Source organism: Hypomesus transpacificus, chromosome 17, assembly GCF_021917145.1.
Source record: "Hypomesus transpacificus isolate Combined female chromosome 17, fHypTra1, whole genome shotgun sequence".
NCBI lineage: Eukaryota > Metazoa > Chordata > Actinopteri > Osmeriformes > Osmeridae > Hypomesus > Hypomesus transpacificus.
The window spans coordinates 8,296,604-8,399,331 of NC_061076.1; the positions used below are offsets into that span (position 1 = coordinate 8,296,604).

A 102,728-nucleotide genomic window follows, 5' to 3' on the forward strand; every position below is an offset into this window, starting at 1 on the left:
CACCTGCTGGGGATGCAGGAGCTCCAAACGAGCAGGTGCCAACAAGCACATCAACGCTGCTCCAAAGAGCCGAGAAGCTGGTCCCTGAGTTGGTGACAGCTGCTCTGAACTACCTCCTGGAGGACAGAGAAGAGCAGCTATGGGGGTCCCTGTTCAACTCTGATCAGCCAGGCCTCACCTCCATGGAGGCGCCATGGGCCAAGGCAGCCATTGTAGATGTCGTCAGGCTTGTGGAGGATGCAGCCAGCTATCTGCTCACTCCCCAGGACATCTCAGCAATGGCTTCCATCACTCACAGAGTGGTGAAGAACATGGTGGTTGCCATCTTCCAGAGGTTTGAGGATGCCTTAACATCCTTCCAGCTGATTGGACACGACAGCACGGAATTTGATGGTCTGGATGTGACTCGTTCTGTGATATCAGCCATCGTTGATGACATGGAGGTATTATGATTGTGGCTTGTTTTTCAATATCATACAGTACATACATGTACTGTAAATAGATCTCAAGACAAGGTCTTCCTGGCATTTGGTATGTGTTAAATTCAGAAAAACATGCAGCACATGTAATTGGTAAATAATACTCCTAATATACTTTTGCTGAAGATGAAAAACATGGGGACTGATGTACCTGAGGACTTCTCCAACCAGATGGGTAAGATCGCCACCACAGCTGCTACCCCGGAAGCTTCCATGAAAGATCTTCTCATCCTGAAAACAGTTAGAGTTCTCAAGGTAAAGGCTCCAATTGCGGAAGTTAAACATCTCACTATTTCCTTGTGAATCCATTGTCACGTATTGCCAGACACAGTGTGTAATGTGTTAACAGAAGAACAACATCAGTGAAGGCTTAACAGTGGAAAATTGCCTTCCTGAGGCTGCCCCCAAGCTGTCTGCCCAGGCCAGAAGTCATGAAACTGCCCTCGAGATGTCTGCCCAGGCCAAAGGTCATGAAGCTGCCCCCGAGATATCTGCCCAGGCCAGAGGTCATGAAGCTGCCCTCAAGGTGTCTGCCCAGGCCAGAAGTCATGAAACTGCCCTCGAGATGTCTGCCCAGGACAGAGGTCCTGAGGCTGCCCCCAAGATGTCTGCCCAGGCCAGAGGTCCTGAGGCTGCCCCCGAGATATCTGCCCAGGCCAGAGGTCCTGAGGCTGCCCCCGAGATATCTGCCCAGGCCAGAGGTCATGAAGCTGCCCTCGAGATGTCTGCAAAGGCCAGAGGTCATGAATCTGATCCCAAGATGTCTGCCCTGGCCAAAGGTCCTGAGGCTGCCCTCGAGATGTCTGCCCAGGCCAAAGGTCCTGAGGTTGCCCCCAAGATGTCTGCCCAGGCCAGAAGTCATGAAACTGCCCTCGAGATGTCTGCCCAGGACAGAGGTCCTGAGGCTGCCCCCAAGATGTCTGCCCAGGCCAGAGGTCCTGAGGCTGCCCCCGAGATATCTGCCCAGGCCAGAGGTTATGAAGCTGCCCTCAAGATGTCTGCAAAGGCCAGAGGTCATGAATCTGATCCCAAGATGTCTGCCCTGGCCAAAGGTCCTGAGGCCGCCCTCGAGATGTCTGCCCAGGACAGAGGTCCTGAGGCTGCCCCCGAGATGTCTGCCCTTGCCAGAGGTCCTGAGGCTGCCCCCAAGATGTCTACCCAGGCCAGAGGTCCTGAGGTTGCCCCCGAGATATCTACCCAGGCCAGAGGTCATGAAGCTGCCCTCGAGATGTCTGCAAAGGCCAGAGGTCATGAATCTGATCCCAAGATGTCTGCCCTGGCCAAAGGTCCTGAGGCTGCCCTCGAGATGTCTGCCCAGGCCAAAGGTCATGAAGCTGCCCCCGAGATATCTGCCCAGGCCAGAGGTCCTGAGGCTGCCCCCGAGATATCTGCCCAGGCCAGAGGTCATGAAGCTGCCCTTGAGATGTCTGCCCAGGTCAAAGGTCCTGAGGCTGCCCCCAAGATGTCTGCCCAGACCAGAAGTCATGAAACTGCCCTTGAGATGTCTGCCCAGGACAGAGGTCCTGAGGCTGCCCCCGAGATGTCTGCCCTTGCCAGAGGTCCTGAGGCTGCCCCCAAGATGTCTGCCCAGGCCAGAGGTCCTGAGGCTGCCCCCGAGATATCTGCCCAGGCCAGAGGTCATGAAGCTGCCCTCGAGATGTCTGCACGAGCCAGAAGTCATGAAGCTGCCCCCAAGATGTCTGCCCAGGCCAAAGGTCCTAAAGCTGCCCTTGAGATGTCTGCCCAGGCTAAAGGTCTTGAGCCTACCCCCAATGTGTCTGCCCAGACCAGAGGTCCTGAGGCTGCCCTCGAGATGTCTTCCCAGGCCAGAGGTCCTGCAGTTTCCATGGAAGAAGTTCTCCAGGAACTAGTCATGGCTCACAATAATAAATCTCCGAAGACCACTGCTGCATCCAGATTCTCAGAAGAGACTCTGAGCATCCTCCTGGAGGTGGAAGCTCCCAAGGTGGGGCCTGAACTGTCAGATAATAAACCCGGCGTGGTCATCGGCTGTGTCCAATCAACGACTTCTGATCTCCAGCACCCCATTGTGAGACACAACAATCTATTGATTTTCTGAAAAATTATTATCATTGTTTTTGTATCAACTTTTGTATCATGTTAAATAGCATTACAACGTATTGTTATTCACTCTTGATAATGTCTATGGTTCTTACTGTAGGGTAGATGTTGTTTCTGTTCTCTTACATGGTTCTGTGTTTCTAGAACATTCAGGTTATGGAAGATGTCTGCAGAGATGTGGCAGAGGAGAACCGTGGTGAGTGTGGGCCTCCTTGCTGACCTCGACATCCAAATTGTTTCTTGTGACGACTTATATGTGTTCTCCTGTGGCATGCAGAATCAAAGAGTTGACTTTTTCAGATGTCAGTCAGGACCTTGCGAAAAAGCATAAGAAAGGAGGCTTCCGTGGATTCTTCCGGCGTGTTCGTAAACTGTTTTCCTGCTGCTGCTGCGACCTCCCCACAGAGGAAGACTAGCACCCTCCCATGTGGACCCTCTGAGTCATCACAACAGCTGACCAACACATTTACAGATAATTAAAAATGCAGGTGTAAAGATGTGTATTTTTAGAGCATATTAAAGAGTTTATCATACTCAAATACTTTGACAAAATGGATCGTATTTGTTGATGCAATCATTGATTTATAGGCTATCTATCAAATTAGCCAAGCTGCGTAATCAATCTTATGCTCGGATCTAAATGCGAGTTAAATTTACATTTTACATTTATTCATTTAGCAGACGCTTTTATCCAAAGCGACTTCCAAGAGAGAGCTTTACAAAGTGCATAGATCACTGATTATAACAACAAGATAGCCCCAAAAAACATTACGAGTAGCCAAAACATGAAGCACATATTGTGAACAACCAAAATAAGTGCCAAAGGGAAGAACCATAAGAGCATGTAGTTAAACAAGTTACAATGAAATTGATCCTTAGAGTGACTTTACTTGAATCTTTATAAATTATTACATACACATTGATACAAACCTACAGCAGACCTTTACATAAACCCTCTCCACACTAGAAAAAGATGTCTATGTACCAACCTAGAGGGAGCAGTCTTTGTCTTCAAATACAGTTTTTTTAATTCGCTTTGGTACTATTTTCACAAGTATGTGGTAAAACCTCACAACTGTCAGTACAAAACTCAAAGCAGATTATCAAAAAGTCAGTTTTTTCAAACATGTAATCACATGTTCAATTGACAAAGTACAATGCACAAAATACACAATCACTTTTTCATATGAAGTAATTGTCTTTCACGATGCAATGCTCACGATACTTTTGATATGCTTCTCATTTAATTTGCGTAAATATATTTGACCAACACTGAATCCAACAGATCTTAATGGTTAATCACTGAACCGTTTGGTAAACCTATATATTTTCATTTCAGCAATAAACAGTATATCGATTGTGAGAACTAAAGAAATACAATTTGTTTTTGTACGAACATATAAATTACTGTAACCACACATGATGAATACTCGTTATTATTACTTGATTTCAAATTGGGGTAACCACAATTGGTCATTTGATATACGTAAAAGTGGGGGCGTAAACACTGGCAAATTATTTCAACATGGAGCAGGATATACAGCAGGGAATAGGAAGAGCTTGTGGACAAGAGATCCATCAGAGAGGTGGGCATGGGCACCAACAGAGAGGTCAGAGAGGTGGGCATGGGCACCAACAGAGAGGTCAGAGAGGTGGGCATGGGCTCCAACAGAGAGGTCAGAGAGGTGGGCATGGGCTCCAACAGAGAGGTGGGCATGGGCACCAACAGAGAGGTCAGAGAGGTGGGCATGGGCACCAACAAATAGGTCAGTGAGGTGGGCATGGGCACCAACAGAGAGGTCAGAGAGGTGGGCATGGGCACCATCAAATAGGTCAGTGATGTGGGCATGGGCACCAACAGAGAGGTCAGAGAGGTGGGCATGGGGCCTCTAAATGTTATGTTTTGTTCTCATTCAGTTACATACGTACAGTACAGTAATAGAAAGTATGTTGCAATTATATCTTAAAAATTGTATAGTACTGTAAAAACTAATTTGGCCAAATGATTGTAGACAATGTCTTCATTGATCCTTCACTTGATTACACATAGGATGGATATTTAGGAAGTTATAGATTATGTAAATGTAAGTAATGTGTATTGCCTAATGTGAAACTGTAATCTGTCTTTTACATAGTACTGTAGCATTTTAATTTCAGCACTTCTAAGGCCGATTTGAAACATGTATCTTGCATTGTTTGCTGTTGGATGAACTGATTGTTAAAAGTACTAAACTGAAAGAAGATCACACTGTTGTGTTTCGGTGATTAAACCAAATGTTCCCATTACATATTACAATAATCTTGTGTTTGAAACAATGATTATGTGGACTGAAAGCATTCCATGAGGTTTTGAAAGAATGACTAGCTGCGTTACAAGTGTGATCCGTTTGGATCTTTGTACTAAGAGTTTTGAAAATGTACACCTTACTTGTGAAAATAGTACCAAAGCGAATAAAAAAACTGTAAGAGTTTAGAAAACTTGTTTATGGTAGTGAAAAAACTGTCATAGCGATTGTAAAAAACTGTAGTCAGCTATTGGGTCAGACACAGTCTGTGGAATGTGACCTTCCTCAAATCTCTAGAGTTGATTACATATTACAAGTAACACCACAAAGTGTAATACTGTCACAGTGAGACATACAGTGAAACTATACATGAATGGCTCATTTCCTGTAACATTCGTAAATACACTGCACTGACTGCATATTGTGTTAAAGAGACATGAAATATGTGAATTGTATGGCCAAAAAGACTGTTGCTGTGCTAATTGTGTTTAGAGTTTTGAAAATGTGACAACTGTTTGGACAAATGCTTGTTAGCGACTGAAAAAAACTGTAGTACTTTTAACAATCAGTTCATCCAACAGCAAACAATGCAAGATACATGTTTCAAATCGGCCTTAGAAGTGCTGAAATTAATATGCTACAGTACTATGTAAAAGACAGATTACAGTTTCACATTAGGCAATACACTTACATTACTCACATTTACATAATCTATAACTTCCAAAATATCCATCCTATGTGTAATCAAGTAAAGGAACAATGAAGACATTGGCCGAATCCCAATACTCCCCCTTACCCCTTCCCCTTACCCCTTCCCCTTAGTTTTGCGCGTTCCCGTGAGAGCTAGTGGTGTCCCAATACTCTTTTGGAGCTAGGGGAAGGGCTAAGACTAAGGGGTATACACCCCTTAAAACCAAGTAAGATCGGGAGCTTACTTGAAACCTAGGGCTATGTGAAAACTGCGCGACCGGCAACAATGGCGACCAAATCATCCAGAGAGTCCGATAAATGTAATATTTTCGGCTTAATTAATTGATTAAAAAATTATGACGGTCTTGTTTTGTGTTTTATACAGTCATGAACATATATATTTGCAACCATTTTCCTAATTGAAACGTTTCTAAAAATTGTTAGTTTGGTACGCTAATGTTACAGTTCTGAATTGCACAACAGTCCCTCATTTCTTTGACTAGCATGTCTACAGTTCTAAGTAAACTCCATTAGCAGCGAATTTTGTTTAATATCAGTGCATAACACTACTAGTCGCTCTGGATGAGAGCGTCTGCTAAATGACCAAATGTACTTGCTTTGGCGATATTGATACGTGCTAGATGACGTACCTGTAACCAAGTGGCGTCCCATTTCCTAGGGCTATGTAGCCCTTACCCCTTACTTTGAGGGCCAAGGGCTAGGGGTAAATTAGGGGGAAGGGGTAAAGGGGAGTATTGGGATTCGGCCAAGGGTTAGATCATTTGGCCAAATTAGTTTTTATACTATTTTTCTGATATAATTTTAAAATAGGTATACCTTCTATTACGTATGTAACTGAATGAGAACAAAACATAACATTTACTGTAAAGGCCCCATGCCCACCTCTTTGACCTTACTGTTGGTGCCCATGCCCACCTCTTTGACCTCTCTGTTGGTGCCCATGTCCACCTCTCTGACCTCTCTGTTGGTGCCCATGCCCACTTCTCTGACCTCTCTGTTGGTGCCCATGCCCACTTCTCTGACCTCTCTGTTGGAGCCCATGCGCACCTCTCTGTTGGTGCCCATGCCCACCTCTTTGACCTCTCTGTTGGTGCCCATGTCCACCTCTCTGACCTCTCTGTTGGTGCCCATGCCCACTTCTCTGACCTCTCTGTTGGTGCCCATGCCCACTTCTCTGACCTCTCTGTTGGAGCCCATGCGGACCTTTCTGTTGGTGCCCATGCCCACCTCTTTGACCTCTCTGTTGGTGCCCATGCCCGCCTCTTTGACCTCTCTGTTGGTGCCCATGCCCATCTCTCTGACCTCTCTGTTGGTGCCCATGCCCACCTCTCTGACCTCTCTGTTGGTGCCCATGCCCTCCTCTTTGACCTCTCTGTTGGTGCCCATGCCCACCTCTCTGATGGATCTCTTGTCCACAAGTTCTTCCTATTCCCTGCTGTCTATCCTGCTCCATGTTGAAAGAAGCCAGTGTTTACGCCCCCACTTTTACGTATATCAAATGACCAATTGTGGTTACCCCAATTTGAAATCAAGTAGCAATAACGAGTATTCATCATATGTGGTTACAGTAATTTATATGTTCGTACAAAACACATTTTATTTCTGTAGTTCTCAAAATCGATATACTGTTTATTGCTGAAATGAATATATATAGGTTTACCAAATGGTTCAGTGATTAACCATTAAGATCAGTTGGATTAAGTGTTGGTCAAATGTATTTACGCAAATTAGAAAAGAAGCATATCAAAAGTATCGTGAGCATTGCATTGTGAAAGACAATTACTTCATATGAAAGGTATTTCTTTGATGACACACTGATTAGGTGTGGTGAAAAAGTGATTGTGTATGTTGTGCATTGTACTTTGTCAATTGAACATGTGGTTACATGTTTGAAAAAACTCAAATTTTTTGATGATCTGCTTTGAGTTTTGTACTAACAGTTATGAGGTTTTACCACATACTTGTAAAAATAGTACCAAAGCGAAATAAACAAAAACTGTAATTAGAGTTATGCAAAGCTTTTAATGGGACAGTTAGGTCAGAGGGGGCCCAATTAGAGCTTTTTGTCATTGGGCCCAAAATTCCTGGAGGCGCCCCTGGGTTTACTGAAGGTAGTCGACGTAGCGTTGGCTATCTTGAGAAAACACAGTCAGATCAAGCTAAAACGGATTCTGATAGAGAAGCTATGAGCTGGAGCGTCTTGAGAGACACAGACAAGATGAAAAGAAAAGTGAGTTTGAATGTTTTGAGCGAGACAACAGAGGCGGCTAGAATTAAACGAGAGAAGTGAAAGACAGAGGGTCCGGGAGTCATTGTTAAAACGTGATCAGACTGAACAAAGTCGTAGAGTGAGGGAACTCGAGACATTGCTTGAACATGCTAACATGCAGTTGCTTGAACAGACTAACAGTGCCAATTGGGCACTGTTTAAATGGGTGTTGAATGCAGTCTCTCGTTTCCCTAGACTCTAGAATTAGCGATACCTTCAATTCTACAGTCTAGGGAAACGAGAGACTAAGATTTGTAGCTTATTTACCGATGATAAAGATGATGTTGCTATATCTGTGGCTATGCAGTGGAGAACCATAGACAAATGCAGAGGGAAAATGCATTGTTAGTGGAAGCAGCGGGTCAGGTGCAGCCAGCACAGAATCTACAAGAGATGATTAGTTTAGTTTTAGTTTAGTTTTTTTTTGTTTAGTTTAATTGAACATGTAAAAATATATATAAAATAAAATCTATATATACATACAGACATATATGTAAAGATATATACAATTAAAATGAAAGCTTAATAAGGTTATGTACTTCTCAGCATAATCTTCCAAAATAATTGTAAGTAATTCAAATTAGAAATTCCCATGTTCAAAAAGGAGTAGGAAGAAGTTCATAACAAACTTTCAAGTCCTACCCCCTTTCTCTATTTTGATCCTTTAGTTAAATACGAAACAATTTGATGTTTCTCTTATACATACATTATTACATACATTGTACAGCTGTTGATTAGTTATTTTGTACATCATTTGTGCAGTTTTGAAGTCAACAATATCTCTGAATTGTTGTGCTTTTAATTTAATAAACAGTGGAGTAGTTGGTGCTCTATAAGTGGTTTTATTTACAATTCTTAAGGCTCTCTTTTGAAGGATGAGGTTCATACCACAGTGTCGTAGGCCGAAAACTGCATTTACGCAACACCCATTTAAACCTATGTGGCAAATTTAGACCGAAAGACTACCATTAGAACTAATTGACCTTAAAACATGTGGCCACTAAGCATAAACCAACAATTAAAAGGCCTGTAACTATCAGTTGGACTACCAGGTATCAATGTACCCTATGTGTGCATATCCAGGTCCTGATGTATTACAGTCTATGTACCTTTATCGCCCATGGTCAGTGACTGAGCTAAGGGAGCTAAAAAATGATTGCCTGACATGAGAGGACACTGCAAATTCTAAATGAAAGCTCCAAATACCTATCAATACAGATATACCTACTTTTATTGACTTGAATCAATGGTTTGAGGTTGCACTCCAGCCTGGTGTGTTGTGAAAACTAAAAGCATAGATTCCTGATGGTGTTTAATGGCAGTAGTACTGATGTGGGGTGCTAGACTGGAGCAAAGTGTATGATTGCAAACAAAGAAAAGATGAGGATCCTACAGATTATCTGGAAAGCTGATGCTACCACGGTAGCCAAGATTCTCATGAGAGATGTGATCTGTAGATATAGGATCCCCACAAGACTGTCCAGTGATAGAGGTTCACATTTCACGGGTCAAATTTTTAAGGAACTTTGTAAAGCGCTCCAGATCAACCAGCATTTCCACTGTCCCTACCACCCACAGTCTGCAGGGGCAGTGGAGAGGCAATATGGAACTTTGAAAAACAAACTGGCCAAGATATGTGAAGAGATTGGCCTAAAATGGCCTGATGCACTCCCACTAGCTCTTATGGCCATGATGTCCACTTCCAAGAGGAGGAAAGGACTTTTCCCACACAAGATATGTTTTAGGGAGACCAATGAGATTGCCGGTCTCCCCCCCACTATCATGGAAACAGATGGATATCCACCAGATGAATGATACAATGTTAAACTTTTGTTACACCTTAACTAGAGCAGCCAGGGTTGTGCATTCACAGGTGAAAGCTGCCCGCTTGGGAATCATGTCATCCCTATCAACCGGGAGACTATGTGTACGTGAAAGTGCACAAACGGAGGACTGCCCTCTCACCGAGCTGGACCGGTCCATACCTGGTTCTCTTGATGACTCACACAGCTGTAAAAGGGGAGGGTTATCCGACATGGATTCATGCGACACACTGCAAAACGGCCCCTCCACCGAACAGGGGCCAACCATGTGCTGGTTGTTGATTGACACAGGAATGGGAACACTCAACGGTACGGTAGGTATATGCAGATCCCAAACTACCTGCTCATCCATAAAGTTCCCTGCAGCACCAGAATCCACTAATGCGGGAAAGGAATGACTCACAGGATAGTTAACCAGTAATGCTTCCACAGATAGTAATCAAATGTTTAAGAGACCACCAGGGGAGGGTTTTCCTACCTTGGTGACGGTCTGGAGGGTTCGTCTTGGCCCCGGTTCCCCTCCTCGGGCCTGGGTGCACTGGGCCACTACATGCCCCTCTTCCCCGCAATAGAGGCAGAGCCCTTGACGAATACGGCGCCGTCTCTCTGTGGGGGTGCGACGCGTTGAGCCCATCTCCATAGGTTCCTTCTCCTGTGGTGCCCTCCATGGGGGGGACGGGGAAAATGTTGATGAGAAAACCCCCTCCTTGCTCGCAGCATTCTTTTTCCTTATGGATTACTTTATTGTTACTAAATTTGGGAATTTCAACGCTGTACAGTTTACCTTTCACTACACTTGCTTCTGGGGCAATGTCAAATTCAACGATCCATGTTACGTCACTGCCCTGCCCATCAATTACCTCAATAAACTTTGGATTGTTAATGCATCTTCTGGCCTCTGTTTGTTGTTCAGATCCTTTGAAACACTTTTCAATGTAGTCTAATGCATCCACATAGTCACTTTGGTTTTCAATTGGTATTCCAACTATTTCACCATGTTTGAAGCCTTCTTTCTTATCCATGACCCCAAAGTGTATTGTGCCATTGGTACGCATATTCATGCATCCACATGCCAACCTGAGTACTTCACTTACAACTTTTGCCTGTAGCTTAATAGATTCAAATTTGTGGACAATTTCCAGTGACTTGTATTCATGGCAAGAAACACTCATGTTGTCTATGCCAGTCTCCGGTGGGAGCACCCTGTGCTTGACATATCGGAAGTCTTTGTCATGTGCATTACATTTTTGGAAGGCACTAATAGGCAAAGTTTCTCCATCTGCCATTGTTGGGTCATTTTCATTTATTCCAATTAAATCTTCATCTTCAGTCTGTTTACTGGATGCCTCAGAACTGCGTTCTGAGTTTTGAGAGGATGCAACACAGAGTTCTGGCTTGTTTTTGGTTTCTAGTGGTTTACTGCAGTCTAGTTTGGTGGTCCTGGCTTGAAATGTTTTGTTGTTTTAGCATTAACAGCTCAACTTGACCACCTTTCATGAAAATTGTGTCCAGTAGATATTCTTTTTCTAGCTCCATTAGGACGGGCCCCGTAACCTCCTCTTCATCCATTTTCTGAATGTATTTGTCTTTTATTCCAATAGATTTCAACCAGGAGCTAACATGCGACTCCATGTGCTACATGGTAACTCGGTGCAATCTGTAAAACAGAAATCCCAGATAGTGAGAGGAGGGCAGAGATGATCGTGGACTGTGAAGGAACATGTGGTAATGGTAGTGGTGTTTCTTTTCTTTTTTTGCAACTGTCAACTTATCATTCTAGAATGTGTAGCAGCCTACAATTATTAACACGATTGAGTTACACCCATTTGAACCAAGAGACACAGAATTTGAACCACTTCAAAAGGGAAGGTGTTACTGAAGCAAGATAAATAGCTGCAAGGAGCAATTGGGATTCCGCTTGAAGTTAATTAAGGGACTGTGGGACCATTGTTAGCACATGGTCACTTCATCATGAATGAATTAATAATTGTTTTCATTTAATGAGACCAGGGGCACAGGCCCTTATTCATATCCCTTTTTTTCTTCCAAGCGTGCTGTGCATAACGCACTACTCAGCTAAATAAACTCCCCTTGCTTAACCCACTATACAACAGTTCAGGGACACAAGTTTGATATTAGCTTTGGCAGGGACATCAATCGTTAATGCGAGTGCACACATTTATTTTGCATTCATTTGAGCGCAAATACAGTTTTTTTTGCTTCATGTAATATTGTTTTAATGTTTTTGTCAAAATAAGATGATCGGTAGGCCTATAATTTATAAACTTTCTCAAGTTTTGTAATGTTTTCTTAACCTACCTCAATTCTGACTTGTGTGCATGCCGCAGTGGCTATTTGGCAAGCTCAGAAAAGCGCGCAGACATGGAATTCTGCGTAAATCGGTTTGTGTTTTCGATTAAACTGCTTTAATTTTACAAGCGTTGATTGGGATACTGCGTACATTTTTTCCGGGTTTATCAATCTAAATGAATGCACTGATTAATAAAGTAAATTGTTAAACCTCAAACTTTAGATTTCACAGGGGTACAGCAGAAATATACTGGGGCACGTGCCCCAGTAAAAAGGGTCTAACGACGCCCCTGAATGAGACCTTTCTGTCCAAAGTATATGTACAACTTACAGTATTGTATTTGGACTCAATGTCAGAATATGACATATTTGTCAATATGTCATATTGAAACATCATGTCTGATTAATTTCTGTAAGATATACTGCAGTGAATTCTAAACTGTAGTGAGGTGCCATTCTTGTTTTGTAAAGCGATTTTACAAAAGACAACATTGTGTAATGCTACCATTTGCTATAAATTTTTAGGTCAATACGGTGACAGTGTGCTTGTTGGGTAACAACTTTTGCGCTATCGAAGACAAATTAGTTGATTTGAGACATAGGCCTATGAAGTGTTTTGGTAATTTTTGTGCATTTTGGATGGGAAAATAACTGCTGTGCCAATCTGAGAGTTGGTTTGGAGACAAGCATGAAGGAGTTTCCAAATGTAGCATAAGTATTGAAAAGAATAAAGAAAATAGGTCGTGATTGTAAAAAACCTGGGCAAAGTACTGAGTAGGCACCAAGCAGCATTTGTATGATGTCATTATGTAAATGTCTCACAAAGTATTTTTGAACTACACACAGGTATTTTGATACAAAACATGTAGCCAAGTTTCATCAACTCTATCAAATGCTAATGACAAAATTCTATTTTGTATTTGAAATAGCTTACATATTATAAGTAGATTTTTTTTTTACCCGAAACAACCAAAAACAAGCTGTTAGTACGGTGGCCCTGAAGTGCAAATGACACCCCCTAATTTGAGTACATCCCCCAAATGAAAATACTCCCCCCCAATACGAGTCAACTCCCCCCAAATCGGATGACTTGTTCACCTCCCCCCAAAAATGAAAATACTCCCCCCCAATACGAGTCAACTCCCCCCAAATCGGATGACTTGTTCACCTCCCCCCAATACAAAAACGCGCTCCCCCCCCCCCCAATACGAGTCAACTCCCCCCAAATCGGATGACTTGTTCACCTCCCCCCAATACAAAAACGCGCTCTCCCAAATGGAAAACGACATTACATTAACTCAAAAACACATTACATTAACTCTGAACGGAAAGGGTAGGTACTACACTTTAGCGCTGATTGGATACAGTAGGCTAACTAACAAGAAATAAGAAATTGATCGACAGAAGTACAAAATGCAATAGCCTGGCAGAGTTACCTGCACCAGAACATTTGTTTGGCTATCGAAGAATGTAGCAAATAGTAGGCTTCTTAGGCAAAAGTATTTCGAGTTAAATGTAAAAATCGATATCCAAACAACTATCCTGGTCCATGTTACTCTGTCATTGTGGCATTTCATTCTTCTGTGGTGGACTATTAGTTTTTTCTTCTGAAAAGTCCTGATTCCTTCAACTGCGTTTTTAGCGTGCGCATAGGCTACTTATAGCCTATTGTGAAACGTTAACAGCAGATCTAAGATTATTTCATAGGAATGACCCTGATTAAAATAAAGAGTAGTGTAATGACTCTGAATTGTAAACATTAATTTTTCCTCTTTCCTTCAAATCAAAACGATTAATTTCATGATAATGACAGAGTTACGTGGACTAGTTGTTTGGCTATCGATGTTTACGTTTAACACTGCAATTTATGCTTTTGCATACATAGCCTATGCTACATGCTTTGATAGCCAAACAAATGTTCTGGTGCACGTAACTCTGTCAGGCTATTGCATTTTGTACTTCTGTCAATCAATTTCTTATTTCTTGTCAGTTAGCCTACTGCATCCAATCAGCGCTAAAGTGTAGTACCTACCCTTTCCGTTCAGAGTTAATGTAATGTGTTTTTGAGTTAATGTAATGTCGTTTTCCATTTGGGGGAGCGCGTTTTTGTATTGGGGGGAGGTGAACAAGTCGTCCGATTTGGGGGGAGTTGACTCGTATTGGGGGGGGGGAGCGCGTTTTTGTATTGGGGGGAGGTGAACAAGTCATCCGATTTGGGGGGAGTTGACTCGTATTGGGGGGGAGTATTTTCATTTTTGGGGGGAGGTGAACAAGTCATCCGATTTGGGGGGAGTTGACTCGTATTGGGGGGGAGTATTTTCATTTGGGGGATGTACTCATATTAGGGGGTGTCATTTGCACTTCAGGGCCACCGTATGTTAGACTTAAATGTGTGTTTGAGTTACTAAAGTGACAAAACAATATTAAGGCTCTATTTTGAGTTTGTCAACACAGATTGCAAAATGGAAAAGCCAATGGGCAGCAGGTACACAGACCCTTAAACTTCAAAAAGTTAGATTGACCTTAATCAGGTGGTAGGGAGTCAGGTGGCTGAGCGGTGAGGGAATTGGGCTAGTAATCTGAAGGTCGTCAGTTCGATTCCTGGCCACACTAAATTACGTTGTGTCCTTGGGCAAGGCACTTCACTCTACTTGCCTCGGGGGGAATGTCCCTGTACTTACTGTAAGTCGCTCTGGATAAGAGCGTCTGCTAAATATGTAAATCCTGCAAATTATAATAATTTATAATAATATTCTGTGTCTGTAAGAATGTACCCATGTTTGTCAGATTTCTTGGTGTATACTTATTGCCAAGAGACAGAGAGACAATGCAAATATGGTAAATATGGTTTATGCTTTCTCATAAACCAACGTCACATGCCAATGGTGGAAAAATATGTGTCCTGCTAGCTTAATCCACCTACTCTCATCTACTCAGAAGTACCTTTACAATGCACTTCCCCTCTTGTCCCACATAACTTACAAATATTCTAAAAGTAAAATTTACATTTGCTATAACCCTGGACAATGCTTTTCATAGTAAAAAATTAAAGCTTAGAGCTGCCTCAGCACTGGAGAGACTACAGAGAAAGAAATATCATCCTCAATCATTAATCTCAAAGCAATTGGAATGGCCCTAATCATCCTATCAAAATTATTTCTCACAAAACTCACTATACAGTAACAAATGTCCCTTATCATCCAAGAAATTAGCAACCGCCCAAATCCCTTTGTATTTCCATTCCTCGAAATACACAGACTTTCTACCAAACTTGATATATCAGTTTTTTTGATGTGAGGTGTGAAGTTATGTTTGAACAGTAGTTTCCAATAAAGCAGCACTTGCTAATGGAAGGCTGAAGGTAACGCGGGACACTCAAAGTCACAATGTATAAAAAAGTGTATTCCCCCCAGTTTGATTGCTTTGGGGACAATAAACCAGAAAGAGTCACTCATCATTATCACGCTTGCAGCTTGTCCAGAATGCGACTGCTAGAATGTTGACTGGTACCAGGAGGAGGGACCATATCTCCCTTCACTGGCCTCTCTCACTGGTTACCAGTCAAATACAGAATTGATTTTAAGTTGTTGTTACTTGTTTTCAAAGCTTTACATTGATTGGCTCCATTGTATATTTCAGATTTGCTTATGTTGTATCACACTTCCAGGCCCCTTAGATCATCGAACCAGTTCCTTTTAGCCATTCCACCACAGAGACGGATGAAAACAAAAATGATCGTGCCTTTTCAGTTGTGGCCCCTGCCTTAGTCTGTGGAATAAACTACCCATCTTTATCAGGTCATCCCCCATCACCGAAACATTTAAGTCTCGTCTTAAAACATATTTTTATTCTTTGGCTTTCGAGTCAGTTATAGTCACTCGTGCTTAATTGTTTTGTTTGTCTGTGGTTTCTATTTATTGTTGTTTGCCTTATTTGATAACTTTGTATAGCACTTTGGTCGGCGTTGGCTGTTTTTAAATGTGCTTTATAAATAAACTGACTTGACTTGAATCTAAAACGTTTATGCATAATTTAACTGTCAAGTTGCTATTCATGTAACTTGAAATATGTTACCTCTTGAGTTTATCATAAATGTGCATCTAACGAATGATTCAATAAACCTTGGGAGGATATCTCTTTAAACTTTACAAGCTTTTGGTGTAGACTGTTGACAGTTACGCCTTTGAAGTTGTCTTCCTGTGCTGGAAGGTGGGGACAATATATGTACTGTAGTCCAGAGCGGTGTGGTTGTCTGCACCACCTCAAAGACTCAGCTCAGTAGGAAGTGGAAATAGAATAGCTCGAACGGACATGAGGGTTAGCTGTCTGAAATGGATACTTATTCTCACATACATCAATTTTGGTAAGAAATAATTTTGACTGTTCCAATGTATCCTGGTTATATTTAATATATATATTTTGACAATTGTGTATAAAAAAATAAGATTCCATTGAGCCAAACAAGAACTATCAATCAAAGATTGGTCAATACAAATATTCTAATTTGTATTTGATTTGTAGCTGTGTAGGCCTCCTTGGTCATTGTGAATTAGAAAAGTCAATTACATCTGTATTCCCAATTTGTAACTTGGTTCTGCTGTAAATATAAATTGGAACATGTAAGCTGCACAGTTAACTGCCTTGATTTGAGATGATTTTAGACTCTTTTTAGAGTTTCTCCCTAAAAAGAGTGCACCCCTAAAAATAATAATAATAGCAATTTTATTTTTATTATTTTTATTATTATGAATTATTATTATGTTACGCCTCCCGATGGCCGAGGGCAAATACAACGTGCATGCACGTAGCAATTATCTTAAATAAGTTTTAGTGCTCTAACATATTAAAACAATGTTTATTTATTGTTGGCACGTCATTATTGTTTTATTTGATGCTGGTAGTTCATGAAAGGGACTTTCTTAGTTTTTCCATTCATTCAATATTTTACATAATATTAAATACATTTATTAATTGTTATCCAGCGAAATTAGTGATTTATTAGCAAGGGGGTTTAACACTTTTGCTAGGAACTGTATCGATGTCACATTCTCATTGGCGGCTGAGCCTCCCCAAAGGTCTGATACTCGAATCGCCCCTGATTCGACATACTACTTATTTGGTCAGTGTTTTGCCAAAAATACTGTATTTTTTAATGTAAATATAAAGACTTGTTCTTCACTCTGCCCAGCCAATCCTGAGATGGTCTTCCTCAGGAGGACTAATGGACAGTCAGTGCAGCTGTCCTGCGTCCCTGACCCTGAGCAGGCAGGACTGGCTCCGTCAGGTGTCATCCTGAGCGCCGAGACCTGCCAGGTCCAGAAAGACCTGCTGTCCACGGTTGACGACAGTGCTCTCAGGATCAGCTCTGCCTACCAAAGTCGTCTGAAAGTCGCTGGGGGAATGGACTCTTCACAGCTCAACATTACCATATCTCACCTGCAGCACTCAGATACAGGTCTCTATGTCTGTGAGTTCACCTACGCAGTCAACAAAAACCCAGACCACCAATCCTTCTCCAAAAACATTTTCCTGTTCATCGAAGTGAAAGGTATGAAAAAATGCATCGAGCAAGATATTGCGTGCTAGCAATTAACTATATGCTTTCTCCTAGTCTAGCATCTACCGCAGTTTGTGATACGGCCTATCTTTTTAAAGTTGTATGTGTATGTATGTGTTGTGTGCAGAGTGCTCCAGCTACGTTCCTCTACTCTACATCATATCAGCAGCAGTGGGACTGCTTCTCTTCAACCTCACCTGGCTGTGTGCTGTCGAGTGTGTGAGTAGAGCTGAATTTGCCTCAGCGTAACAAGCAGAGATTCACACATCGTTGGAACAAACAGGATGTGGGCCCTGTAAATAACCAAAGACTCAAATGTTTTGGGGGGACTTATAATAGAATATGGATTCTGGAGAAATGATGTCAGGGTGTAAAAAGGACTTGTGCCTATATGATAATATGACATATTGGTATTTCAGATCAAGATGAGAACCCAACAGAAAACACAGGGCCTTCTTCCGATCTATGAGGAAATGAAGTGTGGGAGGCAGCAGAACGGAAGCCCCCAGAATATCCATCCGGGCCCAGCAAAACCAGAGGAAACAGATCCCCCTGAGTATACCCATGTCAGGCATGCACAGAACCACTATGCATGCCCCAGGCCAACAAGGATGGTGAAGACTTAGAGAAATAACCACCCATAAAAACTCTGCAGAACACTTTTGTAACAGCCAAGAAAAAACTGCAATTTTATTAATTGTTTGAAAGAAGCTCCATGTCATGAAAACTAGTTTTTTTCTGGTGCATGTCATTTAACGATCACATTCTATGAGGAGAAAGAGATATACAGAGAAAAATAAAACATTACAAGCCACTGACTTTTCATTAAATCTCAGTACAGACATTTTCCTTAATATTTCAAAACAAAAAAGGCAAAAAGCAGCCCTAACCCCCCCACCCCCCAATCCCAACAGAACTAGACAACGACAAAAAATCAACACATAGATGCCCTCAGGGGCAACGGGCTAAAATCCCACAGTGCTAAAGAGTGAGACGCTCATTGGTTTAGGAATACACAGCATGACGATGTAGCGCTAGGGCAATCTGAATGAGGGGGGAGGAAGTAGGATGTGGGGGGTATTGGTGGTGTAGGGGACACTCAGCATGTGAGCCCCAGCCAGACTCCCCCCCAAAACAAACGAAAAAACAAACATTTAATCCAAATAAACCCTGCAAATAGATGAGCCACACTGATGTAGGCAACCCCCCTCCCCCCCAACACTTGTGCATAGATCATGATCCTTTAGAACCAGCTCGTTTTCAAAACGTTATCCAAATGAATGCAGAAAACGTTTGTTTTGTAATACCCGAGAGAATTACAGAGAGGAAAGAAAGAGTAATGCACAACGTTCCTGATTCATTCAGGACGGGACCTCATTTAAGAAAATAAAATAAAGATTCCAACATACAGCATTTGCATGTTCTTCACGGTCTTCCTTAACAATCAAAATCATTTACCATTTTTGTTTTTAATGTAAAGCAATTATTATATATATATTTATATAAAGCACTCCATTTTCATGTAAAGTCCATTATTTGGTTAATATGTAACTGCTACGGATTATTTTACAAAGGTATTTTTTTTCTTCTGAAATCCATAACTTTCAGTGCTTAGAATGGTCTCTCCCCCCCCCCCCCCCCCCCCCCCGACAACTTTTTTTCTCATAAAACGTACATTAAAATGGCGTGGAGTTGGTACTCTGGAACCCTGGCCTTCCTGAGACAAGATCCACTTTTTCGTGTGTGCAAGATAGTGAGCAATTATGTCTTCTTTTACAAAGGAAAAATTTAAACATAAAAACATACAGGCTTCAGATAATCTATGAAATCAACATCGACATTGAACAAATAAGTCATCAATCAAATATAACATGACAACACTGTTCGGTCCCAGAGTTCTGAAAGTAGCACAATAATCTTCATTCTGTAAAGTGTTTTGTTATTCTTTTCAATGGAAGCATTTTGTCCTTTTGTTTTTCAAACATTCCCATAGTAAATTCCTTTTCGAACTCCAGAAAAAAGTGTTTGTAAACTGTTGGTGGCCTGGCAGGAAACAAACAACAAACATGAGAAAACCGAAATGAAACTTGAACAAAAGCTAACGAACCAAAAAGGTAGGCACCTCTGAAGTGAGCCTTGTAACCAACTCATGTCCTTCAGACTCTCCACTGCTCCAACTCTGGAGAGCTACAAGTCTCTTTACACCAATCTATGGCCACAGGTCTGGAAAAATACTTTTTTTTAAGCTTTTTAATGTACTTTTAGTTTTTTTGTTTTTTTTTGCTTTTCTATACATTTTCTGTTTATAATCTGAAAATGGTGCAATACTCAATCATAATCCATGGTTTTTCTTGGATTATTCCACAATGAAAGCCACTATAAGGTAGATAAACATATTACAGATTAAAACACACTTATTTTTAGTCCTTGAGTAAACATGTACACATGAACTGTCCCCATCACCCCTCAGTACTCTTGTCTCACCTAGTTCCATCAGCTGGATGAGGGGGGAGGCTGACACTCAGTGCAACGCTAGAGACTAACAACAAGAAACATCAGAATATACTTTTGACAAGCATAAAAAAGAAGAAGAAAGGACATCAACAGAAAACTAATATACTGAATTGAAGTCAAATGAGAAATACAGCAGAATCTCTATTCCGCAGTAAATCACAAGCTCACAACTGTTTAACCCTCGCATTTATACTCTCAATCAGACATTCATCCATCCACGCAACACAATACACGCAACCTTGTGCAAACACTCAAAATACAACAGATGCCATTTTTCTTGTTTTTCTTTTTAACACACCAATCTGTTTTCAACAATGCTCATATCTCAAATTTAGTTTACTCTGCACAGATGTTATCAAAAATCTCTGAAGTGTATGAATGAGACAAAACCATTAAAAAAGTGTTCACATTACATTATTGGCGCTTCCTTTGATTCAAGTATTCGTGTTTTTTTATTTTGTATTACTCTGATATGTTTATGATCTTCAATCTTCTGGGAAATACGCAGAGAAGGATGCACAGAGGAAGGCTGAAAGTAGGGGCAGGGAGAGATTGGGCTTAGGATAAGTGGAGAGAGAAACCTAGCCATATACACATATAAACACACATTATGTATTTTAGAGTATATACCTGTATATGAACTAGCATGTGCATATTCAACCCAGGCCCTTAAGAAAGATGATTTTGTCTCTCGACTCTTTAGGGATACCTGCCCCTAAGCCTCCCTCTGTTGTTCCATGATTGAGAAGCATACTTTGCTAGAACTCCAGTAGCATTTGAGCCCATGCACTTTAAAAAGGGAGAGCCTATGATTTACAATACTAGACACTAGCGGTGGGGGTGGGGTGGCCTCTCAGTGCTGGTGCTGCGCGAATCCTGGGGCGCCTCTGAGAGTTCACCCACCCCAGCCCCACCTCTCCACCCACCTGCTCCCGTCTCCCGTGGACAACCAGTGTGGAGTAAAAAATGCAGGTTTTCAGAAACAGGCAATTAGTGATTGTTGCTAATGTCAAGTGAGTCCAAAATGACTCTGGAAGAGGACCTTCCCCCTTTTAAGACTTGCGTACCAGACTGAGATGGTGTCGCCGGCCCTGCTGATGCGATGGGCCCACCTGAACCCTGACCTGGTTCTGTGGAAATGTTCTGGTCCGTGGTGCCCCCTTCAGATTGGAGCTCAGAAAGGAAATCAACACGGTGGATCCAGCAACCCCCGATGGCAGCCCACAGAGCCCCAGTTAAGTGCGTGTGTTTGAGGGAGGGGGGGGGGGGAGGGGGGCTGTTTGAGTGCAGGGCACCAGCTCTGCTTTGAGGGGGGCACAGCTGAAATGATCTGAACAATTCTTCTGAAGAGGATACTTTTTTTGTTGGTTTTCTTTTGGTACATAAACAAGACGTACGCAACGTAACCCTTCATCATCAGTGAACAAAGACTGGGACCGTCCCCTCGTCTCGCATACTATTCTCTCAGTGGACTTGTCCCTATAGTATAATCTTTGATAATTTGGACAAAGGGACTTCCTCAATGGGAATCCAAGTCCGCAAAACATCCGAGTGGGACACTAAGGGTAAGGGTAGTGGTCGGTATTTGTAGTCCAATTGGCACAGTGCTTGCTCACTTACACCTTAAGTCGGTAGTGTTACCTAGAAGCTCCTCAGGCTGCTAGCGCTAACTGTTCTGAACACCAAGGAGACAGCGTACACACACACGCCCTAAGCTCACAGGAAGGCGACAGCTGACGCTCTTCACCCACCGGTTTAAAGGACATCAGAGACCATCAGCTCAGGATGTTGGTTATGAAAGGAGCTGCCAAGTGCTGACTGCTTGGCTAATCGCCAGAGGCCTGGATGGCTGGCTAGGTAGGTAGGGGGGTAGACAGTCAGCATAATGTGTGAGTGTGTGTAGTTGATAGAAGGATGGATCTGAAGACACACCTCCTTGACTTTGCATAGAATCGGCAGGCTGCGTCGGTGTGTGTAGTTGGTACAGAATAAAGTGGTGATGTGGAGAGAGAGCCCACGGTACGAGAGACGGGGGGATACCCCATCGAAGGGTAGAGAGCAGGCTGAGAGAGGATGAGGCAGCAGGGGCAATAGCAGGAGCCTTCCCTCAACTGATGGTTTACCTGCATATCTCCAACCTCCTCCAGGGTCTAAAGTACAACGGCCTCGACCGCTCCAGCCCGCGAGAGGCTCTCCGTAGAAGTTGCTGAGGTGAGCCTCCACCTGGGAGAGGCCAGGAAGAGAAAGGGGCAGGAGGGCGGATAAACACTGCATTTAAACAGCGCCATCAACAGCCATACATCCTTATCATCATTGTCACCATAAAACATGAACACATCATCAAAGATAACAGCGAGGTTAACAACGAAAGGAAAACACTGGCGATTCCATAAAGGAAAAAACAAACAAACAAACAAGAACAACCAAATCAAACCTCTCCCTCTGGATAAAGTGATCCTTGCATGGGAGATAGAAAAGGGGGAGAGTGTGGAGTGGAGGTTGCTGATGACAGAGGCTGGCGCAGTAGTAGTAATAGTAGAAGTTGGTAACAGGAGTGGACCAGTTGTGATGGAGCTGCTCTTGGCCAGGAGGCCCAGGAAGGGCACAGGGCAGGGGGGAGCCAGTCTGAGCTTGTCCCCAGGGAGGTAGAGGGTGGGGTGGGGGTGAGAGCTGCTGCAGAGCCCTGGCTGGGGGGCTCCGGGAGCTGGGCAGCAGGCAGGCACTCAATGGCCACACTCATACGGGTTGGCAGGGCCTCCGAAAGAGAAGAGCGTAAGAGAGAGAGAGAGAGAGACATGGCAATTCTCCCTGGTGATCGTGAAGGCTTCAAGCCTAATCTCCAGATACCAAGGCTAAAGTATTTCAGAGTAATGTAACAGTGATATTTACTTTGATATAGTTGAGAGGACAAAGAGATAAGAAGAGTTCTTGCTCCAAAATCCTCCACTCAGGTAAAGTCTGTTCTGACATTGTCTTTTTCCCTTCACTTTGCTACCATTTTGTATCCTACCAGGTCCCACATTCTGAGGGAAGGATATATATATATATATATATATATATATATATATAAACAAAAAAAGGATTATTGTTTTCACATCCAAATGTACACTTCACACACAAGAGCACGGAGAAGCCATGTTAGATTGCTTTTGTCTTTGTTTTCAGAGTCGCTTCTCCACTCTTCTGATTGGTTGGCATTGAAGGAGGAGCTGGGGAGGCTCCTGCTAAGTGCTTTGAGAAACCACCTATTTAGAAACCAGGCAAATCTTTGTTCCATACATTTTTGTACCAAATACAACCACAAAAAAAAAAAAAGCCTCAGTCTTCTCTGTAGTAAGGAACACCTCATATTTTGGTATGCCCCTCCCCTTGCCACTGGCGTGTGTGGGTGTGTACATGCACAAGTGTGTGGGGACAGGAAGCGTCGGAAGTGCTTGGTGCGCCTCCTTGTGTACCAGACTGAAGAGCGTTCTAGTTCAGCTACAGCTCCCCAGATCACACACACTCGCAGGGTGCGGGGGGGGGTCGTAGAGTCCAGGAGTGTGACCAGATATCCAGTTCTTGAAGTATGTCGTTCCACGCGGTCGCTTCCCTCTGAAAGGATAGGATGGGGAGAGCGCGATAGGAACCTGTAGTTTTACCGGCCTTGGTTACATGGACGGTAGGTAGGGGTCTGTGGCCTATATTGCACGTCACTTGAAATGGTGTGGGTTTCCTGTCAGATACCAGTGGACCACATATGACTGAGGTCATCCACAGAGTCAGAAAATTTGCCAGGCTTCCGGACTGAAACCAGACGGGAAGTCGTCCTTGAAGAACACGTCGAGGTGCACCCCCCCCCCCCCCCCCACCCAAAAAAGGATGCGTTTCAGTTTAGTAGAAGCAGTGGTTAGTTAAACCTTTCCTACGCACCCTCCCCCACAGAAAAGATTGACACATTTGAGAAACAAGGTTCTCTCAGCGTAACTTTGCAATGACCAAAATACAACACATGACAAAATGGCTTGAATGAACAAGGCAGAACAGAGTTGCATCAATCCCTTTAAGAGTTGCAGGTGTGGGGGGTGGGGCATGCTTAGCGACAGGGGGCTCGAGCTGCCAGCGGTACCGCCCCCGCCCAGCCACGTCCACACCCCCCCCCCATCCTCTGATTCGCTGGCTCAGAAATGAGTGTGCAGTTTCTCAGTACATTTTCTTCAGTATGTACGGAGTGACGGGAGGTTAAGGCTAGTATTAGTGCTGAGAACACAAACGTGAAGTCCTGACCGCTAGGACGTTCTAGAACCCTCCGACAGGGCTTGCTTTGGGAATGATGCCTTTCCTCTGAGGTGTCCGGTGACTGCCTCCGGGGGCAGCAGAGAGAGGAGTGAGGGTGAGAGTTTTGAGGATGGCAGCTCGTTTGTGTGTCAATTCGACTAGGATACACGTCTGACATGAAATCTTTTTTTATTCGATTTTTATTTTGAAGTATGTAAGAAAGAAAAAAGTTATCTTTCCTTTGTTGAGTCAAAGACCTCCTCTCCTGCTTCTCCAAAAGTAAAGTTGAGCACTGTAACCAAGTCTCTTGCCGACGAAGGACAAAAAAAATTATGAGAAAAAAAAAAAGATTACAAATAACAAAACGACACATGATGTTTCAGGAGGAGTGGAGGAGCGTCAGCAGCGTAGACACTGAGTTTGGCCTCAGCCTCTCCTTCACTAGTCCACCCACACTGATTATCACCACAATGATTTGCAAATTCTTTGCTCCTGTGTGTGTGTTTGGCCTGGGCTCCATGTCTCTACATGGACTCCCCGCTCAGCAGATCCCCAGGCAGCAGCGTGTTAATGGGGGTGGGGCTCCCCATGACCCGCCCCTCCTCCCCGCTGGGAGGCCCCCATAGGCTGGAGTACTGCGGCACGCCGCCCCATAGGAGTTCTCCGCCAGTCTTGGGTCCGCCTCCTCCGAGGCCGCTGTTCCAGTGGCCAATGGGGTGTTGGGCTCCGTGGCCGTTCCCGCCCATCCGCGTCTGATTGGTGCCTGGGTTGGCCTGCCAGCTGGTGGTCGCCCCGAGAGACTGGCCCTGTGCAAAGAAGCGATTCACTTCCTCCTCCCCAGCAAATTCAGCCAGGATGGTGGTGTTCCCCAGCACACACCTGGAGAGACGTAGGGAGGGAGAGAACGGAGAGTGAAAAGTGACACACTGGTTTATGATGGTGGTAAAGCAAAGTTGAACTCGGATACTTGGGAACCTGGAATTCTAAGAGTGTGCGTGTGCGAGAGTGTGCCTTACATGTGCAGGGACTTCTGGGCTTTGGCGGCCTCGTCCTTGGAGCTGTAGCGCACCAAGGCGTTGCCCTGGGTCAGGTTGAGGTGGAATGTGATGAGGGGGCCGTGCTGCATGCACAGCGTCCGCAAGGTGGAGCCGTCAATCTGGAGAGCACACACACACACACACGTACCCACACACACACGCGCGCCCACACGCATACACACACACAGTGTTACAAGGGAGTGAAAAGGCTTAGAAATACATGTCTATGAATGGGGTGAGTGCATGGGGTTGACAGCTGGTACCTGTGGAGTGAGGTTTCTCAGAACCAGCCAGCTACTGGTCCTGGTGGAGCTGTCTGTACTCCATGTGGTACCTGCTGAGAGAGAGGAGGGCAGGAGGGAGAGAAAGAGAGGGGGAGAGAGAGGGATGGGGGGGGAGGAGGGAGAGAGAGAAGAGAGGCAGCCGAAGGGAAAGACAGACACAGATGGAAACAAAACAGAAAGGCAGCGAGTGAGTTCACCACTTGGCTGTACCAGATGCACACTGTGCAGGCAGACCACAGTCAGTCGAGGTGTGTCCGCCCACGGCACAGTGGTGTTATTTGGGCCTGGTCGACCCCGTTTGCTTTCCCCAGAGGAGTGCCTCGTCAGAGCCCCGTGAAAGGGCTGACAGCTTCGTAATAGACAGGACGCCCACACACCTAGCTGCACCTCAGCAGCCTGACCATTCTTTCAAAACTCCAACTGTCAGGACCGTTCAACCTTGAACATGGAAACTAGCAAGACGTTGTTTGTGTGTGTGTGTGTGTGTGCGCGCGCGCTCGGTGTCCGGGCTGAGGGGTACCTGAGGTGTAGGAGCTGCTCCAGCCCTGGGCCAGGCCCAGGGAGTTGCCCCCCCAGGTGGAGGAGGGGGGCTTGGTGTTGGTGAGGCCCGGCGGGGGCCTGGAGGGGGCCGTGGTGTTGCGGGGCCCCTGGGGCACCTTCCACAGCTCGTGGGACAGGGAGGCCTGGCTGTGGGAGATGGGGCCTGGGGACCAGGTGGACTTCATGTCCGACAGTTTACCTGAGAGGCAGGGGGAGAGTGAGAGAGCGAGAATGCGTATGTGAGAGAGGTGTATAAACAGTGGAAATGGGAGGTAAAGTTAGTTTACGTATGGTTTTATTACATTTGCACACTTATTCATGAGAATGTATAAAGGAGCTGGATTCAAACACATCTTTAACAGAGGGTCTGTCCATGCTAAACATATGGTTTACAGGGAGACTGAACACTACAGGGACACACCACACAGGAGATCATTCCCCAAAACACACCATAACACACTGTAGCCAGGCAAGTTATTACAGAACACGTCTGCCTTTCCTGGGTTTAACAAAACACAGCCGTGACTCTCACACACACATTCACCAGTGTGGTGGTGGTGTTTTAAATAAGTGTGTGTGTATGTGAAAGATAAAGACACACACACACGTTTTTAAAACACCACCACAGGGTCAGTGAAGGAGAGTTACAGCTCAGTCCATGCCTTGGTCACAGCCTGATGACCTTCTGGGAACACTCATCCATCTGCCCCCAGCCCTCTGCAATGTTCCCATGCTACACACAAACATGGGGGGGTGGGGGGGCACTACTACACACTGCGTAGAGTTGGAGTGGATGGGGGGGAGGGGGCACACTAAACCAGATGCAGGGTAAGGATGAGAGAGGGGGCGGGGGTGTCTGTGTGTACCTGGGTCGTCCGTTTCCGGGGACGACAGAGAGAATGAGCTAGAGTAGGCACTGACGGGCCAATCAGGGGCTGGAGGCAAAGCCTCGTTCTGAGATGAGGTGGGGGAGGAGCCTATGGCGGTCCGGCAAAATGAAGAACAAAATAAAGAAAAACAAACAAAAGAAAAAACAGAGCAAAGAAAGAGTTTGGAGGGAAAGGAGAAAAAGGAAAGAAAATGAAGTGAAGTAAAATAATCCCTAAAAGTGATGGCGTACTGCTAGTTTCAAAGTAAGGGTTGGGTAGAAGTGTGGCAGAGTTATACGCACACGGGTATGAGAAATAAAAAAATTGAGCAAAAGTAAAGGGAAAAGAAGCCTCTTTGGATAAAAGATTGTATAAAAAGGGTGAAAGACTGAACACTATCCACCACCACCACCACCATTCTATAACAGCAAGGAATGCACTGTCTGTGTTAGACATGATCCCCTCCCTCCCCTCCCTCACCTCCACTGCGGTCCCGGAGCAGGTAGCGGTTGACGTCCTGGATGTTGGTGTTGATGGTGGGCCCGCTGGGCACGCTGCCCGGGGTCATGTTGGGGTCGTTCTCCGGGTCGATGTTCTGCAGGCCCTTCCAGGGCACTCCGGGACAGAACTCTGAAACACAGCACGAGCCACGGGTTTCACAGAGGAACTGGACTACACTGCCTGAATACGGACACCATCATCCACCCCAAGGTCAGGCTCATCCCGTCTTGACAGCGCCAGACCCAAGCTACTGACCTGGAGGCCAGGTGATGTTGGTGCCGTTGGCCATCTTGTCATTGGAGGTCTTGCCCTGGCCCCAGCTGTCCGGGGGCACCAGGGGGCTGGTGGGGGAGTCCGAGCTGGGCATCATATTGTAGGGGCTGTATGAGTCATCCAGGGGGGGCTTGCCTGGGGGGCAAAGATTGGCACCTAATGCACATGCACACAGACATAAATCCTTGAAAACAGTCGGACGGGATGTAATCGTACAACATAGATATGCCACGCCTGACAAAGATCGTACAACGTGGTCTCAACAAATCCCGCCTAGCTTGACCTATGTTTTCACAACCTATTTGGCTATCGTTCCCTGGAGTATGTGAGTGTTCCCCATGGTGGCTCACCATGCTTCACCAGGTTGGACTCCAGGGGGGAGGAGCTTCCCGAGAGACTCTCCATGGAGTTGGGGTGTGTCCACTGGGAGAGGCGGGACTGGGGCTGGGGGGGCTCTTTCATAGACAGACCCCCCACCTCCATGCAGTTTACATTCATGTTAGGATTCAGTCCAGCTGTGGGTGGGATGGAGAGGGCCATTAATCATCAAGGTCATCTAGAGGTTATAAATCCCCCCCAAAAAGCAGGAAAGAATATATCATTGGACGTTGTTTGAATAATAACATACTTATCAGACATTAGCCCTACGGCTACACTTAGCTCTTTAGGGAGTCAGGTGGCTGAGCGGTTAGGGAATCGGGCTAGTAATCAGAAGGTTGCTGGTTCGATGTCCCTGTACTTACTGTAAGTCGCTCTGGATAAGAGCGTCTGCTAAATGACTAAATGTAATGTAAAAGTGAGATGCTGTGCGAGGCGGAGCGACTGAAGCACTCACAGAGAGGGTAAGGGCTGTAAGAGTTTGGAGAAGACTGCGGCTCTTTGGTCTGCAGGTCGGGTAGGCCCGGAGCCTGGGGGTGTCCCGGGAAGGAGTCCAGGGCTGATTTGCCGGCGCTATGGCCGGCGTGCAGGCTGGAGTGGGAGGGGGGCAGCTGCTGCTGCTTCATCAGCAGGGCCTGGGCCAGCTGGCGCTGGTGCTGTTGGATCTGCTGCTGCATGTTATTGATTGTACGTGCAACCTGGAAGGCACAAGCACACACACAGAACAAGGTTATCTTCGAGCCATACCAAGGGAGATGTTCTATCAGACTGTATTTCGATGAAGCAGGAGGAGGAAGTGAGTTAGAGAGGAGGCTGCAGGGGAAGGACACTGACTTGCTGCTCTTGTTGTCGGATGGGGCCGGAAACATTGCGCTGGGCCTGCAACATCTGCTGCTGAATTTGTAAACGCTGGTAAGCCTGGGGGGGAACAAGAACACACACATCCCTGTACATAACCGCACGCATGTGTGTTGCTGAGGTGAATACGCAGTACAGAGGAGTGTATGGCGTGAGAAGTGTGTGTGTGTGTGGTAGAGAGAATGGAACTCACCAGTTGCAGCTGGTAGAGTTGGTTCAGAAGAGTCATGTGTTGAGGGTTTATTGGTGAGGTCAAAAGTGCAGGATTCAGACCAATGTTTTTTGCGGCAAACTGCAAGAGCTGTGCTTGAACCTGAGGAAGGGAGGACACAAAAACAAATGTAGAAAATCGTGCATGGCCCTGTGTCTGTACGTGGGCTAGTGTGTGTGTGCACGCACGTACCTGAGGGGAGATAAACTGAGGCACTTGAGCGCGTAGACTAGGCTGGGAGGAGCTGAGAGGTGGCACTGACGGCTGGGGAGCAAGCGGCTGCTGCTGCTGCATGGCCCGGGCTTGTGCTGCTCCACTACTGCCAAACATTCCACTCTGCATCTGGGGGCAGCCGCAACACAAGACACGTCAAAGTCTCGACAGCCATTTCTGTGTCTCAGTTGATCTGCCTTTTGTGGTGAGTTTAACGTTTGAGAGTAGTCTTGTGAGTATGTGGTTATTAGGGACTGGCAACTACCTTGTCCAGGAAGGGGCTGCGGTCTGAGGAGGGGGGGGGGGGGGCGGCAGGCCATGGGCTTGTTGATGAGGCCGTTGTTGTAGTCGGACATGCCTCCCATCCCCCCGCGCTTGTCCAGCTCGGTCTTCTTCTCCAGCAGGGCGCTCATGGCCTGGTCCAGGTTCATGTTGTTGCTCTTCAGAGCCTCCTCCGCTGGGTCTCTCTGCAGGTAGGAACACGCACACACACACACGCAGCCACACACACACCCACGGCCACAAACGCACACACCCACAAACAAAACAGTGTCAGTGTCACACCCACAACTCACACAGACGCACTCCGACTAGCTCTGAGGCAGGTCGCGTCCTGGTCTGGTGTGGTGCTTAGATGGACACTCACAGGGAAGCCCATGTCAGTCAGCTGCTTGGTCAGGCGGCTCATGATCCAGGCGTCCTCCTGCTTGCTCGGGACCTTTCCCTGGGACACAGAGACATGTTCACGGCCCACTGCTTGTCGAGAGACACGTGCTAGGTACTTGAGTGAACGGCGTGATTCGAGCCGGAGGCGAGTCCTATAGTTAAACCATAGTGGGTCGTTACAAAACCCAGACCGTGTTGTGTGTGTTAGCGGTGGAGCGGTACCTTGGGAGGGCCCTTCTTGGGTCCGTTGCCCCAGGAGTTGCTGCTCTCCTGGGAGGCGGTGCTGTTCCACATGTCCCCTTCGTCAGTGTCCCACTGGCCCCCTGACATCCCCATCTCTTCCCCTCCGCCACCCCAGCCGTCTTGCATAGATTTGGGGGCTGTGGAACAAGATGTATGCGGGACACCTTCATGGAATGTTCTGGAATACTCTGTCCTTAATTCGAAATATTTTCCTGATGACAGTGTGTGAAGTTTGGCATTGTACACAAACGCTCAAACGAATTAGGAGACTTCCAAGGTAATCTAGCAGCAGACGTTCTAGCAGACTAAATGCAGTGTGGTCTGCCTGCCACCAGGAGTCAGTGTGACAGCATGCACAGTCAACGCGCCAGCCTTGCCTTGTCCTTGACTCACAACTGCATCAAACTTCAATAGTGGGCAAACAAACAAATATCTGAGAATGTACCCAGAGTGATCAGGATTTAGGCATCGGGACTGATCTGATTTCTGGCAAGTGTCATATGTTGTGGTGTTCTGACCTGGTTTGCAGGGTGCAGGTCCGAGAGGAGGGTTGCCCCTGCCATAGGTGTCGGGGCTGTTGTCCCCCCAGCCCCCGTGGCTGCCGGTGGGCTTGCCCCAGGCAGACGTCCCGTTGTCCAGGCTGACCGGGGGTCCCGCTGGCTCCCCCCAGGAGGGCTCGGCTTTGGAGTGGGGTGGCTCTCCCCAGCCTAGGAGACAAGACGTGAACTTCACTGACGTGTCGAAAACCCAAACCACCACAAACCAGTGCATGCGATGGTCGCTCCTACAGAAGCAGGCATAGGCTTCGTATGTCTCAGTGTAGGAGACAGAGGAGGGGACGGCCTGGGCCTCGTCTGCACCAGCTGACTTGGGAGAGTGCCCTGTCTGTCTGTGCCTGGGACAACCCCATGAGACGGAGCCGAAACCCAATTGAATTAGGCACATGTTAAAAATGAACTGAACAAAAATGGACTTAAAACTGCATTTTATTACTTCCAGACTCGGTCGGTCTACATGTGAAAATGTAACTGATGTAGTCCAAATGTGCAGCAATTGCCAGAAGCTCGAGGCGAAAAAGTAAGAATTTGTGGAAGTACTAAGCCTGTGTGTAATGCCACATCCCAAACAGTAGGGTGTGTGTGTGTGCCCAGTCTGAGCTACCCCCCTCCTCCTCCCGTCTCAAACTACTGACAGATGGCAGCTCCACTATAATCACACACTTCCTCGCCCGTCTCAAATGTTTGCTGTGAATCGCTATTTTCACAAGCCCGTTTGTAAACAGCATTCTTGGGCTTCCTCCGCTGGCCACGTGAGGTGGCCAGGGTTACGCACCCCCCAGGCTGCTGTTGTGAAAATGGAGATGGATCGAGAAGGAGGAGGAGCCAGCAAAACACTGATTTGTTTATTCAATTACATGCAAATCCATGGGGCACACAAGGTCAAGAGCTTGCCTTTGCAGGGGTTTGGTAGCAATGAGCTTAACAATGTTTGTGAACTCCGGAAAACCAGCTCAATCATTAAGCAATCCCAGTCACACAAACTATTTTCTGTTGCATCCCGTGTGAATCCACTAAAATAACCATGTCTTTCACCTTGAAAAGTCAATTTTATACAGCATCTAAAGATTGTAAACCTAAAGACTGCTAGAAAGAGAAGTAAAAATTTGGATATGACAGAAAAACCTGACTTGCATATTATTTAGTCTATCGCTGGGTTAAGTGATGATGGAAGGGTATTCTTTCTCCTTGCCAGAACCACAATGACAGAGAATTTCCTACCTGGAGCCATGAGGGGAGGTCTGCTGTGTGGAGGTCCAGCCAGGTGAGGTCCAGCCAGGTGAGGTCCAGCCAGGTGGGGTCCAGCCAGGTGGGGTCCTGCTGTGTCCATGGGGCCGCTGTTGCTTCCGGGGTTCTGAGGGTTGTGGCCGTGGCTCTGCAGGGGTGGTGGTGGACCGTGGTAGGGGTGAGCGTGATGGTGGTTGTTGCTGTTGTTGACAGGCCCTGGGGGCTTGCTGCTTCCTCCACCACCAGGGGGCGCTTTGCCCTGGGCTGTCCCAGGGTTGTTCTTGTCCCACAGGTTGACTGCCTTGTTGTATGCGGTAGGGTCGCCCCAGGCTGAGGTACCGTCGTCGATTTCCATCTTGCGTCGAATCGAAGGTGGGGAAGGCTCCTCCCAGCCAGTGGGCTCTCCTCCTCCTGAAGGGTCCGGCTTGCCGCCGCCCCCCCAACCGGAGGCTCCGCCCTGCTTCACTGAGCCAGTGCCCCCCCATGAGCCCATGCTCCCCCCTCCTCCACTATTGCCATTGGGCCCCTCCTGGGGCTTGCCCGCCCATCCCTGGGCAGGGCCACTTGGGCGCTGGGCCACTGTTTCTCCCCAGCCCCCTCCTCCTCCACCCCCACCACTACCACCTGCTCCAGGTCCAGGACCAGGTCCAGGACCAGGTCCAGGACCAGGTCCAGGACCAGGTCCAGGACCAGGTCCAGGACCAGGTCCAGGACCAGCCACCCCTGGGCCAGGCTTACCCCAGCCTCGAGGGCTTTCCTTCCAGCCTCCTGCCTCTCCCTCCCAGGGTGGGTTTGAGGGGGCGTTCTTCTTCCCATCTCCAGGTTCTCCCCAGTCTCCTCCATTGTTGTTACCACCTCCTCCAGGACCATTGCCCCATCCTTGGGATGGCTTGGCCTGGTCTCCCCATCCCTGGGGCTTACTGGCCTTGCTGTGAGGCTCGTCCCAGCTGGGGGACTTCTCCTCTCCCCAGGACTGGACTCCACTTTTGGGAATGTTGGTACCATGGCCCCCTGGTGGAGGGTTACCCCAGCCCCCAGGGCCATTGTTGGAGGGCTTCTTGATGCTGGGGGGCTCTCCCCAGCCAGAGTTGGCTGGGTTGGTGGTAGGCATGCTGCCACCCCACCCTTGGGCACCCTGAGGACCAGGCCCCTCACTCTTGCCACCCCCGTTCAGCCCTGGGAGGGGGCCCGAGGTTGGGAGGCCCTTGGGTGTCCGTGGGGGTGTTGGGGCCTGAACCCCAAGAGTCGGCCCCCGCGTCATTCTTGCTTTTGAGGCGAGCGGCCTCCTCCATGTCCCAGGTGGTGTGCTGGCGGACAGGGGTCTGGCCCCAGCCTGTGTTGCACAGCACCCGGGGGTCCAGGTCAGGGGTGGGCAGCAGCGGGGCTGGCTCATCCCTGGTGGGGCGGTCGCGATGGCGTGAGTGTCCTTCGGCACCATCGCTGCTGCTGCCCTCACTGGCACCAGCGTTGCTCGGTGCTCGGTTCCAGGAGCTCGTCTGCTGGTCCTGGGGAGGGGAGCCTGGGGCCTCCCAGCCTGGGGCCTCGCCTGATGGCCGCTTGCCCCACTCTCCACTGGCCTGGGTCCCCCAGCCTCCGGAGCTCCCTCCTCCGCTGCCCCAGCCGGACCCAGAGTCCCAGCCCGAGGCCTCCTTGGCAGAGGCAGGCTTGGGGTCTTCGTTGCTGCCCCACACAGAGCTGCCCTCTTCTCCGTTGACCTGGGGAGCTCCGGGCGGGGGCATGCCCATGTGGGCCCCCCCCCAGCTGGACAGACTGTGGATGGGGCTAGGCGGCTCTTGCTTGCTAGTGTGATTTGGTCCGTCAGTGTTAAGGTTCGGAGGTTCGGAGCTGAAAGACACATTTGTGGAAGGGGAGGAAAGAAGCTCCTTGGGGTCGGAGGGCATCATGCCCCCCCAGGCGCTGCCACTTCCTGTCAGGTTGCTGTTGGCGCCGCCCACGGTTCCAGCATTGCCGTTTCCCTGGGCGGATGGGGCGCCGGGCGGGTTACAGAGACTGGGTGGGGGTTGAGGAGGGGAGTTGGCTCCCCCCGAGCTGCCTCCCCCAGCGCCGCCCCCATCATGCCCCAGCACAGGCCAGGCCGAGGGGTTGGCGTTCGGGTTCAGGTTCAAGTTAAAGTTGCTGGCGGACGAGGAGCCGGAGCCCCAGCCCCGGCTTCCTCCCATTGGCCCGTCGCTCTTGCCGTCCCCGCCCCCCACTGAGGACTGAGGAGAGCAGTGGGAGGGTACGGGCCCGGATCCCCAGCCACGATTGGCTGCGGCCTGGCTGGATACCACGGCGGCCCCGGTGTGATTGGCTAGGCCAGGCGCAGAGCTGGCTTTGCTGCTGGGGTGGTTGGCAGGGAAGTGGCCAGTCTGGCCGTTAGCCCCCGTGGCCATACTCAAACTTCTGCTGCTACTGCTGGCCGGTCCACCTACGTCAGCGTCCACCCCACATCCTCCTGGGAGGGTGTGGCGGCTCTGGCTCTCGCTGCGGCAGATAGAGGGCCACGCCTCTGTGTCGTTTTCGGTGATGATTAGTTGATCCCAGCTGCTGTGATTGGTGGAAGCTGTGCTGCTAGCGGCACTCCGATTGGTTGACGGCTTTCCCCAGTGGGGGTTCTCATACTGGGTTCCCAAGCCACTCTGTGGGGGCGGTTCTGCAAAACATGGAAGGCAATAGGGGGAGAGATGGTCACAAACATATACAGCGCTGAAGACAGGATTCCATGGTAACCATTAGGGCATCTCCATATAAGAATCGGGAATGCGACTTTACGAAGTAACCATGATTGTGAATATCAAATGCAAGAACACGACCGTCAATTCTCAGACCATAAACACTTTTTTAGATGCGAGAGAACACTGGTATGAACGCGACAAATATAGCCTTAGGGAAACTGCACATCTCCCACTGGCCTCCAAGACTGGACCTCCTCTCAGGAAGAGGAGCAGGACCCTCCAGTCGAGGCACACTGAGGCTGGGTCATAGGTCCACACAGCCTAGTCTGCCTGGAGCCCAACCCCGTCTAGCTAATCCCCCTGGCGCCCACAACAATTACTCCACCATCGGTGGTGGTGATGTGGTTGTTTTCAGTGACACATGCCTCTTCGACTCTGCACACACACAATCATACCTGACGGCAAGTCTACATAGTGGTGGAAAGCCACAGCCTTTTGTACAGTTAAAACCCCACAGCAAGGTTCGCTCTGTTCCGACAAGGAGAGGGGGAGGGAGGGGTGGACTGAGTGAGGAGAAGAGGGCCAGTGTGTTCCTGATACGGCAACCGTTCCTCTGTGGCATCGCCGTGCAGCAAAGGGCGCCATTTTCTCAAAGCTGAACGACAGCCAAAAAGCCTGGAAGCCAGCGCCTGTATCTGCCTCCCATCTCCATTTCCACAGCTGAACACAGTGCCCTCTGCAGCGGGTTAGTCACAGCGTCCCTCTCTCCCTCTCTGTGTGTGTGTGTGTGTGTGTAGAAATGGACAAGCTGCAGCGAGAACGTTGAGGACACACGGAGAGAGGAGAGGAAGACTGGGAGGTTAAGAAGGCGGTGGGGAGAGAGGCACAGCAAAAAGAGGGGGGTAAAATACCTGAGCAAATACACCCCCCCCACCCCCCATTCAAGGGGGCGCTAGCGCAAAGCGGTGGCGATGGCAGCCATCCCTGACTGTCTCAATATGTCTGCTCGGCTCGCCAGGCTTCCTCGGCTCTGAAAAGCTGCCAAGAAGCTACGGCTTTTGCGCGGCATGAGAGAGACAGCACACTACAACCCACCAATCAACCCCCCCTCCCCTCCCCAAATCCTCCTGCTCCTCCTCCCTTCGTCCCACACAGCTTGGCAGTATGTGTCCCCTCACTTTCCCAGAGCAGAAGGGGGGGGGGGTAAATGCAGAGTGCGTTTCGCAAAATAAAACAAAGAAGGGGAGATTCCTTTTAATGTCTCCCCCCCCCCCCATCTCCGTCTCTCAGCCTTTCTTCCCCCAGAACTGTCACTAAATATTTAGCCAAGACCACTTCATCTGCAATTAGCACGGCCGCCCACAATGGCAGCCTTTTGAATAGCGACAGTCACCGAGACAAAAGTACGACTGCGTCTATCCAGAATTCTGGAATTCCACCCAGCGTACATACTCATACAGACAAGCATGTGGCACACACGCAAACACACACACTTCAAATATATGAATAGTCTTCTCAACCAAATTCTCAGCTCTGTTTGTAACTCTTTCAAAATGCACACAGGTCACGTGCTGTTCAGGGCTGCGCTGTGACCCAAACAAACGCACACAGCTTCTGCAGCAGCACGGAGACCCGAGCAGCCCAGTCTGGAAGGAGTGACGAGAAACACAGGTTCCAGGGCTGCCAGGAGAACAGGATAAGACCTGCTCAAATGGAGGTAGGCATGCAGCCAGAACATCGAGTTCTGCCTCTCTGCTGTACACATGGGGGGGTGAAGAGAAAGAGAGAGGGCGAGATAGAGAGCTAGACAGAGAGGCGTGCAAAAGAGCAAGCGGCCCTTCGGGGCTCCAGGACAGTCCTTGCAGTGGCAGTGTTTACGAATGCTCTGTGCGCCTGCAAAAAAACACACACCAAGTCACAGCGGACCCTGGGAGCAGTCTCATTATGGGGCGTTTCCCCAAAGGTCAAAGCTGGCAGTCTGATTGGCTCCTTTGTGCGTGAATAAAGCAGGCCTCGTGCGAGGTTCCGCTGTTGGGAGAGGGATGAGGCTGGAGAGAGCTGACGCCGCCTGCTCTTCCCAGCCAGCCTGCCAGACAAACGAGCTTCGCACGCGCACAGACGCAGGTCTACAACACTGCAGTCAGCCATCTCTCTCACTCTCTACCCACTTTGTTGTCTATTGAAAAGGAGAGGTGGGAGACTTGCCTCGACGCAGGTACTGACAACTCCAGCTCCAAAGAAACACAACCAAAACAAGTCAAATAAGCAGCAACAGGCACAGCAGGGACAACTGAATGTGGCCCTGAGTTCTACTGTGGCTCTGAAATAACATTTGATGCAGACTACAACAGGTTTGTGGAGAAGTCTGCTGTTTGTTTAGGACCACCTGGGCTTGTTTTACTAACACTACCTACGATGTTATTCTGGTATCACTGCCAGTGTCCCCTGTGTGTATGAGAAGGAGAAAGAGTGTGTGTGTGCAAACTGTATCCTCTGTGTGTGCTACAGCACTCTGTGTGAGATGGGAGGCACTTTTGCATTCATATCCTTCCATCGTGCATTCATGGAGAGATTAAAAGGTGAAGGGAAGGTTGTGTGTGTGTGTGTGTTTGTGGGCCAGAAAGAGGCTCTTATGCAACTTCAACTAGGCCTGTGCCATGCATGCATCGGGCCTGCCCACTGTGATGCCAATCCCATGGGACAGCCCTGGGCGCCAGTACCAGTTCATACCGGGCACAGGGAGGTCAGGGAGGGTTTTCAGGCTCGCTGGGAGGGGGGTGAAGACATTGGGATCCCTAACAAGAGCCTGCAGAGATTGCAGTATGTCCAAAACAGTCCAGCAAGGATCCTGATGAGAGTGCGGAAATACGACCACATCACTCCCATACTCCATTCACTCCACTGGCTTCCCGTTTCCACCAGGATAGAATTCAAGGTCTCCCTTCTCACCCACCAGTGCATCCATGGCAATGCTCCCCCCTAACTGAAGGAACTACTAACCCCTACAACTATTACACAATCCCTCCACTCAAATAATTCAAACCACCTCCATCTCCCCAGGACTAAACTCAGCACCATGGGCGACCGGGCTTTCTGTTCCGCCGCTCCCCGGATCTGGAATGCCCTCCCCGACCATCTGAGGGCACCTCAAACCACTGAGACTTAAAAAAAAGGACTAAAACGTTTCTTTTTAGCAGATCTTATACGTTTTAATTGTCCAATTGTATTTTATATTGATGTTTTACCTTGTTTAATAACTCTTAACTGTAGCACCTTGAGATCTGTTTTCAGATGACTGGTGCGTTAGAAAAAAGAAAAAATATTATTATTATTATAATAGACGGGAACTGAAATAAGCACCTATCGTTTGGGTCCTTCCATCTACAATTCTATGCATGGCGTTGAGATATCTATTAGGACGACACCTTATTTATGAAGCCACAACTAAATGTCACAACATGTTATGTCTGGCTCCATGGGTACAGCCCGGGTGCTGTTAGCCAGTGTCGATTATACATGGCCACCAGCCTGCTGCCTGTGTGAGCCAGGGGCTTCATCAAAGTGTCCCTCAAATGCAACGCGCCAGGGGGACAGTGTTTTAGAATGTAAACACAACACGACGCTTTCCTGGAGGAAGAACTCCCCTGTCCTTGACTTCCCCACACCCGCGGTCTAATCCAGAGAAACAGAGGGAAAGGCAGAGAGGGAGGGAAAAATGGTGAGAGGAGAGAAACGTCCTGTGTTGCTCATAGGCACATGGAGGAAGGATTTGAGGGGGGATTCCCTGGCCTTGTTGATAGCATCAGGCTAAAGAGCACATTAGCCCAGCCTGTCTGCTCTCTGCTCAGTAGCACACAGGCCTAGACCACTGCTTTCCCAGCCTGGCCGCATCCACCCAGCAGGATAGGATTTCCACATCATATGTTGGTGCCATGTGAGCTACTAATAAATAATAAGCTAAGTGGAACCCAACATTGCTCGTCTTTTTTTTTTTATAGGTTCTAGCAATAAAGTTTGATTTCATTTCATTGGATTTGGAGCCATGCCGGAGTCACACTTGTTATCATTGTGTCATCACATAATAACTAGATTCATAGTGCGATCTGCAGCTATGTATTACAGATTGTGGAGGAAATCAGGGATTTCTTATGTGGCTCAGTTGATCACAATCAGTAGATCAGACATTGTACTATAATTTGGTTATGTATTCTATGCTTTCATTCACATGTTGTATTTTCACTGTGATAGTCACTGCCTGCCTATAATAAGGAACATATATTGGCTGTACCTTTGTTTATTTGAGGCACTTGTTAAACTCTCCCTTCAACCAGCTGGTTGTGTAATACTTCTGAACCGTTGGTCACACCATTCTAGTGGAGACGGACAGAACGTTTGAGGTCCACAAGATCCACTTTCGTTTTACAGAAAAAGGTTGATGGGGGCTGCAGGGTTGAGGTTGGGAGAGACAGAGAGAGCAGGCAGGAAAAGGGAGAAAGCAGGGCTACAGAGCACAGCACAGAGAGAGGGGGGGGGGGGGGCGGGAAAGAGAGGGAGCCAGAAGGAACACAGTGTCTCAGGGTTGCTGAGGGCAGGCACACAGAACGGAAAGCAGACGGGGGGGAGGTGGGGGAGAAAGAGGGGGAGAGATGCAGGGAGAGAAAGAGGGGGAGAGAAAAATAGAGCGAGAAGAGCAAAGGACAGGGGGTGCAGAGATAGAGGGGGAGGCGAGAGAAAGGGGGAGAAAAGGAGAGAGAGAGGGAGAGAGAAAGAGAGGAGAAGAGGGGGAGGACATTGTGTACTGAGCCGCCACAGCAGCAGCAGCAGCAGCAGCAGATCTCTGGCCGCAGCACACAGAGAGGGGCTGTGTTGTGTGCTGTGCGGTCTGGCAGCCCCCGCTTTACATGAGAGCAAACATGTGACTGGGTAATGAAAGACGGAGAGAAGGAAGGAGGGGTGAGGGAGGATGGGAGGGAGAGGAAAAGGAGCTGGGAAATGAATGCACACAGTGTGCTCTGCCGCTGTTGGGTCTGCTGGTCTAGTGTGGACAACCACGAGAAGCAGCCGTCCATGGGGGCTCCCGTCCCCCCCTCCCCCTATCCCACCCCCATTCTGGACAGGCACTGCGCTGGACTGCATTCCAATGGCCCCCCGCGGAGGTGATGGAGGGATCTGGTTACGGGGCTGACAGAGCGTTACACGAGAGAGATAGAGATAGACAGAGAGTAAGACAGAGGGAGGAGACACATAGAGAAAGAGAGGGAGAGAGAATGCGTGGCACTCTGTCAAGTGTGCGTCCCACACAACCAAAGGCCGGTGCACGACACTGCAGGTGAGAGCAGAGAAGAGGATATGCCGAGAGGTGGAGATTAGGGGAATGGTGAGAGGGGGTGAGAACGCGAAGTGGAAAGGATGGAGGGAGGGGGAGAGCGAGAGACACTGTCAAAATCAATATAGTGGGTGACAGGCTTTTTATAGCCACAGGAACTGCCTCTAACCCCCCCCCCCCCCCAAGCTTTCCAGAGCAGTAGAGCATGCCGCACAGGGTGCGTGTGTGTGTGCTTGAGGGGGGACTCAGGAGAGGAGGAAATCTGATAGGCTTCAGGCAAGAAGACTGGCTCGATATGCAACACACTGGATATAGGCAGGGAGGATGAAGAGCTATACAAAGGGCTTTGAGTTCAATCTCGGGCATCCACTTCCTTTGGTCATCCCAGGCCCCACACGCACGCACGCACGCAGTCTTCTGCATGCACACATGTGAAAAACATGCACATGCCTGATCCTTCAATTCTGTGGTGTGAGACAAACCCAGACATGCAAAAGCTCTTTGCTAGACACCCCAACCCATCTTACCAGGCTACAGGGTCAGGTTGGTCTAACCCTGCTCTGCCGACAGAGGGAAAGGGAGAGAGAGAAAAATAAAGAGTTGGCTGCCAGAGGGGCGGAGACACTCAGGAGCTTTTACGGTAAACCATGAGTCACTCAGCCCACACAGCTGGGCCTCTGCCATTCTCCCTCTCCCCCTCCTCTCTGTCTTTCTATTGGTACCAGGCCAGTCCTTATCTGGCACCGCCCGTTCCCTGTGACTCCGCCCCCTTGAGGGAGCAGGAAACGGCTTAGGCCAGCAAAGCAGCACACTCCACCAGGAGGAATCCACCAGCCAGACACGGGCCGCCATATTCAGGAAACATCAAGGGCCTGGCGGGAGCTGGGGGACTCTTGGTGTTGGCTTGTGGGGGGGGGGGGGGGGGGGGGGGGGGGGGGTAGTCTGACAGAGTGTGTGTTTGAGAGTTCTTGGAATGAACGAGGATTCTTTCTAAACTATGATCTAATTTGAGGTCTGTCTGTTCTTGGGAAGAGCATTTGGGTCATATTTTGCAGTGACATTGCTTGGGCAAAGATAGCATTCTGTTATAAACTCATACACACACAGGCAGACACACACTGCCAACACTCCCTCTCTCACAGATACACAAACCTCTATAACCGCCAGCTGTGTTTACTCCTAGTCAGGCCCGCTACTTTACCCTGCTCTCCTCATTTATAATGCTGGGCTTGGTAAAGTAGGATTGAAAGAAACACCACACAAACACACAAGGAAAAAGGCAGATAGCCATGACTAAAGCGGAATGCCAAGCTAAACAATATGTGAACCCCCAGTGTCAAAGGCTACAACCATGGTTATACAATGTGAATTAGGAGAATACATAAGACAGAGAGGAGGAAAAAAGAGACAAAGATGGAGAGAGAGAGACAGATACATGGAGAGAGAGAGGGAGGGAGAGAGGATACACAGAGAAAGGAGGATAGAGAGAGGATACAGAAAGAGACAGCAAGATGGAGAGAGAGGAGGATAGACAGAGAGAGGGTACATAGAGATGGGAGGATACATAGAGGACACGCTAACCTGTTGGCAGGCTGGCTGCAGAGTGGTGCGGTGGCGAGTGGGTGGCTGTGGCCTCTGGGCGCCCTGGGGCAGGGGGCAGGGTGCCGGGGGGCAGGGGCTGGCCCCTCTTCAACAGTTGCTTGTGCTCTTGCTGGCGGAAGCGCGGAGGCACCTCTCTGGCCGGGTAGCGCTGTGGGGGCTGGCTCGGGGTCTGCTGCTGTGTCGGCTGGGCACCACAGGGGGGGCGCTTGCCATTGCCACTGCTGGTGGAGGGCACGGACGGGGCTGCAATGGGGTTGGCGGGGGGAAGAGGAGGAGGGGTGGGGCTGGGCTTGGCAGAGTCTGGCACTGTGGGATAAGTGGATGAGGTAGGGAGAAGAGAGAGACAGAGAGAGAGAAAAAAGGGTTAGAGAGCACCTGGATGGCAAAAACACTAAAACACCTGCATTCACACAGCCCTCCCGCAATTTTGTAATGGGTTGTGTGAGAAGCATAAATAAAGACCCAACCACCCTTGGACTCCCTTTCTGGCTGCCACGGCTGATGACGGTGTGGAATGAACGGTTCCCCTGACAATTTGCCGTGAGATTATAACCATTCGGGGGTCAAGAGTGCGATAATGGACTTAAAACCACCCCACTACACCATCATTCCCCAACAGGCCCATCACTGGGGCATTGTTAAAGTTCGCCGCACCACAGTGTTCCCTCGCATAGGTCACTACCCCTGAACAATCACCACCACATAAGCTAGCCATTAGCTGCTGAGGATGTTACGGCTAAGTGGCTCGGTCCATCTCAGACCCTGGGTTTCCCCTGGCAACAGGCAGTACAAGGAGCCAGCTTTTAAAGCGTGCTCGCTTCCCTCTCTCCAGATATCTGAAAGCTGACTGGAAAAGTAGTTGACCTGGCAATGACCTTTCTCTCTTGCATAATTCCTGACCAGCTGTTATTATGTCTAGGGGTCACAGTCCTGAAATAACAAGCCTTTACTGGTTTACTTCCCCCTCCTGGTCTGTGTTAGCCTGCTAGCTAACTAGCATCGCTGAGTGCAAGGAGTATGCTAATGCATTGGCACTGGTAGAAAGTATATTACAGGTATATTAACTGGTATATTGTAAATAAGGCTAGGTCCATGGGGAGGCTAGCTTCCCAGGGCGGGTGAGATGCATGATGGGAAACAGAGGACAGGCTGGATAATAATATCTATCCAGTAGCTTACATAACACATGAATTTTTCATGCCATATGACAGGATGGTACTGTACTGTCATAGCCATTTCCATGTTTGCTTAAAGACATGTTTAGGTGATGTTGGAGTGCTCAGACACTGCAGTACAAGTGAACAAGCAGGCCTGTCCGTTACACACAGAGGCAGCTACACCGACGAGAGCTGGGAACATGAACCAAAACATCAGCTGACTGTGCTTAGGCAAACCAGCATGAGATTAACATTCAGGGTTGGATCTAGAAAGGGTTTGTGTGTGTGTGTATGCGTGTGGAATAATTTTACAAATGAAAACATGTTGGCTGAGGAGAAGCACAGTAAACACAAGTCGCCTGTACGAAAACAAGAACAGGGCTTCGCCATTGGATGTGGTTCAGTGCATATGCAGCAAAGCGCTGAGCGTATCTCACACATGCGCGCAGTCTCTCACTCACTCACACACACACACACACACACACACACACACACACACACACACACACACACACACACACACACACACACACACACACACACACACACACACACACACACACACACACACACACACACACACACACACACACACACACAGTTATATAACGGTGAGGCCCATGGTAAGGGGAGAGGACAGGATGGTGTCATTCTAGAACACAGGGGCAGTCACAGAGACATGCACACACACAGTTCTTCTTCAAGGTATCCTCCCGCCCTCTCTCCCTCCATAGACAGGATATTTTGTTAAGTATCTGCCTTGAAAATAAAGCTTGACATTGGGTCACTACCCCAGTCTCAAGCTCCCGCTAAGACTTGCATGCCAGCAGCAAAGGAACCACAGGAAAGCTCTTGAGCTGGAGCACGCTTTGCGTGTGATCGCTTTACATGTTATTTTTTTCCCTCCCTCCTTCTCCTCATTCATCCATCCTGGTCACCTCATTGTCCCAACTCATTAAGGACAAATTACAGCCAGCAGATGGAAGTCATAATTCCTGGCCAACTCTGGCTTGTGGACTGTAAAAGGGGGATTTTCCACCTTGAAAACGAGAGGATTTCATGTTGTCGCCGTCGCCGTCGACGCGAGTGCAGAGGCAGAGTGTGCTCTCTCAGAGCTCTGTGACGTAAAACCTTCTAGAAGCTGGGGGAAGGGAGCTGCCGGCTCTCTCCCTCCACCAATCCGAACAAGCACAGGGAGAGCGAGATAAAGGGAGACAGTGGAGAGGGCTGAGGTAACAAGGAGGGAGGAGGTTGGGGTTGAGAGGTGCAGAAAATGGTGTGTGTGTACGTGTGTGTGCCACATAGTCCAACCGCCTGAGCTCTCTGCTTTGCACCGAGTGAGCCTGAGAGTCTCAATGCCTGAATCCAACTCCTGCTAATCCTCTTACAATTAGAACACCCTTCTCCTACGGCACACACACGCGCACACACTCTCTGTCCTATACTTTCCAATTGGTTTATTTTACACTGTGATGGACAGCGTCCACATGACAGGTGATGATGAAATGTGGGCTTAAGTGTGATCGAGAGGCATAATTTGGATCTGGTGAGGGGGAGTGTATTCTGTCGTTAATCACTGGATTGGAGCGAGCGCTGTTGCTGCAACTCGCCTCCACCGCTGTTCGCACAGGAAAACCAGACGTTCATTCAGCCGTTTATAGGCCCAGCATCTTATCACACTAATAAACGAAGAAGGGGAAAAATGCCTGTGGGCGCTTGCGAGACATGGCGTCAAACGGGGGAGGGACACTCTTTGGGGGGGGGAAATAGAAAAAGATCAAAGGAGAGAAGACAATGACATACAGCAAGTGCACGCTCACTCACACACACACACACAGTGTTGCCAGTGCACTGGGTGTCGAGGAGCCGGCTTGCGCGAACGTGCCGAGTTCCTACATCATCAAAGATGCAGATCCAAACCTCCAGCGGCGGGATCTCTGCGCCTCATGCTGAAGACGACCCATTTTTACCCTTTAAAGCTGCTGCACGTGTTGTCACGGAATAGAGACGCCAGCACATTGAGACGAGACTATTTGAGACTTGAAGAAAAGACAAGAGGTGGTGAGAGAGTTGGGTCTGTTGGAGAGAGACGAGAGACAGAGGTGGGTGGGGAGGGCGGGGAGGATGAGGAGATGGGTACTCCTACCCTGGCTCTCAGGAGAATGTCTTTGAAGTGGAAATGCAGTGCCGAGTGTGCACTCATTCATGAAATGAAAGGGACAGTATCTACACACACACGTACACAAAACACACCCACGTTTAGTTAGCCAGTGATTATAAGCTTTCCGTAGCTGAGCCTTTAATCAGCCCAGTGAACACCTGAATGGGGTGTTTTCAGGGCTCCATTCTGGAGGACATCTTACAGCTTCCAACACACTGATGCTGTTCTGCCAACGCCGTTTTACACAAACACTTACCAATTAATAGAAAGGATTTGTATTTGTTGCTTTTATCTTATCTTAAAGCCTTATCAGGGTGGCTTCTCTCCTGTGGTAATACTGCACTTTGCACAACTGTGCACAGATCGAGATGGCTTGCTCTCTGCGGTACAACTCACTGGTTGGGCTCTCAAGAAATCCTGGGCTGGGACTGCACATCACCAGCCACAAAATAATGCAAGGACAAAAGAAAAATAACAAAATACTGGAGATACTCATCTGAACCTATTAGATATGCGGTCAAAGCTGGAGGAACAAACCACTAACCCACCAAAAGGGGGATAAGAGGGTTAGCCGTCTCTCCTAGATCTCTTCGGCTTGTCTACCCCCCCCCCCACACACACACACACTCTGGGTCCAACCATCTGAGCAGTGGGCCCCTGAAGGGAGTGTAGAGATTAAGAAGTGTAATTAGGACAGATTAAATACAACGCTGTAGTTAAGAAGAGCATCTCTCCCACCAGGCTCACCAAACGGTGGTTAACACGTGGTCAACACGTGGTTTGCCTGTTTATCCATTCTTCAAATGGATGTGAGTTATGAGGCTGAAGTGTGTGTTGGTGTGGGCGTGTTGGTGTGGGCGTGTTGGTGTGGGCGTGTTGGTGTGGGCGTGTTGGTGTGGGCGTGTTGGTGTGGGCGTGTTGGTGTGGGCGTGTTGGTGTGGGCGTGTTGGTGTGGGCGTGTTGGTGTGGGCAGTGTGTACACGGGAGCAGAAAGGCCATGCTTTCAAGAAATGCTTGGAGGACAATCCATCAATAGCTTGTCATTTCCGAGGATTAGTTATAGGTCTAAACCTGCTCTCAGACTCTGCAATATAAACACAGTACTCCAACAGAGGACTCTCCCACAGATGTGGAAAGCTGGGGAACGCGTCTACAATTCTGCCGAGGGGCAATGGAGGTTTCAGGTTCCACCCCTGGTCTGACTGGCTTTCTGACTGACTTGACAGGCAGACTGAGGCTGGCTGCCAACAGACTGACACCTCCATTACCAGCCGCGACTACCACCGACGCACTCCTGGTCTAAGACGACTCTACCGTCTGGCTCAGCTGCTACCTGCTCTCACCACTGCCAGTTCACCTCATACATCACACCACCACACCAGCCCCTAGCCAGCAGCTTTCTCAGCACCACCACCACACACACTTCCAGCCCAACACACACACACAAGCCAGGGCACTCACTTCATGACAGGTGGGCAGACGTTTATGTCTTCCAGTAGGGGTGTGTGAAGTGGTTGCTGCTGGCTTTGGCCAAGCTTAACGTGTGTGCGAGGTGGGAAGTGAAATTGGATATTCCATCCGTCTGGCGTGGAGTCGGGATGATGCTGACTGGCTCTCACCCCGACTGCAGTCCCCTGGAAACAGCTCAGCTTCACAGGTGCCCACTCATGGTATCCATCTATCCCACCTCTCAGTCAACCACACCACGCAGTGCGACCGATACACCCGTTAAAACAGTCTGGAACGACCAATCTGGATGACTGGAAAGGTTGACGAGGCGTTTTCAAATGTTGAACTTTCCCTTTAGTTTTATCAACTGACAACTGAGTCTTGAGGAGCCAATCTAGGGACGGCCACTATTAGGCGACTGGAAGGAATCAGTGACGCTAGCTAACGGAACCATTTTCTGTATGTGTGTGTGACTCTTGATTACAATTCCCAGCGTGTTCCCGTGTTCGGCGGCAGTGACATGGCGGCGGGGCGGGACGAAATAAATCCCTTTCTGATTACACTGCAATTTATGGTGCTCAACACAAGACGCTGAGTGTAATTAAGCCAATGGGAAACGGCAAATTAACCTGTTATGAAATTACAGCACACACCGCTTTGGAATATCAGCGTTATCTTTTTATGACACCATGTAAATGTGAGGCTCGGCACGTCGTGAATGTGTGTGCGCTGCTCCTCCGCCCACACTCCGCCTCTGCTGGAGAAGATGGGAAAATATACTACACAACATGAAAGAAGATTCTAGTACAGCAGGTATGTAATAACAGTTGCTAATTAACCCCCCTGACTTCCGACACAATAGAGAGGAGTGCCTGGGCCTGCCTGTCCATCCCTCCCTCCCTCCCTCCATCTGAGCCCTGGTCATTATACTGAGTGGAATTTGGGCTCCGCGCTGCTGAGTAGGGGTATGTGCATGTACCAGGATGAGAGAATTATTATGCGTGTGTGGGTCTAAACGAGATGGCTAGTGTATCCAGGTTGTGCTTACTGTGCACACATGATTGGACGCATGTATACAAAATAAATTGAAATTAACTATGTGTGTGTGTGTGTGTGTGTGTGTGTACTACAAAGACTCCAAATGGGGCACTTGGTGTGGCAGAATAAGGTTGTTTGACACGCATGGGTGCTTGCGCAATGTACATGCATGTACAGTGCGCACAAGCTGCATTACCGCCTTCAAGGATGGTGGAGTGTGTGTGTGTGTGTGGGGTGGGGGGCAGCCAGCATCTGGCACACAGGGGGGTTGGTGTGTGCCGGATTCGCTGAGGTGTTTTCATATGTGCGTGATTTGTCAGTCTCTTTACAGGGCCCCTCCACTACAAAAGCCAGTCACCGAGCAGACAGGAAACTGGAGCATGTTCTTACTCTTTCACTCAGTTCTGTCTATTCCTCCACCCCTTTCCTGCTGTGAGCCCCTCTAGCAAACACCAACAAATAAAGAGAAGAAACTTCTCTCAGGTGCTCTCCTAGCTAGGCAACTAACACCCCCCCCCCCCCTCCAAAAAACAAACAAACAAAAAAAGAGCACAGATGCCTTTGAGAGTTGTTTCCAACTGTCATCTCAATTCAATTCATCCTCAACCAAGGCAACCCTCACTTCCCCAGACAGCAGTGGGTGGTGTAGGGTTACACTGGTGGAGGGGCCCCCCCGAGCTGTAAATCTGGGTCTCCGCCCACCCTGCCGTCCTCATCAGTCAGTCCTCTCATCGTTGGCACGGCAGTCAGCTTGGGCTTTGTCAACACAATTAGGTTTATCTACTTCCATATAGGCTGCACATAAAAACACACGTGCACAATGTTAAATGTCAGCTCCCCCAGAAATGGAAATGGTCTTTTGTGTGTGGGCCTGCCCTTAACGGTGTGAAAACGACACAGTGTTGTCGTCGAATGACTAAAATACCTTACTCCGCATGATGTTCTACACTCGGTTCGACCACCAGTTCGGATTACTCGAGTTGAAACCGAGGGCTGCCACTACTGGCTCAACAGACGTGCTAATGAGATTTGGCCCTGCCTATCCATTACCCCCCCCCATCTGACTCCCTAAGTTTACATGATGGTATCAATTCGAATCTAGCTTTATTCGGATAATGCTCATTTTTGGGGCAACTGCTATTATCCTAATACATATGGCAGTGAATAAACCGAATCATTGCAAAGCATGTCATAAACCAGTACGATACGTGGCGCTGTTTTCATTACAACTAGTGGTGATACAGGCCTTTCCGCCTGACCTTTTCACCACTACCAGCAACAACATCAACATTTCGAGAAAGACGGCAAACGGAGAGCAAGGTGAAGCTACGTCCCTCTACATTTCATGCATGATGACAATAGGTTGTACTGCGAATGGAAACGGCTCTATTGGCGCTATTACCTCGCCTTGTTTGTTTGTTTCTGCCGGGGCGGCTCCCGGCAGCGACAACTTATCCTCTTTTTCGACTTCCGGGTCACGACCTGGGAGGGAGGGAGTCCAATTCACCGTTTACAGGCATGTGATGTCCAAATTATCAACTGACTCGGATCGAGTTCTCTCAGGTTAGGGTCGATCAGATCGTAGGCGGACCGCAATTATTCGAACAAAGGTGTTTACAAGAAAGGGATAATTCTATTTCAGTCCAAATAAGCCAGTAATTCGAATCCATGTAACCACGGTCTCTCTCTCAAAAAGAGCCAAGTTCAGTCTGCTAGCTAGGAGATTGACTGCGCACTCTCCTCTTGCCTATGCCCCCCCCCCCCCCCCCCCCCTCGCATCCTCTAATGCCGTACCTCTCTGCCCCCCCCCCCCCCTCCTCCTTCCAGCCCCGATCCCAGTGAACCTATACCTCTTTCTCCTCTCTGGGCCTTGTGCCCCCACCTCCACCCTCCTCGTCCCTGAACTCAGTGCACCTCTCCTCCCTTGGCCATGGAGCCCAGGAGAGGATGAGGAGCGTCTGGGTCTCCCTGCTCCTTATTCTAGTCTGGCTCCCGGCTCCCCCTCTGGCTCAAGCCAGGGCCACCTGCGCGCGGCAAATGCTTCCCGACTAGACGTGCGATCATTCATTTCAAAAGCAATGCTTTGGACGGGAGGGAATTGTTCAGCTGAGCTCCATTCCTCGGAGGGGACAGACAGTGTTGTGTTGAGCTGTTCAGAGCGGGTCCGATTCAACGACATCAGGGTCAAGATGAAACATACAACCTCTCGCTGACATACTTTGAATAGCACGCCAAATAAGGTGCGCTCGCACTGGGTCAGACACCGGACACACAGGCAGAGACCTGCCAGCGGGGATGGGACCAGGGGAGGTGGGGGTTAGGTTCGCACGCAGTGGAAAACGGGTTTGAACGGACTGTGAGAACGGCACACTCACCTTTGGTTTTCTGTTCGTTGGCCTGGGAGAAAAAAGAGGGAGAAAACACGTTACAGTCTGATAGTCAGAGAGCTTCTCTGGCATGAACAGGAGAACATTGCACAAAAGATGAGAGGGTCAAACCATCAACGTGCGCACACACACACACACAATTTTCCCCTTGGGATTGATAAAGTCCCTACTATTGCTACAACACACACTAACACACACCAACTGTCCCCCTCCTCCATAAGCCAACAGGCTACTTGTGGGCTGGACTGGCCAGCCCCATATGAGCCAGCCTCCCTCATTGAACACAATGTACTGTGATTTCTGTTGTTGGCCTCCTGTAATGCAAAATGTTTGATGCTAGTGGGAATATGGGGAAGGGGCTTATGGAAAATGTAGTCAGTTTTCGAAAAAAGAGGCGCAACATGTCTTAAGGATCCACACGTACGGAAACACACGCACTCCTCAGACACACACGCACTCCTCAAACACACACAAACTCCTCAGAAACACACACTCCTCAGTGTGGGCGGAGGATATGGAGATAAGAATGTTGGCCTGTTTAACTCATGGAGCAGAAAGAGATCACACACATGCTCACGCAGGGAGTACGAGAGGAGGATGGAGGGAGGGAGGGACGAGTGTAAGAGGAGGAAAGGGGGCCATATCGCCGTCTTGCTGCAGGGACATGACAGGACCTCACACACACACACACCTTTTTCTGAGCGGCGTCCTTCTTTTTCTTTTCTTCTTGCTTTTTCTTTTTCTTTTCTTCCATCAAATGGTTCTCTGCTTGTGCTCCCTGCTTTGTCTCGTGGCTGAAATGAGAGCACCAGAGGGGGGTTAAAGACATGGGGGAGAGAGGGGGGGAGGTAAAGCTGAACACACCTGTGTTCGAGAGCTGTATTTCCATGTCAATTCCGATCAGAGCAGTGGTTAAAACCACAGGGTCATTCTTCAAATTACCCAATCACACCAAGGTCTATGTCTCTAGCCGCTTCCACAGACACTAGCCTCCTATATAGACTCTGGATGGAAGTTAAATACTGCTGAATGATCCATTTGGTCCATTTCCATAGAAATATCCGAGGCACTTCACTGTAACAGAAGATGTTTTTGGACTGCGTGCTTGTGTGAGTGCGTGTGTGGTGGGGTTGCTCCGGGTGTTTGGTATGTGGCTTGGTTATGGAACCTATTAAGAGGCTGTAGGGTGATGGTTGGTGGTGGTGATTGTGGGGCCCGGGGGCAGTCATCGGGGGGTCTCTGGGGCCAACCCGTGCTCCAGCCTCCAGAGGCAGCCAGTACCAAGGTCTTCAGGCCTCACACAGGGGCCCATGCTCAACGATCCTAAAACAAAGCCCCACCCTGCCACTTACTGTACACCCATATCCTGAAACCGATACCCTCCGTTCTTCAACACCCCCAGGAAATCGAATCATAGCAACAAGGACCATTTCATGAATACGAAAAAACGGCAACTGCTGTCTGCCTGCCTCAGCATGATCTGGGCTCTACCTAAACAGACACGTGTTGGAAGCACCGCCTTGAGCACGGGCACGCATACAAACACACACACGCAAAACCACCAATGCTATTAAAAAGCTACCTGACATTTCCATATCCTTTCACCACGCAGGCAGTTCCAGGGGAGACGGGTGTATATTTAGCCTTAATAAGTCTTGGCATTTCTCTGTGCTTTAAAATGCGAGCTGCTTTAAGGCCTGAGAGGAGAGAAATAAAAGAGTCTGGAAAAATACATAAATTGTGATCCGCTTCCTTGAACCTTTAATGAGAATTTGCACATAAAAAGGTTTGCTTTTAAGTCTCTGGCCCAGCAGCTTGCTGCCTGTGGAGCGGGCCATTGCATGGCAGAAGACGCTCCCCCCCAGGCCTTGTGCGTAGCCAGGTGAGGGTTGGAGTGAAGAGAGTTCATCTTAGACCATGGCTGAGAGGAGAACTATTTTCTGCCATCAAGCCAAAGCTATGCGGCAATGTGATTCTCTTCACCCTACCCTGAGGGGCATGTCAAATTTGGGATCCTACAATTCTGCTGTCTCACAATGAGTTTGGAACTGGTTTAGAACAGGGTTTTGCCAAGCCAAGATAGGAAAAAAAAAAACTTTTACTTCATTTTAAGCATTTTGGTTTCAAACAGAAAAACAGGAAAGGACAGTTGGGCTATTTATAGTCCTGTCCTTGTTTATCACCAGGCTGTGCTCTACAATGGAGGCCTGCAATTAGGTGGATGGAATTTGCCTCAAAATGTACATGCACACACTAGAGGCCAGCGCACACACACTGCCCTTACCACCCATTCACCTCAGAAATATTTTTCAGATCCAAGGGTCGAAGTAGAAGTCCTGGTGCTTCAGCTGCCTTGCTATAAATAGCCTCTCTTTATTCAAAGCCAACAGTGTGCTTGTGTCACGTAGTATCCCAGAATCACCATGGATGCTCCAGTTAATCTGTACTGCTGTCTGCCCCGTCTGAGACGAGAGGAGAACACACCCATCCACAGGGAATCTAGTTAGGGCGGGTCTCCTGTTCCTCAACATCTGTCTGGTACACAAGTACCAGACAGATGTATGTACCTAACCCTAATGGACAGACACCTGTCAGGGAGTGGAACCCTGCTGGCCCAGAGAGCCATGCCCGGATCAGGGGTGAGGTCCCTCAAACCAGGCAGACGGGGAGGACTAACGAAGAGAACAAAGAGACACCAGAAAGGGCCTATTAAGAGCAACTGTAAAATTGCTGGGTGCAAATGAAGGGAGCCAGGTTTTTTGTGTCAGTCTGTGTGTGCCTGTGTGTATATGTGTGTAGCACATGGAAGAGGCATGTCTGAGTGCTCTCCTGTTGGAACGAAGGAGGGAAGAATGGAAGGGAGTGGGGGAAACGAGTGCACAAAGATTGACGAGACTAGGGGGACTGTGTGTGCGTGTCTGTGTGTATGTGCGCGTGCATGCGCTAGCTAGACGACTAGTCACTGGGCACGGAGCCAGGAATGCCAGTGCTGCAAGACAAACAAGAGCACGGCAAGCCCCAGGGAGCACGTTCGCTCGCTAGCAACAGCCACAGCAACAACCAGAATCTGCCACTCTGCTTCTCTGCAGTGGTGAGACACCTTTCACCAAACTGTGGCGATAAGCGATGCTAATAAAGAACCCTGGCAGGATCTCAAAACACCTCCTCCATACCCAGTCCGAAGTCAACTCTGGCCAAAACGCGTCACCCGGTCCCAATTCCTATTTAATTGAAGTTATAATAGAATTCAGATTAACTGGCTAACCATTATAGCTCTCTCTATTGCTTAGCAAAGAGGATTTCCCATTCAAAAATAAAGTTATTCTCTTATGTCATAGCTTTACTTGGCAAATGCCAATCCACAATGAAGAGGAAAGGAGATTTTTCATATTCTGCTCTCATGCTCACTCCAACAAGATGCTGAAATAACAACGGATTTACTCTGATGGCAGTCCCAAATGACTCCCATGATCCTCTCTGTCAGTAATGAGAAATCGTTCATGAGCCCGGACCACGATTTATTGCTCCAATAGATCACAAAAGTCACCAACAAAGGACTTAGCCTCTAATCGTGTAGCACTTTCACTGTCTCACTTGTCTTCATGAAGAGCAAACAATCTAGGACTTCTGTAGAGTAATATGTTGTAAGGCAGAGGATACCCACAAAACACTGTGCTGAATAAAGAACACATCAACTTACTCAAGATTTCCATTGTGTGGTTTCATGACTAGGCAAGCTTTTATTGGGATACCTGATACTCCAAAACGTGATACATTCGACCCAACATTGGGCCATTTCAGCATTTCAGATGGCTTCCCCCCCCCAAATCATTGGCACTCCCCAAACAAAATGTGTTTTCACAGAGAGCAGCAAAAAAAAGGAAATCCTGAGGTTTAAAAACTACCACTTGAGGATGTTTGGACCTTTGCTCCTAATGTAGCCTAAGCCTCTCTATGGAATTCTCCTGCAGAGCAAGATGTATGGTTATGCAGTCGGCCACCAAGGAAAAAGTTGTTCAAAATACCATTCAATAGCGTTAAATTTGATTAAATAGCCATCTCGAGGTTGACAGAGCTGTAGTCCTGAGGGGCATGGGCCACTAGCACAGAGAAAACCCTGGTTCATGGCTCGTTAAACCTTTCCAAGCATTTACCAAAAGGGACTCCATTGAGTGCCGTCTCACACGAAGCAGCAGTCCATGACATGAGTGGACTGGATCCTATTGATAGGAATCTGGAGAGGCTGAGGTTCATAGACAGAAATGAAGTCAACTACGTTTTCAGTCCAGTTCTGCACTCGTTCAGTCGAGACCTGTGAATGTCACTAGCTGTGATGTGAAATGCCCCACTTGCACGGACAAGATGCAAAGTATTTTCCTGCAATGAATGATCCACAGCACAGAGCAGAGAGGCCAATAAAAGCATGTACAAACACTGTTTGTATTAAAAGGCATGAATATCATCATTAGGACTTAAGAGTTAAACTGTACCTTAGGAATATATTCCCTTAGCCCTTCAGCTATGGTGCAACAGGCTGCAGAGGGAGGACTGAGATCTGGGATATGACATAAGCTCTACAGCAGGGGTGTCAAACATACGGCCCGCGGGCCGGAACCGGCCCCCAAGGAGGTTCGATCAGGCCCGCAGGATAATTTGAAAGTGGAAAAAATGCATAAAAGACATGGAATTAATATTTTTAAATCGCTGTAATTCATGGATTATCCGCTAAGGGGCGCACTCTTTCCATCAGAGTAGAAGACAAGCCGCATCACTGAGACAGACTGAAAACAGCAGACGGTATCAATTAATACCTTGGTCTCTACTAGGGATGGGCGAACGATGCCTTGTGAAGCTTTGGTGGTTTCTTCCGGATTGTGCCGGCCCAAAGAGCCGAACTATCGGCGCTTTGAAAATGAACAGCGTCATCTAGCAGCCGTTTAAACTGGCTGAATGAGGCGTAGTGGTTGTCTCCGACGGTAGACTACCCTACGTTATTCAATATTTAATTAAGGCTACATGTGTTCATTTTGATCTGATATTAGTGCTCACACATTAAAATGTTGTGATACATCCGTAGGCCTTTAGAATTATGTCATTTTCTCACAGTAAAAGTTAAAGAATATCGTACGAGATTCACTGGACTGGGGCGCGAACTTGGGATCCCAGATTCGCATTAACAATATGTAACCGTACAACGCTTTAACCAACTGCACCACCGAAGAGATCATTACTTGTTAAAGCGGTTGGACGGACTTTATACGATATGGTCTTTATATCAATTAAACTAGATAACACAGAAGAAAGACATGATATTTTGGTTATTTATAGCAGAGTATGGTATAATTTTAATGGTCCGGCCCACTTGACATCTCCCTAGGCCGTATGTGGCCCACGATGCGAAATGAGTTTGACACCCCTGCTCTACAGTAATCACAGCATTAAGTGGCCTCTTTTTGTTATCGTGCCCCCCCCCTTTGGCGCCTCCCCGTGAATACACAGGCTCATTCACAGGCCTGGGTGTTGAGAGGGGCCCCTGACCCTGAAAAGGGTAGAAAAGCCTTCCACACACACACCATTTTTCTCCACTAGGGCCACAGAGCAGGGACTGCAACGAATTAGCTGACCAGAGGTCCCCGGCCAGGCTCAAAGCAGCTGGCCCTCACTCTGCGTTAGGTGTGTTAAACTCGCTAAGGGATATCGGAGTGTGCTCAGCGAACCCTTCAGGCTGGCTGCCGGTGGATAAGTGGCAGTGAGGCCGGAGAGTTATGACAGGAGCGTCATTGTTTAGTGGGGCGATACTGGCAGAGGAAATACACATCAATTGAATGGGGGGGGGGGGAGGCATTTTGCCAGGGAAGCATCATAGGGTCTGTCTGTCTTCAGCAAAAAATATGTGAACATAGCATCCCACTCAACCCCCCCACCATTTGAAGCTTCTTTTAGTCAGGAAGGCATCACTGTATATGTGGCTTTCTGTGACTGTGCAGTCACTGTGCTTGATAGGTCATGTTTTAACTGTACTTTTTTTGGTTTTTAAGTATGAATTTCCGAGTTTTACACCACATAGCCTACGTCCACAACACAGTCATTTGAATAGATTAGATACTCAAATGTTGACAGGTATGCTCTGGAAGACTGCCAAAACCAAAACCAATTGGTACAGAATCTAGTAGAGCCACAGCATGTCACATTTCATTTCAATTACATTTCTTAACATTCAAAATAAGTCACAGCACGTAAATCTAAGATAACTATTTAAATAAGGTAACATGCATCTGTCAGTTATGTTAAGCATTTAAAAAGCACTCGTCTTGCTTTTATCGTGCATGCAAAATGGCCACAAAAAGATAACAATAATTCCTCGGTCAAGTAGCTATTTTAAACAGATCAATTTTGAGTGTGCATCCGAACTAGGAGTTTAGCACTGTACCAGTGTCTGTGCAGAAGCGGGGAGAACTAAATGCGTTGCTAAGCTGCCTCCGAATCACTGCCCCTCCTCCAATGTTATTATTAGGCAGCTAACATAGCTATCTAGACAGCAATAAGATACAATGCTTATCGTATGTAGTTGAACTTGCAAATTAATAACAATTCAACTTGCTTGAGCATAAGGGCTCCTATTTGATCCTGATGATTGTAGCAAGGTCTGTGCAATCTATCTGCAAGGCAATGCACTAGTATTCGACTCGAGATACAGAGCTTGCTACGAAGCTAGCAACTATAATTCATCAGATTAGCTTGCTTAGCCAACGTCAGCTATATAGTTTGCATTCGTTAGATATGCGAATGCGACAACAACAACCATCAATACAAATAAGTAATCAACTACAAACGTCAAGAAAACCTTATTCTTTTGACGAGTTGTCGTCGAGTCAAACGATGTGGCAAAGTGCAAGAAAAACGTTTTAAAGCGCGCGACTCGGTATTAAAGCAATCCCGGTCATTAATTCGTGCAACGTCCAACATAATAAAATATGTTGCAAATCCAATGTTTTAAATAACTGCTGAAGATTAAAAAAAGAAGTCCTACCATGAACTGTTGAACAGTCACTGGATTTTCGAAGGCGATGGTGCCTTTGCAGCCATTTTGTTGAAACTGGTGAGAGCGGCTCGCGACGCTTCTTTCGGCGGTGAGGGGAAGTACCTCTGTTCGGTCCCCAGCCACGTGACCTTCAATAACAAACAAACTGGTCCCACTACAGGCACCCATGCTCCTCCTACCCGTTTCCATGACAACAAGGGTCCCTCCACCTAATCTCTCCTTCCAACACTGTGCGGGTTCCCCTCATATTTGTACAAACGCAGGAGCGCTTATCAAAATGCAGAGCTTTGACATTTTGTTTCGTAAAGCTCGCTGGTTTCTCATAGACAATTTGGACAACCTAGTCTAAGAACATTTATTCTCAACGTATACATTTTTACCAGCAGAGGGCACGAAAAAAAAAAAAGACCCTGAATGACGTGAATAATGCCAATACACTCCTGAGTGTCTGTATGTCAGAAAGACAATGGCTAAGAGCTTCTCAGGAGCGTTCTAAGAGCGTAGGACGCTCCTGAGAAGCTCTCAGCGTTAAGAGCCTCTTAACGAATCTGGGAAACGCGGCCAATCTCAGTACACCTGAGAGGGTTGTGAGACACCTGACTCACAACCCTTCAGTGAAGATACCTGGAGCTCAAACCATATATAGCATACATATCATCAATACACACACTGAGAGACACCCCCACCCCTTGCACACGTATACGCACACACACTTTTAATTTGTGACTTTTAGAAGACTGCTCTAAGGGAAAGAAATTGGGCTATAAGTGGTCTCCACAGGGTTTTGTCCGGTGCTAAACGTGTGTGGGTAGCCACCTCCTGTCTGCTTCAGATCCAGAGAAGGAGGCACTGCATTAAACTGGCAGCAGCAGATAAGACAGAAGAGACTACAATAGGCTGGCATGGTATCTTGTCTTTCCAGTAGGGACAGGGAAACACAATTACCTCCCGCAAGTCAATATTATAGTCATGCTGATAGGATGACAAATCCCCAGCCCACAGTCCCCCAGCTAGCCACAACTTTATCTCTGCCTTCATAATGAGAAAAACAAATTTGATTTGAGGGTGGGCCAAATATGTCCATGTGCAATGAGCCATATCTGAAACAAGGGAAAGATCCATCATAACCCCCCTCCTTATTCTCTCTCTCTCTCTCTCTCTCTCTCTCTCTCTCTCTCTCTCTCTCTCTCTCCATCCCTCTCCCTCTCTCCCTTCCTCCCTCCCTCCCTCCTATCATTAGCAGGTTCACCATTAACCACCATCACCATCTGATACTACTGCTCCTGTATCTGATGCTGTTGTGGAGATATACTGGATATATATAGAAATACTGGAAGACATAATCTGGTGCGAACACATACTCACTCATACACACTCATAACTGACTACAGAACAGCATGACAGGCACATGCAATTACAGTAAATCACCATCTGTACAAGTGTCACTAACGTATGGTTTATTTGGTGATTAAATACTTTACAGCATCAAAGGAAAAGCACAATTATTCAGCCACCACAATGATGATTTCTAAAGTAAAAGCATGGAGTAGAGCTGCATCAGTAGAGAGGCACTAATCACCGTATCCGGGGATTAATCTAGCCGGTGTTGTTGTCCTGGTGATCTCCCATTTACGTATTATTTCTGATGTTTTCCACTTCAGGGCTATGGTTAGGGTGTTCCCTGGGTGGTTTTAGACCTTAGCATTGATCGTGGTCACAGCACGTCAACGTCAGATGTGCAATTGCATCAGAGATTAAATGATGACCTGACAACCTCATTACATCTGTCTGGGGGTGGGGTCAGGGTCAGGGTCAGGCTGTTAACATATCAGCTGCAGCACTCCAACACAGGAGGCTGGTCAAGATGATCATCTCTGAGGTACAGTGTGTGTGTATGCGGGGGAGGGCGGGGGCGGGGTGGAAGGGTGGAAGGGTAAACCTTTTTATATTGATCTCTAGTGTATGGTGAGAAGCTGGTTCAGAAACAACTGATGACACACATACCGTAAACTCTGTGTGCCTGTGAGATGCCGAAAGTGAGCTAGAGGGGTGATGGGTTGGGGTTACACACACTGAAATAGGGGGTGTCAAAGGGAAGGGTTGCTAGCAAGGACATAAGTGGTGGTACTATATAGAATGGGTTCATTTCTCCAGAGGGGATGATTGAGCAGGGCAGGGCCTGCAGGCATGGCACTGAGAGTGAAAGAGGAGCACATCTGTGACAGAAGGAAATGTCTGTCAAGGTGGACATTATCTGTAATAAGACACCTTCTCTGTCCAACCCCTCATATTAATGGACGTTGCAGTTTCCCCTTCCACAAATCATGACAAGCCACAACAAACACAAACCAGGGAACCATGAAAAAATAGCCCACAGCATGTAAACACTAACGGAACTGCCAAGAGCTCTTTCTTAATCACGCACAACAACACTCTGGTTCACTTACAAAATGAATGTCCCTCCCAGCCCAACTGTCAAGCAGAACAGTCCCTCATTGATGTTTGTTGTGAATGACTTTTTACACATTCTGCTTTACACATGCTGTGTCTGTGGCAATATATGGCTATTGAATTATATCAAGGATAACCCTACGTGCTGAGCAAACTTATTAGCTGAAGTATAGGCATTACATCCGTACAGACTCACTTGTGTGAAGCCAGTGGACCTTACCTTTGTTCATATTTATGGCAGATATTACTGTAACATATTTGAAGGCCAATGTGGATTCAAATGAACAATTAGGCACCTGCTTGATAAATTTGTCTCAAAACTATTCTCAGAAAAACATCCTCAGAAAAATAACTGCAGACAGATAACTTTGAGTCAAGGAGACACCATTTCAGCAGAGTTACCTAGGAGATGAACCCTGCTCTGTTGCCCACTTACGGTTTGAAGAAAACAAACACATACACACATACACACACAAAATAGACTCTGGTAAACACACAAACATGCACACACACAAAATGACTAAATGTAACATGCACACACACAACACACAACATTTTGTACACACTGCTGATGAGACATAAAGGGTACATGGCTCTCTGAGAAGCAGAGAAGCAGAGAGTAGGAGTGTGCCATCAAAGCCTGTTTTTCTCATCATCCTTCAAAGCCTTCAACACCAATACCTGCCAAGGTCGCTCACTGTTGTTTTGAGGGGAGGAATGCGAGCGCCAAAGGCTGCCTGCCAGTCCTCAGATTGCTTTTCAATTGGCCACAGATGAGACTGAAGTCTAGGAGAGCAGCAGTATCAGGTTGGTCTTACATGCAAGCCTTTTGGTCTAACTGTCTGTGTCGATATCTTCCCGCGCCATACAGAGAAATACTTATAATTCAAGACTACAAGATTCACAGAGGATTGTGTGTGTATTACAGTAATACAAACCATCCTAGGATAAGGGAATCCCCCAATGAATTTCTCCTCCTGAGTTTTCTTGCTTTTACTTTCTCTCCTATGGGAGATTTATGTCTGGAGTTTTTCCTTTTTTTCTCTGATGTTTTAGGCAGGATGTCAGTATTGATCTGTGATAAACTGGCGACACTGCTTGTTAAAAGGGTTATTCACAAATGGATTTGATGTTAATAATGGACTGTGAAGATTTCCTCCATTGTTATCAGGACTCTCCCTGATCAATACCATTATCTGATAGACCAGTCCCAAGGCTTTTAGATAATCTATAAACTGTCCTTGTGGAGAAGCAGAGAAGGATTATGTCATACAAATAGGATGAACTGGTTTAATCAAACACCATACAATGACAACAATTATCATACATATGCAAATCATTTGAAGTTTGGAGATGTTGCAGATTTTGCAGTCCGTGACATCACACAATAAATACATTTAACATAACAGTCAAATTCTGTGTTATCCTGTCTCATTACAATGGCTATCACGGCACAATAATACACATGTGAGGGGTTAGGTATGTTGGATTGGCTTGCAGCAGGAAAGCTCAGACACTCACCCTGGTGGTAACATCCACACACACAAGGAAACTCACATCCCCACACAAACACACACACCTCTCCCCCAGCACCCATGCGTCACGTTGATGAATGCCTCCTTCCTCCAAATGACCTCCAAGGTCAACAGTAGTGGGGCAAATGCAGCCAGCCTCATTCCCCCAGAAGCGTACGTTGACAACAGACACATAATTCAGAGCCCTAGGCAGCCGCTTGGCCACAACTCTAATCTGAAATGTAATCAAACTGGCATTCGTGTGTTGCCCATGATACTGCTGCGGAGAGAGTGCGAAATACTATGTTGAAGGAGGTGGAGAAAAAGCATGTTGTGATCTGGCTCAGCGAATTAGAGGTCTATACACACAATTGACACACGCGCACACACATAAAACACAGAGATGGTCAGACGTGTACAGCACAAATGCATGCACACACACAAACACCAAGGGCATTCAATTATACAAATTAACCTATGAATGCGCGTGCACACGCGCAGACCAGACAAGCACTTTTCAATTCTGGAAAGTATTGAACGACTCCCTTAGCTCAAAGCATATTTTACTGTCAACAAAACAACCTTCCCCAACACAGAATACGGAACCTTCACGCTGTACTTGTTATAGCAGTAGGCTCCAGTGCCTTTCACCCTCCACCCTAACATGCCCCCTATTTTTGCATAAGGATTAGCCTGTTAATAATAAAAAAGTATGTCATGAGAGTAGGATCAGAGATGGTAGAATTAATATTTTCAGAGTTTATCCTCACCCTCACATTGGAGGGATACTATCTGGCCTGTACAATCAGTCTTCATGTCAGATGTCACACACAGACACAGACACAATCTCCTCTGTCATTCACACATTTATTATTCACAAATTAACATTACTGTTCAATTAATTACTTAGCGGCTTGATTGCATCTCAGTCAATCCATGCATGCTTGGTAATGGGAAATGGGAAAAGATGATGATGCTAATTCTCGGGGTCTGATCTTTGGTAATAATATCGGGGTATTTATTTCACCATACAAAATGAGTGGTGATGCGTGATATGTTGGAGTGCGTGTAAGTAGGGGAGTGGATAGGGGTCTTCCATGCTGCTGTCTTTCCCGACTTCTGTAGCTCCTGCCTTTTCTGTATCTGAGGTTCCAGAGTTCAAGTAGGTAATGAGCTTTCTCAAACATCCGCAGCTGGAATCCACATTTGATTAGTCTACACTGCAGGTAATGTGTTGCAAAATGTTGTTATGCTCGGCAGAATCCTTTACAGGGAGTTAATAGCACGCAGTAAATCCTCAATATCTTATACTCCCCTCTATTCCTCTCTCACCCCCCTGGCTCTGCCTTCTCTCTCTTTGTTCCTCCACCCTCCTTCCCCTACCCCCCCCCCCCCAATCCCTCTTCACTGTTCCCAGTCAGAGCACACTCTACGGAGAGCAATGAATCATTCATACCACTGCATAATCCCATAGGTCTGCTCGCCTGAGAGAGAGAGACAAGCAAGGAGAGAGAGACAGAGAGAGACAGCAGAGAGAGACAGAGAGAGAGAGAGAAACAGAGAAAAAGAATGAGAATAAAAAGGACTTAAAAGGACGAGCCTTGAAAAAATGAACAGAGACAAGTTAGTGTGTCAGGATGGAGAGGTGAGAAACCGTCATCTTAAGAGGTGTAGGGAGTATTTCCCTTGGAACACAGACAACATCTTAACAGAGATGGCTGTCTGTGGCATGACTCTATATACTGCACTGTGCCATTTGGCAATCATAGACTTGTATCATTGTCATTCTATGGTACCATTACTGTGCTGGCTAGCTCCTTGTAATGGACAGGCTACAGCTGAGTGCTGCTATCCAGTTTACAAGCTTGCTTTGCACAAGAACAGTTTGCGGACTGTAGTTTGTGCTGTATAGAATGTGTATGTGTTATAGGGGTCAGTGTGCAGGCCATGTATTGCACAGCATGTTGGCCTTGACAGGATAATGATATCCATTCCTCTTCCTCTGGCCTGCCCCCTTAATCAGCATGGCATTAAATCACACAGCCAGTAATAAGCTAATCCTCCCCTGAGAACAATGTGTGTGTGTGTGTCTCCCCCACATGCACGCACGAAGGTAGAATAATGTATAAATGCATAGAGCTTGATTTCCAGTGGGAGCCAGTATTGTGGTATAAATGCATGTTGCAGAGCCAAAGGAAAGGTGGAGGTGTGTGAAGTGAATGTGGGCAGCCATAAGCCATGTCCCAGTCCTCCTCACCATCCCTCCCTCCTGTTTGTCTGTCTGTCTGTCTGCATGTCTTGTTGCCTGTCTACCTGGTGTTCCTGACTCTGCCTAGTGCTACTGACTGTCTTTATGCTTGTCGGTCTGCCTGTCTTGCTGCATGTCTGTCTACCTGTCTTGCTGCATGCCTACCTGGTGTTACTGACTCTGCCTGGAGAGGACAAGTGCTTGTCCAAGCACTTGTCCTCTCCAACTTGGACTACTGCAACTCGCTGCTCGCCGGTCTCCCAGCATGCGCAACCCGCCCTCTTCAAAGAATTCAGAACGCAGCGGCCCGCCTGGTCTACAATCTACCCAGACGCTCTCACGTTACCCTGCTCCTCATCTCCCTCCACTGGCTACCCACCATGGCCCACATCAGATCCAAGACCCTGGTACTGACCTTCCGAGCAGTGAACGGGACTGCACCCGACTACATCAAGTCTCACCTGCAGCCTTACACCCCCACCCGCCACCTACGGTCTTCTTCAGACAACCACCTGGTGGTCCCACCGTTCAAGACCGCCCGGTCCCAACACAAGCTCTTCTCCTGCCTGGCCCCCCAGTGGGGGAATCAACTCCCCACCTCCATCAGAGACACAGACTGTCTCTCCACCTTCAAGAGAAGGCTCATGCTGTTTAATTGTAACTTGCTTAACTACGTGCTCTTATGGTTCTTCCCTTAAGCACTTATTTGTTGGTTGTTCACAATGTGTGCTTCTTGTTTTGGCTACCTGCAATGCATTGGGGCTATCTTGTTACACATCTTTTACACAGCTTTGACATAGCTAAGTAATGAATCCTATAGGCTTTTAATAGAAATAGTTTAAACAGACATATACTTATTTTCCAGAGTATGGAATTATGCAAATGTAACCCACTTTCATGCCACTTAAGCTTGATTTCACAAGTTCAGACTTCAGTCATTGTACACACAATACATCACTCTTCAGTTGAGTGGAGAACTGAGGTACTTTCCACCAACAGTCTTGCCCTGCTACCCTTTAAACTGTAGATCATCTGACTGAATCAAGTCTGTCTCCTGTGTGTGACCAGTGACTACAGACCAGTGTAACTTTGAAGGTTCCTTGAGTTGCTGTGAGAGGCTTGTTGTACAACAGCTCTTTCAGTCTACGAATGAACATTCATTAAAAGATTGTCAGCTGCTGAACAATACTGGACAAGTGTAACCATTAGTGTTTCATGTCCTTGTGGAATACATCCCTCCTTGACACACCCAAATAAACGCACATGCAGTACACACAGACTGCACACACACACAGACTGCACACACACACACACACACACACACACACACACACACACACACACACACACATACTCCTCCTGATGCTACATGCTTCCTGGGACTACCTGCTACTGCTGATGTGAAGTGCAAACTCACATAAACAGCTCACACAATATTTAATTGCGTACCATTTTTACGCATGCAAAAAAATAAAACGTCCCTCATAGACACACATAGACACAAAATTATAGTAACTCTCAAAAACTCATAATAGGAGGATCTGAAGGGGGAGCAGAGAGCAGGAGAAAGGATTCTGTAACTTCAAAGACAGTCACCAGCCTGGCACATTCAAGTCTGTTTAGTCTGAATGGATGAGTGCTGTTGTATACAACCTCATTGAATGTTAGACTTTCGTCACGCTACATTTCAATGTAACAAAAGCATTTTTTCCGTTATCAGACGTCCTTTAATGCACGGACGTACCCTCTCTATACCTCCTTTTCCAGTTCTCGTGAAGTGACTAAAAGCTTTGATGTCTTAGTTTGAGAGGGTGGGAGGTGTGTGTGTGTGTGCAGAGAGTTGCTGAATAAGGGTCCAGGACTCTCAGCATTTGTTGAGTGTGTTTTGTTGACCAAAGAATTCCAATGTACCTGTAACTGTACTTGCAGTTGGCAATAAACTTGAAACTTGAGAAGACAACACGAAGACTTGATAACATCAACTCTTTCATCCCACAAAAGTCCAACAAAACTTTTTTGAAAAATTGAATCAGTTGACTATGTAAAAATAATAATACTAGTCAAATGATAATACTTGAACTTACATTAGAAAGTATTATTTATGCAAGATGCAACACATGAGAGAACACTAATCGCTGCAAACATTTTTTGCCAAAACAAATTCAGCCTATCTTGGTGCAGACCACTGTGCTTGTGAAATTTGTTTTTGTCACTGCCAAGTACCACACTGTGATAATGAATTCTCTCCTCTAAATAGAATTATGCGTTATTACTGGATGTGGTCTATCTGATTATTTGCCTTATTAAATTGCCTGCAAGATGTTCACAGTGCTGCTGTCAGGTATTTGGGCAGGCAGCAGCTGGGTGCACTAGCCCACAGGGCCAGGCTACCTTGCCAGCTGAGGCAGCCGTTGCCTCCATTGCCGCTGGTTACCAAGGCAACAAGGGGCAGGAGCTCCAGGAACCGCAGAATGGAAAATGTCAATTACTGTAGAAGTGTAGATGTAGTGCAGCTAGAAGGGGGGAGAGGGGGGTGAGAAGCATCTGGAAAGGGGTGTGTGTGTGTTTGTGTGTTCATGTGTGTATGTGTGTGCAGCAGTGACGTGCAGTCAGGGTAGGCAAGGTAGGCAGTGCCTACCCTGCCAAAATTCAAACGTAAAAATGTTTATTAAATAATTTTATTTAATAAACTTGTATTTGTATTTTTACTGATTATTCTTGTGATTTATATATGCAATATGTGTGTTATTCCAATTGTTTAGACGTTACGATGAGAAATGTAGCAGTTACGCATAATCAAATACAACAAAATGGTAGAATAAGCAGTGCTTTTACTGTCCATTCATTGCGGACGACAACGAAAAGCTTCGATCCTGTATTCTTTAACATGTACGTCGAAAAGCACAACTCTTCTGTGCCTTTGCACGTAAATATGTTATGCCAGTAATCATCTACGTTACGTATCAAACATGGACCAATTAAAATCGAGATATTACTGGACATTTGCGCAGCTGACGTCATTGCACCTTTTAAACGTAATCCCCGCGAAATTCAAAGTAAAAATGACGGCAGCAGTATCTCCCCATATCGTAGAACTAAGAAATGTTTCAAAGCTCGATTTAATGGCAAAAATGAGTTGCTAGCAAGAGGGAGGCCCTATGCCAACCTTGCCTGAACTACACCAGCCAAAGGGACCAAAAATTGTGCGCTCGTTTCAAACGGACTGGTATGACAGAAAAGATTGGCTATGTGGCTGTGCTAGCAGTCAGCGGCTGTACTGCCATCCATAATCTACCGATTGGTGAGTCAGAAACTATTTTGGGTTTAATTTTGAATTGGTTGAATTAATGCCGACTGCAAGCCATTTGCCTCATTTTCAATTGAGCAGTGTGTGTTCTCATGTTGCTGAATGACAAACATAATTGGCCGCTGTGCAATAGTTAAGGATAAAGATGGTTTCATTCTGATGCTGGACATTGGTGTGTGTGCGTGCGTGCGTGTGCGAGAGAGAGACTACGATATGTCATGTCATGAGAGTAAGATATGTCATCCTGATTGGACATTTCTTGATATCAACCGTGCATGTGTGCCGCGCTTGTGCGTACTGTTTTGACGTAGCCTATTAGCCTAAACAATAAATTTGGTAATCTGGCTTTCATAACTCAGTGCCTACCCTCTTACTGACATCACCGCACGTCACTGGTGTGCAGAGCGGTGTTGTGGGGATGTGCAGGGGTTGTTGAGGATAGGGGGGGAGACAAGCAGACAAGTGAATGTGAGGAGAGAGAAAGCGAGAGAGGGAGAGAGAGAGAAGACTGGTGCTGACACAATGGTAGACTGCCTATCTGCATTAGAACACAATTTATCAAGAAGCTTTGGGTGTCGTGGCTCACATGAGCCCCCCACAACCCCAACCACCACTCCCCTTCCACCTCCCATACACACGCAAACACACGTATGCACACACACACGCACACACACACACACACACACACACACACACACACACACACACACACACACACACACAGTGAGAGGTGCTTGTTGGAGATGACATGTTCAAATCCAGATATTGATCTCTGTGCATGAGCACACTGGAGATCAATGGAAGCAGTACAACCAGGGCTCCACTGGCCTGAGGGAAAGAGAGGCTTCCAGTCTTTGATTGACACACAGACAGATTGATGGCCTCATGTGTCCATCTGTAGGAGTTAAAGTGTGTGTGTGTGTGGTAGCCTGAGTGTCCACATCATAAGGTATCCAATATCTTGACCAAAGTATTACAGTCCTAATTGATGGGACTATCCCTGGCCTTAATTGACAAAATGAAATATCCTGCACAGTAAAGAAACATGTACTTAGTTATGTAGTTCCAAGACAGTCATGGTGATTTACATGACATGGCTGGTTGCAATTGCCCTGATCACCAGGATGAGCCTTATTATCTTTAATGCGGTTGTTGTAGCTTGCCAGCGGCAGTAGCATATTGGTGTGGGCTAGTAAGTTACATAGAAGAATGCTGTACTGACAACTTTGTTACTGTGGGGAAAATCTATTGTTGTGGCAATTATGTTATCTCCTAAAATTGTTTTACTTCAATTACCAATTTTATCTCCAATTTAATTGTTGTTGTCACAGGTTTATACACAACTGGGTAGTATGGCTAATGCATGCTATATAACTTTTAAGTGTTATTATTATTACATGATATAACACTACATAATATTATACTGCATACACATAAACACAAAATGTTGTTTGTCTTTCAGCACTCACTTGATGCTCGGCTCCATCATCAAGCATCCTCAGCTGCTGTAAGTGCAGAGACAGAGACACACGGAGAGAGAAAGAGAGAGACAAGGGACAGAGAAATAGAGAGAGAGGAGAAAGAGACTGGTGGATATTCTATCATGACAGTGCATGAAAACAGTAGGGCGTTCCTTGCATGCCAAAATTATTGTAATTCAATTATATTCAAAGTCGTCGTCATCGTCGTCATCTGCCGGTTATCCGGGGGTCGGGTCACGGGGGCAGCGAACTAAGCAGGGAGGCCCAGACTTTCCTCTCCCCGGCCACTTCCACCAGCTCTTCCAGGGGGACCCCGAGGCGTTCCCAGGCCAGCCGAGAGACATAGTCCCTCCAGCGTGTCTTGGGTCTTCCCCGGGGTCTCTTCCCAGTGGGACGTTCCCAGAACACCTCACCAGGGAGGCATCCAGAAGGCATCCTGATCAGATGCCCGAGCCACCTCAGCTGGCTCCTTTCGACACGGAGGAGCAGCGGTTCTACTCTAAGCCCCTCCCGGATGACCTAGCTTCTCACCCTATCTCTAAGGGAGAGCCCGGACACCCTGCCGAGAAATCTCATTTCGGACGCTTGTATTCGCGATGTCATTCTTTCGGTCACTACCCATAGTTCGTGACCATAGGTGAGGGTAGGAACGTAGATCGACTGGTAAATAGAGAGCCTCGCCTTTCGACTCAGCTCCTTCTTCACCACGACGGACCGATGCAGAGCCCGCATCACTGCGGACGCCGCACCGATCCGCCTGTCGATCTCGCGCTCCATTCTTCCCTTACTCATGAACAAGACCCCGAGATACTTGAACTCCTCCGCTTGGGACAACAGGTGCGTTCGACATGAACCGACTTCATGCGGCGCCGCAGCCGGCTGCAGGCAGCTGACTTGAAAAAGTGCATTCTGGTTAGACTTTTTGTCCGACTTGAGACGGCGCCGAGGACACGTCACTGTGACGTCGCCATCAAAGTACCGTGAGATCGATTCGAGAACTGCCAGCTGTGTAGCCGAGCGCATTTTCTCAAGAGCAACTGCACGGGTTCAAGTGACGACACAGATATTTCATGATTGGCTAGACTCACACACGACAACTTTGACGCGTGTTTTGGAATATTCGGACACCTTCAGTTTCGCCAACGCTCAAAAAAGTTTAGCCTAATTAAATAAAAAATGTGTTGAAGAAAGGGTTTTAGTCAGCCTCTTCACTAACGGAAAGACTAAGTTAAATTATAAATAAAGTAAAGTAAGCAAACAGCGCTTGATCGGCCATGACTGACATCAACGCAGCAAACCACGAGAAGCTGGAATGTCCGACTTCACAGAGCCGTTTTCAACTCCTCCCCGACTGCAAGCGGCTACTCTCGCCGGTCGTTTCATGCAGGCGCAGTCCATGTCGAACGCACCTATTATCTCCTCCCCGACCCGGAGATGGCACTCCACCCTTTTCCGGTTGATAACCATGGCCTCAGATTTGGAGGTGCTGATTCGCATCCCAGCCGCTTCACATTCGGTTGCAAACTGCTCCAGTGAGAGCTGAAGGTTGCGATGGTCCCGATTAAGCCAACAGGACCACATCATCTGCAAAAAGCAGCGACCCGATCCAGCGACACGCAAACCCCTCCACAGCGGTAAGGTGGTGACTACCAGGGAGGGGTCTTTTCAAAGTCATAATTTAATATTTACTTTGTCAATGTCAAATATAGCTGCACAAACATGCACAAAAGGAATTCAAGTCAGTCGGACCTACGGTTCATAAGGAGATTTTTGTAGTTTGGGAAAAATATGAATTGTCCAAAATCCAAGATGGCTTCCGTTATGGATCACAATGGTTGTTTTGTTCCTCAAAAGAAACAAGGCAGGCATACAAATCTTAAGGCATTTTGTATTTTTCTTTAACTCGCTGTTGTATTCCTCAAACCATTCCTGAACCATTTTTGTTTTGTAGCAGGGTGGCAGCTGAAAGATGTCACATGGAAATAACGTTTCCATGAAGGGTGTAGATGCTCTGCAACTATGCTTAGGTAGGCAGCACATGTCAAAGTAACAGCCACATGAATGGCAGTGCCCATGTATTCCCAGCAGAACATTGTCCAATGCATCACACTGCCTCCGCCGGCTTGCCTTCTTCCCATAGTGCCTCCTGGTGACATGTGTTCCCCAGGTATGCGACGCAGACGCACCAGGCCCCTCATGAAGAAAACTTTATTTGACAGGCCATCTGTGCTCTGTGGTCCAGTTCTGATGCTCACGTGCCCATTGTAGGTGCTTTTGGCAGTGGACAGGGGTCAGCATGGGTACCCTGTCCGGTGTGCAGCTTTGCAGCCCCATACGCAACCAACTGCACTGTGTGTTCTGACACCTTTCTATTAGAACCATAGACTGTATATAAAAGATGGACATAGTAATCATGATGTCCCCCATTGGTTTGTGAACACCTGTTTTGAAGCTTCGATTTTTGCACTTCCTGGTCGCCATCTAGGGTTTTTGGAGCTACAAGTGACCATTTTATACGAGAGGGCAAAGTTGTGAAGGGGCGACAGGCGGGACCAAGAGTGGATCTGACGGAGAAGACACCTCGCTACAGCCTTTCTCCTTTACTTGCCTTCATGCCCCGGCTAGTAAACTGTGTGAAGTCGCTGCAAATATCATTAGCTTCCATCTAGAAGACCCCCTCGTACAAACCGACTGTCAATCACTCTAGACTGGACCTGTCAATCAAGCCAGGCACACCCCCACATATACTGATTTTTGAGGCCTAATATCTACTTAATTATAACATTATTTTCAGATGGACCACCAGGACACTTATAAGAGGAAAGGAATCTAGGTGTTGACACCGTGATTTATTGTGTTTTTTTTTTACTTGGTATTTCATGATAAGTTGGCTATTTTTGAATGGGAGTCAATTGGAGCCAGAAGAGATGCAGTTTTCCGCACTTGTCAAAGTCAAGCTAAGTCCTTACATTTGCTAAATGTTTCTGCTTCTGTTTCTTCTTTGATGACAAAAAGTTTATTTTCATGCCTAATACCACCCACTGACAGGTGCCATGATTAGGAGATAATCAGGTCATAATGTTAAGGCTGATCAGTGTTCATGTTTGGACCTTATTTCAGGTCAAGAGGATGTAATCTATGTTTAAATAAGTCACAAAGGATTGTCAAGGTAGACCTGCAGCCGTATTTGATACAAATGCCAAATGAACATGAAACTTGAACTTGAAAAAACGCTGAGTTTATCTTGAGACAGAGAAAGAGAGTAAGATGTTTGAACAAACAGACAGACGTACAGAAAGAACAGAGGAAGATATACAACGTCTGAAAGCTTTTGATGAGCTGACATATTGGCACGGAGATAACTTGAAAAATCCTGTGGCTTCAGTGGATTCAGGTTCATTAACAGATGAAGGGTGAAAGAGAGGGAGAGAGCGAGCGAGAGAGAGGCAGAGAGAGGCTGAATATATCAGTAAGAGAGAGGACAGGGATTAGAACTAGGTTTTTTTTGTTCTTTCACTTAAAGCTATGATCAAATGTAGCTGTCTCATACAGGATGGTGTTGTTTAAATGGTCTAGATGAAGAACTCAAGTTAAAAGTAGTTTGAAAAGGTTATTAATCATTTTTCTTCTCTTTTCTTACAGACACTGTTGATGAATTAATTCCCCATCTGGAGAGAATCTTTTCAACCTTCAGACTTTACAAAGCAATGCTAACAATAGCATACTGCCCTTCAATCCATTTACCATGGAATTTGGCTGATTGGATTAACTAGTTTAGCTGGTTAGTGACAGGTGATGTAGGTTAACCCAGGTAAAGGTGCAGCAGTGTGTGTGTGTGTCTGTGAATGGAATGCAAACTGCCCAAAAATAAGGTACTTTTATGAAGATTGGAGAGGCTTATCTTTAGCATGCGTCACCATTACACACACACACACACACACACACACACACACACACACACACACACACACATACAGGAAGATGCTGGAGAGGTCAGATGGTGAGGCCAGGGGTTCAAGACCTCAGAGAGACCAGCTGAGACATACCCTCTGATCTTTCAACCCCTGGGACTTGATCAATAACCAATATAGCTGCTACATATTAACATTGATGGCACCCCCAGAAGATGAGCTGTCTGTATGAGCATTCATGAATTTAAATAGATCCCAAAGTTTAGAGAATATTTTACTTGTGAAATGTGGTTCACAGCGATGAATTACCTTTGTTATATCTGTCATTGTTGTTTGTGTATCAGACTTTTAACTTGCAAAATGTGAGAAATGTGGGAATAGAGAAAGCCTTTGTTATTGAGAAAAAAACATGCTTTGCTGTTGAATTCTTCTTCTCAAGTTGTCTTTGCTCTGTGTTTACATAATACATGATATTTGTGTGTGTGTCTGAAAGGGAAATATTGAAAATGTGAGGGATAGAACAGAGAAAGTTAGAAATCGCTCTGCGAGAAGGATGAATGCAGTATTATTTGTAAAAAGTAATGATACCCATTACATTTTAATTTGTAATTTACAGAATTTGGTAAAGGGATGAACGGGTGTGTGGGTGTGTGTGTGTGAGGATCGGACCGTAAGAGAAAGAATAATGTGTGTGTGTGTACACACACACACACACACACACAACCACACGCACACACTCCCTCTCTCTCTCCTAAGTGGTTGGGTCAAAGAACTCCAGGTCACTGGTCGAGCTCTTGAGAGCCTTAAATAAATCCAAGCAGAGAGGCATCAGAGAACCAAATGGAGCATTTGAATTTCTATCACACCTCTGATATTAAGGGGAGACTTAATAGTACATCACGTACTCCAGCCCTCTCTCTCCCCCAGACACAGTCTTCTCTACTTAACTTCTTCATCATGTTCTTTAGAAACTGGTCCAGACCTCCCTGGGGCCCTGAGAAAATCCTGCTGAGGGGCCCTCCTACCTGACCCACTGTGACTAATGTAAACTGTTTACCACTGCCACAGTCACACAATGTATTTTATTATTATTACATCAAATATGACATAGTTTTTTAATTTGATTTCTTGAATTTGTATTATAATTTGTATTTTCTGAGAGATTATCATCCATGTTGCCTTGCATGCCCAGGTAATCAACATTTTGTATTCAATATATATTGCTTGTCATCTTGCAAAAGTCCAGAGAGGTGCCTTGCGTAATTTGAGGACCTAATTTGAGGACCTATTTACGCAGTTTGTGTGGTAAAAACAGGGCAGCCCGGCTCAGGTGTTTTGCTTGTCTCCTTTCTTTTGACACAACTTTCTGTGCCATCAAAAACAGGAAGGTGCTGAATGGAGGTTCAGAACAGTATATTGTATGAATGGTTGCTCTCACATTTTTCCTCCTGCTCTCCATTTCAATCCCCCACATTCTTTTCAAAGGTTTCTTTCAGGAATAGTACATTATAACAGGTGTGTGGAGCGAGGCTTCGCCATTAAAACTCTTTACTCGACCCATGCTGTGTTATACAAAGACAGGCTCGACAGGCCCACTCTGAAACAAGATAAGGAACATGTCGAGTACCTGTGGTAGTCCAAGCTCCACTGAGATACCTGTGTGCAGTGATTGGGCCAGAGTCTATGCTGGCGGGGAGCTAATTGGCCCTTTGTTTCATCCAGGGACAGAGTGCAGTTTCCCCTGTAACCAATGTTACAAGTTGCAATCCCAACTGAACAGAATCTCATTGTGACGCTGATGGTTGGAAAGCACCTATCAGTCTGATGGGCTGTTCCCAGTCTGTTCACACTCTCCCCAGGAGACTAAGAGGAAGAGATGGCCTCAGGGACACAAAGGCAGGTAGGCAGGTACACAGACTAGCTGACAAACAGACAGACAGGCAGATGAGCAGATACACAGGCAGACAGGCAGGCACATAGACAAACAGACAGGCAGAGAGGCAGAGAGGCGGGCAGGGAGAAATCAAAAGGGCCAAAACACTTACTGCAGCTAATTTTTGATTCTGACAGAAATGATCCCTCGGGAGCCAATGGTGATGGACTTGTGGATTAGCAGTCGTGCTGTTCTCCCCAGTAACCCAGACTGGGCTCATTCACCATTCCTATCTCATAGCAACAGCAGTAGCCAGGCAGGCTCATCCATCTCCATTCCCTCTTCCAGTCTATCTGTCCCCTTGTAGGCTCTTGCCGTCTTGAGACAAGCTCAGTTGTAATCAATCTAATTACCCACTGGAGACCCCGACCATCTACAGCTACTCTCTGCAATCACAAAGCTGGAGTTCATCTGGTGCCTTACTGGTGTTTCATTGACACATTTTTACCCTGCCTAAAGCTGCTGTCTGTCACCAGTATTCTGGGCTGAACCAGACTGTGCCAGAAAGCTAGACGGTGGAAAGTGTTTAGAATCTGAAGTAAAACTGCAATTACGTAATACTGCTCTGATTTTCTTCCAACTGAACAGAAGATTACACCTAATGTTGAAATAAAGGAGTTACAGACAGTCTTGGACATTAATAGTTTTAGTAGCTTAATTAAAAAGTAATCTTATAACCAAAGCTACATAGACCAACTCAATTGTATTAGACTGATTAAAACACACATGTTCATCACTGTAATATGTGCTGCCAACCGAGTGAGGCCAGGAAAGCAGTCCAAGATTCAAGTGCAATTCTTTGCCTGACCATGGCATCTTAATTACAACAGCCAGAATTGCCTAATTAGCGAAAGGCTCTGGAGTGGAAGCTCTGGAGTGACCTGCTCTTCACTAAACACAGCCAATTGAGTTACACCTCATGGGGCAGCATGGGGAGGGGTATCTCTTGGTTGCCAAGCAATGTGTACTGGTGCTGTGGTATTTTGAGGGGTTTTGGGGTTGGCTTCCTGCTCAGATATGGCTGACAGGAAGTGTGGGTCAGCACCTGGAAGTCCACACATGCAGACATGGTCCCATGGTCACTCTAAGCACTCATTCTCTCTTCAGTCAGTAATTATGAATCACTTCCCGTAATCAGGTAGGACACAACCCCCCCCCCCCCATACACACACACACACAAAACTAATTCAGAAATGCACAGGCACACACACACACACATACACACATAATGCAAAACAGCTACATCTTTAATATGTATCCTGTTGCCTTCCCATCCTTGTAGAGATTGCATTGTTTTAAAATGGTGTGTGTGATTGTGTGCAGGGGTGTGTGTGTTTGTGTGTGGTGGGGGGGTTCTGAGTAGGTGAGCACGTTTTAGCTGGTCCCTAAGGCTCCCCAACATTGAACATGAAAGGGATGTGTGTATATGAATGCATGTGTGTGTAAATGTGTGTGTACAGCGCGTGAGCTAGTCAGCAGACCTGACAACTAGCTAATTAGACGGGGTCCCCAAGGCTCCAGACTGAGTTGGGATGCTAGCTAGCTGCTGACTGGGACTGTTTGACAATACCAGCCTCATACAAGACTTTACCCTCGACAACTCTGTCACTCCCTTTACCTAGCTTTATCGTTTTTTTTCTCTTGAGAACAAACTCACCGACTCCCTTTATTTTCCTCTCTCACTTCAATGTAATAACTTATTTCCTTCTTCTCTCGTTCCGTTCCTTAGCACCAGACCAGCACCAGACTTCTTTTGAAGCAAGAGGGTATTACAAGGAATGGGGGATGGAATAGAGAGTAGAGACCACGCCATGGTCCACCTGATTCCTGCATACAGGCAGAAGCTAAAGCGCTGTAAGCCTGCTGTGAGGACATTGAAACAGTGGACCAGTGGCTATGGAGGATCTGTGGGTATGCTTGGACTGTACTGACTGGGATATGTTCACGACTGCCACCAATAGTCTGGATGAGCTCACGGAGACTGTGAAATCATACATCAGCTTCTGTGAAGACTGCTGTATACCAACACGCACCAGGGTGAGCTTCAACAATGACAAACCCTGGTTTACAGCTAAAGGCTGAGACTGGACAAAGAGGCCCTGTTTAGAAGTGGGGACAGAGACAGATTCAAGGAGTCAAAGAACAGGTTTAGCAAGGCGGTGAGAGAGGCCAAAAGACTGTACTCAGAGAGACTAAAACACCAGTTCTCTGCCAATGACTCTGCTTCTATCTGGAGAGGGCTCACGCAGATTACCAACTTAAAGCCCAGAGCCCCCCACTCCACTAACAACTCTCACCTGGCCAACAACCTGAACGAGTTCTACTGTAGATTAGACAGACAATTGGACTGTCCTGAACTATCCCTTACCTCCCCTACCTCCCCTCCCCTCCATCCCCTGGTGCTGGCACACCTCAAAGCCATCACGGACCCTTTCCTGGACCCCCTGAAGTTTGCCTACAGAGCCAACAGGTCTGTGGACAACACAGTTAACATAGCCCTCCACTTCACCCTACAGCACCTGGACTCCTTAGTATTAGTTAGACTTTGTACCTTTAGTATAGTTAGATCACGTCTTTAAGTTGTAAGATTCCTATATGTTTAATGTATGAACCTTCCTGTCAAAGTAAATTCCTTGTCTGTGCAAACTTTCATAGTGATTAAAACCCTTTCTGATTCTGAGTAGATTTGATTTGATTGGAATAGAGGAGAGGTGGAGAGAACAGGAGAGACTTTGTGTGCCTCCCTCTCTCTTATTCTCTCATCTAACAAGAAGCTTCTTCATCTCAATCCCACTTGCCTCCACTATAATCACCTAATCCTGTCTGCAAAATCCTCTCTGATTCCTTACAGGAACCCCAAATCCTGACAAATCCACAGTCGAACTTGAACAGAACTTTAGTGGATTGAGTCTTCACAGGTTCTTTTTTCTCAGCCAAGTCTATTAAGCATGGTGGCTTTACCCAGACTTGAGGCACTTGCTGGCCCTATTCTTTATCTGTCTCTTAGTTAACAGGCATTTTGAAGTATCAATTGTTTTTTGATTCATGAGGGAGGGAGTCAGGCGTCAGGATTATTGACATTTTGTAGAATGTTCCTTTTAATTCCCTCTAGTTCTACCTTCTTTAAAGGTAACTCACATCCTGTCTCAAAAAAATACATTAGCACTCTCTCCTTTCACTTAGAACTGCATTACCGATGGAAAACAAGAAGCAGATGCACACACATCTCCCCTTCATGCAACAACAATTTATAACAACAAAAGACCAATTTATTCTCTTAATGTATCACAATGAAGACATATTCTTCAGTGTAATTAACTATTACAATGGAAGATAACAAGCAGTTGAGGCACTGGCTGGCCTTGCAGGCAAAGCACCCTGCCTCTACTGACACCGCATGCGTCTCAATCTCATTCCCTTCAGACTTAGTCAAGGCAAAACAAGTTTGACATGGAGAGTACGGTACGTAAAAACAGATTTTGCTTTGTGAGCGTATTTGTGAAGGGGACCATCTGTCTGTAGGTACTGGCTGTCTGAAGTACTCTAATTCAGTTTCTGCAGCACATAGATTAGCAACAGACTAACGTGTGCTGTGTTAAACTGGCTGTCTCTACACATACCTGTGGCACTGTCTTACTGATCTCAACAGGGCCCCACCAACTGACAAACAACACACACACAGCCACACATGCACACACACACACAGCCAAACACAATAAAAGTATATTCTTTTTTATAATAAAGTCATCCATCCAGGATATCCCAAACATGTTACCTTGAAAGTCTTAGGGAGATACATAACCAACCAGTCATGAATAGAAAACAAACCCATCAATGGGAGAAGACAGAGTGTGTTTGGGCAGAGAGAGACTCAGAAACAGGGATGGGGGACGGAGGGAGGGGACAGGGGAGGTTTGAAATCACCTTGTGCAGAGAGCCATGTCATTTGCATTCCTCGTAATCTCCAAGGCTCTGCCATGCAGATGAGGAGTTGAGCCCAGATGTGTGTCTGTCAGTATGTGTATGTGTCTCTGTGTGTGTGTGCGTGTACTGTACACATTTGTTTGAATGTGTGCCCATGTGTGTGTGTGTGTGACTGAGATGGATGCCTGTCAAAGAAGAAGGATTTATCCATGGACAGCAAGGCGCCCTACACCCTTAATCACATTCCAACTACAGACACATCTAACACAGACACACACACACACACACAAACATACACTGTGGATGTGTTCCAGTCTAGAGACCAAGGTGTGTATGTATGATAGCACCTTGGTGACAACAGTAATCTCTTTTACTTCACAATTATATCCATGAAGTCTTCTACTGTCTGCAAATGTAGTTCACTATTTCCTCTCTGCTTCTTTTCATTTCCAGCTCCCTTCCTTTCTGTTACTGTCACTACATTATTGACAGCAATCAATAGATACAAAGACATAGAAAGAGAGAGAGATACCATGCCTGTTCCTCAGACAGAGAAAGAGATGAAATATTATGGACCTACGCCAAAGCTGCAGAGATATCTCAACGGAAGATTACTTGAAATTTGATAACTTCACAGCAGGGTTAGACTGGGACCGAAAAACAGCCCAGCACTTTGAAACGCAGACAGGCCCGCGACCCATGTACAGTTCAAGTTCAAGTCTTTTATTTGACAGGTACACAAGGTCAGACTGGGACTGAAATTCTTAAGACAAGACAACGCAAGCACCTGGCATTACATAACATATAAGTAAACAGGACATAATTTACATCTATGCTGAGCTTAAATAAGTGAAACTTCCTAAATATACAGATAGCAATAAATAATTGACTATACTAACCCTAATACTAAAACTCCCTAAATATACAGATAACAATAAATAATACTCTATACTAACCCTAAATGCACATAATACCTAATACAACCCTATAACCTATTCTAACCTAAGTGGAGTACGGTACAATAGTGCAAAATTACAGATCAGTGACTATGTCAATAACCATACAGGAGCCTGGTGGCAAAGTACGGTAAGGTACAGTAGTGCAATGTTACTGATAGTGCAACCAGTACTGAAAGTGACAGTGTATAAGTGACTAGTGTGCAGTGAATCAATGTCCATATCAGTGTCAGAAGCCTGATGGCCCTTGGGTAGAAACTGTTGTCCAGTCTGCGTGTGCGGGACCGGATGCTGCGGTGACGTCTGCCAGAAGGCAACGGGGTAAAGAGACTGAAGGATGGGTGGCAACAGTCTCTTAGAATCCTGCCAGCTTTCCTGAGGCAACGTGTGTGGTAGGTGTACTGTAGGGCTGGGAGCTTCCTGCCGATGATGAACTCAGCAGAACGGACCACACATCATAGGGCATTGCAGTCCCTGTCTGTGCAGCTCCCATACCACGCTGAAATGCAACCAGTCAGAATGCTCTCTATAGTGCATCTGTAAAAGTTAGTGAGGATGACTGAGTCCATACCAGTTGCTGAATACATATAGGCTATATAATAATAAAGTGTAATGCAGTGCTAACAAAGACTGTTAACAAAATTAGATCTAACACAGTATCTAAATGTTGGCGGGGAATAAAACCACGAGTCCAACTAAATAAAGAGCAGGATTCTTTATCTGATATATTTTTAACAGGTACACATGCTAGCGCTAAGCCTATCCAAAACTGTAGCCCAAATAGCCGTGTAAGAAAATAAAATAAATAATAAGTTGTAGCAGTACAAAACGGTAGTGGTGATAATGCTGTTAACACGCACACATTCCGATCCTCAACACGTGTGCTGATACCAGTATGGCTAATCTGACGTAATATTATGTAAAAAAACACCAACTTTCCCTCAAGTCAGCCACCTTCTTTGATGCACCACGCTCTCTCCTGTCCACTTCCCCAGGATTCAATACGACACCAATCAAGAAACTACCTATATATGTTGTCTTAGATTTCTGGCATTTAAAGGAGACATGTCCCATTAGAACTAAAAAACGGAACAACTTCTAAATATGACCCGGTTACATAAAAATGAATATGGCAATTCTCCCTTATTTTCTTTTTCCTTACTTCTCTCTGTTTCTGCATCTGCTTTTTGATGTTGCAAAAGGACAATAATCAGTTAACTATAGTCAATAATGAAAATAAATTCAACAAATTAATTTCCATATAATAACTCTGTTAACATATAGTCTATTGTGTACAGTTTCATTGCGGCACCTGTCAAAGTCTCTCCACTGGACCCAGTCATCACAGCAGCCTCCATCTCTTGCCCTATGTCACCCGTGGCTGCTTTAATACACAGAATAGAACAAATAAGACAATTGCATTTGATCCACATAGCATTTATTATTTAAAGCCAAAAACATGTTGTGCATATTTAGATGAGTGCCTTTTTATAAAATTGAAAACAATTTAGTTTGGATATTTGAATTTTCTGAATGCGAAAATGTAGCTGCTTGCACCTGATGCCTCGGGTACTGCCGCATATTCGGCCTGCAGACTCTCCTTCACTTAGCTTGGCTTTTGGGAGTCCAAACACTTGTTCAATGGTTTTACATTTTGCAGGAGTGGCCGTTGTTTTTTGTCTCTTGCTTTTTCCGCGCCACACTTTTCTTTTTTTCCTTTCAATTTCTTTGCAAAAGAAACAACAAGGTTTTTAGCAATAGCTATGTCTCGGTTGCAAACGACTTTTTAAACACTGCACGCGATTGTTTTGTTCTATTCAATAACTCATTGCTTCCACCCACTCCAACAAATTCTCCGTACCTGGAAAACAACCCCCCGTACCCCCCCCCCCCCCCCCCCCCCCCCCCCCGAAATATCCCGATTCTCCGGATGGCCAGTCCGACACTGCTTCACAGCTTCCTACCGGTAGGAAGGTTGGTCAAACACAAGTAGTATTTGCCATTGAGACCTGTCTAGGACCTGAGTCTGTAGTTCAGCAATGTGTGTAGATCATGCAAATTTGGGTGAGTCTGACCAAGGTGCATCAAGGTGTCCCTAGGTCCCTCTAGTTACACAGACCACACAGATACAGGTTATAGAGAGGCAATGAGGTGAGGAAACTTTCTTTCTGCTACAATTACACTCGTACACCAACATTAGCAATCTATATCTTCAAAATAATCATAAACATTTATCTAAAATAGAAAACCCAAAACAGAATTCTGACTGTCTTCCCTCATCTTCAGAAACTAAATTTGAGGCAACCTGCATTCATAACCGTATGATAAAATATACCACATTTAAAATAATTTTGCGCTGTATACATCATAAGTATTTTGGTAAGTATTTCTTGTTTCCAAGAAAGTGTTTTGAACTGAGCTGAGAGGCAGAATTACATTCACACCCAGAGACTTCATGAACCTCCCTTTTAATAAAAAGCATATCTCTCTGCAGGCAATGATTGCCTGACTTTGCTGGTTAATATCTGGCAACTCTACAGGGACCTGCTTCACAGCAATATTATCTCTCTCCAAAGGAAAAAATAGACAGAGGGAAAGAGAGAGAGAGGCAGGGAGTAAGTAGAGTTTGGCGCAGGTGTATTAAACAGTTGCAAAAAGCTAAAAGCCTTTACTCATACTTCTCTTCCCAGGAGTAGAGTGAAATCACAGCTGGTATGTGACATGGTAATAAGGTATCTGTGCTTAAATAATTTTGGTCCCCCTTGAATATTTTATTAACTTAATGTCTTACACATAAACACACACACACACACACACATTCCTACTTTATCAGTGATGAGGAATATACCCAGAATGTCATTATAGTAAAAGTTACTGATAGACAAATGACAGTCAACCAATTAATTTGACTGGTAACCATGACACCGATCGATGTGTGTAATTGTGGGAGCATGCATGTGTGTCCATCGTCAGAAACGAAGGATAGGAACAACTGTGGTACAGAAAGGAAGAAGATTGAGACAGAACATGATCCTGACAGCTTCAAACAGAGGAAGAGGTGGGATGTGGTGGCCATACAAGCATGTGTGTGTGTGTGTGTGTGTGTGGATGTGTGTGTTTTCAAGTGTATGTGTGTGTGTGTGTATTCTCTAAAATCCCTCCCATCACAACTCTCTACAATCCAGTCATTGTGCAGCCAAGGGGAAAATTAATTTCTTATTCCTTGATGAAATCACTCTCTCTCTTTACCCCTCTCTCTCATTCTTTCTCATCATCAGCTGGGCAGTGTTTGACAGAGGCTCCTACCATTGGCAGGGAGAGAGACGGACTCACTAGACACTCATTAACTACTCCATCCATCCTCCCTCCAGACAACTCTAACACCTTTTTACAATCATCCAGTCAAGCCCAGTTGAAGAAGACTATCCTTAAATCCTCAACTTCAACTGCTCTTACTGAAGTCTGTTACTCGGGGGGTTGAGGTAAAATTAAGCAATAAGCCCCAAGAGGCCGTGGTTTACGCTGATTTTAGAACAGGTAAGGGGAGTTGTTAGAAAACCCCCTTACCTGTTCTAAAATCAGCGTAAACCACGGACTCGCGGGGCTTATTGCTTTTCTAAAACTGTTACTACAAATATCTGATATGGTTTCATCAATAAAAACAATTAGGAACAAAATAGTTTAATAATAAACTGTCATTCTTCCGCTACTACAAAGTATAGTTCCTACATAAATCGTTGCCACGCAACAGCCAGACGGACTTCTTTGCCGTCTTTTTCTATTTGAAATATTCGATGCGCAGTAATATGGAATGTTAAAGAATGTTATGAGGACAACCTGTGAGGTTATGCTGGATTTTACAACGGCATGGAATGCGATATAGCCAATCACAATCAAGGATGGGAACAACCAGTTTTAGAAGGAAGGAGAACACGCACACACACATACAGTCTCTCATACACACATACACATGCATTTACACACATACACACTCTCTCTCTCATGCAGACATTCAGTCAATCACATGCACACACACACTCTCTTTTTTGTGATTTCTTCACAAAAATACAGAAACATAATATTCCTTCTCCCGAAGCAGTTCACTTTGGGATGTATCACTTCTCCACCAGCAGCATGCAGTACCTTGATCCTGTTGTAGGGAACTATATTGTCTATTGTAGATTATAGATTCAGTACAACACCCGCAGAGCACAACTGGTGACTCGTGGTTCTCCCCAGGACAAAAATGGATCCTGTTAACCCAACAAGTTCTCTTCTCTCCTCATCTCCCAGTAGCTAATTAGAAGGTGGAGATATTGACAGCTACAGTAGAGGCTGTGGCTCCCTGGGTGATAGTTTATCACTGATAGACACTTCCCGATTGATTGAGGAATTAGGCACTCAATGCCATGATTACCAGAGACACATCTTCCTTTAACCCTCCCCCCCCCCCCCCCTCCTTCATATATCACAGTATAGAAGGGACACCCATCTTCTGGTGGACCTCTTGTTACACCCCCATCTGTAAAACACCAAAGCTCATATCCGCAAGTGAAGGCTCCTCACGCTAGAAGAGAGTTGACTCACAGACTGACTCACAGACTGACTCACACACAGCTGAGTGGGACCAGACATAGAACACGTATGTTCTATCTCACACAGAGCACAAACTATTCAGCTACAATGTAATAGGACATATGAAATATGGAAACATACACCTCCTTACTGTCAGTCTTCTACCTTTCTACTGCCTCCTACTCACACACACGCACACACATTTTTGAAGAGACACACGCTGCGCCAACCACTCCCACTCAACAGCGAGCCACTAATGGCAGCGCCTGATTGGTTTAATTACTCACGTTGATCAGCCTGAGGCAGGACAATCACACCGGGGGGGAACGAAGACCCGTTCTCTCTCTCTCTCTCTCTCTCTCTCTCTCTCTCTCTCTCTCTCTCTCTCTCTCTCTCTCTCTCTCTCTCTCTCTCTCTCTCTCTCTCTCTCTCTCTCTCACTCTATTCTACTTCTGCTCGCGCGCTTTGTCAATATGTGTATGACATCTGGCGAGTCCGCACAAACTAAAAGCACCACAATGTAAGCTATCGCCAGCCTTTCCTCGTCGTGACCAGAGACTGGCGTACCCCCTATCCCCTCAAATATCAGATTCCCTCACCCAAATATCACTCCCCACACACACACTTTCATCGTGCCGTGAACCCAGCCCGTTTATTCCAACAAATACCACCATCAGCCCTGTCCCCAACCCCCCCTCCCCCTAATTGAATTGGCGTCTGCCGTTTAATTAACAGCTTGGCTGATTTGCATAAGGCAGAGCAATTTGCATACGAAGGGGTGGCCCCTCCCCCTGCATGTCTGAGTGCTTGTCACAGTGCCAGGAGAGGAGAGGGATCTGACGTGAGGAAGGAAAGACATGAGAGAGAGAGAGAGAGAGAGAGAGAGCTGTTGATCTGCTCCCTTCCAGGTCTCAACCTGCAATGGGACAGGTAGTGGTTGGGGCAGTGGGCGCGCGCGTGTGTTTGGGGGTTGGGGGACTGATGTGAGCTTTGAGAAGAGACAGGGTACATAGACGCCATTTTGACAAAAACCCTTGGTTTTAGAGATTGTTTGACCCGGTCTGTCATTTCCACACAATGCTGCCCGTGAAATGATAGTGTAAGTAAATAATGATTTGCCTACAGATATTAGCTCTGACAAACTATTACAGGACTTGAATGGCTATAATTGCATCGTCCTCTGAGTGATCTCTTCTCCACTGCTCCCTAATATCAGGTGGAAGTGGTCTCCCTCCAATTATCCAACCTTGACCTTCTGGGGTCCTCCCTTTCTGTTTATCAGTTGGAGAGAGCATGGTCTCTCAGTGGCTGAGGCCATTCAACTTCAGGTATGCAATTATAGACCCATCAGGCACTGCCGTGTTGTAAAAATGCTAAATGAGCATACAATTAAACGCTCCCATGTCTGACATGAATCATTAGCAATGATTATTATGAACAGGCATAGTGGAGAATTTCTAGAAATTTGGGAGGATTTTAGCTACAGTTCTATTGTATATGTTCCACTCATGCAATTGCATTTATACAGCATCAAGTAAAACACAATAAATGAAAAAGAGACATGAATATTTACAACTAATCTTTATTTCTTTAAAATAACATGATATCAAAGGCAATTCTGTTATCAATACCGATAAAAAAATTAATCTGAACACAATGAATACACAAGACAGAGTGTGGTGAGATTTGAAGTCTGAATATCATAAAATTGTTTAAAAGAACAGAAATATCACTGAAAGAGATGTATATCCAAGTCATGAGAACAAAGTACAAGTGGGGAATTATGTCTCTGGGTGCACAATAATGAGACTAAGAACCATCCTCTACAATATGCTTGGACTTCCTTCCAGTTTTTAAAAACCCACTTAGGGACAGTCTCCAATAAATAGGCCAAAACTGAAGGTCAAGGCACACGGGTACAATCGTTATTAGAATAACTAGATGTGTGTGTGTGTGTGGGTGAGGGTGTACGCACACTTAGTACAGACTGGCATACTGTCATTCGACTGTGCATAAATACAATTTTTGGGTGGGGCATTTTTAACCCTTCTTTAAATGCATCTCTATTATTACACATATTTATTATTTGGAATTTAAAAGGCACTGTGGGGCAGGCATGTGAAATCCATACAACTGACATCACTCATAACAAAGAAACTGCGGTATAAAAATGACAATAACCACTAGGACAGGGGACTTTTATGACTGCGTGTGGTCAGCCCGACGTCCAGTTTAGGCTCATCGCTGGTGTGAAAGTCATCCCAGAGAAGTGTCACTAAACCCCACCCACCTATAACCCCCCCCCCCCAACCCCACACCACACCCCCTCATCTGACTGGAACATTGCTGTGTGTCTGTGTCTCCATTGTCCAAAAGCATCTGTTGGCTAACTAATGAAAGTGAGACTTGTAAATACTTGTAAAGCACGTGCGTCACACAGGGAAGGTCAAACTGACAAAATGTATGGCGTGGGTAAGTGGTGTTGGGTCTGGCTAGTACATTAACAATGAGTTTGAGAGTATTACTGAACTATTCTAACATACAACCATCACTGTTAAGTGCATCAGACGGTTTGACATCAGACGGTTTGCCGTCAAAACTGACACGTCCTGCCCAAAATTGACATAAAGGACAGGGAACAACTGGAAACACAGGTAGACTGGAGGGCAAAGGAACCTAGGGATTTGTAGTTCTTGGTGACCATCTAAGACCTGTTCTCTCTGTGGAACTCTTGGTGGAAGTGTGCACATGGGCATCGACAGTCCACGTGTCTGCTTTTTGCTTGTCGTGAGCATTCCTCCCTCCCTCCCGTTCCTACGATGGGCTGTGGTTTTGGGGGAGGAGCTCCCCTCAGAAGGAAGTGAAGGCTGGTGAGATGAGGGGGCGGGGAGGGAGGGGCTCTCGGGGCCCTACATCTCGTGGGAGGTCAGGTGATGCTCTGGCACGCCGTTGGCGTGGCCATGGGCGGCCGTGTTGTTTTCGTTGAGGCGGCGGACGCGATACACCTCGTAGTGGATGCTGCTGGTGATGTCCTTGATGTTCTGCATGTGGCTCCTGAGGTGACAAATGCAACCAGTTACACACACAGTTACACCCCCCCCCCCACCAGCAGTTACATCCCCCACACATTAGCAGTTAAACACACTCACAGGCAATAACACACACACTCACAAGCGGTTACACACACCTGGCCGGATAGGAAAAGAGGACTCAAGGTTATCAATCAAAGTCAGAGACGTGTGTGTGTGTGTCACTCACCTGATGAGCAGGTCTCGCAGGTAAGCAAACTCACAGTGAGCTATGTTCTCAACTGCAGGGAGGAAGGAGACCAGAAGGGTGGCCGTCAAAACAAAATAAAAAGCACCAGTCTTACATGCAAAGTGTGAAAGCGTTCTGTGTTCCGATGCAGGCAGAGAGGCAAACGCTTCATCCGCCTGTGCTGCACCTCCAATGACAACATCCTGGTTAACGCTCTAACAAAATGCAGCGTTTCCATGTTAGCCACTAGGTGGTGCAGCACCACAGCCCAGGAGCCAGTACAGTGTGTGTGTGTCCCGCCAGCCCCCTAACTCTTCCCCTCCTCTTTAGCTTAGGAAACCCCGCCATTGCTAGACTAATTCAATCTAGCCTAAACCGTTAGGAGGAGATAACGGCTGACGGCTCGACAAATTCCGCCTGACAGCCGGGGCCCAGGCAGCCCAGGAGAGGAATGTACGTCTGGAGCCCAGATTCCATCCCTGGTCTGCAGACCCAGGAGAGAGAGAAGCGGGGGGGGGGGGGGGGGGGGGGGGGGGGTACAGCACAACTGCCTGTACAGGATATTAAGTTTCCTTCAGGAAGACTTCAATAAAACGCGAGGTGTCTACCTTCTGGCCTGTCTCTATCAGATTAGGGTGTCATTAAAGGCGAATATCGGAAATGAGATGAGCTGAAGAGCCTTTTTTGTGTTTGATTTGATTTCTTCACACACACACACACACACACACACACACGCACAAGTAATAGCCATGCCTGCTCTGGCATTCTCTTAACTTTAATATGCTAGCAGAGAGAGGGAAATGAAATGTGTAGGCCGGCATACTCTGAGTACATTGGTTTAGATGTGCCAATAGAAGCACCAGGGACAAGGGGCCTTTCCTCTCCTTCTCCTCCTCTTCCTTTGCATTCTTCCCCTGCACTTCCTTCTCTCCTAACCCCTGTCAATGGGTACCACAGCCCAGGACACACAGCTGCCTTTGTGTGGGGGCATGAGACCCCCTCCCACACACACACGCGATGGCTGTAGTCATGTGGACCCTGCCAGCTGCATGGCACACGCCACTTCTCTCTGTCTGGGTTGATGTGGTGTGTGTGTGTGTGTGTGTGCACGCATGTCCAGTCAAGCAAGGGCGCCCTTTGCTTCTTCCTCTACTCTTTTCATCATTCAATCCTTTAATGGATCCTTTAGACTCCTCCCAGTGACAGACAGAGCTTCCCAGAAGCCTTGAGGAGACTGCATGAGAATGCATTGACAAGAAGTGGGCGAGATGAAGTCAAGTCGTTAAAATACCTTCTATGGTGCCCCATTTTGTTTTCCTTCCCAGAAGCCTCCTGCCATTGACCTGGTACTCCTGGTCGCTCCCCACCACAGCGAAGGGGATCATCTCCTGCAGGAAGTCCGCAAAGGGCAAAGGTCAGGGGTGACATTTTGGGATGCGAATGTGATGTCATCTTCCGCATCTTTCCTTGGATGTACAGGAGCTGGTGGTGTGGGCCTCCAACATATTTTACGGCCCGATTACCAGGAGTGTGTGTGTGTGTGTAAATGTGTGAGAGTGTCTTACTCTGATCTTCTCGTTGATCATCCTGTCCTCTACATCCTCGTCAAACTCCTTCTGGGGGTACACGTCGATCCCGTTGGCTCGCAGCTCTTCCCTGATCTACACACAAAGGTAGGTAGGAGAGGAGGAGACACTTAATACCCCTTTACATTGGCCTATAAAGGCTGTGGGTGTGTGCGTGTGTCAGTGATCAGAAGGGGTTGGCGAGAAGTCATTTGAGGGTGTTCGAGGTCCACAAATGCACACCAAAAGCTCCAACTCAAAGGCTCAGCTAACTGGAGCCAGTTGTGAGCACAATATGCCAAAGCCTGTATGAGCCCCCAATCTAGACAGTCTGTCTTTGGAATCCTCTGAAACGTTCAAAGATGGGACAGCCCAACAGACGTGAGGTGAAAGAGATGCTTTCACCCACTCCCCAGTGTTATTAGCATAAATCCCTCCACTAATCTTCCCCCCAAATGTTTCATTTAAAAAAATAAACACATCCGAGTCTACACACACACTGTTGATTTTTTCCTATCCACTCTCACATGGCGTTCTAATGAGAGACTGGTGGTATCTTTGTACACGATGCCAGTACCAGCAAAGCAAATGAAAGCCTGCCTTTTTTCAATTACTACCCTCTCGGCCTCTTACCTCTCTCTCTGATCTCTCCCCAGGTGTCCATGATCAAAATGGTCTTTTTCATGTTTTGGCACCCCGCGTTGGAGGAAGTGATGTCATTGGATTTCCACTGAAGCCACATCAGCAGTCTGGGGGCAGGGGGTTAAGGGAGGGAGGTTCCTTCAAACCAAACCAAGCCGATCCTAAACTCTTTATAGAGGCTTTGACCTTGGGAGCCCTCTCCACACGGAGATGCTTTCTCATTGGCCGAGGACCAATGGCAGCTGCAGAGGCCAAAGACGACTCCAGAAACATTTCCTGTAAATGTTTCTGGCTTGAAGGAACCTCCCCCTCCCTCAAACCCCAGCCCCCAGACTGCTGATGTGGCTTCAGTGGAAATCCAATGACATCACTTCCTGTAAATGTTTCTGCTACGACACACACCAGGACTGGAGGAATTTTGAGAACATATGCCTAAAAGTGAGGGAAGAAGAAGTCAGAGAGCAGATGAGGAGGCGGAGGAGGAATGCTCACCTTCTTTTTGAAGAAGTCCCTCTCCTCAAGGGTGAGTGTGTCTGCCTTGGCAATGACAGGAACTATGTTGACCACTTTACTAAGGCGCCTCATGAACTCCACATCCAGAGGTCTCAAACTGAAGAAGGGAGACAAAGGCAAAGCAAGTTAGCTGAATATTTGACCTGCTATGACATGTAATGGCCACCAGAGGACAGTATTACAAGGTCCTGTAAAATAGCGAAACTCTACAGAAGCCAGCAAGCAGTACAAGTCACATGCATTTAAGACTCACATCTGGGACCAAGCTCATTCAGTGGTTGTCACCGTCAATCAAACCTCAGTGAGGATCTGCCCTTGACTGGTGGGCGACTTAAAAGGAGCTTTGGCTGGCTTGAGGCCTTCCCTCACCAAGCGTGGGGTGTCTGTTAGCGGTCAGAGCAGCAGACGCTAGCTCTCAGCACAGCACTGGACACTGACCACCATGAACAAAGACCCCTGGCTTGTCCTCGGTCATCCTCCCGTTCACCCGTCCCTCACTGGCTTTCGACACACTTGCTTCTCTCTCTCCTGTCACACCCAGTGGAATCTCCCCCCTTAATGGGCTTCTCATCCTCTCTTCCATCTCCAAAAGTGAAAACCAGACAGATCTTGGGCAGAACATGACAGACTTCTGCAGTGCTGGAGCAACATGAAACGCTGCACTGAGGATCTCGGTGGGTGCCCACACACACACACACACGCACACACAGATCTTGGACACCCTTAACGTAGCAACACGGCACACAGGGGTTGAGCGTGCAGAGACTTTCCATAGAGAAGGACATTAAAGATGACCAGTACTGCACGCTGGGCTTGTATTACAACAGGTGTTTCAAGATGATTTAGTCAATTCAGTGCTGCAGTTTGGGGCGGGGGGGGGGGGGGGGGGGGGGGGGGGGGGGGGGGGGGGGGTTCGTCTGGTGTGTGTGTGTCAGTTCCAACAGCTGACAGCACCCAGATCTCCTGCAGCTGCTGGGAGAGGGGTGCCAGCCCAGGATCAACACAAAGACATTCCACCACCCCTTCCTTCCGTTACTACGCAACGTGTTCTTGGTGTGCTGTTGCTCAACAAACAAATGGCTGCAACATGCCATCTCCAAAATTGTCAAACGCTCTCCGTATTTTTTGCCATTGGTACACCCCAGACTGTTATGTCTTTAAGGGCCATGCGGGTTCAACCAAAACAGTGCAGAGAGAGGGCGCGGGGGGGGGTTAGACCATACTAAAACATAACCAGGCCCAGATGTGAATTTTTGAGCGAGCAAGCAACACCAGTTGGAAGGGGAAGTTAAACATGGCATTTCAAAGTCCTGGTGGGACTTTCCCCATCAATCTAGTCATGGAAAACTGGTGTAGTGGGAGGAAGGGCTTCTTAGCAAAGAGTACATGTTCACATCTGTGGACAGAAGTCCGCACAGATAAGGCAAATTCATCCCCATTCCATCCGACTGAAGACCTTTCCATGGTCTGGTTACACTATGTGATGCCAAGTCATTGTGTGTTTGATATCAGAGTCGACTGGTACGGTGCTCTTTGGTTCTGTTGATGCAGTGCTTTCTGAGTATGACTCATGACCATGACTCATGCAGAAACAACAGAGGAGCAAAGATGGAGGAAGACATTGTCTTCCTGTCTTCTGTCCCCCTCTCTGGCCAATCCAGGTTTCTTATTTTTACATCAGAAGGGGGCAGCACTGCCTCGGCGTGTATGTGTGTGCACATGTGTACGTGTAAGTGAGAGATGAAACGTCCATGTGATGTGACTGCCAATAAGTCATTGGGGCATGACATCAATAACCAGTTAACGAAACGAGATTAGGTTCTCAAGGAAACTTGAAAACACTGATCTACCTCAGGGACTTCACCCTCTGTACAGTCACCATCTTCAACATTCACCTTCACATTCCACCGAAGGAATGAGTGCGCGTACACACATTCCACTCTCAGAAGGAATGTGTGTGTGTGTGTGCACACTCACCAGTGTCCCGTGGGTGGGATGAAGTATATGCAGCAGTGCACTCTGGAGTCTGGGATCCTCTTCTTCCTGTTGATGTTGATTTCCTCCTGCAGGTAGCGCTCATACTGGTCGTTGATGAACTTCATGATGGGCTGCCAGCTGAGAGAGAGGGAGGGAAGAAAGGAGGGAGAGACTTAAAGAGAGAGAGATGGATCTGCTCATCATTTTCTTTTGTCTAGTTCTAAGAAAATCCAGGATGGAGATTTTTTCTTTGGCACCTTCCGTTAAAAAGATCTAAACAAAGGATGAGCAAATGAGACTGTTTACATTGCATTTAGTAGTCCAACAGCACAACAAACAAACAAGTCTTTAAACATGAGGTTATTGGGTCGGACGCATTCTGAAGTACATGAAGAATGGCACCTTACCAGTTCTCGTTATTAATCTGGTCCCCAAAGCCGGGTGTGTCGATGACAGTCAGCTTCATTCTCACCCCCTTCTCTTCTATGTCTGAACAAAGGAAACGCAGAGTCAGGATGAGGTAAGGAGTAGCCTTCCCACAGACCCGACTCCACAGAGAACCGCTGGAGGCCACGAGTCATACAGGAAGAGGATGGAGGTGACGATCACTGGCGTGTGCTTAGGTCGATAACCCCGCAGTCTGGAGGTGGGTGGGTGACAGAGGAGTGGCTTCCGCCCTCCCCGGCCTCATTTCCGCCACTCCTCCCTTACACCCCCCCCCCCCCCCCCGGGTCTCACCGTGGCTGATGGACTTGATCTCGATGGTCTTGGGGATCTTCTCCTGGGACGTGGCCAGCACAGACTTTCGGCTCACCTTGGACTTGAACAGCGTGTTCATCAAGGTGGACTTCCCCAAGCCACTTTGACCTAAACACACAGACACACGGACACGGCTCAACACAAAGCTCCATGTTCAAACTCACAGACTCACAAACTGCGATTGTCGAGCTCGCTGGAACAGCTGTGGAATTCAAAATAATGTCATCACACTTGCAACACCTCCGGCCTCACAGCTGTCTTTGGCGACAGCAGGAAGAGGTTGCAGGTGTGTGATAGCAGGGCCACAACCGTCATCAATCCCATTGTCTAAACATGGCCACACATCCATTCAAACACACACATTGGCAGGACTGTCTTTAAAATGGTCTCTTGAATTTCATTTCCAACAGGTGTTCACTCGGCCACATCAGAAAGCATTAGCCCAGTCTACTAACAGACACACGGCCAGTAAAGTGCTTCATGTCAGGCTACTATGCAGACCAACCTCAGTTGGAGAAGCATTAGGATGGGGCCCATCTGGTTGTCTCCTACAACATGTTGTACGGACTTGGCTACAAAAGGTTAAGGATAGTTAAATGTGTTGCTGCTGCAGTGTGAATGAAGCACTGACTCATCTGAGGTGGACAGCACCAGGGTCTAGAACAGGGGTGTCCCATCCTGGTCCTCAGGGTCCACAGTCCTGCATGTTTTAGATGTTTCGCTGCTCCAACACCCGATTCAAATTAATGAGCTTTTATCAAGCTCTGTGGAAGCCTGGTAATGACCATTCATTCGAATCAGGCGTGCTGGAGCAGGGAAACATCTAAAACAAAGGACAGAGGACCCTGAGGACCAGGATTGAAGACCCCTGGTCTAGAAGAACTACATGTCCCCTAAACCCATTTGACCCATGTGAGTGAGTGTGAGTGTGAGTGAGGGGGGGGGGCTTAGGTGAGGGGAGTGAGTACTGGTTCTCAGTTCGGTCTCTGTGGAGCCGACATATCCCCACATTCCACAGCGATTACCCCTGGTGTCCAGGACACAGCTCTTGGCAACACACCACCCGTCACCGCAGTCTTTAAAGGGTGAGAACACCATGTGACTCTTGTGACTCTCCACCCCACCAAGCTGCTGAGCTGCTGCAGATGTACCCCAATTGGGGAGATAGGATTTCCAAGACAGTCTGCACACTACGTTACTATATAGATCTGTGTAGAAGACTCACTGAGGGATAGAAGTGTGTCCTTCACTCACAACCTATAACAAATATTGCTTCTACACTGAGCAAAAGTGCAGTTTCTTGGGCACAGCTGCTTTTGTTTTTGTGACTTTGTGACTTCAATACATTGGCATTGACCTGGTAACTTGAGATTCTGTTTTGTGGATTGTTCATTCCTAGAGAGATCAATCGGTCAACATGCTAAATACACAACCCAACCACAATGGACTGGATGAGCATTATGTAAAACCCAGACATTCGTTCAACTTGGCTTCTTTCAAAGGAAAAAAAAAAAGCACACACACACACTTTTCGTTCCGTCTGCTCTGAGAGTTTAGTCCTGGGACCCTCAAACACTCCCCTCCACCCTCACCCATTTAACTTATATGTGCCACCACCTCTATAAAGGGAGTCAAAGTAAAAATGGTATAGCAAAGTCATATATTCTCTGAGCACACTTTTTTTTCTCTCGAAGTGATGTACAGTACAGAGAGTAATTTGAAACTGGGAACTTTTGATCTGCAGGCAAATGCTCTAACACAGAGCCAGACCAATCCCAAAGATTTGGAAGTTTTCCATAGACTAGATTACCTTACCCACAAACACAAACACCTCTCCTCACCTTCCTCCCCAAGGCTACATCTTTGAGTGAATCCTTTTATCCACGAAAGTAGACAGTCAGTCGCGACATCGTCAAATGGAGACATGGCTCCAAGGCTCCATACGTTGACGGCGGCTGGAGAGTGCGTGTGTACTTATTAGCCCTATGCTAGTGTTAGTGAGTCTGGTTGTAGGGAGTTGAGAGCGCTGCGTGTGTACATGCATATGCATTTCAGGTCAATTAGAGAGAAGATCTTCAAGAAGACATAATTTAGGGTACTTTAATTGAATTTAAAGTATTAGTGTAAGACAACCCATACTCAGTATCACGCATGGGCACCTTTCAAGAGGTTTTAACAGTGGTGATAAAAGAAACGTAAGGGTTTGTACAGTATGTCTCTCTCTCTGTATTTTAACACCCTCCTCTGTGACTGTGTGTGTGTGGCTTTGTGGAGAGAGAGAGTTTGTGTGTGTGCGTGCGAAAACCTCACCCACGACCATGATGTTGAGCTCGAAGCCTTGCTTCATGGCTTTCCTCCTCATCTGCTCCAGGATGGCATCGATGCCCACGTAGCTGAAATCCACGCCAGGCTTGTCCCCACATCCCACCAGGGCAGGGGGCATCTCGGGCACCGCCACCTCAGACATGGCACTGCTGCTGTAGCTGGGTATGACCTCAGACCCTGCACATGGATACAGAGGGAGGGATGGAGGAAGAATGGGGGAGAGAGAGAGAGAGATTTGTCAACACCAGGAGTGGAGAACTTGCTTCCTTCCTGTGTGAACTTAACCTTGCGAGACAGCTGGTTTCGTGAAATCCCAACCACACAAGAATCCATCTTGCCAAACTCCAAGTTATGCATTTGCGCCCGAACCAAAGAGGGTCGGACCACTTACCGTCCTATGACAAACTACTGGCAGTTACGGGACTGGTTGAAGTTGGTCCGTGACAGATGGTTCCCCCAATTACCTGCCAAGTATCATTTTTTAAGTGCCTACCCTTTAGCAAACTGTTTCCAAGTATGATTTCCCAGATGGTTATGTGTAACAAGCCATCTGGCGAGTCAGGTTAGCATGAACTACCACGTTGTAGAAACGCATTCAGCTTGAAGGACTCCTCAGAGCATTGAGGCATCCCACAGGTTAGTGCAGAGAGAAGCCATGTTGCTGTATCATTCCAGCCCAGTTCAGGGTAGCCGGAATGAAAAAGCTAGAGCAGCTGCAGACATAATAAACAGGACAGAGATCCACGCAGAGCTGCAGTCTTGGGCTGAGGCCAAACACACCCCAGCCTTTCATAAAATATACCTTGAGAGTATGACACGCAGGCTGACGGCGCTGTAAGGTTAACAAAAGACAGCCCAAACAGAGTCAATCTCTCACTGCAGCTCCTGGAACCATATTCAGTCTTCTCAGAGAGGTTAGACATACATAGCATGTTTGTTTATCTTCACCACAGGGGACCAGTCCTCATTTTTTGTACTGTGCATAGGAACATACAGTACAGGTTGAGTGCTCATACATCTTTAAAAGAGCTGTAGGACCCGCCACAGGTTCATGACTCACTTTTAATATGTGTAGAGTGGTTTCCGGGACCCACTTGTGGAGACAGGGAAATGGTTCATTACTCATTTTCACCCTGTGTATATAGGTGTACCTGTGATGGTAAATAGCTACAAGCCTCCCAGCACATAGAAAGGCAGGGTTTACTGTCCCCAACAGGACCTCCACTCCCTTCTTTCCCTCTCCTGTCCTCCCCTCCGGTCCTGCTTGTGAGCGTGGAAAACAGAGAAATCACTGGGGAGGAAAACTGACCCACCTACACTATCGTGGGTCAACAGCACTGCTATTCAGGACAGACTGAAATCAGGAAGTTGGTCACGGACATGCATCAGCAAGCCCCATGTTCCGCGTCATGTATACATTCTCACAAACACTGGCGGGTCCAGTCCATGCACACACTCTCAGTCTCCAGCTCCGTCTCTGTCAAGGGCTGTCAGCTCCACTGGCTGAGGCAGGGAGCCAAGAACTTTACTGCCCTCAAATTCCAACAGACACAAGCCTCTCTCCCTCCCTACCTCAAACATGGAGCCTGTTACATCGGAAGACAAACACCAATACAGGACATGCAAGACACCCAGGCAAAAAAAACGTGAGTTGGCTTGACTTTAGTGCATAAATTAATGTCACACATTCCCATGTACAGAAAAACATCACGGTCAAAAATATAAAGCTGGGTTATGGATTAGGGTGTGATTGTGTCAAAGAAACCATTTCACAAATTCTGCTGCCTTTACACTGAGAGTGTAGGAGCGACACAACAACAGTGAGAATTTCATTTATTTGATCCACTGCTGATTTTGAACGTTTGCTGACTGAAAGAAATGATCGGTCTATACATTTTATGGTAGGCTTAATTGAACAGTCAGAGACAGAATAACTAAAAAGAAATCCAGAAAAAGGCATTTCAACATTTTTTAAAATTGATTTGCATTTAAATGAGTGAAATAAGTATTTGACCCCTCTGCAAAACATTACTTTCGTGAGCAGGGGGACCTTGCGGGCGCTGCAGGAGTTCAGTCCTTCACGGCGTAGTGTGTTACCAATTGTTTTCTTGGTGACCATGGTCCCAGCTGCCTTGAGATCATTAACATGATCCTCCTGTGTAGTTCTGGGCTGATTCCTCACCATTCTCATGATCATTGCAACTCCACGAGGTGATATCTTGTATGGAGCCCCAGACCAAGGGAGATTGACAGTTCTTTGGTGTTTCTTCTATTTGCGAATATTCACACCAACTGTTGTCACCTTCTCACCAAGCTGCTTGGCGATGGTCTTGTAGCCCAATTCCAGCCTTGTGTAGGTCTACAATCTTGTCCCTGACATCCTTGGACAGTTGTTTGGACTTGGCCATAGTGGAGAGTTTGGAATCTGATTGATTGCTTCTGTGGACAGGTGTCTTTTATACAGGTAACAAGATTAGGAGCACTCCCTTTAAGAGTGTGCTCCTAATCTCAGCTCGTTACCTGTATAAAAGACATCTGGGAGCCAGAAATCTTTCTGATTGAGAGGGGGTCCAATACTTTTTTCACTCATTAAAATGCAAATCAATTTATAACAGTTTTTAAATAGTTATTGTTGTTGTTATTCCGTCTTTCACTGTTAAAATAAACCTACAACAAAAATGATAGACTGATCATTTCTTTGTCAGTGGGCAAACGTACCAAATCAGCAGGGGATCAAATCCTTTCCCCCCCCTCACTGTATTCGAGGCTCTCCACCTCCCTGGCCACTTCCTCATCCTGTTCCAGCAGTCAGTCAGCACGCCAGTGAGCTCCCTCTTCTCCCCGAGAGCATATCTACTCCTTTCCGCTTTGCCAGCCATACTAGCGGAGATCCTTTCATCCCTCTCCCCTCGCCTCCAGCACACCACCCGTGTGTGTGTGTGTCCACCTCCAGCCCACCACAAGCCAAAATGCCAGTTATGGTATTGAAAATGACTAGTCCTGTGAGGTTTTACTGAATTGGAAGAGGGATTTCACACACTGTTCCTTTCTCCCTTTGTGTCCTCTGGAGAGTCTTAAGAGGGGTGAATATGCTCGTCTGCGTAGCCTCCCACTTGGACCCAGTGGGCTCTGCTACGGGCTGGTTAAAAGGAACCACACTAATCTCCCCTTCTTCTGTGTGGTTGTCACTACTTCTCTAGGGAGACGCTCTAATGTGCTGCATCTCAATTAGTTGCTCAGGATAAGGAAGCGCATGTGTGTGGTGGGCATGTCGAGCAGCCCTTACTGGATACACACAACTTGTTTGTACAGACAAAGAATCATTCAAACACTTGAGTACTAGGCAAAAACTCACACACAGTCATGTCTGTTCCAAGAATAGCCCACCATTGTGGGAAATATCCAAAACCTCACCAAATATAAAAAGTGAATTATTTTCAAATTTTGAGATTACCTACGCAGCAAGATAAGCCGGTCTTGTTCTATAGCTTAGTGTTGCCGGAGAATGCTGGAAACTTGACAGACAAACAGGCATCTTACAGAATGCTCTAATGGTCCCTGATCAAATTACAAACACACAAATCATAATCAAAGCTCAACCTGCTGACACTAGAAATCAACAGACCTTAAATCAATTTATCCACAAACCCAATGACCGTTTGCAGGAATTGCACAACCATGTGAAATTAAATCAACCGACGTCCTGTAGGACATCTTGCCAAGCGTTGCCTAGGAACTAAGTGCACTTTTTGCTCATTAAAAAGGTCCGTCTTGGCCTGCGTGGCAAGTGCTGAAAACGGGTGTCCCAGCCCTGCTGGAAAATGACCTTATAAATCTGAGGTAACCTCTGACCCCTTCATTAGCTTCTTTGGCAGTGTAACCTATACAGCTGGAGGATGTTCCAGACCTGCTATCAAACACAGGAGGATCGAAAGAGCCGAATATGGTCCAAACCAGACCAAATACGGACCGAAGCACACCAAATATGGCTGGCTAGACGGAGGTCAGAGCTGCTCATGAGAAAGTGTGTGTGAACTTCAGTTATCTGAAGGTTTAGGTCTGGTTTCAGTCAGACACACCTGTGGTGACTGGCTGAACCCTGTTGTGGTTCACAAACCTACAATAACATGTCACAGGAAAAAGCCTCAACCAACAGTTTGCTCACAGCAGCACATGCAAACGGCACACTCCAACATTGAGACAGCATTACAGTGTCTGCCATTGAACTCTGCACAAGAAAAAAGGTTACAAAAATATGTCAAATTCCTTTTGTGTTCAAATTTGATTGCATCATAAGCACTACAATCCAGCTATCCAACCATAATTGCATTCAGTTGCTTTGTGCATCACTGTCTTGACAGTCCCTCTGGTGACAAAGTTCCACAGCAGTGGAACGCGAACATCTGAGAAGGTGTCAGTGGAAAATGCATGTTTCTACTAAACCATTGGGCTGTCCGTACAGGTTCTTTTCTGTTGAGAAGTAACGTCAGCTGTGAGTAATAAGTGGAGCCAGAAAGCTCAAACATAGTTCTACATGGTGAGTCGGGCTGGTACGCTCCAAGACATGAACGTGTTCTACTCCACAAGGTATCAATCAGAGAACACAGCTCTGTCCAAGAGCTCACTTTTCAAAACTGAACATAGGTTCAATCTGGAACACACACATTTCTTCTGGGTCCACAAAGACAATTTCAGAAACGTAAAAACCCGACATCCAGGGAGCCATTTTGAGCCTTCTTCCTGTTTTCAATTACTGGCAATAAGAATGCAATTTTTTTCCAGTCTTTGCAGAGTATCCAGTTGCTTTGCTGTGTAAACAAGGCCAACAGTCCCTTTACCACAAATATGGGAGGAGAAAGTGGGGAGGATGCTGGAATTATGATTCATTCTCTTCATAGTGTGGGGTATTCCCAGATAACTAAATGAACACTGCCTCTGCATACTGTATATAACCAGCTATACTTACAAAAGGCTGAACCATCCATAACCTTAATAACCTTATCAACCAGAGTGGAGCATTCAAACCCCATAGCAACAGTAAGGTTGTATGTGTCTATTATATGAGTAGGAATGTAGGCATGTTAATAGTCCAGTGTGTTTACACTAAGGTGTAAAGGTCCAGGGATCCATGTCCCATGAGGACTCTAAGTGAGGGCACCTTGAGGCCAAACTGGTCTCTGCTCAACCAGCCTGAACAATCCTTGTCAGTCAGCAAAAGAGTCCAGCGTCAGGCAGCCTTGTGTTTCACGCTGAGCTGGGAGCTGTGAGTGGACGATGTTCAGACAGCTTCCGTATCCTGTACCACACAGCCTGGTTCATAAAGGTCTGTTTACGGTTCCTCTCCAGTGCCGGGTGTTGAGGTGATGAGGAGGTCAAGGGATGTCATGGGCGCATATGCCCAGGGTGACACTTCAAACACTGGTGCAATGGGGCTCATTCAGACAAGCTTCCCTGTGAATGGATGACACCTTCTATCTTGACTCTAGTAACAAAAAACTGTTTTATGACTGTACGTTAAAAAACATCTGTTACTTTCTATCCGTTGGCATTCCGAGACACACACAAAGAAAGAAGAACAAACAGAAAGAAGTAACAAAAGAAGAAAAAAGTACAGCTGGTCCACTTTGCTTCCTGTGGTTCATCTGGATGCTACTTCAGCTTTAAAACTGGCACAAACTTCTGTGACTTAAATAATTCAAAGATAAAATATTGCTTCCTGGATAACATACTGCACTCCTGCTCAGTATGCTTCCTGCTTTATTACTGGAAACACTGTCCTCCTCTGGTCAGCATTGAAAGAGATAGATTATGTAAAACAGCTAGTGACCCACCTACCCCACACTGCTAGCTAGAATGAGTCATATGAGTCTTATGAGCAAGTATGACAATGCCTGAAGGTCAGTTGCTGCAGCACTAAGTTTGCATTAAGGGTTTAAACATCCTCAGGCCAGGTTTAACACACACACAAACAAACAAACCTTTTCCCACCCCCCAACAGAGAAGCTCCTCCATGTTGGAGGGAAATTGGGGTGAAGACAGAGCAAACATGGCGTGTTGTGCTAATATGCAGGCGTGTTTGTGTAGAGGATCCATTTCCCAGAGTCCTCTCCATTCAGGTCCCCTGAGAACATGACCCCTGACCCCCAGACCTATAAAAGCAGATGGTCACCTGCCACTGGGGATGTGTGTCCAGAAAGGATAGGCAGGGTGACAAACGACAAAATAGGCTGAGCTTGACGGACAGACTATTCTGACAATAACAAGCATAGCTGTCAAACTATTTTACAGTTCTTAACCATTGCTCGTTCCTGCTAACACTGAACAGCTACTAACCCAGTATAGCTATTATAGACATCACAGTTATGCAACCAGCTAGCAGTGCTAACACAAGCCCACTCTGGCCGTAAGAGACTTCCCCAGGGATGTTTGCCTCCATGGGGACATTGTGGAGGTGCAGAGTGGGTTAGTCACAGACCCTGATAAGAAGTCCTAGTATCTGATGGAAAACAAACCCAAGCGCCCACCCCAAGTGCTCACAGGCACAATTCATGATTCTTAGTAAGAATGCCGGCATACAGACACACACACACACACTTAGCGGTGGCTGACGAAAGTATTCCAAGGTTCCTCATTCACCACCACCTCCTGCAATTATCTACCAACAAAACATGACTCATTCCCACCACTCTGATGTGTAATGCTTTTGGCATTCACTGACATCAACAGGCACAAAACAAAGCTATAAGCACTTTCAACAGTGAGAACATTAGCACTAATGCTAACAGGTGACTGTGTTAGTTAGCTTAAGTTAGCTATCCTGCAGTAGCTAGCACAGTCCAGCAGTCTATCGTGGAGGAGGTCACAGGCTATCTGTTGAATGGTTTTGTGACAGCTAGCAGAGGGGCCAAGGGGCACTGTGGTATCTCACCCCTGCTTCACCTCTCTACCCCCAGCATACACACAGAGGCCTGCTATATCTTACTTAGAGACTATGTTTACGGCTTTAAACATGTAATGGCGTGGAGTGGAAGGCTTGAGACAGGTGGTATGTCTATGTAAAACACTGTATGTGTGTGACACACTGGTGTGATGGCATTCCAGTCAGTGTAAAGTAATACTGTCCGGGGTCATAAACTGTCATCAATCCTGGAGTCAAAGTCACATTGCTCTGGTTGAACATCTTAGGTGCGTTCGACTTCATGCAGCGCCGGCGTCACCTGCAGCCGTCTGCAACCCGGATGACTTGAAGCAGCCATTGGCATTCTCAGCTTCAAGGCAGCCGACTGCAGCCGGCTGTCGGCGCCGCCGGTGCTGCATGAAGTCGAACACACATCTTGTCTGTGTGCTCACCACCCACACTCTGACTAAAGGACCTTTAGGCTTCCCTTCAGTAATGTGTCAGTCCTAGTCAGTCATCCACAGAGGGGTTTGGAGGTTCAAATGATGGATGTGGACCCTCTGGTTGCCCACTAGTCACCTCTGAGCCTCTTGCATCCTGTCCAGCGCTGCAGGATTCCTGGAGCGAGCCACAGGCAAAGGTGTTCATTCAAGTCACCCTCATGGCTGAAAGGTCCAAAACACACATCTCCACTCAGCACTTCCCCTTGCCTATATGGGCTTACCCCACCTCAAAACAGAATCACCGGAATATTTCTGTAAGTCTATTTGACCAGACTCATTCCATTTCTTTATCACACGCATGCACGCACACACGCACGCACACACACACACACACACACACACACACAGACAATGCAAAAGTTATGTTTCCTTCCCAGCATCCCATCAGCAGCTGGTGAAAAGCCACTGTGTCTGTTCTCGCCTGGCAATTTAAAAGAGCCTCTGACTGTCTAGAACAGAGCTCCTTTGAACTGTTGTGTGTGTGTGTGTGTGTGCGTGCACATGTGAGTGTTTGAAACCAACTAGAGCAAACTTGAAAGGTGAAAAATGTGTACGTTTTCCAGCTTGCCTCTGCCTACACTTCGGAGATGTGACTTTGTAAAAAGCACAAGGTCAAACCTGAACTAATATTTTAAGTTGAGGCAAGCTCATCTCTAGTCTTTCAAAAACTCCATCATTAAGCTCTTCATCCATAACCCCCCCAGTCAAACTGGCCTGCACAATGTCTCCCCATGTTTTGTGCATGGAACAGATCACTGTCAGATGCAGCTTCACAAGCCTGCGTGCATAATGTCAGCAAAAGAAAAACATGGAAAAAGCCAGGCTTTTAATGAACCAGAGCGCTGAGCCTTCACTGTGTGCGTGTGCAAGTGTGTGTGTGTGTGTGTGTGTGTGTGAGCTTATGCAAGCGACCCCTCTACTCCTCCTCCCTAGGATTGATTACAAGGTTGGGCCAGGAACAAGATGTGAACCGTTCAGGAAAGAAAGAAGAGGGGGAATACAAAACC

The 102,728-nt window shown here is 46.8% G+C and overlaps 3 protein-coding genes across 3 annotated transcripts in view; 1 reads left to right on the forward strand and 2 right to left on the reverse strand.

The window, feature by feature from the left end:
- Positions 1 to 16,203: 16,203 nt before the first annotated feature.
- LOC124480075 lies at positions 16,204 to 18,651 on the forward strand. The gene is made up of 4 exons (XM_047039142.1): positions 16,204 to 16,322; positions 17,148 to 17,507; positions 17,644 to 17,735; positions 17,936 to 18,651. The coding sequence occupies exons 1-4, from the start codon at positions 16,271 to 16,273 to the stop codon at positions 18,140 to 18,142; spliced, it is 711 nt and encodes a 236-aa protein (XP_046895098.1). The 5' UTR covers positions 16,204 to 16,270; the 3' UTR covers positions 18,143 to 18,651.
- A 3,266-nt stretch (positions 18,652 to 21,917) lies between these two features.
- LOC124480076 (trinucleotide repeat-containing gene 6C protein-like) lies at positions 21,918 to 50,732 on the reverse strand. The gene is given in 23 exon segments (XM_047039143.1): positions 21,918 to 25,166; positions 25,304 to 25,443; positions 25,588 to 25,661; positions 26,129 to 26,347; positions 27,015 to 27,125; positions 27,498 to 27,647; positions 27,774 to 27,947; positions 28,142 to 28,306; positions 28,627 to 28,867; positions 29,004 to 29,087; positions 29,221 to 29,340; positions 29,431 to 29,580; positions 29,714 to 29,750; positions 29,752 to 29,918; positions 30,098 to 30,175; positions 30,340 to 30,497; positions 30,879 to 31,067; positions 32,139 to 32,744; positions 32,847 to 33,312; positions 33,314 to 34,797; positions 41,727 to 42,053; positions 49,928 to 49,949; positions 50,631 to 50,732. Coding segments are annotated over 23 exon segments (5,580 nt in total). The 5' UTR covers positions 50,694 to 50,732; the 3' UTR covers positions 21,918 to 24,811.
- A 34,115-nt stretch (positions 50,733 to 84,847) lies between these two features.
- Positions 84,848 to 102,728, reverse strand: part of LOC124478984 (neuronal-specific septin-3-like) — a 48,104-nt gene continuing 30,223 nt past the window's right edge. Inside the window, 9 exon segments of the mRNA XM_047037426.1 lie at positions 84,848 to 86,335; positions 86,540 to 86,591; positions 87,831 to 87,927; positions 88,105 to 88,200; positions 89,239 to 89,356; positions 91,237 to 91,374; positions 91,644 to 91,725; positions 91,975 to 92,103; positions 94,306 to 94,497. Of these exon segments, the coding sequence (XP_046893382.1) occupies positions 86,191 to 86,335; positions 86,540 to 86,591; positions 87,831 to 87,927; positions 88,105 to 88,200; positions 89,239 to 89,356; positions 91,237 to 91,374; positions 91,644 to 91,725; positions 91,975 to 92,103; positions 94,306 to 94,497 (1,049 nt within the window). The 3' untranslated portion in view covers positions 84,848 to 86,190.

What these genes read in the sequence shown, in the direction of transcription:
- LOC124480075 (XM_047039142.1), top strand. Translation starts at nt 16,271, where the DNA reads ATGAGGGTTAGCTGTCTGAAATGGATACTTATTCTCACATACATCAAT. An exon ending in CCTGTTCATCGAAGTGAAAG is followed by an intron (nt 17,508 to 17,643) that starts GTATGAAAAAAT and finishes TGTTGTGTGCAG; the next exon opens with AGTGCTCCAGCTACGTTCCT. An exon ending in GGCTGTGTGCTGTCGAGTGT is followed by an intron (nt 17,736 to 17,935) that starts GTGAGTAGAGCT and finishes TTGGTATTTCAG; the next exon opens with ATCAAGATGAGAACCCAACA.